At 48.4% G+C, this 107,255-nt stretch overlaps 1 protein-coding gene across 2 annotated transcripts; it reads right to left on the bottom strand.

The window, feature by feature from the left end:
* Positions 1-591: 591 nt before the first annotated feature.
* IGSF3 (immunoglobulin superfamily member 3) lies at positions 592-100,769 on the bottom strand. 2 transcript variants are annotated; one of them, XM_069869677.1, is made up of 10 exons: positions 100,541-100,769; positions 73,085-73,462; positions 38,268-38,678; positions 37,037-37,426; positions 34,957-35,358; positions 31,046-31,450; positions 10,734-11,144; positions 8,625-9,032; positions 4,166-4,597; positions 592-3,562 (listed from the first exon to the last, which is right to left on the bottom strand). In XM_069869677.1, exons 1-10 carry the CDS (start codon positions 100,578-100,580, stop codon positions 3,312-3,314), a joined length of 3,528 nt encoding a protein of 1,175 aa, XP_069725778.1. In that variant the 5' UTR covers positions 100,581-100,769; the 3' UTR covers positions 592-3,311. The 2 variants fall into 2 exon arrangements, with proteins under 2 accessions (XP_069725778.1, XP_069725786.1); XM_069869685.1 differs by lacking the exon at positions 8,625-9,032.
* Between the last annotated feature and the right edge of the window lie 6,486 nt (positions 100,770-107,255).

Genomic DNA, 107,255 nt, shown 5'->3' with positions numbered 1-107,255 from the left:
CAAGCTGGCAGAAAAGGGGCTGCACCTGTGAGGAGGTGTGAAGAGGGCAGGTGACCCTAAACCGACCAACACAATATCCCATCCCATATAAGTCATACTTGGTATGAACACGAGAGATCGTGAGGGTCTCACTCCCTTCTGCGATGACAAACGTCCAGTGAGGATCTCGCCTGGCTGGTTGTTCCCGATCCCTGACCTGTATGTTCCTGAATCCAGCCTCCACCTAGCCACGGACCCATTCCCTCACGTCTGCTCTGCACCATTTGTGGTGACGTATAGTCATCGAGGGGCAGGGTAGGTGTGTGATCTCATGTACTTGTATATATTCTATTACTTTCTAATTATTATTATTGTTACAATTTCATTAAAGCTCTAGTTCTAGTTTCCAACCTCTAAGTGTTTTTCCTCTCATTTCCCTTTCCCTGCAGGGTGGCAAGGCGGAAGGCATTCTAGAGGCTCAACTGTACGGTTTTAGCTCCCGAATTTGGCCAGGTGGGGGTAAACCATGACAGTACAGCACAACTTTATGCAGAGAGCGTGCATAAAGGCATAATGAAAGCCCAGATGTAACAAAACCCAGCAGCAATAGGATTCACAATTTCAACACAGTTTACTACAGCTCTCAGGTGTGTTGTATAAAACATGTTTTAGTGCAACATAGTACAAAGTTTTTGTTGTTTTTTTTGTTTTTTTTTTTAAAAAAAAAAGTCCCAAACATATTTCCACATCATGCATGGGTAGGGTATCTCTCTTTTCTTCTTGGGATTGTTACAGAAAGTTACAGCGGAGAGAGTGGTTTGAAAAGCTCCATGTTATAACTCACTACGGGAAGAGTCTGCTTTATAGAAACAGAGAGAAGTCTGAGACTGGGCAACGCACTGCCAGAGCAACAGAGAAACGTCACCAGCCCGGTACATTCAGGGACCACCCTGGGAGCCACTTCCCAGGAAAGCCTGGGCTTGGTGCAGGAACTGCCGTGCTGGGAAGGAACCCATTTCAGCCAGGGGGCCACGGGACAGCCCTCCAGGAGAGCCCGCGCAGGGGCAGATAGGCTGGTGAGGAGGAGCGTGGCTCGAACACAGTGCAGTGCTCTTCCAGGAAAGAACAGCTCCCGCCGACTTAATTTTCCTTCTTTGCTTTAAAAATGAAATGAACTGCAGTTCCTGCCTGGAGGCAGTATGTACAGGAGATACTACATTTATGAAACAATACCCACTGACTGCAGTTGCTGCTGTTTGCTCCTGGTTCTTCATTTCCATCCACTTCTCATCCCACTCGTCTCTTTGTAGACGCCTTATTCAGAAAGGGAAGACAAGTGTGTGGGTGTGTGATACACGTGTATATATATATGGAGTGTAATATTATGCGTATGCTGAGGCCAGTAGGTAGTTATGTCTTGAGGAGGCAGACTTCACCGAGGGATGAGTGAAATTTGGGCTTCCAAGCGGAAGAAGAAACCAATGCCATTTTGGTGGAGATGCAGAGGTGGCCGACTTCAAATGGCCTCGCATAGGATGGTCCGCAGCCATGTGGGTCCCTCCCAGCTGGAAAAGAGCATGTGCAGTGCAGCTCTACCGCTCAAGGATTCACCACCTCTGAAACGTCAAGGCATCGGGGTCTAACTGACTAGTGCTACAGAGCGTCTGCTGAGGTCCCCTTCTCTTCACAAAGAGCAGCCTGACCCTTCTGAAGAGGACGGCAGCTGTGGGCATGGCACCTCGTGCGCACGAGGCGGGGGGGGTCTTGTGGCTGCACCCATCCGCCCCAGTGGGGTTTCATCCAAATGGCCGGATTTGCCTGGAAGACGTCAAGGAAGACAACAAAAGGCCATTCTTGGCAAACATTTTCTTCCGCCAGACATAACACTTAGGGGCATATGGGGGAGGAGGCGGTTTCCTCCACAAGACAGGGCAGGGGTACTTGGCATAATGGAGCACGGCGGCTCAGATGCCCCATGCAGAGAGAGCCCTGATTTGGTTCACAAGAGCCATATCTTTCACAGAAAGAACAGCATTTCCTGCCACAGCGTCTGCGTACGACAAAAGCAGGTGACTTTGCCAGGAGAGGGAGCTCAAGGAGGAATGGCCTTCTCCTCCTAAAGCCCCAGAAATGAAAGACAGCAAATGCACGCACACAAACTGAGGAAGATATCTCTTGGCTCAAGGGGACGGGGAAGCCCCAAGGGTGCTGATGCAGGCTCCTTGCCTTGTCTAAGCTTGCACCGGGAAGTAGCGTACGCCATGGGAAAACTCGTGACCTGTCGTGGTTAATTGCACATCCCCACCGTGTGGTACGGCTGTGACCGGGCTCCTTGGCTGAACCATCCAGGGGCTGTGGACCCAGCTGTAGAGCTTCCCCTTTCCCGCTTTCTAGAGTCATTACTTTGGTCGTGTTGAAGTCTTCAGACATTGGATCCAGCTACTCGTCCCCAGGCAACCAGAGCACAGAAGGGACCCACCTCATCAGAGGTGACAGCGTGGACACCAGGGAGGAGCACATACCTGGTAAGCTGGACCATAAGAGGACGCTCCGCTACCAACAAAATCAGGGCGCCCATGTGTCCTGCTTCAGTTCCTGGAGACAAACTAAACTGCTTTTGTTCTAACCACAAGCACGTTGAAAATCCAGTCTCTCCAAGACCCGGGGATGCTCCCAGAAGGTGAAATGCTCCCTCCTGAAGGAACAGTAAGATGGAAGCAAGAAGATGCTGAGGCTACAGCCGGTCTTTGAGATGGACCTCCCAACAGCCCAGCTAACCCCTCCGGAGGTGGACCTGGCTTTGCTTTGGAAGAGGGAGGAGCTAGCTCAGCGCAGCTTGGGAAAAGATCTTCTTCACTGTGGCACAGAGTCTGAGGAGGAAAACCACAGTCTGTTTTAGAAAACATATACATTTACTTCCAAAGAGATTGTCCCAGGACAAAAAGTCCCCTGGGAACTCCTCACTGTCTGGAGGGCAGGGGACACCTAAAGTTCTTTGAGTGAATGAAAAAGAAACAACAATAAAATAAGTAACGGCCCAAAAGACAGCAACTGATGGAAGCAAAATTAATCCGAGAGGAATATCCGCTATGTACAGCAAGCACAGGGACCTTCCATCCATCAGGGTGATGGAGTGTGTTCCCACACACACTGGAGAAAGCCTCAAACCTTCCCGTCCCTGCTGGCTGGGCACACAGCAGAGCTCAGCTGCTGCACTGGAGCACAGAGAGTGAAACAAATGAAACAAGAACAAAAACCACACTATTCCTTAGTGTTTCTGGTGTGTCTCTGCTTTCTGTCTCTGTGCGTCCCCCTCGGGCACCTCTGTGTCTTTAGTCTATGGTTCCTGGATGGATGCTGAGGACTGGCGGCTCTAGGCAAGTAGGAGAGTAGTTGAGGTGAGGCTCTTTGATCCACAGCAAGGGGACCCCATTCTTGCCCTCTGAGTTCTTGTTAGAGTTTCGGCTCTTGAACCGCACGAGGAGGATTGTGATGATCAAGATGCCGAAGATAGGGAAGGGGTAGAAGAACACAAAGTAGAAGAGGGCGTCGTTGGAGCAGATGACAGACTGCAGAGTGGAGCCTGGAAAAAGACACAGGATGGTCACATTTCACAGCTTCTCTGCAACGCATGGCCTACAAACTTATTCAGAAACATAAAAACCAGATGCCCGTTAATCTGTGTCTGCAGGAAGCGAGGCTCTGAGAAAAATACCAATATTGGTAAACAGAACAGCAGAAAAAGCCATTGCAAGGCATGGTTTGACTTTATTCCCCCCAAGAATTTCATGTGTGCTAGAGAGTCCTCCCTGGTGTGGATTTTCTGATATCTTATGAAGCAGGGAGCCTTGCAAATCATCATTTCTCTCAGTGACAGCACACAGAGGGAGCACCCCACGGTATCTCCTTTAAGGGCTCTCAAAACTGTCATGACCTCAGCTGTCTCTAGGGCTTCCATCCAGCAGCTTCAGGAGTTACTAGGAGTTCAGGAGACCTTTATACTACAGCCTGTGCCCCTGTGTAGAGCTAAATCAACTCCTAGGGTGTTTCCCAAAGGGAAAGGCTAAACCCCAGTGTGGGGGTCAACGTCTGCCCCCACTGACCTGGGACACACCAGGCAGTAAGTGCCAGGTATGCCAGAGGATACCAGGGCGATGTCCCCAAAAGGGCTGTCACCTCTTCTCACCTGCATCCTGCACATGAACGGCGACCGTCCCCGACTCCTCCTCTGCCAGCCGGTACCACACACCGTTGGGGTCTGCCAGCCACTCCTCCACGTGGCACGAGTAGTTGCCCGTGTCAGCACCACCAGCTTGGAGCACAGTCAGTCTGAAGAGCACCGCCGAGAGCCTCTGGAAACGCAGGCGGCCCTCCCAGCGACTGGCCTCGGGGCTGAAAACGGCATCAGGGCCAACGCTCAGCACTGCCTCCCTCTCCTCCTCCTCCTCTTCGTTGTCCTCTGCATGGCCACCCACCTCTTTGGCCCGCAGGTTGTACCACGTCACCGCAAAGTGGGACTCTGGGCTGGAGCGGGACAGGATGCTGCAGTCCAGCGGGAAGGACTCCTTTTCCTGCACCGTGAGGTTGGCAGTGGCCGTGTCCACCTGCAGGGTGGGATCTGAGATGACAAAAGGGGAGAGGTGAGTGCTGAGCAAAATCCTATTGTCAAAGCTACCCTGCCCACAAAATGACTGTCATGGCTCCGGTGCATGCGTGCAAGAGGAGGAAGCTGCTACAGCTTATACAGATGTGCTCCAAGAACATGTTAGGAAATACCAAGATTTGGTGTATTTGCTGAAGAGCAAGGTACTACTGCACCCCAGCTACTAGTACAAAGAGCTTTGCACTCCATGCTTATTTTTTATTTCTTTCAGAGCGCTCACAGGACTTGAAAATCAGTATGACAGAAGAGGAGAGGATTTTTTCTAGCAATTTGGGAAGTTATTTAGGTAAGAGGTTCCTCCATGGAGATGTCCTCAGCACAGACACAGCAAAGACGCTTCAAAAAATCTCCCTTTCTTGTGTTTTTTTTCTCTAGTGTTTGCTGCAAGGATAAAGAGATGTTTTTACCTAACTGAGATACAGCAGCAAACCCAAGATGAGTTGATTAAAGGCTGACTTCAAGAGCAATTAACATTTGGTTTAGTCATCTTGCCAGGGAATGCATACTCCAGGGATCACAATCAGTCTGGATCTAAGCATTCATTTAAAGATTAAAAAGCCCTTTCCAATGTGGGAGCTGAGCAGGAAGGGCAAGTCGATAGCTCAATGAAGACAGAGATGCTTTCTCATCCAGCAAAGACAGCCGGGCAAGCCCTCCCCTGTGCAGATCCCAGGTATTCCTGCAGGAAGAGGCTGCTGTCCCCCAGTTCTCATTAGCCACAGGACTGCTATGACCAGTGAGGCTCCTCATTATAGCACCTGCCCAACAGGTTTAAAGTGGTCCCGTAAGTAAAAACCTCATTAAGGCCAGAACTCTTCAGGCTACACGCAACACAAATATTTTCAGTTCACATCTTCCCTAGGAAGACTCCTGAACAGGAACAGGAATGAGGCGAGTCCTGAGATTTTGGGGACTGCAGAGGTAAAAAGGAGAAAGGGAAGGAAATGGCTTGTCAAAACCAACACAAAGGCTCCCCCATCTCAGCAGGTTAAGCAGAAAGAGGAGAAATATGGTCTAAAGGTGCTGAGAGGATTTTTTCCCCCCCTTGCTTACAATTATAGTCCTGAAAGATGAGCACAGAGATCCTCAATAATGAGGCACGAGTCACAAGCAAGTTTAGTCATTTTGTTAAGTATTAGCAGCTACGAAAGAAAAACAAACAACAACAAAGCACTCTTCAGAAAAAAAATGTCTTGAATTAGTGCACTCCCAACTCCCTCTCTTCTTCCCACTCCACATCCTTCTGCAATTCAAAACGAGACTCAAGAATTTCCCCGGCTGTTCACTCTCCACTCCACAGCTGGCAATTCTTAGCCTGGACTGAAAGCTGCACTTAAAACCATGTGGGCACAAAGAGTACAGGGATTGCCTGGGGAGAAATCTCTGCTCAAGCAATATTGGCCAGCAAACTTTTCCAAACCAGCACCTGGCAGGTAAGAGCTGTTTTGAGTTATATGCCTCAAAAACTGAGATGAAACTTAAGAGTACCCTGGGAATGTGCTTTTTTGGGAGCTTACGAGTCCACAAACGCTGGCCAGTTTTTAAAAAACACCTTTCAGAAGCATGGGAGCAGGCAATTCCACTGTGTTGCATGTTGGGGGACCACAGGTGTGGGAACCGCGACTTCCCATTTGTGGACACTAAAACTGTAAAGCACCAGCTGCATCAGCTGAGTGTTGGCAAGTCCTTGGGGCCAGAGTGCTGAAGGAGCTAGTGGATGTTACGGCAGGACCCATCTTGATCATCATTGATCTTGGGAGTCTGGGGAGGTCCTTGCAGACTGGAAGCTAGCCAATGTTATTCAAATTTACAAAAAGGGTGTGAGGGAAGACCCAGGGAACTACAAAGCTGTAGATTAACCTCAGTTCCTGGAAAAATAATGGAGAAGATCACACTGTGTACTACTGAAAGGCATATATGGAATAATGCAATCATCAGGCACAGTCAACATGTGTTCAGTTCATAAAGGGAAAGTCCTGCTTAACTAATGTGATATCCTTATACAATAAGGTCACTTTCCCAGTGGATTAAGGGAAGACACTGGCCATAGTTTTTCTGTATTTTAGGTAAGGCTTTTGATATTGTCCCTTGCATCATCCTTCTGGACAAGGTGTCCAGCTGTGGGATCAGTGGATTCATGGTGCACTGGGTGAAGAACTTGCTGAAGGGTTAGGCTCAATGGATTGTAGTGAATGGGGTTACAACCGGCTGGCGACCAGTCACCAGTGGTGTTCCTCAGGGCTCAATTCTAGGGCCAGTTCTCTTCAATATACTTATCAATGATTTGGATGCAGGAGTTGAATTGCGCCATCAGCAAGTTTGCTGATGATACCGATCTGGGAGGTGCTGTTGACTCTTTTGAGAGACAAGAGGCCTTGAGAGAGAACTAGACAGACTGCAGCATTGGGCAATCATTAATGGGATGACATTTAACAAGTTCAAATGCTGCACTTAGGACAGAGTACCACTGGGCACAAGTATGAACTGGGAGAGGAGTGGCTGGAGAGCAGCCCTGCAGAAAGGGATCTGCGGGTGCTGGTGGAGAGCAGGCTCAATGAGAGTCAGCAGTGTGCCCCGGCTGCCAAGAGGGATACCATATCCTGAGGGGCACCCAACACAGCACAAGCAGGTGTTCAAAAGAGGTGATTATCCTGCTGTATTCAGCATTAGTGCAGCCTCGTCTCGAGTACTGTGTGCAGTGTGAGCCCCACAATTCATGAAGATGTTAAGTCCTTGAATGAATCCAGAGTAGGGTAAGAAAGCTGGTGAAGGGGCTGGAAGGCATGTCCTGTAAGGAGGGGCTAAGGACTTCAGGTTAGTCTAGTCTGAAGAAAAGGAGGCTGAGGAGGGACCTCCTTGCTCTCTACAGCTTCCCGAGGAGAGGAAGTGGAAAGACAGGTGCTGATCTCTTCTCCCTGGGATCCAGTGACAGGACACATGGGAACGGTTCAAAGCTGCACCAGGGGAAATTTAGACTGGACACAATGAAGCATTTCTTTACCCAGAGGGTGGTCAAAGAGTGCAACAGGCTTCCTAGAGAGGCAGCTGATGCCCTAAGCCTGTCAGTGTTTAAGAGGCACTTGAACAATGCCCTTAATGTGCTTCAGCTTTTGGTCAGCTCTGAAGGTGTCAAGCAGTCAGCTTACATGATCATTGTAGGTCCCTTCCAACTGAAATATTCTAGTCTACTCTCATCAATTCATAATCCTTTAAAAGTAAAATTTCCCTCCTGGTTTGAACTTCTGTAGCACTTCTTCCCCACTAGATCCTGGAAGGAACATGAAGCATCTGTGGCGATCCCCGATGCCTGCCTTCCTGTGTCTGGGCACAGCCAAAACAGTGGCAGGATCCACCTGAACCAATATCACCAGCAACAGGGTGGCCTGGAGGCCCACAGGAACACCTTTGTCCATAAAAAAGCAGGCTCTTCATAACCAGCTCCTGCCCTATCATGAAGCCTGAGCCCTCGTCCCAGCCAGCAGATGAACCCTTGGAGCTGCACACTCACATCTACTTCTTCACCTGCAGAACACGGAGCAGCAGCATAAGAAACTGCCTGCATACCAGCAAGGGTCTTGGTCGCCTCTGCTGCCCTCTTTTCACACAGGGATCTTGCCCCTAGGGCGCACACCTGGGAAGCACAGATAGCTTGTCCTAGCTCATTCTCAATCAAAACGGGAGTAAAATTGTAAGTCTATCCTATTGAATGTGCCAAAAGTGCTGAAAAAAACTCCAAATTACAGATGCAGTGGCAACAAAATGCCAAGCCCATCTAGCTGTGTTTGCAGGGCTTGCTCCACACTCCTTCCAGAAAAGCAAGGGTGTACACAAGTAGACATGCAAGAAGGCACTAGTACGGTCCGTAGCGCAACGGTCCTGCCCTCTGCGCAGACTTGCTGTTGAGGACAGAGAGATGGTGACTCGTGTTTGGTCCAAGAGGGCAGAGTGCTGTTCAAAGCTGTTGGTATGAGATCTTCCTCACCTGGCTGCCTGACAGTGAGGGTGACGAGTCCAGATCGGTCCTCTGCCCGCTTGTACCACCGGTCACTGGGGTCGAGGAGCCACTCTTCCACACGGCAGTCGTAGGCACCGCTGTCCCGCACAGTAGCGTTTTGGATGGAGAGGAGGTAGAGACCTGGGGATGGGCTCTCCAGGTGTAGCCGGTTCCGCAGGTCACCCTGCACCACCAGGTCCCCATAGCGCAGTGTACTCTGCCGGCTCAGCCGGGCCACTGGCTCCTTCTCCAGGTGGCCTGGCCGCCAAACGTACCACTCCACCAAGAGCTGGGATGAGGGACTGGTCCGGCTGCTGACCAGACACTCCAGGGTCACCCACTGGTTCTCCAGCACTGTGATGTTCTTGTGGGTCTGGTTCACCTGCAGACGGTTATCTAGGGAAAAAGGCCATTAGGACACAAGGTGACTGAGGGCTGCAAGGGTCCTTTGTCCACCCACAAGCCCATCTTGAACGGCCACAGTCTTGTGGAAGGGGAGTTAAAAAAGGATGGGAGGAAAAAAAAAAAAGAGGAGGAAAAGAAAATAGGACTTGTGCTTTTTAGGGTCTTCTGAAAATCTCGGGCTAGCCACCAACAATGCCCCATTCGGCACAGGGAAGCGGGAACCCACTATCTCCCAGTAGGATCTGAGGGGTCCTAAGTGCACAGACATCTTATGAAATGAGGTCACACCTCAATCTTTTCTTATCTTCATCCTGTGACAGGGCGTTAGCCCAATTAGTAAGCCCTCGTGCAGTGGGAAAAGGGAAAATACCAAAGTTGAGAACGTCCGGCCAATGATAAGGAACTATCACTGCAAAACGAGAAGTAGCATGAGGGCAAAGTCACACACGATGTTTTGCTGCCTTGGGAACGTCCCTGGTTTTGGCTCCACAATTTCATTGATACACAGGGGGGTGACTGTAATCAGCTCTTTTATGCGAAATGACGTGTTCGCACTCCTAACTCCTTCACAGTTTCTTTTCAGGGGCACAGTCTGGACTTCCCTGGTATGGCTACTGCAGCAAACAATGGGCACTGTACTTCGCAGAGAGTGGCAGGCAATGCAAAGGAGGGGGCAGACACAGCTTCCCCATCCTTGACCATTCCACAGCCATCTCAGGACTCTGCAGAAAGAAACCAGGAGCTGGGACTGGCAGTGAGCAGCACGCTTTGACCTGCCACACTCGCTGTGCAACCAGGCAAAGCTGTGCCAAGCATTGTACTAAGTATCCCTCTTACACCCTCATCCACAGAATCTGTGTCTAGCCAGCCAAATCCAGGCAAAGAAAATGCATTAAACATCCTAGTCCAGCCCTGCTATCCAGGTACATTCTTCCTGCTTGAGGGATTTTGTCCTCCAGAAACAGGCACCTGGAGCAAGTGGGGAAAAGGCAGGCTTCCTCATGAAGCACCGATGCTCTGCCTTAGCGGTCTTGGTGGCTATCAGAGACGGTGCTTGTCTCCCTGCCTCCCTACTATGCACAAAATGAAGGCTCTATCCCCAGCTGGTGGGGGCTATCTTTAGCTCCTCCATCAGCCCACCTTCACTTAGTAACGATCTCTGCCACGGAAACCACCAGCAGAGCATATTTCTCCTTTCCAGGGAGGCAGCTCCTCACCTCATTAAACTCGTTACTTGTATCTCATGTGTACAACACAGAGGGAAAAGAGACAAGGCTCCCCATGCCTGCCAGGATACAGGCACAGAGTAAAATTAAACTGTGTGCAAAATAAAAATGCTTTCCCAGGCAGGCACACACCAGTTCTCTCTCAGTAGGTCGCTAGTCGACACTCTTGCTACATGGTGCTCTTGAGGATAAACAAACCTGGCTGGATACAGTGGCTCTCTAGATCCTGGGGGACTTCATGTGGGGACAGTGAAGTGCACACCAACCCAGAATAAATGGAGAAGGGTCACATCAAAGGGGGAAAATGTCCCTCTGGGCAAGGGCATGAGGATGTAAGCAGGGGGTGACAAGGCTGCAGTGGAAAGAAGAGCAGAGGATCCCAGCTGCCCTAGAAAAGCTTGGTAAGTTCACAAGCTGTGCGCAAGAGCCAATACCAAGAGGACTCCACCGGCATGGCACGTGGTACCTGGCTGCTTGACAGTGACCTCTGTCCGCCCCGACACCTCCTCCGCCAGCTTGTACCAGGCATGGTTGGGACTGAGCAACCACTCCTCTACATGGCAGTAGTAGCTGCCGCTGTCTCGGACCTCCGCTCGCTGCACCGTCAGGCTGAAGAGCCCTCCTGACGCCAAGCGCTCAAACTGCAGCCGGCCCCGCAGCCCTTCCTCCTCTGCGTAGGTACCGTACTCGAAGGCTGAGTTGTGGGTGGTCTTCAGGATGAGCTTCCCATCGGCATCGGATGGCTTGTGGACATACCACAGCACAGCGAAGTGCGAGTCGGGGCTGGTCTGGGATTTCACCGAGCAGTTGAGGGGGATGGGACGGTTCTCCACCAGAGTGATGCTCCGCTTCGACTTGCTCACCTGCAGTTTGGTTACTGTGAAGGAGGAATGGAGAAGGATGAACAGTGGCAAATAATGAACATGTAAAAGAAACTCAACCGTTTGGAGGGGGACGAGAGAGTCCTTCCCCAACTACAGGCATGGCCGCTCATGCCTGATTCCCACCTGCGCCAGACCCTCAGGATAAAAGCATTCAGATTTTCTCCTACCAAATCTTCTCTCTCCTTTCATGTCTCCTCTAATCCCAGATCTTCCCACCACGTCCCTCAGCAAGAGGCTGCTTTTTCACAGTTTGTCCTTTAAAAGCTTCCTTTTCTTAATTCACTGTGGTTTAAGACACCAAGCTTAGCAAGAGGCTACACCCAGGCTCAGTGGGTTTTTTCACAGTGAAATCATACCACTTACACCTTATGGCAATGAGCCATTGACCAGTTCCAGGGAAAATCATTTCCAGGAAAAGCGAAGTAAATGAGACTCTCCCACTGTCACATGCCAGCCACCTCAGTGACATGCAGCCCACAGACACACAATAGCTAGGGGAGCAAATATGGGTGCAACTAGAAAAGAAGAAAGAGCACCAGACTGAAAAGGATCAGCAGGGAGCAAGCTCTGCTTCAGCAACCAGGAGATCTGGCTCCAGGTCCACCACAGACTAACACAGGCACATCACCTCCCTCGGCTTCCCAAGAATGACTGGAGCTTCCATGCAGACAGCTAAGTGGTCACACAGCATCAAAGATGACACGGCTGTGTCATCAGCTCTTGACCTGCATGGAAAGAGACGCAACGGTTTCTAAATCCTCTCTCCCTGCAGGTGCTGGAGAGAAAGTCTCCCTCCCTGTGTGCTCAGGCTGTGCCTGTTGCCTCAGCCTTGACCCAGGGCACTTCCCATCTGCACGGGAGGACACCAAGCGCCCTCCTGTGACGCTTGTGCTCAGTGTGCCCTCCAGCCCCACCAGCTACAGACCAGTGGAGAGGAGCATCTCCCAGCCAGACTCACCATTCCTCCCAGGAGCTCTGCCACCATCTCCCCTCCTTCACCTGTCCCACCCAACCAGCATCTCCTCTCCAACATGAGGATGCAGGATGCCCAGATCTGGCAGCCCTAAGGCTGAGCATGAAAAATATTACTCAGAACACTGAAGCATAGTCAGAAGAAGAGGGAGAGAGGTTCCAAGGAGGAGAGGCAGCAAGAAAGGGGGTCTGGCAGGCAGGACTTCCCTCAGCACCCCTTCACAGAGAACCCCTTCCTGGTGCACCCTGCAATGGCAAGCACTGCTGCTCAGGCACAGTTTACAAAGGGTGCCCTGGATCTTCAACACTCAAGAGCCGGAACGCAGGTACCCCAGTCCTGCTCCAGCTCAGCTAATCCCAACCCCTCCTGCTGTCTCATGTGGCAGCTCCCCTCTGAAAGGGAGCATGCTGTCTTGCTGCCATGTGAAGAAATTTTGCTGACAACTGGTACGTCTCTGAATGAAATATAGAGTGTGCCCTGGGCATGAGTGGCATGCATGAAATGTGGCACCACAGGCACGAACAACTGAAGGCTGCCAGGGGAGCTGTGCCCATCCTCACCCTGGAAACTCGTCCCACGCATCCTGTGTTTTTGAGGAAGCAATGTTGTCTCCTTTCTTTCACTGAGGCATGGGCTCCGTGCTTTGCATCACACTTTGCATCCAGCCTCCCTTGGGTCCCAGGGTCTCAGATGCCTGTTGGCACAGATGATGAGCAACGGGGCTGAGGGAGATGATGGGCATAGGAAAACAACATCAAATGGGAGGGAGGAACCCCCACCACAGCGACGCTTTCTGCTCTAACACAGCATCTGATAGGCATCCTGGTATCGCATTAGACATTCCCCTAGAGCCTGGATTGCCCGTGGCTTTAATCAGTATGCTAATAAAGACTCCACGACTGTGTTATGGGTAGGGCACACAGACAGTGGAGGGAGGAAAGGAGGGAAACAGTCCCTTGATCTTCCTCCCTGGGGACTTCAACCTAATGGAGAGATTTAGCCTCACCCTGTTATATTTCTGCTGCACAGAAATACACACTCCTTCCCCTTTGTTTCACTTCAGGACAGCAGCTTTAGCCACCTCACCCACACTCGTCCCACCTTTTTGACTCACTGTTGGTTAAGAAAGGTTATTTCAAGCATGAATCAATCTTCCGAGTCCCTGGGAGATGAACCAATAAAGGGGAAGGTGATTCTCAGCAGTTTTCTTTCTCCCCCAGCCCCCTTTCCAAACAGTTTATTTTTAATTGGTACTGGATTATTTTCTGCAACCGTTACTAAGGAAACCTCTGTTACTATAGCAACTATGTATGTTAAGTCAGTAGCCCTATATCTATTAAAATGCAGTATACACACATGCTGCGTGTGGCAGGGTTGCTCAATAACAACACACATACACAGAGTGAGTCAGGGTACACACAGACCAGAGCTGCTGAGATCCAAGTGTCCCTCCCAGTGCTCTTCCCGCATCGTCTCCAGGAGATGAAAATGAGGAGGATGGGCATGGAGTAATTTTAAGCCTGGTGTTCAAGGCAAGGGACCCACACCTTGTACATGACATACGTACTTTACTGAAGCAGTGAGGGCTTGCTCCCAGACCATAATCACGGCAATTCTCATATGTGGGAACAGCATGGACTCCTGAGGTCACCCAAGAGACCTTGGATGACCTCTGTGTGGCTTTCCCTATTTCCCTTTGACACTTGGGAAGACAACATCTTTTGTGGGTGTGATGGGGAAGAAATCTTATTAACTCTGGAAGAAATGAAATCTTGAGTTACAAGCGTGCACTGCAGCCCTCCAAGCAGTCCCTGGCAGGCACTGCACCCAGAATTCAGGAATGCACAGAATCCCCCAAATCCTAATGAGATGATTGCTTCTACTGCTGCTACCAGTTGGAGCAGCAGGTTCTGACAGGGAATTACAGGTCTTCTGTTTGCCAGACTGCACACACTTGCACAGGTTTGTAACACCACGTGCGAAGTTTCATATAGATTAGAGGTATCAATGACATATAATAACATACCTGCCAATGCACTTCTCATCTAACGTGACTTATTTTCCTAACTAAGGCACATCACGGAAGATGCAAGGTTTTCTTCCCTCCCACAGAATTAGAGAGAATATTCTCAGTCTTTTCCAATCTGTCAATACCAAATGCTTCCCTGTCCAGGCACTGGCTCCAGAGCAGTAAATGCACACCTACCTCTCCTTCATTATCTTTTGCTTATCCTTTAGAAATAATTCATGGTTTTTACAGACCACAGGCTGAAAACTGCTGAGCTGCAAACACTGTGGCACACAAGTTACCTTGGGGCAGCTTCACCTTCAGGTTGTAGGCTGGTTTGCTTGCTCATTTTTGGGAATTTAGGAAAAATTTCTTTACTGAAAGAGTGGTGAAGCATTGGAAGAGGCTGCTCAAGGAGGTGGTGGAGTCACCATCCCTCGAGGTGTTAAAAAAACTGTAGACGTGATACTTTGGGACATAGTCAAGTAGACACAGTGGTGTTGGGCTGATGGTTGGATTGGATGATCAAACAGAAAATCCTGAAGTTAGTGGTACAGAGTGATGGCACCAGTACAACACAATGCCAAGGAGTCTATTTCTTTACATCCTGGTTGTACATCTATTCCAGTGCAATGCTGGTTTCATTATGCCCTGCGCAGCTTCCCAGACCACTTTTAAAGATGCCTGTATGAGACAGAAATGATTATAGCTGCTGATGCATGAGCGAGATTGCAAGAAGACTGACAACCTAGGCACTGAGCCAGCCAAACCTCACCCTTCTGATGGGGGAAACTCCCTTTCCTGGCTTGTGGATTCACCTGGGCAGGGAGCCAGAAAAGGACTCAGCCTTCAAATGCTGAGTTGATGCAGTCTGCCCTGGGGGCTGGGTTTTAGTGTGCCAGGGCCGAGCTGCTCCAGGGCTCCACTGAGCAGCGGAGGTGGTGGCCACAGCAATCTGAACAGGCAGTTACATGGCATTTTCTCCTGTGCTGTCAAGAGGCTCATGTTCTCTTAACAGCCTCCTGAACATCTGCTTAGTGAGGGAAACAGGTGCATGTGTCTAGGTGAAGTTATCGTGCATATCATCTGCAAACTATAATCCTGTTGCCACAATGTCTCCTGGCTCCCTGGAGGGTGCCAGTAAAGAGGATATCATATCTTGATGCACTGTAATTTGCCCTACATATGCTATTAAGGCTTTCAATTTACACTGGCAGCAATCACGGTTACAACCTTCTTTTTTTTTTTAAGCCAGCCCAGTCTCCCAGCCCCTGTGAAGCCCTGCAACCCAAGTGAAGAATACGTGCAGGCACTGAACATGCAAGAGAACCGAGTGATCAGCCTCAGTCAACACGGGTTCACAAAAGGCAGGTCTTGCCAAACTAACCTGATCGCCTTCTATGACAAAGTGACTCGGCTGCTGGATGAGGGAAAGGCTGTGGATGTGGTCTTCCTGGACTTCAGTAAAGCCTTTGACACAGTTTCTCACAGCATTCTGCTTCGGAAACTGTCAGCCTCTGGCCTGGACAGGCGCACACTCTCCTGGGTGGAAAACTGGTTGGATGGCCGGGCCCAGAGAGTGGTGGGAAATGGTGTGAAATCCAGCTGGAGGCCAGTGACAAGTGGGGTTCCCCAGGGCTCAGTGCTGGGTCCAGCCCTGTTCAATGTCTTTATCAATGGCCTGGATGAAGGCATTGAGTGCACCCTTAGCAAGTTTGCAGATGACACTAAACTGGGTGGACGTGTTGATCTGCTGGAGGGTAGGGAGGCTCTGCAAAGGGATCTGAACAGGCTGGACCACTGGGCAGAGTCCAATGGCATGAGGTTTAACAAGGCCAAATGCTGGGTCCTGCACTTGGGGCACAACAACCCTGTGCAGTGCTACAGACTAGGAGAAGTCTGTCTAGAGAGCTGCCTGGAGGAGAGGGACCTGGGGGTGTTGGTTGACAGCTACTGAACATGAGCCAGCAGTGTGCCCAGGTGGCCAAGAAGGCCAATGGCATCTTGGCTTGTATCAGAAACGGCGTGACCAGCAGGTCCAGGGAGGTTATTCTCCCTCTGTACTCGGCACTGGTGAGACCGCTCCTCGAATCCTGTGTTCAGTTCTGGGCCCCTCACCACAAGAAGGATGTTGAGGCTCTGGAGCGAGTCCAGAGAAGAGCAACAAAGCTGGTGAGGGGGCTGGAGAGCAGGTCTTATGAGGAGCGGCTGAGAGAGCTGGGGTTGTTTAGCCTGGAGAAGAGGAGGCTGAGGGGAGACCTCATTGCTCTCTACAACTACCTGAAAGGAGGTTGTGGAGAGGAGGGTGCTGGCCTCTTCTCCCAAGTGACAGGGGACAGGACAAGAGGGAACGGCCTCAGGCTCCGCCAGGGGAGGTTTAGGCTGGACATTAGGAAAAAACTTTTCACAGAAAGGGTCATTGGGCACTGGAACAGGCTGCCCAGGGAGGTGGTTGAGTCACCTTCCCTGGAGGTGTTTAAGGCACGGGTGGACGAGGTGCTGAGGGGCATGGTTTAGTGTTTGATAGGAATGGTTGGACTCGGTGATCCAGTGGGTCTCTTCCAACCTGGTTATTCTATGATTCTATGAACTCTTCAGTGGTGCACGGGCAGGGGTCCTGCAGGCAGCACCAGGCTAGAAGACATCAGCCCTCTGATGGCATGGAAACACTCTCCTGCTCCACTGAGGGCATCCAGACACATCTGCTGAAGGAGTTCTGGGAGGTTAAATGGGTGATGGCTCATGCTGAAGCCTGACCAGGACAAGGGGACATTACTAGCCTCTTAGGGTGGAGAAGCTAGCAAAGATGCTATGCATCCACAGCAAGCCTATACACCTACTGGTCACCTCACCTTACAGGCTGTTCCTCCAGCATCACAGCCCAGACTGGATGAGGCTTTGAACAACCTGACCTAGTGGAAAGGGTCCTATCCATGGCAGGGGAGTGGGAAATAGGTGATCTTTAAGGTCTTTTCCAACTCAAACCATTTATGATTCTAAGACAATTCCCAGGCTAAGGAATATGTCTCCACTCATTTGGAGAGACATACATTGTCTTAGGATACCTGCAGTAGCCTGTAGCCCTCAAAGCTTGTACCTCTGGGTTGGGGAGCCAGGTGAGAGACACCGTACAACCACAGCGGGCCACAACACGGCTAGGCGCTCTCCAAGCTGATATATATAGTAGGGGGTTTCTACACATCATCAAACAGGCAATCACTCTCCTTAATCTGGGCATATGGTAAGCACAATTATACAAATATTTGAGGAAGGGAAAGCAGTCATCAGAGGAGGAGGACAGAGGCAGCGATGTGATACACAGCTTTTCTGCTGACTTGCTGCCATGGTGAAACCATTTCACTCCCTCCCCTCTGTTTTCTAATCATCAAGTAGGGGTTACAACACTTATTTTCACCAAAGCACTTTGCAATCTGTACCTAAATATGCTGTGATAAAAAGATACTCTCTCTCAGACTCCTTGCATCATTTTCCCTTGTAGACAGCAAGAAAATAGAACAGCAGAAATTCACTTCCTACCTGGGAGCCACTGTTACCAAGTCCCAGGAATATCAATGTTTAATTCCAGCTGAAGAAATCCTCCCCTCAAAAAGCCCCATACATAACCCTATCATGCAGTGAAAAAAGGAGTCACTGGCCAAAGAAGGAGCCAGCTCTGCATGAGCCAGCAGCCGTGGTGCAGGAGTGGGCAGGAGGGCAGCCACTACCAGCCCACAGAGTCCCTGGGGAGCCCTACCAGAAGCAGAGAGGTGGTGTCCCATTTTGGAGGCTGCTGCCCTCTGGAGATAGCTCCTCCAGAAGATACTCTTGCCTGGAGAGAACTGATTAAGTGTGGCAAAAAGTTTTCCTGGGAAATGTCCTACTTTTAAAAGCCTCCGTTGGGATTTCACTGTGCTGAGAGGTGGTGGGTGACAGGGAGTAGAAACGAGGCCAACCCAGCCTGAATCCAGACATGGTTTAGCACCACACATGGACAGACTCACCTCCAGAAGCATGGCCCTAAGGTGACTCTTCTTGTGAGGGACCCATCTCTCCCTGACACCCTCAGTGTACAGCCCTGAAAAGTGCTGCCTGGGCTTTTGGGAAAAACACAGCTGACCCCACAGCCTGCAGTCACAACCCAGAGGTGCCTCAGCATTTCCCTCATCAGGGCTCAAAAAGCACTCAGTGCCCAAATTCTTGCTGGGGATGCCAGCCTGGGATTCAAGGGAGCTGCATGCAGGTCACTGCCGCGCCACAGCCTTAGACATGCACTAATGCTCAACCCTCTGCCAACCGTTCTTCCTTCCACAAAGCAGGGCTGGAAAACCTCCTTCACCTCCACATGTGTTGCAAGGACATCAGTGTTCATGACCGTGGGGAACTGGGGCATCGGGAGTCAAGCAAATACACACCAACCTTCTGACTCAGCATGGTAAGGGTTGGGTGACTCAGGTTTACCAGGATAGCTGAAAGCAAACCAATGCTCCAAAGGGAAAGATGTACGAGCCCCTTCAGAGAAGAGCAAAGACATTCACAGAAGGTAAAAAGATGAGATGCTCCTAGGAGGACCTTGCTCATTAGGCTTAAGCGTGTCATAGAAATTGAAGCAAAACAAAGACAAAGACTTCCAGTGCCAGGGCAGCCTCCCCAGAGATGGCAGGAAAATGGCAGCACAGCTCCTGACTCCTGTTATTCTCTTTTAACAGAACACAATTCCTCCTGAAACTGGATTAGCAAGGTTGCAAATTGCATTAGCCAACATGGGAGGCTGCTGGTGCAACAGGAGCAGGAGAAAGGGAAATAGCATTAGACTTTGCCTGCCATTATTACTGCCATTATTAACTTGTCACTTTACTGTACTGTTCCTATAACAATGAATTATTGCCTGCAAACAGGCTGACATGATTGAATTACTGGGAGAGCAGCTCCATGGGAAGGAGAGACAATGTTAACTCTTTCCTGAGGAAGGCTCAGCTGCTGCCCCCTCCCAAGCTCAGGTTTCAACTTTGAACACCAACCTGCCATCTTGACCTTCAGCAATGCTGCTTTCAGAGCAATGCCTAAAGCCCCCAAAACCCTCAGGTGCTGGTTGCAGGTGGGCTGCTCTGGGCTGGACATGCAAACAAAAGCAGAATATATGTCTATCTCCAGCAGTGATAAAAAAGCCACAGCTGGAGCTCCAGCTTCTTTGTAGGTCTTCCTACAACTTCTATAGCCTACTAATTTCGTAAAGCTAAATCCTCACTTTCACATGCTGCTTCTTTCTCATATAGAAATCAGACCCTGGACAAGGCACCAAACCAACTAACTGCTAGTCTAGATGCATACAGTTCACCTTCCCCCCTCTTGCAGGGTCAGTACTGTCTGCTCGCAATCAAGCAGCCCGTTAATCCAAATCTGCTTTCCCCTACCTGACTACCTTGGAGAGATGGTGTGATGGCCCCCCCAGAGAGGTCTATGCCAGGGAAGAGACCCTGCACAGAATGAGAAGGAGCAGGCATTACTTCCCCCACCCAGGCCATGCCCCTTGGCACCACCCCAGCTGCCACCCAAATGCCCCAGGATTAAAGAGGCTTGTGCCTGCCTGCCTTCAGTCTCTTCCTCCCTACACATACTGCTCATGTTTTGCTAAAAATCAGCTACATGACGCTTCTCTCCCAAATTTACAGTTCCTTACACCAGTGCCACAAGTAACACCTCCTATAGTATGGACTGGTGGGTGCTCCTAGCCCTAGTACAACACTAGGAGCTGTCTGGGATCCACCTCCTCTTACAGACAGAAAAAGACTAGGAATAAACTACCAAGTGATCTGCATTTCACCATGTTCAGCAAGTTGCCACTAAGTCCATAGCCCACCAGGCACAGACAGTCCTTTGCCTCACAGGCCCCTGCTGCAGCAAGATGAGAAGGTACTTAAGTAGCTGTGCACATTCACACAAACCATCATCCATTTCAAAAGCCCCAGTCCCAAACTGAGCCCCAAGCACAGTCACATACCCCAAAGCGTGCTGTATTACTGTAACTTGTGGAATTGTAGCTTGACACACTCAAAATGCTGCTGGTGTGCACTGTGGCAATGCAGAATGGGCATCTCCCCTGACACCCTGTGATGGATCTGCCTCCATCAGATGCTCTGCTGAACCCACACCAGCTTCAACCCTGCAGAAGGCGAGCACTGCATCAGCCAAACCTACTGCTAAGCAGCCCGATGCTTGCCTTCTCCCCAAAAGCAGCACAGTCAGACTGCTGACCTACCAAACAAACAGGCTGCGGGTCAAGCCCATCGATGCATACCATACATTATGGTGTAAAGACTGTAGGCAGTGACAAGGACATCTGCTCAACTAGGGGACAACCTGAGTTTACCAGCCATGTCACAGCGCAGCCAGCGGAACAGCTAACAAACTAGCAGGTAACCAAGCAGGGCCTCGAGGAAGCATGCATATGCGACCCAGAAAATCTCCTTAAAACCCAGAAGCCATACATATGTGAGCATATACAGAGAAGGCTGTATGCATAGCTGCAGGGATGGAGAAATCTGGGAAGTCCACAGCCACCAGGTCTGGCCACGGCTAACCCAGAGACCACCAGCTGGGACATGCTTCTGGCCTGGGAAAAGTAAGAAACTTCCCTGAGAAGTAGAAACAAAGTCTCTCTGAAGGACAACAAGGACTGAAGGTCAAGTTAAGAAATAAACAAATATATCCCAAAGCAAAGGGCAGCACAAATGTAAACCTGGAGACCTTCCTGTCAAATCCTGAAAAGAATGTAAAATTTCTGCAGGAGAGAGAGGAGGGGAGGGAGGAATAAAAGATTCCCAGCATGAGTTGTGCCTGCTGTCAGAAAACAATATATGGCTCACTGATCACTTGTAAATTAAAATACAAAGATAGGATCACTGGAAGACAAATTCAGTACCAGGTTACAGCCACAGAAGATAAAGAAGGAAAAAAATACCATACTGAGATATTTAATCAACCCCTCATCAGAAAGATTTCAAACAAAGAAGCGCCTTGAAAATTAGGAAATATGTAATTAAATGTACCTGAAGAGCAAGTTACAACACATATGGCAGCACCACACACGAACTTCAACGCTGCTCTGGAGGCTGGCCATTAATAGCCAAATTTCCTAACTGGGTGTTGGAAAAATACTTGAGAAGTTTGCGTAGGTGCAGGCAAAGTGCATGACTGCATCCTGTTGTGCATGGCTGACTTTTGCACACACTGTATTTGACTTGAGCATTTTCAGTGCCTGCTGCTGAAAAGCTGGCTGCTACAGAGAGAGAGAGATGATATGTTGAAGGTGGTATGAAATGCCATTTTCTTGCCATCCAGAACACAAGCTCTACAGACAGATCTCAGGCAGGAGCATGAGACCTTTTAGACACTGTCCACATCAGCTCTGCCAGCCTGAGGTTGTCAGTGCTGCCCTACGTGTAAAGATAAAGTCCCCTGAGAACTCCACTGAATCCATCCAAGAGCTTGCTCACTCCACTGACTTTTAACTATTCCTTTCTGCCAGGTTCATTTTCCACATGTTTAATAAACTGAGCTGGCACACAGCAGGATCAATGCTGGCACAAGGAATGAGATGGGACCATGCAGCCAGCAGCACATCCATGATGAGGATCACCTCCTGCTGCGCAACCAAGTGCTAGATCAGCTCCACCTGCATCCTAAATGCTCATGACGCTGCTGCCTCCATAAATTAACTGACAAATCCATCTACTGTGTGGAAGAACAACCAAGTAAAATGAGCCATCTGTCATTTCTCAAGAAATTGTCTTCTTGAGTTTCTTAAGGATAGAGAAAGTATTACAGCAGGATGGGCTAACAGTTCCATCATTATCTGGACTCTGTGCTTGCCTGTTATATGGGACAGGGAAAACTGTAGGAATTTCCTCTAACAGTATCCCAAATTCCTATTTAAGGAAATAAGACAGCCCTGGAAGCCAACTTTTATGCATATATGTTACGATAAAAGATCCTGAGCCATAGGTTCAGCATGTCCACAGCCTGCCAGTTCGCTGCAAGGAAGCAGACTGCAAGTTCAGTGAACCCAGGAACAGGACACAGCCTGCCAGTACAAAGGACCGATGGAGAATATGTATTTTATATTCTGATGATAAGCATCCCACACAATACAGAAGCTAGAAAAATGGTACAGGTCCCATGCACAGCCAAAGCTCTGCTTGTGCGTGCTGGGAGGGACATCTGGGCTGGGTACTGCTCTGACTGGAAGGCAGAGAAGGCAGCAAGAGAAAAACAGTGCTGCTGCTGCAGCACTGAGTGTGCTGGCCCTGAGGCCACACATCTTGTGGAGGCCAGCAGGCAGCTGAGGTGCCGGGACTCCATGCATGGACCAGGGAAGGAAAACGGTGGTCAACACCTGGATGGAAACCCACTCATGACCAGTGCTCCCTCTTCCCCTGAGGTCTGCCCTGCTGACTCTGCTTTTGTGGACTTAAGAACGTGAAGGATGCACAAAGATTTAGAGCTAGGCAATGTCTGAGTATTGTTCACTGCACAGTATTTTTGTTAATGGAGAGCAAATAAGGAATCAATAAGTAGCTAAAGTGCGTGGAGAGAAGTTCAAGACAGCATCAAAGAAGCTGCATGTGCACAGACTGCAAACAGGCTGACACCATGGTCCTGTGTAAGCATGCTGCAAAGGGGAACGGAAAACAGCTCAGGAGATATCAAAGAAATAAGTAGAGAGCGCTTTGAAATCGAACTGAAAAAATTGGTCTTAAAAAAGTAACGGTGAAGAGAGTTAATCCGAACAGAGCAGCCTGTTCTGAAGACAGCCCAGGTCTCCTGGTGCTGCCAGTCTTGTTCAGAGGCTGGAAAGCAAGATCACCTACAGTAAGATCAATAGGCACATCCAGAGCAAGCTGAGCTGAGTTAGGGTCCTGCTAGGTGCATTCCCAGCCCCTTCACCCTCCTGAAATGCAGCCAAGAAGCTTCACACATTTAAAATCCAACTTCTCAGGTTACGTCCTTGGGTGCATTTCCCAGGATAAAGCACCAAGGGAAACCCTGAACACAACTGACTGCAGTCAGCTCAACATGCTTGGGTCGGAGAGAAACATTCGTGGGCAAACCTGCAGAGAAGCCAAGTATCACTGCTCCCAGATGGGAAACCAAAGGCAGGGGTAAGTTAATCACAGCTCCAAACCAGCAAGGTCAGTGTCAGTATCCTCAGCACGAGGCATCCAGCACAAGCTCCCTCCCCTGCCAATACGCTGGTTTCGATATAGCAGTCTTTTTGTGAGATCAAGATGGCATTTACTCTGGATGCTTTGGCTCTGCTGACACCAGAGTGTCCTCACGCCCACGTGTGACCTGCACCAGGCCAAACTTGGTCGGCTGAGTGATGTGGCAGAGCACCTCTCTGATTCCCACGAGCGCAAAACCACAGCCAGCTTGACAAAGCTGGCTAGGAAGCACCCAGCTGGGAGCAGGGCAGGGAAAGCATCCTCAGGTAGATCCATGCCCACAGGCAAAACCCCACTTCAAATCTGTCTTTGAAAACCAGGGACCAAACACTAGGGGGTATGTTATGCACCACAGTGGCGGCTCTCAGGTGTGTGTGACAGTGATGGTACATGGAAAAGATGGGGATGGAGATGCAGGGAAGGTGTGATGGCTAAGTGCAGAGAAAAAGTACCCTGCGGTGCTACCCTGTGATAAGTAACCATGCGAAGGAAGTGGCAACAAGTCTAAGTGGAGAAGCTGTCCCAAGGGACCTGGCAAGTTTGCGGACGACACTAAGCTGGGTGGAAATGTTGATCTGCTGGAGGGTAGGGAGGCTCTGCAAAGGGATCTGAACAGGCTGGACCGCTGGGCAGAGTCCAACGGCATGAGGTTTAACAAGGCCAAATGCCGGGTCCTGCACTTGGGGCACAACAACCCTGTGCAGTGCTACAGACTAGGAGAAGTCTGTCTAGAAAGCTGCCTGGAGGAGAGGGACCTGGGGGTGTTGGTTGACAGCGACTGAACATGAGCCAGCAGTGTGCCCAGGTGGCCAAGAAGGCCAATGGCATCTTGGCTTGTATCAGAAACGGTGTGACCAGCAGGTCCAGGGAGGTTATTCTCCCTCTGTACTCGGCACTGGTGAAACCGCTCCTCGAATACTGTGTTCAGTTCTGGGCCCCTCACCACACGAAGGATGTTGAGGCTCTGGAGCGAGTCCAGAGAAGAGCAACAAAGCTGGTGAGGGGGCTGGAGAGCAGGTCTTATGAGGAGCGGCTGAGAGAGCTGGGGTTGTTTAGCCTGGAGAAGAGGAGGCTGAGGGGAGACCTCATTGCTCTCTACAACTACCTGAAAGGAGGTTGTAGAGAGGAGGGTGCTGGCCTCTTCTCCCAAGTGACAGGGGACAGGACAAGAGGGAATGGCCTCAAGCTCCACCAGGGGAGGTTTAGGCTGGACATTAGGAAAAAATTCTTCACAGAAAGGGTCATTGGGCACTGTTAGAGGCTGCCCAGGGAGGTGGTTGAGTCACCTTCCCTGGAGGTGTTTAAAGCACGGGTGGACAAGGAGCTGAGGGACATGGTTTAGTGTTTGATAGGAATGGTTGGACTCGATGATCTGGTGGGTCTCTTCCAACCTGGTTATTCTATGATTCTATGATTCTAAGTGTGGGGACAGAGTTTCACAGGGCAAACGTGCAGGGGTAGGAGACTACCAATAGTATGAGATGGAGGAAACAAACCCACTTGTGCCACCTGGAAAAGAAAAAGGGCTCCAGCTGGGTCACTAATGCAGATATATGCAAGGGGACAGCCTTGTGTCAATGCAACACTGAGCGCCTTCATTTTGTCTGCTCAGCATGCTGAAAGATGATAGCAAAGAGCAGCAATTGCGCAGCAAAACAGCAGATCTTACCCCACTGGTGATGAAGAGAAAGGAGCAAGTCCAGGAGCACCCAGGGGAGAGAAGATTGCTCTGCGCTGCAGTTGTGGCTGCTGATGAATGACCTCCTGTCTCTCCTGGGCGCTCCTTGAACTCCTTCATCACTCAAGCAAGAGTGCAACTATTTGCCAGATGGAGCAGGCAGCTGTAAAGCAGGGAAGCAGTGCTATTCTACAGAGCAAAACCACTCTGGGATCAAGCAAGCAGCAAACTTAAGTTTCCAGACTTCACTTCTGTAAGAAAGTTTCCAGCTCATTAGCTTTCCTTGTTTAACTTTATTGCTGGATCCTGCCAGCAGCAAATAGTGTCAGGTTTTTAAGTAGGCACTTTGTGGCCCTAGAAAACAATTGTTTGAATCTCCGTTCAAGAGCCTGGGAGAGATCGGTATCCCATTGGACACCCATGGTAGAAAAGGCATCTTTTGCATCTATCCATGAGAGGATGCACACAGACATTACTAAGAAATGAAACAGAAGACACTAACAGTAACATCCTATTTTCATTTTTAGGGGAAGTCTATCCTTATCTTTTGCAAGTGTCTAGGCAACTGTTTGAAAATCAGCCTGCCATAAAGCAGCCTGTTTTTCCAGTTCTCTTCTGCCTCATCCCCTCCTCACGCTTCCACAGCCCCCAGACTGTGCGGTTACAACCATCACTGGTTACAACCTCCATAAGGAAGGATGAGCAGGGTAGCGAGGAGCCTACCTGCGAATGCCAGGGATGGGCTTGGACCAACAGGTAAGGGTGCTATGCTCTACTCCTTATGTTTCTCTGGCCACTGCTACCCCAATGCCACCCGGCTGCAGTCAGTGGTGGTTTCTTGAGGACAGCAAAAGAGTGGCAGAGTGCTCTACACCCACCCTGCTCCCAAAGTAAAGTTCAGGCATAAGTCTCCCCCTTCTCCAAGGCGAGCTGAGGAGCTTCCACCCTCCCCTCCATGATGGTTCCAACTCGACAGCTCCTAATAAACCAAACTTTATGAAGCAGTCCCTGGAGAGCTGCTGGAAGTTAATTAATGCTCTAATGAAGAGCCTGACTGCCTTGTTTGCTCGACAGCTCCCAGGTCAATCAATCTGCCATAGCCTGGTTTGCAAAAGAGCAGCAAGGAGCCCAGCACCCCTGGCATCTACTTGGTTATCTTCCCCCACCACCCCTCCCCACCCCTCCTCCCATGTTCATTACTGTCAAAAAGCCAGCAGCGAAAGGGCAGATTTATAGAGGCAATTGCAGCTTCTCCTCATACACCCGCTCCAGGATTAGTCATAGAGGAACAATCCAAGGGACAATGTGAGAACAGAGGGGTGGGAAGAGCACACAAGAACAGGGAGGTGGGTGCCTTGCACTTTAGGATGGGCAGGTCTGTGCCGACTAAGAAAGGAGTGAGTAAGTGCTTGGGGTGGGGTTTGCCAAAACCTCCTGCTTGTGTGAAAGCTCTGCTTTTTCATTCGTACTGTTGCCAGAAAGTCCTTCCAGCACGCAGACCCCAGACCCCCTCAAAGCTCTACTGAACCACCCCCTTGCTTGTGCTGCAGGGGAAAGATAAGTGCAGTAATGTATACAAGGACAATGGCAATTTAATACACCAGCACAAATCTGCTCAAGCCTCCTTGCCAAAAGAGTACTACCCAGACGTCCTAGCCTGCCCAGATCACAGCAGTCCTCATCATGCACAGTGCCGCCTGAGGCTGTCTGCTGCCCTTGTCTGTGTACTGAAGACCTCATGGACACATGCCACTCCCAGACAGCACCTCCTGTCTCAGCCACTCCATCCCTGAAAACCTGGCAGGGAGAAGCAAGATCCAAGAAGGAGCTGGAAACAGCTCACCTGGCAGTCCTGAGATCTCCTATTGACCCACAAACACCTATCTACCATCCTCCTCCCTTGGGCAGGACCTGGAGCCTGGGCACTGCTCCCCTCCACGCTGTGTGAGGAAGGGGGCAGAGAGCAGCGAGGGTGTACTGCTCAGCTGGAAACCTCATGCTGAGAGCTCAGCCCGAATTTAAATGCTTTCGGAGTCACCTGAGTTCAAAAGGAACTGCTTGTGCCTCTGCCTCCCCTAAAAAACAACATCAGCAAGTGCCAAGGAGTCACCGCATCTGCTCCCTGCAAGGACAAGACACATTTGTCCTGACTGATCTCTTGCATGGAGGATGATTTTCTCCATCTGGAAAAGGGCAAGTGCTCAAAGGTCAAGGTAATGTCTCTAGAAGGAAAAGGGGCAGTGAACCTTTTGGGGAAAGGGATGGTAAGCCCTCAGGGCAAACCCCAGCTTTTCACAGAATCATAGAATTGCTTGGTTGGAAAACACCTTTGAGTCCAACCTTACCTGTTCACTACTAAACCATACTCCTGAGCAGTCCACCTACTCATCTTTTAAACACCTCCAGGGATGGTGACTCCACCACCTTTCTGGACAGCTGCCCCAGTGCCTGATAACCCTTTTAGTGAAGAAATTTTTCCTGATGTCTAACCTGAACCTCCCTTGCTGCAACTTGAGGCCATTCACTCTCGTCCTATCGCTGGAAAGCATCAGGTTTCAAAGGCAGGCCAGGTACTGCAGTGGAAAGGGATCCCCAAAGACAAGGCTGCAGGTGGGGAAAAGCATCAACCCCTGTACTTGGGCCTTGCTCCAAGCTCCGCTTGTGCTCCTCTGCATGGTTTCCTGCCAGATTTGGCTCCGGGGAAGCAGCTGGCCTGAACAGAACCATATTTTTATTGTTTCTACTCCTCTGCTGCAACATGAGCTTACTGAGAAAGAAACAACAGGCAGCTCGAGAGATGGAAGAGAAAGGAGAGCACTGTGTTGTAAGGACACGAAATAGCCACAGGCTATCCACTTGCCAGTGTGGTCCACAATCCTGCCTGAGAGAACCCCATATCGGCTTGGATTTCTGCTCCAGCCTGAAGAAGTTAAAACGTGGCACTCACCCTTCAGCAATGCAAGTCTCTCGCCCTGCAAAGCACACACAAGCTACTTGGGGCTGCATGCCTGTACCTGTGCACAACTCTCCCTCTGCTTTGCAACCTTGTGTGCCAGCTTGGTGTGACAGCAAGGAACAGCCCATGAAACAGAGAAATACTGGAGCTTCAGATCCTACTGCTGCTATTGGTGTATTTTCACAAACCACCAGGGATGAACATCATGCCCTCATGATACCTAAATTCTCTGTAGGCTCTCACATGTACAGCCAGCATCCTTCACAGGGCTTTACAGGGCTGCCAGTCCTTATAATACATTAATGCCCATAGGGCCAGGAACATCACACTCGAAGGCCAAATCTGGCCCTGGATGCCATGTAGTGCACTTCGTCATCCTACCTATAGATCTTAAGTTCACAGTCGGGTTAATGCTGCCATTGCCTGCCTTGTTCACTCCCTCTACATGTTTCATTTATCAGATACTGGTTGCTTCTTCCCGGGGACTGGAGTGTTTCAAGCTGCTGGCATCTCCGCAGCATTACCTGTTGGCCACAAGATAGCCGTAGATAAAATTACTTTGCAGCTACATAAATACTTCACAACTCAAACCCAGCGCTGCCACCTCTGCAGTTACCTCTAAGAATAAATCACAACTACAAAGACTACTGACTGCAAAAGTGCCAAGGAGAGACAGCCTGAGTACTGAAACAGCAAACTAACACACCAGGAAAAGCTCCAACACTGTGTCCCTTGGGGATGCTGGATTTCACAAAGCCAAGAGATTAATGAAGCAATCAGGCAGCCACTATTTTACCTTTCTCACCTGAACACGCTTTAAAGGCTGACAAACATTGATTGCCACGTTTGCACCCAGAACCTGTCAATTAGAAAGGTCACTCTGAGAAACAGGGAGCAAGGCTTTAAGAGGAAATTAGAATCCCAGAGTTAGCTTACAATCTGGAAACACACACTGGCTAAATTTGCCAAAAGACCTTCAGATAAGCATTCTTTACAGTGTCCCTTAGTGAACTAGTAGGGGAGACAGTTCACCCCAAATGCACTGGCATGTGGGTCAAGGTAGGAGCTAGCGGCAAAGGAAAGTAGAACCCTAGGATAAAGCATTCAATAGCAGCCAGAAGCTATGTCAGATGAAGGTGACTACAGAGTTACAAACAAACTGACGGAGCTCTCAGGTTTTCAATTATTCAAAGGTCCTGAATGACCCCTGCTGAAGAAGCCCTGGATATTAATCTGAAAACCAGTATCTCCTTCATCAGTGCTATCTGACTGTAGAAGCACTAAGATGTTCATTCAGAGGTGACCGAGGAAGGCACCTCCCATACCATCCCGGATCCTCTCTGGAAATTAACCAGCCAAAGACCCAGCAATAAAAAGACCCTCTGCAGCTGGCAAAGCCAGAGAGAACCATAGCAGTCACTGGTACAACTGTCAGCACTGCATTTATGGAGAACATCAACCACCCACTCTCAGGGGCTGGCTGGGACATGGAAATAGAACACACAGAGAGTGTAATTGTGGTGTTGGGGATGCTCTGAAGAATCTCTTCCTCCATCCCCTTGTGAGCCATGAAACCAAACATTATGCAAGGCTTATTGGACTGACAGTTAAGATTTGTGTATCAGTGGTTTGTTGAGCAGCAGGGAGACAGGGAGAAGTAAAAAATGTGGAGGTCTAGATGACTTCTTCTGCTAAGTTACTGATCCAGTAAAGAAGAACCTGCTGTCAGAGCATGGTTTTATGTCCTTTAAATGTCCACCTGGCCACCCTGAGCTGTGACACAGAGACTCTCTTCTGGAAGCTGTTGTCAAGGATTTCTCTCTTTCCCTCTGTCTCACACACATATGCACACACAGAGATGTGCCGCAGAGAAGCGTTTTACTCCAGGGACCATATTCAGTTAGCGCTGTTTACTAGGGAAATAAGCTAAAATTATGAACATCACCAACCTGACCTTGCGAGCAGTAAAACATGTATTACAAGGCAGGATAATCAAGATACATGGAGAAGATTAACCTAGAGATGAAGGCAAAGAAAGAGGGAGGGAAGAAAGAGCAGAGCTCATGAGGTGGCTGTAGTTCTCAGCATCCCCAGACTTTTCCAAAGACGTGTTGAGGAGGGTGGAGGAGAGTATGAAACAGGCCATCGCGGGGAAAAGCACAAAGCCAGGGGACAGACCCTACGAAGGAGTCCCTCTGCACAGGAGCATGAAGAGAGGACTAACCCTGCTGCGGTTTCTGAAGGTGCTAAAAGCCTCACTCCACACATGAACTTCAACCCTAAGGCTGAGGCAACAACAAACCAACCTTTCGGCTCAGCAATGGCCCAGAGCTGCCCTGACCATGTATCTTCATAGCCTTTATGGACAATTGGAGGCACCACCAAAGTATCAGTGTCAAGGCCTACAGAAGGTGCCTAACTCTCTCCACTGGCTGTACATGGAACATGAACCCTTACAAGTTTTCTGACTCTCCCTGCCAAGACAGGTATCTCTTGCCTAGATGCTGCACGCTCTGCATGGGCACCCATGGGTTCAATTCCTGGTGGCTTTGATCGCTAGCTGCTTTTGAAGATGCCTCCAGCAGAGCGAGAGATGTAACCAGTTATGAGACAAGAGCTGCAGCAGCTCATTTATGATGCACGTGCACATGCAGGCTTTGGTGAGAGCATCTCTCTCTTCTTTGATCCTGTTTGCTCTGTCCCTTTCCTCTCTTCCCCAGGTTAGTCTGCTCTGATGAACCTGAAAGCCACCACCATCTCACAAGAACAACCCAGAGACTAGACTAGACCAAGCTGCAGTCACATTAACTCCCAGGAGAAAACCCCATGAATACCACAACAAGGAGCAAAGAGAGGACCCATTTCCCTAGAGAAGGATAAAGAGGCCACTATCCATGGCCAAAGAGCTGAGCTGTCCTGCGGTAGCCATGCACAACTCTGACACATCAATCACAGCCATGAGATCAATCCTCATTGCCTAGAGACCACTGCAGCACTGGTACATACCCCATCCCCACAATACACAAGGCAGCCCCTCTTATATCTTCTCAGCACTCACCTGGCCGTAGGACCCTGATTTCCAGGAGATTGGAGGTCCTGTCTGCCAGCCGCGTCCAGCTGCTGTTGTAGTTCTTCCTCCAGAGCTCAGCCACACACTGGTACTTGCCAGCCTCCGTGTCGCTTGCCCTGCTGATGCTCAGGCGCACGTTGTTGCTGGACTCGGCCTTCTCAATGGCAGTGCGGGTCCGGAAACCCATGTACCTGTCACCCCACTGGACCCCTCCATCGCGTGTGAAGGTGACTAGGTCATGAAATTCAGTACTGCCTGCGGGCTGGAAACGCCATGTCACCGACACTGGTACCCATGACGGGTAGTGGGGCTTGATGATGCACTGGAGGTCGAAGGACTCATTGTAGGTCACCCCAGGGGTGCGGGAAATAGCTGTGACAGCAAAACCAGCCTCTGTGGAAAGAAAGAGAAGGGTTTTGAGAGATACCTACCTAATGAGGTCCTGCTGTTAGCATGCAAAAGCTTGAGCATGGTCATCCAGTAGGCCTGGAATAAGCAGCTGCTCACATTGTGCCAGCTCCTCATTTGCAACTGTGAAGTGGCATGAAAAGCAGTGGCAAAAGCTCACAGAAGTGATGACTGCTTGCATGAGCATTGGCTAGTGGCAGCAGGACTGAGTTCAATTTCTACTCAGAGGAGCAAGATCCCCTGAGACCTGGAGGGCGAGCAGCCAACCTCTGCATAAAGTCCCGTACAGAAATGCAGCAGTGCAGCAGCCTGACTGCTTGCAGACCCCACAATTCACATCCACCCCTCCAGTAGGGTCTCCCCACTCTGTCTCCCACCCCAGGTCTGTGGCTGGTTGCAGCAAGTGAAGGAAAGATGAGGAAAGCAAGAAGTAGCAGCCTTTGTTCATGCATCGGAGAGGTAGCAGTGATTACAAAATCCAAGGACTGAGGCAAGACAAAAAGAGAGAAGTCCTGCATGATTTTTGTCCTTTTCCAGATCACAGCTTCAGGACATCTTTATGCAGTTATCCTTGCACATCCACCACTCTGCAAGCTGGTCAATACATTTTGACTTGTCCAACCCTAGCACTTTGTTAGTTTAGGTGAGTTAAAAAACAGCAGTCTATTAGTAATTTGAAGATCACATATTCCTAGTCGACTGGCTTACATTTTGGGTCAGGGCATTTCCACTGTTCAGTTGTTCTGAGCTGCAGAGAGAAAATATTTTCTTTTCTTCCAATCACTTCAGTGCAGCCAGCAGATTTAGCAGGGACCTTGTTTTCCACTGTTGACAACCCCAAGAAGCGTTCCCCTCTTGTGAGACTCCATGGAGTGTTCCATGCCACCTAGTAGCTCTTCTCCCTCACTCTCCAGCACTGACTGTCCTGGCACCCAGCACAGCCACTGCTGTAAGGGGAAAGCCCAATCAGTGCCCACAGAAACAGGAACATCTTCTGGATCAGTATAGAGCTTCAGCCTGCCACCAGCTTCAAAGTACAAGTTCAAGAGATGAGCCAGGATGTCGCCACAACCCACAGATCTGCTGCCACGGGCCAGACTGGCCCCAGCACAGACACTGCCTTATCTGCACACTTCTGACAAGTGCCTCTGCAGCCCCATGCCAAAGCTCCAGGACATGTAATTACTGAGAAAACAGGTCAATCTTCGGGATTAAAGACTCCTGCAATATGTTCAGTGATTACCCAGAAGAGGAGAGCGAGACTGTCTCCTCTGCAAGACTGCTGCATCTCATACCTATGTAAGCCCTTACCTTCAGACCCTGTAGCAGCCCTCCTTTCCCAGCAAGTGTGTTACTAGCCCCAGCTCAGAGCATCACTGACCCAGCGATGGCACTAAAAAGTCAACTAAGTTTCACCAAGAGCAGCTGACTTCCTAAGTTCAAATCTCCAGTTGGCCTGGGCAAAGAAGCTTTATGAAGGGACTTCTCTTGACTGCTGTGCAAAAGCCAGCTGTGTTTCTCAGGTCCTCAGCTCAACCAATGCACTCGTGGCTCTTAGGTTAACACACAAAGACACTTCTTTCTTTGGGACTTGGTACAAAAGAAGGTACATAAAAACGCGCAGACTTTCTGCAAGAACTCCTTACAAGAACACAGCAGTCGCTCCTCACCTTGCCTACCCTCTCCTTCCCCTAGACAGCCACGGACTGAAGTCCCTGCCAGACACTTGAAATCCTCAAAAGTTCAGGGACATCTGGTCTCATCTGACAGCCCATCTCTCTTCTGGCTATTGCTTCTGAACCACCCTATAGATAGATTTATGGATTTGAACATCATCTGTGCTAGTTCAGCTAAAGAGTTTCTTACCCTAGCAGACTGACAAGCAACTAGACCTTAACTTGAAATGTGTCACTAAATTTACTGCTTTTTTTTTTAAATAGCAATTTCTGTAGCTATAAACTTGCTCTTTCTTAGCACCTTCCACTTGAGTTTCTCAGACCCTTAAAAAACATTACACTGGAAGAAATATCAGATTCAACAGCAATGAAACGAGACTCAATATTTCTCCACTGAATTTTCCTAGTTATAGGAAGAGGACCTAGGAATTTCTTAGGACTTGACAACATTCGGTGATTTCGCTGGATCAAGAAGCAGAGAAGGAGGTACAATTGCCCTTCTACCACATCTTCGGAACTGCTGGGCAACTGTGAACATCTTAAACTTTAACAAGAGTAAAAGCAACACATTTAAAAATCTCAGTGCTTAAACTCACACTTCTACAAGTGGCAAGTAAAAAGAAGGGTGAATGCTTGCACTTAACAGCAATCTGAATGCTACTGATCTCATGAGGAAGATGCCATTGAAACCACGTGAGAATTAGTTCTTTTCAAAATAACATCCCACCTGCTTTTGGAAACTAAATAGCAGAGATTTCTACCTCCAGACAGAATAGCCTCTGAAAGAAGGTCAAAAGGGAAGGGGAGAAAAAGGAGGCAAAAAGAAAGATTTTAATCAGAATAAGATAAAACTTAGAAGTGTGGCCTCACACATCTTGCCAAAGCTTATGATTAATACTGCAGGGAATTAAAAAAAAACAAACCAAAATTTCTATCTCAACCTTTCAATAGAGCTCTCCAACTGTTTATAGCTCTGGTATTCTGCAAACCAGTAGCCTCACAGGAACTGCCATCCCATCTTCAGCCTCCTGCAGAGCACTTTGGGAGCTAGTCCAGGACTTAATATAGCCTAAGTGGGACCAAATTAATTCACAATCCATGAAAAATCCCTAATGCCCTACCTGCCCTTTCCTGAACTGATGTGGTTTCACTGTGTTTGAAATGGAGGAGTTCTTTGGCAGCACAGAGTACCATCTGAAATGATCGCAGCTCCTAGTTTGATGCGGTCATGGACAATGTCGTGGCTCCAGGCCAGCAGCTCAGTGTCTTCTTGCAGAAGCAGTGAGGACCATCCATTCTTGACACATATCTTCTGCAGGCTTCTTTCGCTGTCAGAGATGCTTACCATTTCTGGTGGCCAGGCCAATAGATACCCAGAGTTTTGCTTTGCTGGTCTGGTGAGTGGAGGTAAGGTTAATGCAGGGCAGACAAAGAAGCTTCAATGCCCATGGGCTGCCAATGAATCGCCCCCACTGTACTGCCCAGAGCCCAGCTCCAGTGCTGGGGGACATGCCATGGAACTAGCAGCCTCTCTCCTTGGAAGGATGCTGGAAGCACTGACCCTCTCCTTAGCTGCCCCCTGCTATGGTTCTGCCACAGCAACCCCTCCGACTTTGCCCCCACACACAACTGGGCACACAGGCATTTTGCACCAACCTACCAGAAGCTGTACACGGGTTGATGGGTAAATCCATTTTGCCAGTAAGCAAGGGCAGGAGTGCTGAGAGCAGCCCTGGTTATTCGCAGGTGACCTCCTGGGGAGGGCTGGGCATGCAGGGAGCATGGTCCCAAGGCCCCCGCACCTCGAGTACTCACCCAGAGCAGTGATGGACACAGGGGTGCCTGCATGACGCTCCCCAACCATCTGCCATTCCCCATCCAGTGTCCGTGTCCACTCGGCCACCCGGCACTCGTAGTGGCCCTCATCTGCCTTGACGCTGTTGAAGATCTCCAGGGTGAAGGAGCCAGGACGGACTTGTTCCACCTGGATGCCTCCGTAGCTGCTGCGCTCGGCATACGAGGGGCCTGGCTGCAGGGTACCCTCCCGATCCAGACGTACAATTTCGCTGCGACGGTTCAGCTTGTCCACCAGCTGCCAGGCAACGGAAAGGCGGCTTTGGGGCCCAATGCCCGCGCGCACGTTGCAGCCAAAGCGCAGGCTCTCCCCCTCCAAGACATTGCTGGCGTTGTTGATAATCTCCAAGGAGATGCTGGTCTCTAAGGAGAGAAATGCATACACACAGGGGAGATGATACACACTCGCCACTTCTTGGTCTGCAAGAAGGACGCTGCCAGCCAGAAAGGCTTTCTACCAGGTGCAGGAAACTGCCCACGCATTTGGGCCCAGGCACGTCTTAACCTCATGCGTGACCATATCCAAAACCAGCCTGGGGGCAGCGAGCTACTCCTGGTGACTGGCACACTCAAAGCACGTGTAGGTCAAAAAATCTCTCTGCCTACGGCTCACGAAAGATTGCTGCATCTTCTGGTCGCAGGTCCAGGACGGGATCTCAGCAAAACTTGAGGGAATCTGTGTTGCTACAACATGCACTGCATGCAATCGTCTCTGCCAAAAAAGAAAAAGGCTTCCAGCTCCCTGGGCTTTCAAATTCATACCATCCTGATCACCCTCTTGCCACATCCACTCCTACAACAGCTTTTGGGAGAAGCACTCCCAAACTCCCATTGCTAGTGGCACTAGAAGTAGCTATCGATGTTTGGTAGCGTAAAAAAAACCCCAAACCACCTGGTATCTTGAGCTTCCCAGAGATGTAAAGCTCTACAGCTGGTTTTTCAGAGATACTGAGTGCTGATTACTCCTTCTGTCTTCCATCAGAGTTACGGACACTTAGCACCCTTGAAAAATCATGACATTAATTCCTAGAGCTGATGATTTATCAAATGACAAGAAAGAAATCTGCCTGAAAGGTGGCTGTGCCTAGGGGTACTACATTTTAGACATTTCTCAAGTGCAAGACTTCTAGCTAGAGTAATTTTCAGAGCCAAGCAAATGAGACCAAATATTTGTAGTAGAGAAAAGAAATAGAATATTGTTTGGAGAAATGAGGAGGGGAAAAAAAGCTAGAGGAAAGGGCTGCATTTCCCTACAAACCTAAGAGACAAGGAACAAACATTGCACAAAATCCTCTTGCAGCTACCCTCTGCTTGATCAGAGCCCACTGCCAGGGTAGCCTGGGCAACATGTGCATGGTTCATCGTTCCACAGCTACCTGAGATTCAGACAGCAAAACAAGGAACGAGTCGGTGGGCTCCCTCCTCTCACTCCGTTGTTTCTTTATCATGTTTGTCTGACAAACATAAAAGGCATTCAGGCATGCCTCCAGCAGGGTTGTTATCACCAGGGCTGGCAGATACACAGTGACCAGAGCTCCATGCTGAAGAGCAGACTGGGGCTTGAGGAGCACATGAAGCCTGGTTTCTCCCAGTACAACTGTCTTGCAAGACTGCTGAAAAACAGCCAGTGAATGGCCTGCAGAAACCTAGCAGCTCTCAGGATAAACCAGGACCAAGCTGGTCTCCCCATGCCTGCTGAATATTTTAGAGCACTCAGCTTCCTGCAAAGGAAGGCAAAGAGAGAGGTGTGAGGAGCAAGTCAGAGGCTGTCACACACACTTTCAGCTCCAGGCCAAAATTGCCAGCTTGAGGCCATTACCAAGGTGGGGGCATGTTTCCCCACCTACGAACCTGACATACATCTCTCCTTCCCCACCATCCCCTTCCCATAAAAAAGAAATAATCTTGCCAGCTGGGATTTCTTATGCAAGTTCCTATCTTCCCTTCTCCCCACCGCCGAAGTCTGGGTAAATCACAGCCTCACCAGCTAGCTGTCCAGCAGAGAATGGCCCCAAAAAGAGATGGGCAGATCTCTACTTACTAAGCGGCAGGACAGTGATGGGAATGTTCTTCGGCCGCTTGCTCTCCTTATCAATGAAGTCCCCTGTCACGGTCTTCTCCCGCTCAGTCACCCGGCAGTTGTACTTGCCACTGTCCTCAAGGCGAAGGCGGTAGATCTTCAGCACAAAAATGTTGTCACTTTCTTTGGCTACCTTGAGCTGGCCTAGGGCCTCACGCTGGGCAAACTCATTGTTGAGCACCGGTACAGCATTGGGCCCCAGACTGGCAATGAGGGAGCTGTTGAAGGCCCAGGAAATGGAGAAGTAACGGTCAGGGACATTCTGTGCCTCCAGGATGCACCGGAACTCCACCGGCTCACCCACGATGTACGTCCGCTTGTCTGTCTCCAGCCGGACACTGAACTCCTTATCTGGGAAAGGACAGACAAAGTCATCTCAGTGTGGCAAAGCACACCAGAATAGCCAGCACATCTCATGCAAGTTATCTACAGCTTGTCCCTCTCTGCATAGTCAACACCCTTTGGACACATGCACCCACAGGTGGAGAGGCAAGGGGCTTGCTTTTGCTGTGAGAGCCCAAACTGGCCACGCTGCAGGAGAAGCAGCTTCCTGTCCAGGGTCCAAGAGCTGCAAGGTCTCTCCAGCCATAACCCTTTTCCCCAACCATTAATCCTGAGAGCACCGCTGCTGCTACACCAGCACCCAAGTGGCACTGCAGGGTGCACGCTGCAGCCTAGTCTTACTTGCACCCCGTTCACCCAGGGTTGAGAGGCAGGGCCTTTGGGATATCAGAGAGGAAGAAAGAGCTCAGCTGGGTCTTTAGAGCCTTAGCAGGAACCTGTGCTGTGGGCTGGGAGAATATTTTGACTTGCAAATGGACCTCGTGTAATACAAAAGTGCTTGCCGAAAGTTTTAGTTTTATTTTCTGCTGTGTCACTCTTATCTCCTCACTTACTAAAATCTTCACTGTCTGTGCCAGCGCCAAGTGCTTAAAATGTATGTTTTAGGTCCTGTCTCAGCCCCAGATAGCTGGCCACGTCAGGAGACAGGGGCTGCCATCCAAGCCCCTTTCCTGCCCCAGTGTCACCAGGTTGCTATTTGCTGGCATGCGCTTCACCCTGCCAGCAGCCTCCTGAGCAAGACACACAGCAGAAGAAGGAGCCAAGCTCCAGCCACCTAACAAAGTACAGCACTGTTTTCCACCTCCTCCCACCACCCAGCCCAACAAGAAAAGACAGAGGAGACACTGACCGGTGGCTTGCACGTTGACAATGGCACCTTGGGAACGCTTGCGGGTCATGGCATACCAAGTTTTGTCTGGATCCTGGATCCACTCCGCCGCTTCGCAGTAAAACTCGCCCTGATCTGATGGGTGAAGGTTGTAGATGGTGAGCTTTGAAGTGGTCTCTCCCACTTTGTCCAAGCGAACGTCCCCTGTGGCTTGCCGCTGGGCATAGACACTGCCAGCCCGCAGGACAAAGTCACGGCTGAGGGAGATGACCTCCACGGGCACCTCGCTTCCTCGCTGCCGATACCAGGCAATGGAGACATGGCTGTGCTGGACTGTGCTCTTGGACACCTCGCACTTCAGCTCCAGGGAGTCGTGCTCCACTTTGTTCAGCGTCTGTGGGACTGCCGTCACTCGCAGCGAGTCGGGGATGACTGCAACAAAGGTGGACAGGGAAACACAGCCCGAGAGTTAGCAATGCAAATACACTACATACAGTGAGTCTAAAGCCCAGACGTGTTAAAGAAGAAATAGGGAGAGGTTTCTTTTTACATTTGTAATTACATCACTAAGTATCAGCAAAGCCTTGTTGGAGAATTGTCCCCAAAGCCCTTAGCTTGGAAAGATCGTGACCTGTGGAACGTACTCCAGTGCTGTGCTTAAATTCCTGCTCAATGGCCCCGGTGACCTCACAGGGTTTTCAACCACTCTGCAGAGCAGCACAGCTTAATACCTCTGCATCCCATTTTGTCATGGGCGGCCTCCCCTTCATCAAGTGCCCCCCTAGCATGGTTCACGAAACCCTCCTGCCCACATCCCTCACCCTCTCCTTAGCCCTGGCATGGTCTTCACCCTTCAGTAACTGGTGGGGTGAAGCTGAATATATTTAGTTCCTTTAATCTTCGCTCATAAAAAAATCAGGAGATCCAATTCCTCCCTTCATTTTATATAGTTTCATGTTTTAATCACCCCCTCAGGCCAAACAAAGTGGGGGCTTGCATTTGGAGGGTGGTGGCTACTCTGAGGGCAGCAATGCAATTGCAGCCTGCCCGGCACCCGCTACAGGGACACCGTCATGTCAAGGCACCCGGTAATATAACTGCTGGCTACTTTTCTAGTCGATTAACCACAGGAAAGGAAGTACAGATGTTAAAATCAGCATAAAAATCAATTGCAGGCCCCCAACCCTGCTTGAATTTAGCAAGCATCTTAACTTTAGCATAGAGGTTATTCCACTAGAAGACAGACTTTCTTAAAAAGAAGCCTTTCTAGACTTTGTTGTCTCACGAAACCTCCTGTAGAAAGAAGAATGCAAACCTTCTCCCCAGCTCTGCAGACAAGGCAGCGTTAGTGGGCCTGTTAATGCCCACGGTTTCGCCACGTTCCAGTGGAATATAATTAACATATCTCAGTTCAGTTTCATTGACAGCACTGAAAGGTTTGACAAAATTAGCTGAGCCGCTGAAAGCTGCATCTGTTTTGTTCAGGCATGGTTACAGAAAGCAACGAGTTGCAGCGAAGACAACCACCGGGTTTATTTATGACAGAAAAAAATCAAAAGAAGAGGGGAAAGAAAAATGCTGAGATGGAGTAAACAAGAGGGAAATCTTCCCACCTCCAGTCCGGATGGGAGCATTTGCTTTACTATGTGTTCATTACCAGGGAATTTACTGCCCCTGACAAGGAAGGTATTTAGCAAGGCTACTTACATCACAGGCCAATTGTCTCAGTCCCCAAAGCCCCACTCTCCTCCCTCCCTTCCCCTCATCTTCCTCCCTGGAGCTCCTATCCCCTGCACACTGATGATGGCCTCTGGCAGACCATGGCTGGAGCCCACCTTGTTTCTCCTTTCCCCCTTCCCTCTAACTTCCAAACCAGTGGTGCAGGCAGCAACTAACCTTGCTGGTTCACGCTTTCTGCACAGTGAGATTTAAATTTCTCATTTCAAACCTTTCTGAATAATTTCCAGAGCCGTGCAAGTCCTTTCTCTTTGCCCTCCAGCTACGGGCTCTTGTAACTTTTCTTACATTATTTAAATAAATTAAACCCGATCATCATCTTGCTGGAGTAACTTTTCTGCAGATCTGCTTCAAAGGCAGAGCTTCCTGCTAGCCCAGCCTCTGCACAACAGCTTATGGGGCGAAAGCCTGCCTGTCCTCCTCCTTCCCTGGACTTGAGAGCCCTGGGTACCCCACATGGTGCTGCGTGCCCCCCAGCCTTGCTTAGTAGCACAGCTGCTAACCAGCCGAGCCCAAGGCCATGACCTGCTTACCCCAGGAGCTGGCGTGACTCTACGGGGTGAGCACAGAGCAGGCACTTGGCCTGCAAGTGTGGAGCTCTCCTCTCCCTGGGGAGTAACACTGAAAAGTACTCGGCACTGGTGAGACCGCTCCTCGAATCCTGTGTTCAGTTCTGGGCCCCTCAGCACAAGAAGGATGTTGAGGCTCTGGAGCGAGTCCAGAGAAGAGCAACAAAGCTGGTGAGGGGGCTGGAGAACAGGCCTTATGAGGAGCGGCTGAGAGAGCTGGGGTTGTTTAGCCTGGAGAAGAGGAGGCTGAGGGGAGACCTCATTGCTCTCTACAACTACCTGAAAGGAGGTTGTAGAGAGGAGGGTGCTGGCCTCTTCTCCCAGGTGACAGGGGACAGGACAAGAGGGAATGGCCTCAGGCTCTGCCATGGGAGGTTTAGGCTGAACATTAGGAAAAAATTTTTCACAGAAAGGGTCATTGGGCACTGAAACAGGGTGCCCAGGGATGTGGTTGAGTCACCTTCCCTGGAGGTGTTTAAGGGACGGGTGGACAAGGTGCTGAGGGGCATGGCTTAGTAATTGATAGGAATGGTTGGACTCGATGATCCTGTGGGTCTTTTCCAACCTGGTGATTCCATGATTCTATGAAGCCTGTCCAAAGGCTGGACCCCACACAAGTGCTTGCCATGCTGTTCCTTGAGCGGGTGAGTCTGGCACAGGCTTAGTTTCACCAGATGGACCTGCAACTTTGTATGGCTGGAGGGTTAGCATCTTTTACACTACATGGGCAAGCTACAGCAAAATGCACTCCTGAAGGAAAAACAGGAGGCAGCAGCATGCTGTTGAAGGCTGTCATTTAACTGTGGTAATGCTGACACGCTGTGCTGCATTCCTCCTGCTCCTGGTTAAAAAAGCCAACCAGATGCTCCCAGTTAGAACAATTGGTAAGGCCTCTTGGGTTGCACACAGCCTTGAGGCTGTTATTTTAAATCAGGCTGGTACGAACACATATTCAGTTTATGACACCTTCCTAAGCAGCAGGAATGGAGACTCGCTTGATAAATAAAAGCCCAGTTTCCAAAGAATTATACATGGGGAGGGACAGACAGCCTGATGAGCATTTTGTTCTGAGTGTTGCAGAGCACTAGGGACTCCACCAGCCGGGACTCATGCACCACCCCAAGACACAGACCCTGCTGGTCTGAGCAGACAAAAGGGCTACACACACAGCTTAGCCCATCAGGCTGGAGCACATCAGACCCTGAAGTCACGGAGAGAAAAGCAAAGCAGGCAATGCTGTAAAGGCACTTGCCAGGGCACAACACCACACGTGAAGAGGTGTGTTATCAGAAGAGAAGTTCCTCCCCAGTCAGTCACCCTGCTCAGGCTTCAAGGACATCACTTTGTGTATCAGGACATGAGTAATTCTTTGCATGGTGTCCACCCTTGAGCCCTGGCTCCACTGCTAGACATCCCACTACCAAACTGCCTGTGGTTATCCTGCAGCCACCCACCAGGAAGCGCCAGGGTTTCTGGAAGCACTCTGCAAGCTGAGCTCCACTTGAAAGCAAGAGCAAACTTAGATGAGAGCCATTACTGTGTGAACTGGAGCAGGGCCACACCTGAATCAGAACTGAGAGAGATGCTGCAGGACACATCCTCATCTGCTTTCTTACCCAGCTCCTGCCTGTTTCTCCCTTCTTTTCAACGTGCCATCCAGACAGCCTGCCTTGCACTTCACCCAGCATCCAGCCTTGCTTCCTTCTTGTCCCCCATCACAAGTCAACCCCTAAAGCTGTCATGGCCCCTTGGAGGCATCTGAAGAGCTTCCCCCTACCCAGCATCAAGGTTACGTTTGGCAGTGAGTGGCTGCAGAGGGAGACGAGTGGCTGGAAAGCATTTGGTGGGAGTAAACCTGTTGCACTACAGCCATTCCCAAGCCAGTCTGTCCTGGCTACACCTGAGAGCATTGGGCTTGTACATACAGCACTGAAAAAAAGAGGAAGAAATACAGCATTTCCTATTAGTCCACAAGCCGCAGGTTACTGTACAGGGCACTGGAACAAGTACTCAGCAGTGGATGGGCTGCTAAGCAGAGGATGCTCAAAAACACTCTCAAGTTCTGAGAGCTCCTGAAATATTAAATGTAAATATTGCCACTAGAGGGTGTCATGGACCCAGCTAGGGAGAGTCCCAGGGCCCTGTTGCCAGAAGGAGGAGAGGGGAGCCTAGGGATTCTCCCCCAGGATGGTGCCCATGAGCATCCTTCCTCAGGAAGCCTGCACACACAGCTCCAGACAAGCCCACCTCAAATGCACACATCTGAAGCGATGAGCGCTGGGTGAGCTACATAAAATACAGATGGGAAATTAAGACAATTTACTTAAAGAATGGCTTATAGTCTCCTATAAAACAAGCACAGAACAGAGACTGGCCTCGGCACACAGCTCAAATTCTCCAATGCACTCTCCTCTGAGCCTCAGGATCAGCTCTGTTTCCAGCAGCTCCTGGTGCCATGCTGAACTCTGCCTCAGTTGGACAAAGACAACCCAGGTGTCTTCCTTTACCTCAGGCAGGCTCTGGTTCATCCTTGGATATCCAAAACCCCAATGACCCCCAAATGGTAGGCTATCAAAGGTTTTATGAGCCAGGCACAAACTAGAGAGCTACCAACACTTCACCTACTCCCAAGCAAGGCAGCAAACCTGCCTGAGGTGCCGTTTCCTTGTTATGCAATGCAGGAGAAGCATCAGTCTGGGAGCCAGAGGCTTCTTCACTTGAGCTGGGAAAAAAAACACTGTGAAAATCACTTAACACCATGATAGCCTTACTTATGCTGTAGGCCCTTCAGAAGTAAAACAACTTACATAGTCTACCCAGAACAGGAGGACCATCTCAGGACTGCTGTAGGACGAGTAAAAGCCACCAGCCTCTTCTTTCCTTGGATTTCGTTACAGCTTTTACCCATTGATATGCTTTAGATGCACCCTACGGTGCTACCTGTGTCCCACAGTGCCCAATTCATACTACCTGGCCAGAGCTAAGCTTGCCAAGTGTCAAGCGTGAACCATTTAGGAAGAACAAATACATGTACTGCTTACTCCTAGGCAGCTGCTTCTGGCTGAGAAATGCTGCTCTGGATTTTGCAAGAATTAGTGCAAGAGTTATGTTTCCATCTGCCCCATGACATCTTGTTGCCCCGCAGGAATCGCAGCTGAGCACTACGAACCTCCCTCCCCAATGCCTCTGGTTCTGCACGCAAGACAGAAACAAGCTGCTCAAGAGGAACTACAATGCCAGTCCCATCACTCCAGAGATGAGCACTGGCAGGCACCAAATTGTACCATGAACAGCATCACGGGCAGGAGCATGAGGACACAGCATTTTGTTATTAGCCTCCGCAATTTGCCAACTCTCCTGTGGCCAACCATCCCATCCCAGGGAAGGAGGGTCTGCCACCAGCGCCACCCCAATGCCACAGAAACAGCTGGAACAGACCTGTCCTCTCCCAGTCACTGCAAGCTCTCAGGGAGCCACACTCCTTATACCTTTCCTCCACACCACAATTGATTTCCCTTCCTTACAAGATCCAAATACATGTGCATGCATGTGGCAAGAGGAAGGGGGTGGTGATAAGGCAGGAAAGATACCTAGATTAGCAATGTAATCCTCTCAAACCCTCATGCCTGCCAATTAGCTGTATATGACGATCCATACCTGCTGCAGCACACCAGCCACTGCTCTCCCTTGTCAATCAAAAGTTTGTCTAATGCCTTCAGCACGGAGAAAAACACTTGCTGTGTCATGCTGCAAAACTGATGAAGACTCTCAAGTATCACCTTTGCAAGTGGACAAAGCTGACCAAATCATGCTGATGGTAGCATCCTCCACTTCCCTTATTTTTAAGTTCCAAATGAAAACACGCAGGTGGCCTGGGGCAGGCAGAGCCGTGTTCCTGTTGTTGCTCCTTCTAAGTTTCTCCTGTGGCCTAAGGTCCTACCTGGGACCAGAATCTGAGGAGGCAAACCTACTCCACCAAGATGTACTTTTGCAGTGACTGAATGCGTGGGGTTTCTGTGCAAAACTTTCCCTTTTCTCTCCCTCACCCACCAATATACAGCAACAGGCTCCTGGTACCATGGGTAAAACAAAAGCAAGTGTTAATAATCCGGCTGGTTTGGGGGTGGCTTTCCTTCAGTAAAACTTCACCTGTACTGAGAAATAAGGATGTTTAAAGACAGGTTTAAATAAAAGGCAGCTAAAAACCTAGTAATTGTTTAAGTACATTAAAAAAGAAGTCACACACTTTTCTGAGTTAGTGTGAATTCACTACAACCTCCTGAAAGGGTGAGCAGTACTGACACTGTGGTCTAAAGAAAAGCAGTCAGAATATGTTTTTAATTCTCATGCAAAAATTTAAGCCTTATTCTAAATGAGAAGTTGTACTATGAAGTTTCTTTTAGTTGTTGCACCATAAAAAAATACAGGGTAAAGCACTGGTCACCTGCAATTGTATTGCCACAATATTCTGTGGTAAGAGCAGGAAAATAAAGTAAAATAAAATAAAATAACACATCCCCAGTTTGCATGCTTGCAGCTTTTTAAAAGGGAAGTTTGTTACTGATGCAGCAGCTGGCAGAAGGCAAGCTGGGGGCTGAAAAGTTAAGTAAGAGGGCATGGCAATTGTTTCACACAGTAGTAATAAATTCTCTGAATACAATAGTATCCTTGTTTGTTACATTAAGGACTGGCTGGAAGGATTATGCCAATAGAAATGCATCTCCCAAAGCAACTGGGCGAGTTCATGCAGCCAGTGGGAAAGGGCACAGGGAAAAAAAGTAAATAATGTAGATGAAAGGGGAACAGAGAAGAGATGTGAAAACTGGAAATTAGGTCAGCTTTTCGACTCAGGGCCCGAACTTCATGCTTGCTGCCGGCTCGTTAGTCACACACCCAGTCTGTCCCACGTGTCTGTTTAAGGCTGTCACTGTGCTCCTCCCTGGGCAGTAATAGAAGACCCCATTGCGCAACCTGCTCCTGCTCCATAGCATGTCTTCCAAGATGGGCTTCCTAGCCAAAGCTGCGCACCCAAGCTGCTCACCCCAGATAACACGGGGCAGCGATGCTCCCCTGCAGCTTCCGAAGCCCTGCATGAACCCACAGGGACTGGCACCAGGTGCCTTGTGGCCCTGCCTGGAACCCCTTGCCTGTGAGCCCACGGCAGGTGTCAAAGGGTAACAGACATGCTCAGCCACAGCGCTGTCTTGTCCTTGATGGACCCAGGACCACAGCTTTCCCAGCAGCCCATAAATGCTTTAGCTCCAGGAGATGCCTGCCTTCTGCTTTCCCATGGGCTTTGCTTTGGGGCTCCAGACCCACCAGCACAGTGCTGTTCAGAGCAGTTTTCCAAGCCTTCTCCTGCTAGCACGTGGCAGATGCTCCTCCAAAACTGCCCTTTGCTCAACTGCTTCGGATGCAGAGTGTCTGGATGCCAAGAGCACATTCATATTCACTGCCCCTCTGCCCTCAACTAAAGATGCTTCAGGGAACACATGCTCCCACTAACAAGCTCCTTCTCTCTCCACCCACCCCATCCCAAAGCACCTCAAGGAGCATCTGGTTATTAGGACAGCTAATTTAGGTGGAGAAGTTCAAGTGACCTCATTAAAAGAAAAAGAAAATGAGGAAAGGAGTGGTAAAAGGACAAGGCAGCACCCAGCAGGGAAAGTCATCATTTGTTCATTAAGGAAAAATTAGCCAAAGCATCGGTGGAGAGCACTGATGACAGGCGGCCCAAGGGGCAGAGACGCTGGGGACACAGAGGCACAAAAAGAGCACAGTGAGCCTCATGCCTGCCTCCATCTCCCAGCAGTGGCAGAGGAAAACCTTTACTCCCTTGCACTTGCACACATTTATTGCAACACTGCTCTCAGAGGCAGATGCTCTCTGTAAGGAAGAGCGTGCAAACCAGCCTTCAAGTTCAAAAAAACAAGGACATGAGGTGGTAGCAGATATGACATCCAAAGGGAAAAGGGTTTCCCCTTTCCTGCAATGGAAAAACTCAATGCTTTGTGACACCCTGGATGTCCCTGCTCTGCCATCCAATGCCTGGCAAGACACAGTTCCTTGGTGGGGTCTGTATTAGGGCTCTGTGGTCACAGCACACCCCATTCAGCAGACCAGCAGCTCCAGGTAGACCTGGATGAGATTCAGGCATGCTGCAGCAGTTCTGCTGAGAGTGATACCTGCACGCTGGCTTCTGTGTGGCATTTTCCCCATCGTGGGACCTCCCCGTGCCCCACAGGTACATTGCTCAGTGACACCTGACCAGGTTGCCAGCCTAACATAGCACTACCAAGTACCCCACTGAACCCCTCCAAAACAGATCCTGGGAGAGACATTCAGGGAGGGCAGCAGTGGGCTGCAAACCACCACACTGGCCACTCTCCTGCGAAGGCAATAATCTCTGGCAGCAAGCCAAGGTAAGGCAGCTCACAAATCCCTCCTTCTCCATCTCCCTTCTTCTCCTACAATCTCATCTTTGTGAAGGTTTAGCTCTCCCACTGATTCTAAGCACCACCAGCAAGCTACCGCAGCTTAACGCAAGCCTAAGCCACTGCAAACTCGAGGGCAGAGCACATCAGCACGCACCTCTTCCACCGAGGGTTAAGCTGATGCTTTTTACTTAACAGCACTTGTGAGCTAGGAACAGAGACAGGGGAATTTGCTGTGGCTTAAGCCAGCACAGGGCAACCTGCTAAGCCACAGAGTCCCAGAGTCCGCAGGACAGCCAGGGAAAGCAAGAAAACCCCAAAACACAGCACACATGGAGCTGAGGATCTGATGCAGCCTGAGCTCCTCTGAAGCTGTGCATGCAATACTGTCTTGATGTTTTACATCTCTGAAGCCAAAGTTAAGGAGTTGGAGAAATGAGCAGCTTAAAAAAATCCTCTTTTCAGCAATTTTTTAAAAGCCTTGCTTCACTGAACCTAGCACACCTAGCCAATACAAACAATTGAACAGGGAGAAAGTCCCGTAGTAGTGTTTCAAAACAATCAAAATACATCTCAGACCATAGCCCTCCGTTTGTGGTGCTTTTTATAGAGTTTCTCTTCTCAAAAATCAAGTTTTCAAGGAGGATTCACCTGTACTTCAACTATACAAGAACAGGAGCAACACTGGAGATACCAGAGTTGCTTTTGAAGATTAGTGGCTTGCTTCAAGAGCTTGGCTGAGATCACACAGGAGGTCAAGGCATGTACATGAGAGCTGTTTTTCCATCATTTATGCAATAATGAAGGTTTTAAGACCTTGCAGGTGCCTTTCTCCCATCTTCCTTCTGGGACCTGACCTGTCCTGAGAGCCGCAAAGTCCAGGACCAGAGCTCCTAATGACCCCTCCCAGCCAGTCACTCCTTAAGCTCAGCAGCAGGGATTTGCTTTATGCCTCTAGGGCAAGATGACACAGACCAAGACATGTTTGGGGACCAAGTTTTGTGAGCAGCATGTTTTAAACTAAAAAAATCTAGAGGCTCCCAAATGGAGAGCCTGGGCCCACCCCCATCAAAACCCACCTTGCTGCTGAACACACAAGAACAGAACATTTCAGCCCTCACAAGCAAAGTACTGAAAGAAACAGAATTAGGCTTTGTTCTCTATTACATCCCAAATTTCCCTTCACTCTAGGTCTGGGTCTTAAGTTGCCTGGGGAAGATAAAATGAAAATACTGGCGTCCTGACACATGAACAGGGAAGGAGAAAACAGAAACACATCAGCTTCACACGCAGATTACTGAGAGACATAGGGTGGCTAATAAGTAGATGAGAAAAAGCTTTGAAAACCAAGAACAGAAACATCCCACATACTAACTAAGGCAGCGGGAATCTTTCCTTTCCCTAAAAGTCCAGTTTAAAGCATGGAAACTGTTTATAACGTATTATACAAAGACCCACCTTCACCAGACAATAACCATGTACTGAGCCACAAAGTCAGCATGAGCTGGAGGGATTTCTGAGAACTGGAATAAAGGATGCTGGCTCTTTTGGATATTTCCATGCTACTTTCCTCCAACAAGGTTTTGGCAGCTTGGAGTCATTATTCTAAAGCTGGCACTCCTGTGATGAATGAAAGGCACAGTCTGGCTCTTGCAGGATGGAGTCCAAGTTCTCCAACCACGAGGACCACCTGCTCTCCTCCTGCAGCAGAGACTACGAAAGTAGAAATCAAGAGAAGCAATGCAAATTCAGCCAGTTGACAGACTTCTGCCACCTGATCAAGGTATCACCCACTTCTGAAAATCTGTTTTCTTGATAGAAGTTATAGAAGTTGGTTTTGGTTTTTTTTTTCTACTCTACTGCAACTCTGTCACTTACGCACATGGCTACAGTCATCTCATCATATCTCCCCGTTAAGGTCTTTATGCTCCAAGCTTCTTCTAGTTCTGGTGGTGGTCATTTTGAAAGACAAAGGATAAGAAGAAGGGAGGTGAAATGCTGTACTTGGAACGGCTTTCAAGCCCATGCGAAAAAAAGGTGTTCTCTTGCTCCACTGTAGTGATCAGCTAGCCTGAAAAAGCTAGTCTGGCACACACAACCAGTTGACTTTCTGTATGAGAGTGCTTGACATCTTTATATTGAAATCTTTTAATAAATGAATTTATTTTTATATTCATTGATCTGGGTACTTCAAAGTACATAGTGCCCTTCCTTTCTCCCCCTTCTCTCACTCCACTCCTTCTCACGTTTCTGTGAACCTCTCTGATTATCACCCCAATGGCAGATGGCCACCATAAAGTTGCTCTCCTGGCAAAAGGGCACACTACAAGGCTTGAGCACAGATGTCCTTACAGAAGGGGACACCACTTTTCCCCACAAACCATGCTACATTTGAAGGAAATGAGGAAGATTATAGAACATGCTGAAGCAGTGAGAAGAGCTGTGAACAAGGATCACATTGATGGAAATACTGACGGCTCTCCAACATGAAGTTCTGCCCTGCCTTGGCAAGGCGCACAAAGAAATCCTTTTGCTCACCACCAATAAAGGCAGCAGCTCCTAAAGCAGACAGATAGGTGGAAAGTAGTCACTCAATAGTTAGTTCCTGACATATAAATTGTATTCCAAGGGTTTTTTCAATGGCCCTTGGATTCCTCTTATGTCGAAGAGGTGCAATGACTATCCATGAGCACCTTTGCTTGTTCCCTGCAGTGAGTGGTCCACACAACATCAATGAACAGACAGCAAAGTTAGCCACAGAGAAGCTACTGGGTGGCCTTTCACGACACACAGTAAATGCTGAATGGCCGCATCATTTCAGAAAGAGATGGACACTTTCTCCAGATTAGAGCCACTGTCTGCTTGTCCTGCTCACCAAGTGACCCCCATAGGAAGATGGCTCACTCAGAAGCAGTGGCACAGAAGCACACCACTGATGGTTACAGTCAAAAGGAAAAGGTCCCAGTCTTGCAAAACACAGCTAGGTTTTCTAGGACACAACGCTCCAATTTTTCTAGGATACCCCAAACCCTTTGCAGAAGCCAGTGGGCATTGAAAAGTAAATATTCAGGAAATAGATCTCACATTAAAATAAGGAGAAGATCCTTTAGGCGCACCTACCATTAGCCCGAAGGCACACACTGTATCAAAGCAGTGCACTAAAAAAATCCACTCAAAATGGTAAAGAAAATAAGTCATGAAATAAACTAGTAAACAGGAAGATTTCATGGCGTCTTCAGTGCAGAATCAATATCACTGACTCCAGCAGAATCCAGAATTTTATTTATAGCAATTCCAGCCTTCTACTGGTGAAGGCCCTGAGTGAAAGCCAAGCACAGCCAACACACTGCTGCCCCCAGGTTTCCAGGCAGCTCCAGTATTCCCAGTTTCACCATTGCATCCAAGTGCAAAAGGGTCTGCAAGCTGCCAGCTTTCCAGCTGGTATTCACTCCCCCATAGGTAAATGGCAAAATGGCCAGTTTAACTGACTGACACACCAAGAGAGGCATGCCCAGGAACAGCAGCAGATACTCTGCTGGTTGCTGTCTACTCAGCAGGCTGAGGGAAGTACAGCATAATGGAAGTACCACCAACTTGCAACAGCCTGAAGAGACTCTTGAGCTGAAAGAGACGCAGGGAAGCTCTTCTCAGCAGTTAAGAAGAAGAGGGGGTCACTGTATGTCCTGGACTCCTATGAAAGAAAAATAAAGGAGCAAGACCCAAAGGTAACACTTGTAGACTGATGAAAGGCAGGAGACTGCACAATGGGCTTCTCACCACAGCAGTAATTTTGGACAGTAATTTCTTGCATCTCTACCTTTTGAATCAGTCTCTGGCTGGTAGGCATCCTCTGGTTAACCTACAGATACTTATGGCTTCAAGAGGAGAGAGCAACAGCAAAGATTTTCCAGTAAAGCTTCAGCCACCTATGTTTCAAATCCAGAAGTGCCACCAGCTCTGCCTGATCTGCGCCTCAGGCTGAATCCGCTCAGGGCCTGTTTCACCTTCTCCTGCACAATGGTAACAACTTGCCTCACAAGCACCTGTAAAGTTTGAAAGCCCAAGATCTCTCACGCAGATGAGCTTTGGCATGCAAATAAAGAACATACTGGGATTCTGACAAGATACTTATTCTTGCATCACACTCACTCTGTGCTATCTATGGGGGGAACTCACAACTATCTAATCCAGGCGGCTTTTCTTACAAGCAAGTAGAACTGAAAATCAAGATGGGCCAGCTTGCAGAATTATGACCAATGAGCTGATGCAAGTGACCACTACATTACCAAAAGCGGAGCACACCAATGGCAAACGGTCAGAGAACATTAAGTCATGGCAGATGCAAAGACCCACAACCCATTTAAACAGCTTTCCTATCACCACACAAGAGGAGCCGGTGTGGGAGGCTGGCTGATCCCCTCTTAGTAACGCTGTGGGGACTGGGAGTCTGCTTTAACACAGTCCCTGTGCACAGCTAAGTACTCAGGCATGAGGCTCACTTCATGCTGCACACTCTGCAGCAGCACCCTTCTGCCTCAGCCAAAAGAAGAGAGGGATATGGTGTACGTCTGCACCAACAAAATGAGACTATGCAACTACAGATTGAGTGTCTGTGCCCATCTCCCACTTTAGCAAGTGGCTATTGCTTCGAGAGTGGCCGAAATTCTCATACAAATATTGAGATGGATAGCAGTCTCAAGTATATACCAAGTCTCATAGGTTTCAAGAATTGCTGGAGAAATAGAAGAGATATCCATGACACATTAATATTTCTCTGCAGAGAAATAATGTCATGTTTGGTCAACCCTTATACACCAAAGAAGTCACCTGGAAGCCAACCACAGGGATATCCCAGTCAAGGACAAGTAATGACTGCATTTTATTACATACCTAGGAATTCAACCATGAAGCAAAACACACAGGAAAACAAGCTTCAGTAGTTCCTCTGTTCAAATTTATTGTTATTTCTTTTATAAAAGAAATCTCCCAACTCAGCACTGGTACCATCATGCTATCATGTCTAAAATGGGGGACACTCAGTCATCTACTTGAAAGAAAAACCCACCAAAGGTAGACTCAGGAGCCTTGTTTTGTGGCACAGGTAGCACAAGCCCTCCCTCCTTGCCTATCCATGTTTTGTTCCCTGTAAACTAGACATACAAAGCAGAACAGTTTTAAAGGCTCCCATATTTCAGATCACAGCTAGACTCCTGTAAACACAACCTTCAAAAACGAAGAAGAAAAGAGCTTTAGCCTGCTTCTTTTTCTGTATATTAAAATGGCAAGAAAGATTCCCCCCCCCCCGCCTTAATTAGCCCGGGTTTTTTTTCCAAAACCCTTGCTTGAGCACATTAGGTATTCAGGTCTCCTGTGCCGTAGCAGACTCAAGGAAGACTGAAGAACTAGTGGAATCACAACAGCACAGAAGGGAGAGTGGGGGAAAATCGATAAGGGAATGGAGCTTCAGCTGGACTCTTGCAGCTCCCACATTCCAGCTTGTTTCTATTAACAGGCATACTTGTGAAAAAAAAACTTCCTTGGGAAAGACTTGCTACCTGCAGCCTGTTGGCAGATATGGGAGAAGACTCCCAGCTCATCACCTGAGGCTCCAAGCAGTCCTTCCAGGCACATTCTTGCAAATGTCACCACTCTATAGCAAAATGAATTATACAGCAACACTGCACACTACTCTCCAAAATAAACAAGCAAGGAAGTGATTTAAAAAAAAAGAAAAAAACCCCAAACAGTCTTGTTTAAGAAAAATGTTCATTCTTCTAGCCATCGCTGAAAAAAAAAAAACCTAACATAAAAGGGACAGAAAGCTATTTCCCCTTAAAATTCATTGCAAGTTTATTTGAGTACTCTATCGTCCTCAGACATTCTGGATCTATGGAGGACTGGTTTATGCCAGAAAAATCCACTAAAGTGATTTCATTTAAACTAATGCAGCCTCTTCTACTAGTCTGTTAATAATGTTTTGCAGGAGACTTTAAACCATGCAGTTTATTTTGATAATTTAAGGAATTAAAGAGTGTCTGCACAGTGGGGGGGCAATAAAACCATGGAAAAGACACACAGGCCAAATGCAAAACTCACCACCTCATATGTTGCAAGTGAAAAGCTAATTCCTTTCATGCCTCCAGTGCAAATTCAACCCCCAAGAGTGCCCCAAACCAATATGAGAAAAATGTGAGGATTAAATTCCTAGGATGCTGACAAATGCTGAGGTACACATCACCACCCAGAGAACATTGAGAGCATGGCCTTCCATTGGTTTCAGTTAGGTTTGATGCAGGAGCCCTTTCCTATGGTCCACAGGAAGTTTGTACCCTCGAAACACATGCTGAGAGATGGCCATATCCCCAACCAATGTACCATGTTCGCCCTGAACACAGCAGTGGAGCTGCGGGGATAGATGTGGAGCCTAACAAGGACAACAGTGATGACTGGCTTCCCAAGTTTCACCTCCACCAGTCTTCTCCTACTTTTTTTTAAATTTTAAGCTATGGTCAATTAGGTTCCTGTGATTCAACATTTTTCCTTTAAGGTAAAGAGTCATACGTCTGCTTTCTACCTCTAGAGCTCATGGTGACCACTGTGGTCTTACCCTGAGCAATGACCAATACGCTGTTCACACAGGTTTTGAGACAGGACTTCCCACTAAGCTATGCAGCACCAGCTCCCTCCTGAAGATGTTATCTCTGTAGGGGGACTGACACACACAGCCTCATCCAGGCAGGCACAGCGCGTGTGGCAGTAAGATTGTCCTTGGTGGGAGTGAGGCACATCATAAAGTAACTATTCCACCAAAAAAGGAAAGGCAAAGTCAGTGAACTCAGTCTCCCCCCTATTTTGCTATGTGCAGCTACTCATGGAGTCAGTCAGTGCTGAAGATGTCAGGCAGGCTTCAAGCAACCATATTCTTCCATCTGCCTGACAAAGGGCAAGACCCAGTGACGCACTAGTGCAAGCAGTATCACACCTCCCCGGAGCAGCCTGACGTCTTCATCTATCAGAGCCATGTCCCACCAAGCCAAGAAACTCCCAACAGTGCCAAGGACCTAAGACAAAAGAGGCGATCATCTTACAAATCCTTCCCAAACCCCCAACCACCTCCACTGGGACACAGCAAAACAGACCAAACCATGACAAACAGTCCCTCACAGTCCAACATTTTTGGGTGGAGAACGGCAGCATTTTCCCAAGGTAAGATCAAAGTCCCTTTCCTTCACTGTCTGGTGGGGAGTGCCTTTGCTGGCTGTACAACCCCAGGCAAGCACTGAACCATCGCCTCTCTGGGCTCCCCGCATATGAAGCAAAAGCTGCATTTACAGCAGCTTCTCCTGGCATACAGTCCCATGGGAAGGAAAGGCTGGGTCATAACCCACAGCTGGGGAGGTCCACAAAAAGAGGACACTGTCAGCTTTACATGCTCAGGGAACTTCACCTCACTGAAAAAATAATTGCAAGGTTTGGGCTTTATTTGTTTTTACAAAGTCCCCAGTAGCCGTCACATTATTAGAGAAGATTATAGAACACCTCTGCTGACAAGCTTAACAGCATACACCTATGAAAACCTCTCATTTTCCTGTTAAATATTTCCCTCCTTCCTGACTTCCACTTTTTTTATTATTATTATTTTCATTGTTTCTTTGCTGGCTCCTCATCTATCTTCAGACTCATTCATTTAAATTTTAATAAGAGGCTTTCACTGTCTGTCCCCTTTTTCTTCAAAGGCCCAGCTTTATTTTTCTGCTTCTTCTTGGTTCCCCCAGCCTAATTGTTGTTATTATTTTTAACCTTCAGTACTTTCCTTTGCTTTCTTCTCTGTTCTGATCTCTCCCTGCTCCCATTTCCCCCCCTCTGTACTAAGTCCCTTTCATCCCTCACCTCCCTCTTGCCCACGGCCAAGCATCCAAATACATGTGGAGCAAGCATAACCAAGCATAAATATGAAAGGGATCATCCAATTTCAGCAAAACGCTTGCCCCTACCTTTTCAAATATTTGACTTGTAATGATTAAGTCCAATAAGATCATAATTTTTTTTTAACAGAGCTCTGCAGGTCTTTAATAAACCTCAGCCTCCATCTCGATGGCAGCCAGAACTGCAGTTGCTGAGCTGTTTCCTATGCATTACAGCAGATTTCCTCCAAGGTAAGCAAGAGGGATGCCTGAGCTAGGAGCTTGAATTATAAGCGAGGAGATTTCATTCCCTAGATGCCGGTTTATTGAAATTCAATGCCTCCCTCTCACCTGCCACTCTGTTATGCTAACCTCTTTTGGCTGGTCTAAAATCTCCAGTCCATGGTTCAAGCAAGCAAGCAACCACACTCATCAAACCCAGGCACTCCCATCAAACCCAGGGAACTGTGACCTGCAGCAAGACCTGCTGAAGGAGGCACCAGTGCAGCCCCTCGCAGGGTGTGTTTCCATCTCATTACTGAAGGGAGGTGCCACACTTCCTAAAAGGGGATAGATACAGGGGTGTCACTAAAGGCTGCCCTTACTGCCAGTACACCAGGCAATGGTTGCAAAGCACACCAGCTGACAGAAGGGGTGTAGAGGACTCCTCTTGCCTTAGGTGGGGACCCACTGGGTTTTGAATCCCTTGCACAGAGCACTCACCATAGTCTTGCACTTTTACTGCATGCATCCTCACTATCCTCCAAACAGTATGAACAACCGTTTCACCCCTGAGGTCAGAAAGGAGGATAGGAAGCATTCTCCTGCTGGCAAGGCACAGCTCCTACCAGATTTCCAACTTCTGAAGGGCACATGGGCTTGCAAGCTGTACCTGACAGCCCACAGAGCGGTTGAGCTGGAGGAGCTCAGGGCAGAGCAGCCAGCTGGCGCCCTAGATGCCAGCTCCCCCTGGTCCAACACCCCAGAACCCCACGTCACATGCTGATGTCCTAGAAGAAAGACTAAACCTGCACACAGCTTACAGTGCTCTGGGACAAGCAGGTGCAGGAGCTGATAGTCCCTTTTGCTTCTCCTCCTGGCCAAAAGTGCAGAGCTACAAAGAAGCCACACCTGATATATAACAGAGCCCTCACTGGCAAGCCATACCGTATTTTGCAAACACGTCATTAAAACTAAGTCATCCTAAAGGGAAGAAAAAGGAATCTTCATTCTCCAAAACAAGGGAAAACATACCAAAAAAATTATGAATCGCACATGCCTTTGGGTAAGGTAAGGCAGAGCCCATTCCATAAATGCCCACCAAAAGTTTTGACACAGCACTCCCACAGCATTGATCAAAGTACCGTGTCTGCAAAGAGTGGAACGGGACTAGAATACAAAGTCATTTCCTAACTCTGTGTGCCATCTCCCCATTTCTAGAGAAGACAGAAGGCTGCTCCAAATGGTAGTGACGACTTCACTTCTTGCCAATGTGGGTGCACAAACCTGGCTGAAAAAGAAAACAGAACATATCTATTTTTGTTTTATCAAGATTTTGATTTAATTCCCATTCGGTTAGGTTTTAAACTGCAGGTTAATGCTCACTCTCCGCTATAGAGATGCCCTCCATAAACTAGAAAGCCTCAGGTGAGGATTTGCTAGAGCAAGCCTACCCCACCCTTCCAGATACTGCTGCCCCACACCAGTACTGGAAGGGGCCCCTGCCTGCCCGGTGCACATCCATAAAGCTGCTCACGTTTAGTGTCCTGCAGGAAAAGCAGGTCTCGCCAGTAGAACCAGCCCCGCAGCAGACGGCTGTAAGGTTTTCAGAGGGAAAGCTTTTGAAAACACCCCAAATTCCCCAGCACCCCATGGCTGCCTTCCCACAGTGTGAATCTCAAACTGGTCTCTCACCAGGAAGAAATAAATAAATAAAACAAAATACACCCGTGTGTGGGCTCATGCAATTTTAATCAAACTAATGTCTGCAAAAAGCGGGGTAGAGGGGCGGGGGCAGGGAGGGATTACGGTGCCACTTGTTCAAAGCGCTCCCGTTTATTCCACATCTGCGATCCCTTTTCAGCTCCCAACAGCAGTGAGGAGTACGAGATGTACAAAGCAAGCGTGTGGCGTGCGCTGAGCTGTCTCTTTGTTTTAGTCACCGTCTGCTGCTAATGTCAGTGAGAGAGCACTCCGGGGATCAACGCCTCAGTGCTGTGCCAGCTAATTACACACCGACAAAAGCACCCAGAGGGGGGAAAATGAAAAAGAGAGGAAACCAAGCATCCTAAAAAACAATGGATAACTTACCGGGGGGCTAGGACCTAGGGAGCCCCAACCTGCTTCCCACGGGGCTGTGGGGAGAACGGGTAACATGTGGATGGGGACAGAGAACATCCTAAGCCCCACCAGGAATGGTCTTGCCCCATAGCTGCAAGGGCACTGGAAGAGGGGAAGGGAACAGCGTGACAGCCCTGCGCAGGCAGCAATGCAGAGATGGCACTGGGTGGCAGAGGAATGCTGAAAAGGCAGTTGTGGGCATCTCCAGGAGTCCTAACAGAATGAGACAGCAGCAACATGAAGAACTGGCCTGAAAAGTTTTGGTGACTGTTTCCTGTAGAAGCTCTGGACAAAGAGCTGAGGATGCAGGAAGGGAAGAAGGCTCATGGGGATATTAGCAATGTTTGTGCCAGCTGTGTCAATGCCTGACATATTTCAGAGGTAGAAGAGAGGACCCTATGGCAAGTGCAGAAGGGGAGCTCCATCCCTCAACTGATCACTCAGCTCTGTGAGCCCCCATCCCTGTCTCTCAGCTGGCCTGCTGCTAAGCTGGTAATACCAATGCTCACTGTACTCGCAGGGAACATGAAACGCTTAATGACTGTTGGGGGGAAGTGGTCCATTCACTATGTTACCTCCCTCAGAGATACGTGAGAGCTACCCACTGCTACCCAGTGCGGGGAGAAGCAAAGGCGACAGAGCTGCTCAGAGGCGGGTTCCCGGGGGGGCTCAGGTATTAACTAATCCAGTCCCAGCCTCCGGAACCTGGCCACAGTTCCCAGATGGGGATTAAAGCCAGTAAAATGAAAATTTCAAACACGCATCCAGAAAACCCATGTGCATTCCCCACAGCAGCAAATAATCAGGTGCCAAGGAGGAGATTAACCCTGTGGGACTGAAGGAAACAAAGGCATAAGAGCTGGTCTGTTTAAGAAGCTGCTGTGCCTGCTTCTCCTAGACGAACACAAATCTGACCAGCAGGAACAAGGGCAGCACCTGCAAAAGAAATACTGATTACGAGGAAATACAAGCCTCTGGTTTTATGCAGATCCACAACGAGCAGCAGGAAGATCCCTGCAATAGCTATTACAGCAGAGATAGTGAGAGCCAGGTAGGCTCCTACCCAGCTTGTACCATGGGATGCATTGCATTAGGGTTTATTTTAGCTGATACTGAGCAGGCCACCGGGCCCCGTGTACCATCCCCTGCTCCACCAGCTGCCAGACCCACAGCAGTCAGCATACTGTGCCCTTGGGCACTGATTGCCAGGTTCTGACAAAGGAACAGCAGGACTAAGGGAATGTCCTTTGCAGGTTGCAAAGCCCAATAATTTGAGTGGACACACATAACAGACCAGCCAAGGTGGAAAGGTCATTGCACCTGCAGAGGTGGAGGAGTTGAGTCTGGCCACTGTTGGCTTGTTCAGGTGATCACCTGTTCAAAGCTGAGACAAGGCATCACACAGTGCAAAATGAGAGGCTGCTCGTCATTTGCAGGCAGAGGCAGCCAGTGCCTCTTTTGGAAGGGGACCCTCCCTGCACACTATTGGCAGGCAAACAACTACAAGAGACTTTCATGTGCTCCTAACTTAACAGCTAGAGATGTGTGTCATGACAGGCTTTAAGTGACACATCCCTAATGCTGGTGCTGCTACAGCAGGAACGTGGTTCCCAGTCAAGCAGCCTCCAGCAATACCACCTTGGGCTGTGATCTTGTCAGGTTTCATAAGCTTAATCAGGCTCTGCTCCAGATGGCATACAGGGGTTTTACTGGTAGACTGGCTGGCGTGCTCCTCCAGACAGCAGCCCCAAATGCTCAGCAGCAGCACTGTGTCCTGGCAGTCAACATGAGGATCTACATTTCAGTCTTGACATCTTCAACCAGCAGATAATAAGAGATAGGACATCTGGTCCTTTGGGAATCAGCTCAGCTGACAAGTAATAGGACTAGGACTGTGGTGGCTGGCTTGAAACCATTACGCTTTAGCAGTGATGGAAAGCACCTTCTAGCCTTTTGGGAAGGGGTGTAAAGAGCAAAAGGTTCTGGGGTGGCTCCTGAGGCACACATGTCATCTAAAGCATCTTATTAGTGCAAACTGTACACAGTTATCCAGCTAGACTTAGCCTGACTGGAGTATCCTGTAGCCTGAACATACCACAGGAGATGACAAAGTTCATCTTCCTGTACTGATGGTCTGTGACAGGGCTGCTTGCAGAAACTCATTGCATCGCTCCCATGGGGCAATTCAGCACCCATGCAGCAACCTGAGCTGGCACTGTGCTTACCTACGGCAGCAGGTTCTGGCTAAGCCTGACCCCATGGATGCTACTGGAAACCACTGTGCTGCTGCTCAGCTCAGCATGCCTCTGCTGTCCCAGTTCCTCCTCTTCCCTTCCCTCCATCGACATCAGACCCTTGGCAAGGAGTTCTTGAAACAGATGAGATCTGAAAAGCCCGATGTCTCCAGGGATGGGCACGCGGTATGTGCTGCTTTGTCCACAGACACAAGGGAACAGAAATGATCCAAGAGCGCCAAGCACCAGCATCTCACTCCCCGCTGCTCACCAGCCCCTGTGACTCACAAGATCACTTCAAAAGGAGTACCTCAAAGTGTGCTGATGCTGCCTCTGACTTCCCAATTGCAAGGGAGAGGAAGAAAGAGCAGGAAAGAGCAGTACAAAAGCAATTACTGCATCACAGCACTGAAACCCCCATAGCCTGTTCTGGGGTCAAGAGCCTGAAAGTGCACTTAAGTACACCTGCACAGGGTGGTAAAAGATTCGCCCCCAAGGCACATGCAGAAGGAGGCCAAGGCTCATGTCTCAGAACCTTTGGGGCCTCCTCCCATTGCAGCAGAGAGCAAGGACACTCCTTCCACCCCAGCTGCAGTCATTCAGCAGTCGTCCTCATGGGCAGCCTTCCCTGCTCCAGCACTTCTGCGAAACCACCCTCCCACATGCCCTGCTACTCTTCACAACACAACCTTCCTGTCCAAGGCCTTCCAACCTGCTGCTTCCACATTCCTTCGCCTTCTTTTGGCTTCCCAGTGCTGTTCTTGTTTTCCTCCCTCCTTACTTTACAGCTTGCTTTCATTTCCCTCCCGCACACCTTTTGCTTGTTTTTAAAGCCCTCACCTGCAGTCTCCCTAAGCCTGCTCACTCTCTGCCCTGCACACCCCCATTCACCCCTCTTCGCGATCCCCAATCCAGCACTGGGATGACTGCAACCTTCCCCAGCAAGGGCAGGAGCCCCTCAATTCCTCCCAACCACATTGCACCCAAAGGGCTCCACCTTCGGCTCAGTTTACCTTGCACTCCAGACCTCAACAGAAGCCCCTCATGCAAAGAGATGCTTACCCCCGAGGGCCACTTGCACCAACCGCTGTGTTCCTCCATATACACTCATATACTTCCATGTCTTCAGTTGCTAAAGAGCTCGAGTGGAGCTTTTTGGATGATGAGTAGTGCTCCTAACTTTACTCAATAGATAAGCTCTGTGCAATGGTACTGCAGGAGTGGCCTAAGCAGCATCCCCCGCTGATGACACGCTGGCCTAGGATATCACTGCAAAGTGGCCAGGTGGGCCACCTGTCATGCACGACCATCACCTGCAGTTTTGTAAGGAGTCCTGTCTGTGGACAGGTGGCATCAGTACAGGTGAGAGCACTCAAAACGTGACAACAGACTGAGAGAGCACCTGTGGTCACCTGTGACATGCTGATGCAATTCTTTAGTGGACAGCGAGGCTCAAGAGCCTGACATTAACCCTCTGATAAGTAACTTACTACTTTGGGATCTGCCCTTTGTTTCCATGCAGCAGCAGAAAGCTGTAGAAAATCGGCCTCTTTAAATCTTCTCACTCTCAGCAAGTTTGGCATTATAAGTTACAGTTATGAAATGCATTTAGTAAGGAATGGTTTTATAACAGTACTGCTCTCTTGTACAGGCAGCTAAAAATGAAGAACAACAATGTCTGAGAAAGTTAAGCACTTGGAGCACATCATGCCTACGACAGAGGCACCTCTGTCTGGAAAACCCTGCCCACCATGACACAGTTCCCCAAGGCAGGCATCTCTACATGTAACATTTCTTTGCAGAGGCCTAAATTATCATTTTAACTAGTACACAGTATAGAATAAAGCCCTAAAGGGTGCAATATGTTGAAATACAGCATCAGGGAACTGGAGCAGGACTGAGCAGGAGCACTGAAGGGCATCCATCCCATTAGTACCAACACAGCAAACGATGACCCCTTAAGGCAGAGGCTCATGAAGATTTTAAATGGGGAGAATAGCAGCCCCACCTTTTGCCTCTGTAGGGCTAGAGGGTAAAATCACGCTTTTCTCCGCATTCAAAAGCGCCTTTGTTCAGGTTCGCTGGTTAGCTCTGGCTTTGCTCCTCTTTGTAGGCTCTCTAGAAACATCTCTTGTTGATGGCAAGGGCAAGTGGGGCGGCTAATCCCATCCCATTAGCATCCTCTGAAATACTCCAAGGACTGTGGATGCTGTCCGGGCACAGGCGGCCAGAAGGCGGCTCTCAGCTCTCACTAAGCCAGCATGACTTCTGGATGTCTGTGCACAGCCCCAGAGCCGTCTGCCATCAATAAAGCCTGCTGGGGGGAGGGAGAGGATAAAGAAGCAGCCTGCATGTGTCTTGAAAGGAGACTTTCCTCCTCCAGGTACAGCTTTCCCAATGCCAAAGGCTGCCACTGCTCTTCTTTTTGTGAAGGCAGCATGAAAACCTTAAATTATGGGGAACATGTTAGCATAAACCTAACTGAGCACCATCCCACAATGAGGTGCATCCTGGGGGCTGCACTAGCACATCCTCTGGTACACCCAAGGGGCAGATATGTGGTTGACAGAAGCCAACTCCTCCTCAAATGATGAGCCAGCACTGTCGGCAGCACTCACATTCCTTGCAGCTCTCCTTCCCATTACATCGCTTATTTATAAACAGCTGTTTGGCAGTATTACTAATCAGTGCCGTGTGGAATAATATTACACTTCCCTCAACATTACTATTTTATTATATCTTCTTTCCTCTCCACCTCCAGCTGCTGCTTTCCTTCCAGTACTCCCAGCCTGGAAAGCAATAATACATTTCTTCATTTCATCCAGGCTTTACTTCTCTGATAATGTAAACAATTTGCTTATAACCCATGCAAAAAGAAGAAAAAAAAATTAAATACTGTTAAACCCACTTAAAATAAATACTTGCTGAAAGAATATCAGCTGGAGACTGCTCTCTGACTTATAATAATCCCACTGCGCCCAGGGAAATCCTCTTAAACCTATATCAGATAAAGATTGTAAAACTGTTATAGGGCTAAACTGATAGGACAGCCATAGAATCAAGATGGAAAATATCTCCACCCAACTTCCCCCCACCGAGGGGCAGCTCCAACCCAGTGCAGGTCGAGCTTCTTTCTCAGCACATGAAGCTAAACACTTGTGCTGCAGAGCTGAGTAGCATGGGACCCTGCATCACCCAGCAGGAGACAGAGGAGTGGGAAAGGACAGTCCTGCCAGGCCTTCAGGCTGGAGGAAGAGGCAGGCAGCCTTGGTATGCAGAGGCTTCCTCTGGAACATCGAAGTGTTGCCCTCCCCTTCTCACCCCCTCATCAGGTTGCAGAAGCAGGGCAGGGACCCAATGATTCCTTAAACCAGAAGAAATGTGCCCCCCAGGGTGCTCAACAGTAACAACTCTAAATTAGCAGGTAAGGAACCCAAACCAGAGAGGGACCCATTTATGTTTCTGAGGTGTCTGGATGGAAGCAGGAGCCCTTCAACTTCTGTGCCATTCTATCTGATAGGACGTAAAGGATCTGACGTATGATTGGTAACGCTGCTAGGGGCTTTGGGTTTGTTGCTGCTGTGTTTTGCCTGAGCACTGGTACCCAGTTTGACTTTATTTTGTTTACTTTGCACTTCTTCAACAAAAAGACATACATCCACACCACAACCAGCATGCAGCTTTGTGTCACAGAAGTAGACTGGCTCAGCACTGGGCACAGTGCTTCCCCTCTGCTACACAGGACTTGATCATTTGCCACCAGACCTACTCATTCTCCAAGACAACTCAGAGAAAAGCATTGGCATCAACAGCAGAAACAGCTGCCTCTGCTTCTCAGGGCAGCAGACCGACAGAAATGCAGAGCAACCAAGTCTAAGAGGCTGGAACTAGAGAACAAATAAAGCGAGCCTCCAGGGGAAACAAATTAAAAAGAAAAAAAGAGGAGTGGGAGGAAGGAGTAAGCATAGTAAAAAACCTCCCCAGGGAGGCAGCGGGAAAAATAGGCAACATGGAATGTGAAATTTTTGCTGGTAATCGAATAACTGGCTGCTCCATCACAGGATTTCTCAGCACTGCAGCTGGCTTGAGCCACGGGGACCGTATTCCACTTTCAGAGTTCACTGAGCAATTGCTAAAGCAGGGGACGGGTGCCATATGTTACCAGCTGCGCTCACAGTTACAGCTTTCCCCATTTAATGCTGAGAGACTGTTTGGAGGCACAGAAGCAGAGAAACCTGCACACTTTGTGCTTCTCCTGCACCACCCGGTGTTCTGGCAAAGCTGCCTGAGATGCCAACAGGCTCTGCCGACAAGTCTAGGAGCACGTTCCCATGCCAGGGAATCACCAGGCTGTGCTGACTGCTCAGCGGTGCCGGTACCCATCACAAGCAGGGAGGCACAGGCAAAAAAGATGGTTGTCCCTCAGCCACCTACCACTGAAGTGGTCAATATGGCTGGAGGCAGCACTTGGAAAGCTCTGCACAGGAGGTAGGAGGCAGGTACCAACTTCTGCCCTCCCCCTTTACAGCCTGCTGGCTCCACCACCTGTTCACCTGACCCAGACTGACTCCTTCTAGCTCTCCCTTTTGTGCTCTTATTTTTTTTTTTCCATCCTCTGGAGCTTCTCTCGGTTGTGCACATAGTGAAAAAGGAATCATTAGGGGTGAAAAAAAACAGATGTTGAGGGCTGCCCAGAGTACACAGGGAGGAAATGTTAAATTCAGGATGGGAAGTGGCACCAGACTATTTCTTACACCAGATAACCTTCTACTTCCCATGATTAGCAAGCAGAGCCCAACCTGAAAGAGCTCCCTCGCATGCCAAGTTCTTTCTTGGAAAAGCAAGGATGCTTTCTTGCTTTCTTGGAAAGCAAGGATGGCCTAAGATTTGAATCCAGGGTCCCAAGTAATCCACCTGTGGTAGAGCTGCCTTTCAAATACACCAGGTTCTCTGGCTAAAGATTTTCCTATCCTACTCGAAAACCTTTTCCTCCTATCAGAACTTAACACCCAGACATTACGGCAATCTACACAAACAGCCTACACCACCACAGCTTTTGCCAGAGGGACAGACAGAGAGGCATCCTATGAATAAACAAGACATTTAGGACTACCAGATACCTCATTTCACCAGGAACTGGCAAATCATATGCGAGATGAGCCAGCAGGACCAGCAAACGTGTGTGTGGGCTGAGCAGGGTGTCACTTTTGCAGTAACTCCTTTCAGGGCAGCAGAGGACCCTAAGCCTCACAGCATCTGGCCTCACTGAGAGCAAAGAGGCAATGGGCTCAGGGGAACAGCAAGCACTGCAGGCTCATCAACCTGAATGCCACACATGGCTGGAGCCAGTGAGAGAGAAGACAAGCGCAAGACTCTGAGCCTTCAGAAAAGAGTGTTTGCAGGAAAGACTGCTTTAGCGTTCAAAGATCATTTTAACTGACTGGTCTGATTTTACTATTCAGGCTCAGCATTGCAAAGAAACCTACCCAAGCAAAACACTGTGGCTCTTTACAGTCTGAAGGCAAGTCAGCATTTGGGCTTCTGCACCTCCCTTCCTGACAAGTAAGAGACACAGAAAGTCTGGAAGTGAGAGGGTTCATTTTAAGACCAGCCTTAATTTGCAAGCAGAGGGCTGTGCAATTGCCTGAGGCTGTATTCATTTCCATTCTTAGAAATGCATTTTAGAATACATTTTTTTTTCTTACAAGGCACAGGTACAAGTGCAGAGAGACGCATAAAAAAAAGGATGCATATTGTTACTGTAAGACTTCTCCACACGCTAGTTAAAATAAAAAATGTACCTCTACCTCAAAAGGGACGACGTAGGAAAAAACATATGGAATACAGTGATGTGCCTCAAATGTGTCTAATGCCAGCTTTTTGAGAAATGGGTAAGTAGATACGGGAAAAAAAATGAAGAGGTAGTTCCACAACCAAGGTCCCCTCTGTAAAGCATGTCATGACACCAAGTTGCCTGCAGTTTTGAGGGACAGGACAGGAAGATGAGGGAAGAAAAACACGAAAAGCTAAGACGGGACAGAACAGATACAACGTATTATCCATTTTCTCTGGTATGGTCTGCCTGAATTGGTTCCATTTCTCCTGTACAGATAGAGATGGAGAAGGGATGTCATGTAATACAACAATAAAAAAGTAAAAACCAGGCAAACAATTCCAATGGGAAAGAATAGGGGATGGCATCCTGCAACAAAACAGGAGTAATTGGAACTGTCTAGCAGGAAAATATAACAACAGGAGACAATATAAAGATACACAAAATAATGAGTGAACCTTGCCTAGCAATGAGAGGATACGTACAAGATTTCTGTTCCAAGCTTCCAGATATAACCTGAATGGTATCTACAAAAGTAGTGTTTTAAAAAGCACAAGGAAGAATCAGCCCATGCAATTTATTGCCAGACTGTGTATGACCAAAGCCAACATTTTTAAAAGTAGGGAAAAAAAAAAGAGACTGGAAATTTAGAATCATAGAAATCACAAAATCACAAAGGTTGGAGAAGACCTCTAAGATCATCAAGTCCAACTGTCAGCCCAACACCACCACATTTACTAAACCATGTCCCAAAGTGCAACGTCTACTTGTTTTTTGAACAGTTACAGGGAAGGAGACTGTACCATTTCCCTGGGCAGCCTCTACCAATGCTTCACGACTCTCTCAGTAAAGAATTTTTTTCTAATATATGATCTAAACCTCCCCTTCCACAACTTGAGTCTGTTTCCTCTTGTCCTATTGCAAGTTACTTGGGAGAAGAGACCAACACCCAACTTTCTACAACCTCCTTTCAGGTAGTTTTAGAGGATGATAAGGTCTCCCCTTGGCCTCCTCTTCTCCAGACGAAACAACTCCAGGTGTCTCAGCTGCTCCCCATAAGGGGTCTTAGTGCCTTCCTCTTACAAGCAGGAGTTCTAAATCTAGAAGGAGCACAGAGCTTACAGACTGGTTTCACAACATAGACCCCCAAGCCACAGCAGGCTGTAAGGAAGCTGCCCCTCCTGCCCTTCCCAAAGCCACTGGCCGTAGGGCTGCCTGCACCGGGCTCCCACGCACCTGCCCCTCACTCTAGCGGTGCCTGTTGGTCTTACAGCTTCTGCAACAGCAAAATTGGGTGAGCTTAAGCAGCTATACTTTCAAGACATCAGAAATGACTAAGCAGGATGGGAGATGAATCCTATTCAGCATCATTACCAGGCAGAGCTGAAATATAAGCTTTTGTTTCTAACTCCCGCTATCTAAGGAGCTCAAAGCACTTCACAATTATTTAGCTTAGACTTTGTGAAAGGCTTGTATGCTATTATCCCTAATTTTACCAGCTGGAAAATGGTGAGGGAGACAGAAAGCGCTGTACCCAGGGACAAGCAGCGAGTCAGCAGCATGACAGGCCCCAGTGCCTGCAGCCCCGCACTGCTCCACAGCACCAGAAACCAGGTACTCTGGTCTGCTGGTGCAATTCTCTCTCCATAGGAACTGCCAGAGGTAAATACGTTTACCCCTCCTCAACCCTCCTCCATTAACAGACAAACACTCCCTTTCCATCCATAGCAGGAACAGAAAAAAAGCAGAGCAGTATGGGTCAAATATTTTTTCAAGGCTACTACAGAGACATTTAGGTGTGTAAAGGATGACAGCAAGAACAAAATATACTGTGTCTTATTGCAAAGGACCACCTAGGAGAAGGTATTTGATTTTTTTTTTTTTCAGATGTCATCTAAAGGGGAATTTGAAAGTGAAGGACATTTTACTCCTCTGGGGAGTTAATTACTGCAACAAGCACAGCCCAAACAGGCAAAGATTAATATAATTCACAAAGTCGGAATTTTAACAACACCAGTCCTAGAACTCACTTTGGTTAACTGACAGCCTTGCCAAACAAAAATGCACATGCCTCATGGAGGTAGCAAAGCCACCAAGATGACCTCAGAGAACTTAGGACACCTGAGCTCAGGATTTCCAAATTCTACTTTTGTACATCAGAAGAGAGCAATAGAAACAAACTCCTGCAACATCTCTAAAGGAATAAGAAACACATGAAATACAAAAAAAAAATGCTAGAAAAAAGAATTTGGGAATGTACAATAAGTCCTTGCTGTTCTCACCTGGTTGAGATCACCAATGTTATGGCATTATTTAGCACTGACAACGCCATTATAAACCATTTTACACCTTTCCTTATACACTCTCCTTCCAAACTGCTGCCTAATAGTGGTTTCTACTGCACAGCAGCCAAGTGGTTCATCACAGGATCACAGGACAATTCAAGGGGGAAGGGACCTCAGGGAGGTCTGTAGTGTGAATACAGGGTCAAGCAGGGGCAGCTATAAGGTCAGACCATGCTGTTCAAGGGCTTGATACTTTTGGGCCTTGAAACCCTCCAGAGACTGTGTCCGTGCAACCTCTCAAGGCAGTCTTAACTGCTCTTGTTTGATTTTTGCCTGTTGTTGCTCATCTGCAAAAAAGCCTGGCTTCCTCAGGATACAAGATGCTTGCTCTTGTACAGCGACAAGCAGTTTCCCCTGTTTCAGGAGAAAAAGAAAGTCACCTTCCCTGGAGGTGTTTAAGGGTGGATGAGGCGCTGAGGGGCATGGTTTAGTGATTGATAGGAATGGTTGGACTCGATGATCCAGTGGGTCTTTTCCAACCTGGTGATTCTATGATAGCATAGAAAGAAAAGCCCCAAAGACTTGTATGAAAACCAGGAGATCCTTGTTAGCAAGACTACCACCTCTCTCTTTGACATCTTCCTCAAGCAAAGCCACCTTCAACCCAGCTGATGACTGGAATAAACTGGGAGCCACCAAGGTCCACATACCCCACATAAGCAGGGCTCTAGCCCTGAGTCCCCTCGGGTTCCCAGAAGCAGACTGTGCTCGCCCAAACACAGCAAACCTGTGACATGATTTTCTCCCTCTGCTTCATGCACAGACACATCACGTATAGCAGCACTTGAGGAAAAAGAGGGGAAACTGTTGGCAACAAGCAGCAGCAGCTGGCATGAGGTAATAAAAGTCCATTTTTATTTTCTTTTTTGCCTGCTATATGCCCTTTAGCTCTCCACAGAGGGATTGTGCAGATTTTTGGTTGCAAGTTCAACAAAAGAGACTTGCTTTCTTCTCTTGAATACTTGTCTGAGACACATGCAGCTCTTTCACTTCCAGTGCTGAGCATCCGGCCTACATCAGTCTTCCTTCTCTCATGCCACCAAAGCCTCCCAGATACCCTGCAGCTAGCCTTCCCATCCCAGTCATGGGCTTGCAGCTGGCCACATAGTTAAATGCCACAGCTCAGAGGCACAGACGACTCCTACAAGACATGCTCTTAAAGGTATGGTCAAAGCATCCACGGACTGAGTTCTGGTCTGCAACGAGCTGCAAGTGACTCCGGTAGCTCAGAATTTGGAGACGAGACCTCAACAAGCACAGTCACAGCCAGCACTGACCTCAGGTAGAGAGGCAGCTGACTCTTCATCCCACTAGTGCCCTTGCCCATCACCATTCCCAAGCCTGGCACGATGCTGAAACTTACCACGACGGGCTTGCCAGCCAAAAAACCCACACCCAGCCCCTGGGAGCTGTCACACCCAGGGAGGACCCAAGGGAACAGGGCAGAGACCAAGGCACCAGCCTACCTGGGCAGGGTGAGACCACTGGAAAATAGCAAAGAGAAGTGTGGCCAGGCTGAGAGGACAGACACGGCAGCCACTGAATAGCACCTAGTTCCTGTTAATCCTTTCTGACCCTCTTTCAGCTAAGCCTGGTAGGAAGGAGATACCAATGACTGTCCCTGCAGGCACTACCAGCTCCAAAGCAGCTCCTGCCTGCCATCAAGACAGCTGTGTCTGAGTGCTGCTTGCTTCTGAAGTCTGCACTGAAACTGCTCCTTCCCACTCTGTGGTACCGTGGAGGTTGTGGTCTTTCCCACCATCCAAATCCCTTTCATTTTTTTACTTTATCTTGTTTAGGATTGATGCTGTACAGCTGCTTCCCCCAAAATAAAGAGTACAAAAGCTGCCACCTCCTCAAGTGCTTTGAAACCCTTTCTCCTGCTCTGTCACTATCTGTTTAAGAAAAGCCTCAAAGCTTGATTTCTTCCCTCAAATCACTTAGTCTGAAAAAAGCTCAACGTTTTTGGGAGCAAAGATAAAAACCCACTGAGATAAAAGTGTGAAGCTTCTGAAGAGGTTAGACCTGGGCCTCTTTGCTGTTATCCAAGTAAGGGTACACGCACACAAACAACTTTTTGCAGAAGTATAGCAGAGTACAAATTTGCAGTGACTTACACACTGAAGTAACTGTCATATGCTCACTTCTACCCCACATCAAAACACAAATTTATTTACCCATCATTGAGTAGCACAAACCAGCATCTTGGACTGCATGGCTCCCTTGCAGCTTCACCATCTGAATTACTGCAGAGAAACCTCATCTTCTGCCCATATTTCAAAAGTTATTAAAACAAGGGATAATTTCAATGACAATCTGGAAAACACTGCTGTCCTGCCAGTGGTGACACTACGTTAACGGGATGCTACTTTCCTTCACTTGCAAATTCCTTGCTATTCTTAAGTTGTGCAAAATGCAAAGGAGCATCCCACAACATCTGGTCGTTCTCCAGATTTCTCTCTCTGACCACAGATATTGCCTCAACACCTACCTTAGGCAGTGGGAGGCTGCTTGTGATCTAAAAATTGTTTCCCTCCATCCTAAGTAAAGAAGCATGAACTAGCCTCAGCAATTTCATGTTCGTCTTGGGGAACTGAACTCTGAAGGCAAACAATGGAGTTGCAGACTTTGTACGTGAGCTACTCTCTTCTCATAAGTCAACCACAAGGCCGTAGTTCCACAACATCCTGAAGAGCTACGCTCATTCTTTACTTTTGCTGCCTCCCTCAGCACCTGCAAGTCAGTCTGAGATGTCCCAAATTCCTCCTCTTAACACATCTTGCAGCCCAGGTGCAACTCCTTCTTCCCAACAATGCAGCTCAGGAGGAGACGAGAAGGACAACAAGATACAGAAAGATAAACTTATTTTTGAAGCAAATGAAGTGAAGACTGGTGAAAAGCATTAAGCTTTGATACACACTTTCCCATTGCAGCAGGCCCCTGAACCACAGCAGCCCCATGTGCAAAACTCCCAGCTCTCCCATCACAGGGCTGTTTGTCCAGGGTGAAAAGGGAAAAATGCTTCCTTTAGCTCTTCCCTCAAATCACAGGACACAACTACTCAAAGCTCCCAAAGCAGCAAGTCTAAAGTAAACACTGCTCCAAACCCATCCATTTCACACATAAACAGAGAGAATAAAGATGCTAACAAACTTGTCTCCCTCCAGGCTTTGCTGCTGCCAAAGAAGAGCCACTCAATCTAATGAGTCAATTAAAAATTCATAACTGGATTAGAGAAAAAAAAAAAAGATTGGTTCTGTTTTTGAGAAAATGAGAACAATAACTCTCGTTTAGCTCTCGTGTACCTCTTGCATATTGTCTGCAGCAACAAAGCCAGCCTGAAGACTCACAAACTGTAGAGAGGAGCCCATCTACCCAACAAGACTTCAGGGTCTGATGGGGCTGAAGTCAGCACCAGATCACATGAATGGGAGACAGGGGAGGCCTTCCATAAAGACTTGTTGTCTACAGATCGTCACAGAAGGAACTCTGGGAAATTCAGTTTCTGTCAGAGTTTGGATAAATAACACAAAACACCTATGTAGATACACACATTCAAAATGCAAATGGCCCTAATTAATTTCTGAAGTGAATTTTTGGAAATGAATTCAGCTAAATCAAACTAGGGCCCGAATTCTAAGCACAACCATCCACAAAGGGGCATAATGTGATTAAACTAATCCATTAAAAATTACTTTAGATCAACTTTCTTGAGCATCCCCGCTGCCAATGTCCTCGAAGCACTATTCATGAGCATCTACAGAGTCCCAAATCCTACGTGCATTGTGCCAGTTGTAAGGGTAGGACAGAGCAAAAGCATCTCTACCCAGCAAGAACTGGGTTGGCCATCAAAGAAGGTACAGAGCTACAGTTAAAACCTGGAGGGCACTGGCCCCCTAGCCCCTGGGGGGAGCAGCAGAGGAGCTCCCATTGTCCAGAATTCGGAGGAGTCCACTACACTCACTCACTCCACACCAGGGACTAACACAGATACTCTCACTTGCTTTAATGGCTCTTCTGTAAGGACCCAAGCTCACCGGCTGGTTTCCAAGGGGTGCAGCTCCCTGGCAGAGGAAGCCGGCTGCAAACCCCAACTGCCACAACCCTACCCTGCCCCCAGGCACTTCTTTTTCACTGGGTGTTGGTTTTCAATAGGTTTCACTCCCTGAAGTGACTTTACCCCGGCAGTGCTGACTCAGACTTGTTTAAACTAAAGAGAGAACAGCAAATCTGAACACCTGAAGGAAATCACAGAACTCCAACAAAAAAACCCCAAAACAAACAACACAGAACAATCCAGAAAACAGGCATCTACCTCCCAACTACCATCTACCTCCCAACTGCTCATGGACATCGCAGGCAACTAAATAAGTGCCTAAATGCAGGCCATGGGACTTCACCTGGGAGACTGACTGGGCTGGCACCTCCAAGGAGAAGGAGCCAAGGTGCACACAAGTGGGAGGCAAGGAACACAGCCCAAAGAAGGGCTATTGTGATTTAAATTCACACTTCCCGCTCACAGTTTCCTGCATCAACACAGCCTGACTGGCAACACCCTGACCAGCTAGCATGCCTCAATAATGCATAAGTGGTTTCCAAACCGGAGACCTGCAGGCTTACCAAGAAAGTAAACCTGCTGTCTGTGGGCTTAAATGTGCTAGAGCACTGCAACTGCTGCAGAAGAGCTCTCCTAGGAGTCCTTCATCCAAAGGGTTTGATGGAAGCTATTTGATCACTCTTAGCCATGCTAGAGACTTCAAATCTAATCCCATCTTGAGATACAGAAAGGTGAGTTGAAGCTTGAAAAAAACAAATTAGCTAGTCAGAGAGGTGCTGTGGAAATACTCCAGGTTATAAAGAACCTGTTTTCAATTTTTCTAACACAGACAGAAAAAAACAACCAACAAACCAACTCCCCCACATTCACCTACAGACAGCTCAATTTGAAAGTGTGCTGGTTTCAAGTCCTCTGTAAGAGTCTGAAGACTACTGTCTCTCCTGTTCCCTCTACACGCTGCTTGTTATTGCTCCTCTCTTCTGCACTCCGCTGTTTTGCCACCTTTGGCACATAGCTCTCTCCTCTGCAGCTTGTGCCATCTGGAGCAGCCTCCTTACCCTCTCTCTGTGTAAATCAGTGCCATGTCTCTCTTGCTATCAGCCACTGCTTCACATGTTCCTCTCTTCAGGTATGCTGCCTGGTTTCTCTTCTTTATAAAGGTCTTATTACTGGAGAATGCCTGATTTCTCCTACACTGCTATACTGTGATTTCCTGCAATTTACATCACTGCACTACTTGCTCTCTGCTCCTGTTCTCCTCACTGGTGTATTTTTCTGATGGCTTATGTGGACTACATCATATGTGGCAGGTTCATGGGTTTCTGCTGCACACCAGCTGGGAGATTCCCCATTGCCCCAGCCATGCCGTTAGCAGGACAGCTTACCCACAAGGTTCATCTTGGCACTGTAGCTCCCAAAGTACCTCTCGTCGGTGTTGGGCGTGTGGCACTCATACTCCCCAGCATCTCGGTCCTGCAGGTCGGTGATGTGCAGCAGGACAGCGTCTCCCTGCACTCGCTCCACGTAGATCCCCCGGCTGCGCACGCGCTGGGTGTAGATGGCGTAAGGAAAGGAGGGGTCGACGGTGCTCACGATCTGCACCTCCCGCTCAGGAGCCGAAGGCAGGTAGATGGACCACTGGAAGTTCTGCTCTGCCGGGCCCTGGTAGCCGCTCACCTTGCACCACAGTGTGATGTGGGAGCCTTCTGTTCGGTAGAGGGGCCCTTCCTGCACCGCCACTTGCCGCTGGGCCAAGGCCATGCCTGTGGGAAGAGAGGAGCCTAGGTTACTTCTCGGCAGGCAGCCCACACATCTCCCCTCGCCCCCCAGATATACCAGTCCTACTCCTTCCACGGCCACTCGTGGCAAAGCAACCCATCACAATCCATTTTACAACTGGCACGCTGGGCTATGGCACAGCACACCTCCAGCCACATTGCAGCTTTCTTGCTGACACAAGTGAAGCATGCTTTAAAAAGCCCGGTGAAAAAAAAGTGGTGTTAAGAAAACATAAACCCTTTCTTTGGCAGCAATAAAAATCCAATCACAAAAAGGTAGTGCGTCAGATGGAAAAAAAATCAAAAGCTCAAGCTGACAGGACTTTGTTTTTTAGTACTACTTTTGTTTTCCAGTCCCATCATCCTGTCATCCCAGGTAAGCGTTTCTTCCAGAGGGCAGTAGAAAGTGGCATGTGGTTGCTCTGCAGCACCACAGTGCCATGTGCCACCGGTGGGGCTCCACAGTTCAGCAGTGACTCCCTCTTTCTGGCACAGCCCAACCAGGAGCATCTCCCACCAGGAGAGAGGCCCATGCGCAAGCCAGGCGGCTATGCTCCCTGTCCTTGGGTTTCCATGCCACCCAACAGCAATGACATGAGCACTCATCCTCCACCAGCAAATCCACTGGAGGCTTCGGCTGGTATAAAACCACATTCTTTCTCCCCCAAACCTAACGTGCCATCTCCAATCTCTCCGTTATGCTTATAAAACCATACGGGAAAATACCATGTTTCCAGAACCGCCTTCCCAAGTCTATTTGAAAGGAGTATATTTAGTATATAATAAAAACAATCAAAGTTAATGGAGGGAGTGGGCATATTATACTAAGACTTACCGCCCCTGGCTGCTGGAAATCGAGACCTAGTACTGTGCATTGTACACATGCAAACTCTTGCAGCACGGAACAAAGACAATCCCACAGCACGGCGACTGCGATCTGCTGTATTTTTACACAGATTATGGATGACTGGCCCTTGGGCTCATGGCACATTACCAGCACAGCCCTCCAGGGGCCAGATAAATTACAGCAATCTGTCTTGTTTGTTGCTACATCAAAGGCTTGAGACCACGGTGGGTGTTCATCGGTTATTGAGTTACCAGCAGCATGCGCACATGGCGAGGCCAATCACCCTGGCTTCTGTGACTGCTCGCTTGCCATCATGGAACAGCAATAAGCCGATTTAAAGCTGGTCCTGCATAATCACGTTTGCAAAAATTTCATCCTCTGCGTGCATCTGCAGGTTGGGGTTTTCCACCCACCTCTCTAATTTTCAACAACAACGTTCAAGTCCAGAGAAGAATTTAATGTTTCAAAAACTAGCAACCTGCAGGTGGAAGACGCAGCCTGGCATCTGGGGATTACTGACTCAATCCTCGCCTCTGGACATGGATGTCCAGATACAAAGTTTGCCTCCACAGCCAGCCTGGACTGGAGCCAGGAGAGACGGTTCTTACCAGCTTAAGACAAATTGTGAAAAATGGGTTCAGCACATCCATCAGGCCATGCAGCTGAACAGATGGAGAGCAATTCAAACTATTAACTTGGGCTCAGCTTGCTGCTGCTCCAAATTACGCTTCTTTTTACTCTTTATGAAACAATGTGATTTAAGGGGTGGACAGGAAAAGCTAGCATGTTCAAAAAGAATAGGGAGAGGAACAACAGAGGCAAACACTCCCCCACTGTTTGCTGTACCAATCTCTTCATCCTGGGGAACGACACCGCTAGAGACAACTAACGCATCTAAGGTGCAGACAGCTCTTCTCTCACCCCATAAAGGCCAAAGGACAAAGCAAATACTACAGCCTTTCAAGTGAACTGTTTTTAAAAGCAGCAGGAAGGGCAAGATCTTTATTGCACACCTAAAGATAGGCCACAATACAACTTTTGTATGCACATGTAGCCTTGCTACAGCACACAGATACCCTGAATGCAATGACTTAACTAAAACTGCACCACTGGACAAACACGCAGCAGTAGGAATTAAAAGTTGCACACACAATGCTCATTCAGGTATTTCTCACCTGAACACACAACCCTCTTTCGCAGGCTTTTAATGCAGTGTTGGTTTTATGTAGGAACTCTCTGAAGAGTTTTCACAGCTAACCAGGTGAAAAACATCACGTTATCAGAGACCTGGCCATTCCAAAGCTCATTGGCAAGATCACGACCCTGGGGATCCACACTGCAGATCTGATGTGCGCAGCCTTTTGGTAGAGGTCAAATCTCACTGCCCTCATAGCCAACACTAATGTGGGCTTCCTTCTTCCCCTGCCAGTGGTTTCTGGGACCTTGCTTATAACCCTCCAACCTGGAGGCCTACTCCAAATTCAGAAGAGAGCCACTTTCTATGCTTCTCCTCTCATATTCCGTCTTGCACTGGATTGCTGTGCCTTCATGATCCAGCCAAAAGTGAAAAGGGTAAGAGTCAAAGAGGTCCTTGATTCCCATTCCAGCTCTAGGAGCCCATGCAGCTGAGGGACAGAAGAAGCCAGAGCAGAAAAGCCCTGCCCAGCTCCAGCACAGAAGGAACACAAAACAGTCAAGGTTTTGCAACAAGTTGCTGTTCAGACTCTGAGAAGTGAGACACAAAGGCTCATCAAGTTGGTTGAATGGGGTGGATCTCCAGAGGGTGAGGGAGTGGCACATCCACAGTGCTCATCCCCCGACCCTGCCACAAACTCCTGCTCCAGCACAGATGGGCACAAAGACTTTTTAACACTTAAAAAAAACCTCACACAGCAGAAGCAGAGATATTTCTCCAATAAATCTTTTTAACTGAAAACGGGAAGGAGGAAAAAACAATCTGCCCGAGACAGACATTCACTACTACAAGTTGTCTCCTCAACAGTTAACTTTTGCACGGTGAACGGTGTTGAGCAGTTTTCAAGCTCTGGAAATGGCTATATTCACAAACGCACAGCATCAAGAAAAGAACTGCATTTCTTAGAGAGCAAATGTTCTGATTAACAAAAATAATGTGCTTGAGATCCCATTTTAAACTCTTATCTTCCCATCTTGAAGCGAGAGAAGAGTTCACTGGAGGAGGAGCTGCGTGCTCCACACCTCCCCTAGGACACCCAGGAGACAGTTATGGTGGCATTTGGCTGGTCCTTCACTGGCACAGCTGGCTTTTAATTGCAAATCCAATATAATTTACTGACAATGCAAGGGTTGACGCGGAGGAGGTAGTGAGCCAAGAGCTACTTTAAAATTAATAAGAAATGATAGGTTTGTGCATCTGTTTTTTTCCAAAAGGCAGCAAATCCTCCATGATAAGGAGGAAGCATTCCCTGATCTTTATCCTCTACAGATGAGGGCTACTGTCTGCAGCAGGCCAAACAACAGCCAGGATGTGCACAACAGCCAGGCTGCGCTCAATGCTTCGGCTGGCTCCCAGGCCCTATCTGGGAGACAAGAGGTGCTTGGGGGAAAGAGGAGATAGTCACCTCAAGGCCCTGCAGCAAGGGGACTGAGTAGGACCCAGGCACCAGCAGATGCCCAGTCCCTGCACCTCCTCTATGCCAGCCCACCTAGCAGGCTCCAAGGCCACAGCCAAGGTCATGAGAAGCAGCTCTGACAGGCAGGTGAAAAAAGGAGAAACGTGATATTAGAGTGATCAGGCCATTCATGCCTCCCTTGTCATATCACAGGTGGGACTTCAATGCCTCTCCATCCAATCTACAGGCAAGAAAGTAACATCGAGCATCTCTGCCAGCCAGGCATCTCACCCAGAAGTGCTGTAGCTCGGCTTCTGAGTGCACTTTGCCTTTGCAAAATCTGCACCCTCCCTGCAACATCAGTTGACTAATACTTTGAAGATCCCCCATTTCATAAAGTGCCAAACATTTACTCTTTGGGAAGAAGGTGGACCTTCACGTCCCTTTCAGAAGAACAGGTGTGCAAAATCACATATGAGAACGTTGATTCAAGGCATATAGCAAGGAATAATGAGTGTAATGAAAGAAAGGATAGCTGTGCACACAGAAACTCTGCCACAGCATTGACACACCAAAAGAATAAATAAAAATTAGGGAAAGAATGATGAGGAACCTCTTATACAAACACTCCCCCATCTCTGAAAGCGTGGGTTATACCTGCACCACACCCAAAAGCACCACAGCAAGTTGCATCAAGGTAGCTTAGATGTCAATAATCATTCCCAGCCGACCTTTAATCTAAAGGAGAAACTTGAGTTCTTAGAAGGAGTATTATCCTGGGTCTCTAATCATTAGCAAGCAATTAAAAGTCTTCATATTTTCCCACATCTTCCAGAAGTGTAGGGCCGACAGTGCTGAACACCAAATGGACTACGCAGCTCGAGGGGATGTTTCTACTTCTGCAGCTTTACAGCAGTTTTCCTTCACTTCGAAGCTCTAAAGCTGTATTTGTCAATAGCTGATAATACTAATGCAAAGTTTTCTTTACCAATTACTTCGTGCTTTTGAGTACAGTTTTTAGAAAAAATTTCCAGAGAGATCCCTCTCCCTTCTCTCCCTGACCCTTGCACAAACACACAGGATGCATCTGGATTTTTTTTGTTGTGACTACTGGTTTTTTGATTTATAGGTACCCCTGAGAGAGTGTCAGAGAAAAGCAACAATGCTGACAAACGCTAAGAAATGGCTTCTACTTAGCCACGCAAGGACACTCGGCTGGGAAAAAAATTACTTTGGAAGGATAGTAAAGGTCTATACAAACTTGCATGCAAACTTGCATAGAGAGGATGGTCAAGAACTGACCCTTTATCACGTCTTCTAGTTTACAAACCAACGGTGGTCACTGAAACTGGTCAAATCCAGTTTTATAACAAGTGCGGCAGTCTTGCAGCTGCCCCTTGCACACCTGGGAACCTCTCTGACAAGGGATACTGTGGATATGGTAAGTTTACAAGGGTGAAAATGCGGGTGAGAAAAGTACTTGAAAGAGGACCACTAAACAGGTAGCTCACATCAGGTTTGGGAGGCTCCCAAAACAAGCTGAAGTTGCATAGCTCTCTGCCTACAGCTTTTTGAGACATGATACTAAGCTCAGTAGAGGATACTTAGTCTGAACTGGTACAGCTGTCCTCATACTCCCTCACAACCTGTGTCATTGTAGGCTCCACTCTTCAGCCATATGGGTCACACCTGGTCTGCAGACTATGCAGTGGCTGTACTACAACAGAAGCTAAAACCAGTACCATTTCAGGCTTTTCTCTAGAAGCATGGCTTTCAGCTCTGAACATGGTTAACTGAACTGGTTCCCTCAAAACACCCTCAGAACGGAAGCAGGAGCCTGTGCCCTTGTGAAGGGAAGAGAACTGTGCATAACATATTTGGCTATGACAAATTAGCATCTGCAGCGGACCACAAGACCTGACAGAAAGTTTCCAGTAATGAAGACAATTCAGAGATAAATGCTAAAGAGCAGTTATGCTAAAGTGTCTACTTCCTAGCTTGAGAGATGCTCCAGGCACGTATAACCCAAGAGCAGGTGCAAGCACTGAGTGCATCACAGGCTGTGGCGACTGCTGCCCTCCTGCAAGTCTTCAGCATGAGCAAGAGCGGCACAGGAGCCCAGGCTCACCACCCAGCTGGCCCTTGCTCTTCAATGCACACCACAGTGTAGTTTGAGGTGAGGCAAGTGCCAGCAGATTCTTCCTCCTGCTGTGCTCAGTGCCTTCAACCCTGGCCAAATGCCACAGGAGACAGCAGGCATACCTGCACCCTGCCCTGACCACAGGGAGAAGAAAGGATGTCATGCCCACAACAAAGAAACTGTTTTCATCCAGTCCAAGGGCACTGTTGCTCTATTAGCCTGTTGTTAATTCATTGCTTCCCCCTCGACTCCCAAACACTTGCAGGCTAGAACAAGCAAGGACTGCAGCACTGCAGGGCATGCCACATGGAACAGCAGGGCAGGTAGAATCAGCCTTTAAGCTGCAGCAGGTCCCCTGTTAGCCACTTTCAAAAATTAACAAGGTTCACACAGTTAATTGTAGTCCAGCAAGCAGAGCTTCCCTGTAATACGCTTCTCCTTAGTTTCCATTCCCTTACTCCTTAACAGGAGCGTCACACACCGCACAGGCCTCTGCTTCAGTGAGTTGCTCAGAGACAGGTAACATCCTCCAATCTCATGCTCCACCTTAATTCAGATTAACTTTTCAGTCTCCCTTAGGCTAGACATTAAGCTTCCTAAGGGATGGCCCTTCCTCTCTCCCTTCTGTCTCCTGGAGAACACCCAGACAGCTCTTGCCAAGACCAGCCCCTTAGCCCTGCTGTGGAATTGGAGGAAAAAGCAACGACTGATACCCAACAAAGGCGACTGATACCCAACAAAGGCGTTATGTTTCATGAGGACTCCTCCAAGCTCACCATTGTCTAGCCACTGAAAACAATTCCCCAAGCATCAGTCTTATTCTTCATCTACTGAAGACTAATGTAACCTCTTTGGGAGACCCTGCCCCAACAGGCAAAACCAAGAGAGTGACAGTCTGGCAATACGCACCTGCTATCTGTGAAGTCTCCTGTTAATGTGCACAAACCAAAATGAGGTTAGAGCTTAATTTTTGCATATACAAGTCACAGCAGGGACCATCTATGTACACTGCAACCTGCTGCCAGATGGAAAAAAACAATGCTATCATAAGAAAACATGTGGCAGCACCCCCCCTCCGCCTTGTTACTGTGAAGCCTCATTCTGGGAAAATACAGTATTTTGCTTGATGTATTTTTTGTCATGCCAAGAGAGTTCACTGTACTGAAAGGCTGGCTGGAGCCACCTGCAGAACAACTCTGTCCCTATCCTCCACCCTTTTGCTTTGATGTTTAAGTCGTGCTACCAAGGGTGCCTGATCCCCTATCCTCTTCCTCCACTCCTGCCACCATCCCACCTCTACCAGTAGATGGATTGTCTTTCCAGAACCAACTCAAAAAGCTATTCATTCCTCATTCAAATTCCTCCCACTGCTGAACCAACTAAGGACGGCTAAGTAGAGAGGTCAGCTAGGAACAGTTTATACAATAATTGGTATGGAAATATCACAATCAGTGGGGAAATATCAAAGCGTGGGCAAACGAGACAGGAGCGGCCAATGAAGCTCTTTGTTCTTCCAACACAACTGCTCTCACTCATCTCTGCTAGCTGCTGTCTCACAGCCGCTCACTTCCATGGCAGATGTTTACTGTCTTTCAAGAAAAATGTTTTCAATAAATATGAAAGAGGTGACATTTCTTTTAATCACCATAGATTGCTCTGGCCTGTGACTAGTTTCCCAAGTTCTAACCACAAAAGAGGTCTTGTACCTCTGCTATAATTATGCACCCAGTCAGACATCCAACCCCCTCACCAAGATCAGAGCCATTTTTCATCCTTTGGTTCTTCTCAGATCTGGTCCTTATATTGACAGACGACTTCCTTACTTTCCCCAGTACAGCATTGGTATTCTACAGCTGCACAGTGTTCAATGTGATCTGCCCTTGTGATTTTTTTTCTTTTTTTTTTTAAGCAAACCTCATACTATATGGATGTCACATTCCTCTAACTGCTCCTCCTTTGTGTCTACAATGAGGCATATTAAAATACTCTAGTTTTAACACTACCTTAGAACAGCACATTCTTGAGCCACAGATCATCTCTATTACTACAACCTTTAAACTTCCAGAAATGCTGGAAGGATAAAGGAATAACTTATTATTCATGTTGAACACCAAAAAGACAAGAAACAATAGGCTTGGACTTGAACAGCAGAGATTCAGGTTGGATGTGGGGGCTAGATATATTTTTAACTTCCCAGCAGCAAGGAAAGTGAAGCATCAGAGAGATTGCTTTGTAAGACTTGAAGTTTCTTACACTACAGCTCCCTCTGACAGATATTTACCTTCTTCAGGAATGTACCACAGGTGGAGATGAACCTGTCTTGGGGATATACATGAGACTTCCCCGCTCTTACAGTACTATCATACTTGATCACCCCATCAGAAAGTAGGTTTAAGGTTACTTGGCTGCACTAAATTCTGAAAGTACTCTTTAATCTAGTATAGCTTTACTTTGAAAAGTCACGGAGCCAAGTGTCCGGAAGCTAGCCAGACATGCTTGTGGTCAGAGAAAAAAGCATATTAACTCTTACAACAAAAGGGAGGAGGATGGCAGGGTAGCTGTTCTACACATGGGTCCCCGAGCCCAGCAGCTCATGACGCTCAGCCTCCTTACTTCACACCAGCTTTAAAGCTGGTGGAACAAGGTGTAGCTGATGTAAAAGGTGAATAACAATACCTGCTGATGTATGCAGGGAAGACTGAGATGACTGTCCTGCTAGTTCAGATTCATCATGGTAAACAACTGTTGGAGTTCTAATACCTTTGTGCAACATACCTACTGCTAATAGTTTGACTATTTTCCTGCAAATACGCCTAGAAACAGAGTTCCTTATAACCTATAATCCTTGTATTCCCCAAAGGAGATTCCAGTTTTGACTAACCCTGCAGAACAGCAGACAGCTCCAGTAGCACTAGAGGCTCTTTTTTTGTAATTAACATAGAGACCATCCTGTGAATCTGTTTAATCAACTATTTGTCTTCCTCCAAGGTCAGAATTGAACCTTCCCAGCCCTTTTCCAACTCTCAGATCAGCATGTTCTTCAAATACCATACCACCGCTAGCCTTATCATTATGCAAAAAATACACAAGCAGAAGCTCCCTGGCAGATTATACATGTATCAGGAATATGTAGGCAGAAAGTGTTTGCTTGCACGTGCATGACTTCTAACTTGCTCTGCTCCTTGTGTCTTATCCTCAGAAGTTTTTTCTTTCCTACAGTCCTCTGAATACATGCCCTAATAACTTACATTACTACTGCTAGTTTCAGGTCTGGTTAAGCACTACAATACACAGCAACATTTACAGTGGCCTGCTAGAATGCCCAAGGCAATGCCTACTTTTACATTTTCCATTGAAAAGTAGTGATGGCTTCATTACTGCCTTCCCAGCCCAAGCTTTGAAGCTGCAACCACAGGTACTCCACTGTAAGATTTAGTGTAGACCGGCACAAAAAGCACAAAAAGTGAAGTCTCCCAAGATTCCTATGTGTGCTTTTTCTTCTGTTATTTTAGATCTTAAAAATACATGTAAGGACAAACCATTTACCCTGGTGTCTCTAGTACTGCTCCCAGACTTCTAAAAGATTCAGCATTCTCGTGCTAGTACCAAAGCTATGAAACACCAACAGACATTTCAGGCTGCTGAACTCTTAGCTGGTATGTGTTCTCAACCTATCAAAAGGAGGAGGGGAAATGAAATTGTTCGACCAACAACGCTAGGCAGGAAATTTCTGACATAGTTCATTATGCCCTGCAGCCTCTGTATTTCTTTTTATTATCGTTCTTTAGTCTTCAGGTCCTACATGCTCAACAGCCAGGGTCACTCTTAGAATTGTCAAATGCTATTCCCTGCGCGATCACTCACTCTTAGACAATAAGAAACTTCATTTTGTTTCACAGTCAATAATGTTTTAATGTCGCTCCTTTTTCATTTTCCTGCATACTCTGCAATCCCTCCTAATACTGAACAACCGAATGCCCCTATTATTGCTGTAATTCATCTCATAATATCAGAGACGCTTAAAATACTCTCCCAGGAGAGAAGAGCGTGGAGTCCCAAATCTCACCTTCACATTTTCCTTGCCAAAAGAAAATAGCATTTACTACCCAGTCTTTCACCAAAGGAAGTCCCTCTCTTTCATGAAGAGATGTCTCAAAATACTTCTTATCTACGGAGAGTCTGGTTCCTTACCTTCCCTCAAATTTGCATTTCCTGAAGAAAAGCAAAACTTCTTACTCTCTCCGTCTGAAACAAATGGAGAAAGAGAGCAAACGCAAGTACCTCCCTTTAACTCCAAAGAGAAACTCCATTGTTTTGGCCCATCTTTCCATACTCCCAGAAGTTGCTTATTTGGCTCTCTTCCCCTTGCTCTGGGTAACTCAAGGTTTTCTCTTGCTTTGGCAAGGATGATACTTAGGTGTTCAGGACCCTGACATTTCCTAGGATCTTTACTTGCGTGCTTGTTCAGTTTGAAAAGCTGATGGCAAACTGCACTGCTGCACACCCCTCCCTCCCAAAGCACACCTCTTCCAGCATTCCAGCTGTATCCTCAGGCATGGGCTCTGCTCCCCACCTCCTTTTGAGCACACAGTCTGTAGAAGGGGTACAGCAAAAAGTTATGAAGTGCAGTATCTAGAAATGAATGCAGCCACCATCAAACTCTCCCACTTCCTCCTGGCATGCTAAAGAAACATTTGTGCTCCCCAGTCACAGCCATTAGCATGTGAGAGCATCCAACCTGCAAGGCAAAGCTGCCATCTTGTACATCTTCAGCAGAAAGAGCTTTCAGGTAATCAACAAATGAAGTTATCCCAAAAATCAAGTGTATTGGCTAAAAGCATGCATTTCTCAAACAGTTTTCCCACCCCACCATTAAGGATCACAAGAATACAAAGCATGGCTATAGAATAGTAGACAGTTTCCATTTCCTCCCTAAATTCTTCTGTTTTCTTCTCTGTTCACTAAGAACTAGCAAGATGCTGCCTCTCAAAACCTCTGCGATTCAGTTAGACACCATCCCTGAAAAAGAGACACAGATCCAGGGAGTTTCTTCAACTACCTGCTGCCTCTTACTGCTAATTAAGATGTCAGAATTCATACACTGTAATTTATTAGTTTGACATGCTACAGACACTATCAGCAGTTGTCACCAAATTACCAAGGCTCCCATTTCAAATGGGAGGACAGGTGCTTTCTTCTATTTGGAAAGGAGAAAAAGAAAAAAAAAGAGAGATGCAGAAACACTTACATTACCATTGCTTCTAGTCTGGGAGGGAGACTAGTACAACCATTCCCTCCATGCCCATTCATAAAACGATACTATTACCAATGACTAATAAGGACAATTGGACGCAATTCTCCTCCCCGGGGAGGAACAACCCCACACACCGAGGGGAGCTGACCAGCTGGAAAGCACAAGAAAACAGAGTTTTTCCCCCCCTTTTTTAAAATAAACTGAAGAGAGACTGCACACTGGCACAGGCTGCCCAGAGAGACTGAGGAGCCTCCATCCCTGGATATACTCAAAAGACATCTGGACATGATGTTGAACAGCCCTGCTTGAGCAGGGTGCTCGGACTACATAACCTCCAGAGGTTCCTTCCAACCTCAGCCATTCTCGTGAAGGACACTCCAACAGGATTACATTTGCTGCTGCTATAGGGCCTTATTTACCTCAGCTCAGCACTGAGCACGTACTCAGAGCAGTCTCACCATGCCAGCTCCTCTACAGAGGAAACAGTGGCAAAAAAATCCTCATCCCCAGTAATTCAGTTTAGAAATGCGGTTTCACAATGCAGTAAAGCTGATCTAGGTACTAGCTACATGGAAAAAAAAAAGCAGTCTTGCTTTCTCACTTGCTTTATTCTTAGCAACACACACAACCCTCTCCTCATGCTTGACCCTCGTATTGAGCTGAAAGAAGACTGACACAAGGAAAGAGTTCTTTCTTTCTACTAGGACAACAAGAACAATTTTCTTTGGGGTTCAGGGATGGGGGCAAACAACCGTTTTTATTATCAGCTGGGACATTCTACCAGCTCGGCCATACTGTGGAACAGCACCTTCAGACAGGGGTGGCAGATGAGTTGAGGGAGGCCATGGAGCATCAGAGGATGACGTAGTGTGAGAGAAGTGCTGGGGTGTCTCTCTGCTGAGAGACACTGATGGTGAGTCTCTAACAAGCCTTGTGGCAAAGCATCAGGTGAAGCAGCGCTGCAGGTGCTTGCTGCACGCTACTCCCAAGCACAAGGAAGAAAATAAAAGGGCTCCAAGCAATCATTTTTAGCACACAGCCCTGAGAGCAAGAGACTTAATGAAGCCTAGCTTCCTACACCATCAGGAGGGAAGCTGTCTCAGAGACTAATGATTTGACTGCAAGATTCAGCTGGAGCTTTTCCTACAGCTGGCACAGTCATTTGGATGTACTGTTAGAGCCTTTGAAGAAAACAGTCTCCTTCAGTCCCACTACTATCCACCCTCCCCCACCCTCCAGCTTGGCTACCTACTCCTCACAGGACTTGCAGGAACTCATTTGTCTCCAAGCTCTCTACTCCCATAAAATTTGTGTGAAATTGGGCAAAGGGGTTGCCAGGTTATCCAGGAAGGGGCAGCAGATGTGGCAGCATGATGAGATAAACCATCTTTCTCTGAGAACCCAGCCTGAGGAAAACCAAGGAGAGGCAGAGGCTGGGAATCAAAAACCACAGAGAGGGAAGAAGTGCTAGAAAAGACAAGGTAGAACAAGGCTAAGAAGGGCTTTTAAAGGGAAGACAAGCATCTTGCATTTGGCAGGGGAGAGGAGGAAGAACTAATTTGACAGTTCAAGGGAATGAACAAACAACAAAAAAAGCTGAACAAATTTCAGAAGCAAAGTGCTGCAGCTTACACTTCTTACGCAGAAAAACTTGGGTGCATGCACATACGTATAGGTATGCACCAGTGACGGAGGTCAAGATTTTAATTTGAACAGAAGACTGATATTCTAACATCAGCAGAGACAGTTCAGTCCAATTTTTATTAGTGTATAAAATTAGCAAGAGGAAGGAACTGTAGGAAAAGGTAGACAGCACCACAAAATTTTGTGGCCCCTAAAAGCCACAAAAAACCCAAACCCTGAAGCTAGGTAGGGTATGCTTATGAGGATGTAAGAAAAGCTCTGTCAGAGAGGCAGGAAAAAAAACAAAGAACAACAGGACTCTGAGGAAACCATTCCAGAAAAAGACCAAAACTGGTTATTGCAAGTGCAATTGCTATGGCAAGGAAGGTAATGCAGGATCACGACTGAGATGTAAAGCAACGGGGGCTATTAAGAAAACCCTTGCAAAGTAAATCACAGAGACAGACTAAACAGGCAGAGAGCTGGGAGGCAAGAGCTCCAGACAGAGCATCCCATGGGACTTGTGGAGGACAGAGCAGCTGCTGAAGGAGGAGGGGATAAAGCAGCTTTGCATTGAGGGAGAGAGGCTACGAGTAGCAAAGCAAACGACAGAGATAAAAGAAAATGAGCTGGGACCCTTAAGGCAAGCAAAAGGGTTAGAAAATCTACCTTTGTGAAAAGCACGGATAAGACAACCAGCACGGGGCAAATCACCAGCTATGGGCAAGACGTTATTTGTATGCTAGATCTCTTCATAAAATCACTAAAGTTTGAGGAGCAAATCAGAAGGTGGAGAAGGGGCTATTCAGGCTCAGGTGTCAAGTATCACTAGTGGCATTCAGTAAAGGAGAAATTAAAGCATTTATGAGGAACAAGGAAGAGAGAATGAGATGAGTGCTCTCTGAGATGGTGAGGTCGGTGCAGTCAGGGGATTCATGCCAGTGGTGTGCCACTGCATGACAGCAGGAGCAGAGGCAGCAGATGGTGGGGCCAGGAGACAGGAGAGAGGGCGGAAAAAGTCTCCCAGGGGCTGGGGGCAGATGCCACTGGATTGGTGGTGTAAACAGCTATGGGACACAGAGACCCCAAAGCGGGAGAGTGGTGCTGGCTGAAAACCAAGACAAGCAAAAGCCTGGCTGGCAAGCCAGATAACTCAATGCAGTGACCGGTGACCTAGGCACAGGGGGAAGGATTGGATTCTGGACTACCAACAGCACTCGCTGAATGAGAGGGGCCTCATCCTTCAGCATCACAAGAACTACATGAGAGATGCAATGGGGAAAGGGACCTGACCCTAATGACCTTAAATCTCACTTGATGTATAGAGTCTGGAAAAAGCTGCAAGTTGGATTTTTTTCAGGATTACAGCATCAGCTCAACACCACCACACCTCCGGCACAAGTCCAAACTCCCTCCTACCTCCCAGAGCAACACGTCTCGGCACCCATGCATGGCTTGAGAGATGCTCCAAAAGTGATACATCCTGACCTCAGCAAGAGCAGACTTGCCCCTTCATAGGGCTGCAGGTTTATCTGAAGATCTGGGAAAATGCACAGTCATGGTTTCTAGACACAGAATAAATGTCCGAGGGTGACTAAACAGCATTTGTCATTAAACAAAATATCTTTCCCCATCAACTGAGAAAAGGGGGTGTGGAGAGGCAAACCCTTCCTTTATTGATACACTACACTGTGTGTCCTCCTGCCTACACTCCCTAAAGAGCATACGTATGTAGTTTTGATCTTCAGCTACTTACTTAGCAGAGCCTAGTCCCCTCTGATCAGGGAGTTAAGGAAAAGCTTACATAGCTACCAGGGAGGGAGGCTTTTTATTTATCTGATTTCAACATGCCGAAGTTATCAGACTCTAGAGGAATTCAATTAATGAGAATAAAACTCTTGTTTGATGCAAGTCTGGAAGGGTGGGGTTTTTTTCTGTAAATAGCTGTGCCCCAGAGATTTTACACTGATTATAAGCCTTAACAGGGACTGACTGATTCAAGTTGAACAGATACAGCAACCACACCAAAATGCCATGCAGGCTCCAGACCTGCTGGGGACTGACAGAATTGGAAATCAGCACAGACAGGGAGCCGGGAGGGAGGGAGGGTGGGCGAGGGACGCAGGGCTTGGAAGCTGGGAAGACCAAGACCAAAGGAGCTGCTCATACCACCCCACCCCCTAGTTTACTGCAGCAGACTGCAAGAGGTGCAGGTTGACACTGCTTGCACTTCAGCACCCACTAGCACAGTTGCACCACGGCAGCTACGAAATACCACTTCCAGACATGGCGACAAAATTAGGTGTCCTGCATAAGCTTACAAGGCAAGGCTGGGGCACCACTGGTATGTGGCTGTTCCTGGTAAACGTCCCAAAACACGCAAAAGCCACCCTAGCACCCAAAGCTGCAGCCACCCTAGACTGGGGAGGTGTTCCCAGGCTCACCACAGCCACCTGCTTCTCTTTCCTTTCCACAGCATCCCTGTGAGGAGGGAGGACAACCCAAGGTGGCAGCATGAGTGAAGATCCCTGCTGAGCTGCTGCTGGGGCCGAATCCTCTCGCTCACTGTCACCCACTGAAGTGCTGTGAATCACACACAATCCCTCTCCAGAGATGGGATCAAGGGGCTCCAGCAAGCCCAGGGGACAACTCCAGCGTGTTAGTACAGCAACAGGTCACGCCTGGGCCCGGGTTACCCACTGGCACCATGGAAGCGGGTGAAACACGGAACAATATAGGCTTTGGAAAAATTTTACTCTGATAATCCTCTCCTAAGGTTGGCTGGCTGACTTTAAAGAGAACACAAGGAGGAACATTACAAATCACTGAACCGACAGGAACCAAACAGAGGGTGCAAAACTCTTCTGCAAACGTTTTTTTTAAATCCTGCCACGAAGATAAGCATGGCATGGCTGCCAGCTTCCAGGCAGCTCTCGTCCTAAGAGATTTATCCAATGTTTATTCAATGCACATTTCACTAAAACCTGCATTCTTATATCCCGCCAGGAGACCAAACAAACATCCATAATTTCCTCTGACACCACCTAACTACACTGCTCTGACAAAAGCAACCAGAGGCATCCAGTACCATTACATGGCAAAGAGAAAAGAAACTCCAGCACGCTTAATAAATTCCTCCAACACAGCAAATGAGTGAGAGGAAGGAATCATAGGCTGAACCAGCCAGAACTCATCGGCTGGTCAGGACAGCACCAAGAATAACTTCCTTGGCTCCATACTTGTGAAAGACACGTAGGTATTCCTATAGTCTATACAGGCAGAAACCTCAGCAACTCTTCCTTCTCTTCCCTAAGGGAGATTCAAGACTTTTGAGGTTTAACAGCTGCAACAAACAGTCTCCTCGTAGGAGAGAAAATATTCAGGAACAAGATAACAAGAAACATAGTTACTGAAACGGGATGAAAACACAGAAAAAGCCTCTGGGGTCTAAGCACTGTCCTAATGACTGCAACTGCTACTGAGAAAATCTGAATTCAAGTATACAGCTCTCATCACCACTTGCAGATCAAATAAAATGGCAAGATGCAAATCTTGCTGCCTGCAAGAGAGGTAATCTAAGTTACCGTTTGTGAGCAACCTGCTAGCAATGCCACAGTTCCTGCAAACACACAGAAATAAAAATCTGCAAATGCCCTTTATCTCCCATTCATTCCCCAATAGATTACTGTGCTTAACCCAGACATTACTACATTTCTGTTTCGGGGAGTTGAAGGCATGGTCTTCATTATGCTTTAAATAGCAAGGGAATATATTCTTTATTCAAATTTGATTGCAGATATGGGAGATGGGTTTAAAAAAAGGTTAGGAGGGAAATACTGCATATACGCTTCTTTAAAATAGTTTTAAGAACAGTATTTTACTTATTTCACAGCCAAGAGATACAGCAAATTCTATAAAGCCAACTTAACATTAGCAAATACATTTTGCCTGTACACGTGAAAAGAACACAGATGCTAAACCCGTTATATAGGCAGTGAAGTGTCATCAGAGCAAAGACAGTAAAAATAGCAAAGTTATCTGTGAGATGACTAAGCAAATGGATTTTCAAAAATACGCTTTCAAACACGACATCTTTTTCTTAGAGCTGCATGCATCTGTTTAGTTTTGTTAATTTCTCAAATCTTTCTTTTGATAATTTATTTTTGGCCTCCTGTTAGCATACTTCCCCAGAAGCCTTGCTTCACCCTACCCACACTCAAGACTCATATCCACATACAGAGAACAATTTAGAAACTGATGCTGATCACCACAATAACTACACCACACCACTTCTAGGATCACATATTGGAAAACTGGATTCCTGCTGTTTCCCACCCTGGTTTCTACCCCTTCCTCATCAGCTCCACCCATCTCAAGGTTCTTCATTGCTCCACTGGCAACCTACAGGACACACAAACTCACCCTGCTCACATCACCCTTGCTTTGCAGGCAAGAAATAGCCCACCTCCTTTCCAGGTCACTGTCATTGCCTGGAGGAAGAGGTTAGATGTTGCCACCTCAGCAACAGCAGTGGTTAGAAGCTGGAGCAGCAAAGCCATATACTACTCCAAAAGCTGGGGTGGGAGTTGCATCCCCCTCCATCCCACATGTGCTGCTGTGGCCAGGCTTAGAGGCACATAGCCTCAGCTACAGCTGAGCTGCTCTGCACATCTCCCTCTCTTCCACCAAGACCCAGATGTCTGTATAAAGAAAACTACCCTTTCCTCAGATTAAATCTCTTTAGAGGTTTAGTTGGCCTCCACACAGCTGCAATCACTGGTAATCTGCATTTCTGAAGTAACAACGGTAGTTGGTGCTTGGCCAAACCTCCCAAGTCAGTCCCCCGTCACACGAAAGCCCTGCATATGGCTCCCCTCTGGCTCTTTCTCATGGAGGGATGGGTACCTGCTGGCACCGTAAAAAGCCAGCTCCTGATGCTTGCCCCGACCTTTGCTGGGAGCCCGGACCTCCTCCTCCAGGGGTGGTGCACAAAGTTCTGGGCAAGCAGGTTTCCAAGGCTCAAACCCATTATGTTGAGATCATTAGGATGCTTTTAGTAAGGCATCCCAGTGGATCCACCAGAGCAGCTATTAGGTATTTGATGCACAGTAAATCCTTGCTCACACTAAACCCTCTCATCTCTTCATTCTCCCCCAAAACAAGCCAGCCAAAAGACAGCAACAAGCTGAACTACAGCTTTGTGATCCAGATAAGAGCCAAGAGAAGCAGGGTGGTGTGAGCCCAGCCCTTGCAGGCCTTCAAGAAGGGGCAGCAAACCTCTCCAAGGCACAGCTCTGTGAGCTCTTGCCTGTCCTATGCCACCCTACACAGTTCACAGTGGCCTCAGATGGCATGGCCACACAATAACTCCCCATACCAGGAGGAAACCAGTCTCCTTCCCACCACACACTCACTGCCATCTTCTCCCCTGCAAAGGTTGAAAAGCCACCCTGAGCACCAGGGCCAGGCACAAAGTGCTGCCCTTCCTTCATGTGGTGGTTGCAGCACAGCAAGGGTCCCCTGACACGCTCCCTGAGAGCACCCAGACCAAACCTAAACAACAGCCCAACCATGTACATAAAATCATAGAATCACGAGGTTGGAAAAGACCCACAGGATCATTGAGTCCAACCATTCCAATCAATCACTAAACCATGCCCCTCAGTACCTCATCCACCCGTCCCTTAAACGCCTCCAGGGAAGGTGACTCAACCACCTCCCTGGGCAGCCTGTTCCAGTGCCCAATGACCCTTTCTGTGAAATTTTTTTTCCTAATGTCCAGCCTGAACCTCCCCTGGCAGAATTTGATGCCATTCCCTCTTGTCCTGTCCCCTGTCACTTGGGAGAAGAGTCCAGCTCCCTCCTCTCTACAACCTCCTTTCAGGTACTTGTAGAGAGCAATGAGGTCTCCCCTCAGCCTCCTCTTCTCCAGGCTAAACAACCCCAGCTCTCTTAGCCGCTCCTCATAAGACTTGTTCTCCAGCCCCCTCACCAGCTTTGTTACTCTTCTCTGGACACACTCCAGAGCCTCTGGCAGTCTTCATCTTTACTTATGCAAAGTTATTCTATTCAAAAGATACATGCGATGACCTCCCATGACTTGCCCCACAAAGGAAGCTTCAGTGGAAGCAAGTTTTTAGCCTCAGCTTTCCCACCTTCAGCAGTGGAAGGAGGCATTCGTCCAAGGATGCCATGCGAGAGCTCCCACTATGGAGGAGAAACCGGTAACCTGCGGTTGCAGAAGGTTCCACTGCAGGCACAAGTGGAAAATTCAAGAGCAGTGGATGGGACATAAGAGCAGCAGAAACAAGGAATGAACAAAACAAAGACATGCAAGAATGCAGACAGGATCCCTCTACATTCTAATAACAATAGCAGTACATAAGAACACTTCTTACATTTAAGTAAGGTGAAGGGAGTGGGAGAAAGCAATTTGTGATGAAAAAAGGAAGGTGTTTTGATATCTACGTATGAAGGTGAGAAGATAGAATTACACCCAACTTGCAGCCTTTCAGACTCTGCATAATTACTGTCCTTCTGCAGCACAGGCATCCAAGGCTGAACTCTGATCCCTGCTCACAGGCAGGGCACCTGAAGCTGATCTTGCTCAAGTCTGCCTTATTTACAGAAGAAAGGAGCAAGTGCTTGGTGACTTAAAGCATTTGGCAGCTACACACTCTGGATTAGATTTAACTGCCGACTACCTCATGGCATGGGACTGATTAGATGTAACAGCTCCTTACATGCCAGCGACCCATAGATTAACTGTGCTGCTGACGGCTGGAATGAATCACAGCAGCTCCAAGTAATAGTCACATGGGCTATGCCCCACAAGTGTAGCAGAGTGGCAAGGAGATGCTGGTCCCATTCATACAGGATAAGCAAGAGAGCTCGTGCAGGTAAGTAACACCACAGAGCTCGAAGTAAAAATCAATTTTCTTCTTTTCCCAACACCAAGAGTAAAATCAATCAGGGCATAACAATCTCTTCCACGCTACGCTCCCAGCATGTGTAAGAAGAAAACAGCCTTGCTTGCTTAATGACAGCAAGCAAAACTTCAGCCCTAACCCCATACTTCTATCCCACGTCACTTTTTAAGGCACTCTCTCTACTTTAAGGAACCGAGAGCAGAGACAAAGTGACTTGCCTACAGTTACATCACAAGTCAGAAGAAAGCCCCGGAATTTACATGCTGCGACTCCCGCTGTAGGCGCCGGATAACACTGCAGGCATAAAGGTCAAACCCTTCATCAGGAGCTCTTAAGATATTGTCTGCAGGCCACAGGCAGTCAGCAAAAAGCTGGGAGATGGCACAATGCCAGTGCAGTTCTCTTGGTATCCATGCCCTTCACTGCAAATTGCCTTAGCACCTGGCAGGGCAGTTAAACAATGATCCCCTGCAAGATGGTGCAAATATCCCTCCTCTGTAACGAGATTAGAGTAGGAAGACAGGGTACAGGAACCTACAGCAAAGGAAAGCAAAACTTGACAGTATATTCAGGAGAAGGAAGAAGCTGAGGACCAGCGACTGAATGAGAAGGGAGGGAGCAGAAAGCGCTGAGCCAGGGAGATGAAATGATATGGTGAGGTGGGCTGAGCACTTTGAAAGCACACCGGAGATAAATGCATTCAGATAATTGCTTAGAAGGGAATAAATATTAGTAAGTACTATAATTACCTCTAACACTTTACAAAGCTGTAAGAAGAAACATGACTAGAAGAAAGGCTGGCACACACTCGTTGGGAGCTCCTATTTCAAACTAGCAAGAAAGAATCAACAAGGCCTGACACCCAGGTTGGTAATTTCAGCCTGGCAGCCAGCCACAGCCCTTTGGCTAGATCCTAGGTACTGGATAACTTGAGTTAATAAGTGCCAGATTCCAGCAGCTGGGTCTTCCAGAGTAAAGAGCTTCTAGGACTACTTCTGACAACAGGCACCTGCCTTCTCCTGTGGCTCTTACTCCAGGTCCAGCTCCACCTTCAGAGAGATTTCAAGGAAACTGAGAAGATTCCTGTGTCCCTGGTGATGATGCTGAACGGAGGTAAAAAGATTCATCCAAGTAGTCAAAATTGCAATTCATCTAAGCAGCCAAATCTGGATACCCACACTGTAATGAAAGATTGGAGCCCTTCTTTCCCTCAGATGCCAACAAAACCTTTTTTGCATTTTGGGGGGCTCATTTTCATGTCTCTATTTCTCTAAAGGCTTTGGAAACCATCCATTTCACAATGTAGCCTGGGTCAGTGCTGAACTCCTCTTAGAAGCAGTTTAGCACTACAGAACGTGCAGAAAAATGCATCTGCCTCACCTTGTGCACCCAGCTCCCTTTAACAAGATTATGAACTTCCATACAAAGCCAAAAAGCCATAAAACTGACAGTGTGCCTCAGGCAGAGAAACCAGGGATACAGCAGGGCAAGAAAAAAAACTACCAAGAAAGCAATCACCCCCCACCTTCAAAAAAAACCCTAGTGCATCTTCCATTCCTTGCTATTCCCCTGTAATCACAATGATTCCAGACGGGAACACATTTGCTGGAAACAGAGCTATCCACTTTTGTTTGCCGAGGAAAGAACACCAGGTAAACCACACCAATTCCAGATTCACGCCACTGGTTAAAACAAAACAAAACTTAGTAGTAATGCCGCAACCGCTGTAGATCGACATCACCACCAACGATGACATCAGACCCCGTGTGCTGTTTTGCAAAGGCCAGAAAAACAAAACCCAGAACACCAAACAAACAAACAAAAAAATAGGCATTAGTCTAACGCCTGACAGTGCTAACGGCTGGGCAGCTGCCCCGTGTGCTGCTCTGCACAGCTCTGCATCCCAGTGGTTTCTGCTACCCCAATAGGGTCAGCTTTGTTGCCAGAAACTGTATAGGAACATCCTTATCCTTGCACTTCGGCAGCAGCCTCAGCCCTTCCTGACTGGCAAAGTCCTATGGCTGCCAAGATCAGAAGAGATGGGAGAAGTGCTAGATGATGTTCTGAGTCCCAGATAAAATCAAAAGCTTGGTAAAAAAGGAGAAGTCAGTCAACAGGGGTGGTAAGTACACTGCTCAGAAACATGAGAATGAATAGAGGTGGATGCTCACTACTTCAGTTTCTTTTGTACTCGGGAGTCTTTGACACTTTAAAAGCTACGTGTGTGGTGGAAGGCCCAGCATTTGGTAAGATCCACCCTCCAGAGCCTGTTATAATCTATTTTTCTTATCAGTTGGGTTATTCACCTTCCTTCTCCTCCTAGTGCTTTCACTTGGCTCACCTTTTTCCTATTCCTCCACATAACAGTGGGCCATCTTCTCCTCCCCTGTAGGATATTGCCCAACAAGAGCAGGAAATGGACTTGGAAACACCAAGAAACCACCTCGGTTCAGAGTAAAATCAGAAAGAAAAAGCCATAGGAGGGTACAGGCAGTGGCTTCAGCCAGAAACTGCAGATTAAACACTACACAGGGAAGAGCAGGCAGCCACTGTCAGGAGGAGGTAACAGCTAAGAGTGGCTGCAGTCTAACACTGGACTTGCCTAACGGATTCAGCAGAGCCAAGCAATTGATTGCATGTCCCAGACCCATGCTACCCAGGTCCTGGTGCATGAACAGCAAAGCAGCGTAATCCAGCCAAATGAATTCACTGTGCCCACCAGCCACCTACCTCCCCAGCACCCCCGTTTCTCTTGGCCCACATGAACATCTGAAGGACCACGTGAAAAATGGATCTACTTTCAAGTCAGATAGCCCCTCATTCCCTCTATGCATTTACTGGTCTTGCAGAGTTAGTTTTCAGATCAAGCAAGTCCCTCCAGCCAGTTCCTCACATAAGCATCTTGTCCTGCACCCTCCCCTTCTCACGACAGGCAGGAGCCAGCCTGGAGTAACTGTTTTCAGGAGCAGCCTTGCTTTTAGCATTTGTGCAGGTACCGTTCAGAAACAGTGCAAGTCCCGAGTGCCAAAGCCTCTCCCTTGTTGAGAAAAGCTTCCCATCACTTAGCTAAGATGGTCTGGTTTTATATTCCTGTTAAACTGCTTACCGAAACGTAACTTTAGCAGCAGCTAGAAAGGTAAGATTTCCTCTTGCCTCATTGCCATTTTTAAATTAAACCTCATAATGACAAAAAGCTTACTAACTTACATTATTGGAAACGTGTTTACTATGCTGGTGGAGACAGGGTGAGCAACAGGTTAGAGCTGGAAATAATATATATGCATGTAGACATCCTGGAACCACTGAAGGCAGCTGCAGACCCAATTTCTTTGTCTTGCAATTTCATCAAACCCCACTTTGTCAGAAAAGACTCATTTTAGCCTCTCCGTAACTGATAAGAAACGGATGCTAAAGACCTCCTAACATTCGACCAGAGAACTGTTATTTAAAACAGTTTAGTCTGACTAGGGAAGAGATGCCAATATAAAAATGGAGTCAAAACCAATTTAGCAGGCTATCATTAAGGAGTATTTAGCAACTTAAAAAGCCAGAGGCAAATCAAAATGCTGCAGTTTTCCAGTCACTGGCTGGAGGGCCTAAACATCCTTGATACCAGTAGGCAAGTCAAATCATGAGCAGAGGAACCCTAGCAACAAGAAGAAAACCCAATTGTGCTTAAAAAGCTTCCTTTCAGGCAATTTTTATGGTGCTCTAAGCTTCTGGGCAGGGTCTGCAGTTTGCTAACTGTCAAATAGTGAGGAGTACTCTCTCAGGTTATAGAACTCTGATTCAAGCCAACAAAAATACCTCTGGCTTCATACTAGACTGTATAACCTTTAGGTCAATGTCTGAATCCATGACTGATTTTGTATGGCTGAGACAGAAATCAAGAAAGACAAAAAGGAAGAACTTTCTGTTAAAAGTTTAAAAAATAAACGCAGTTTCCTGGTCCAAAAAATTCAATTAGCCTCCCAACACAGAAGTGATGCTCTTCCTGTGACCCTCTCTCCCCCTGCCCCTCCTCCCTGTGGTCTGCAGTGCTGTTTATTCTGCCTTTCAGTTTATATAATGGGTCTGGTAAAAGTGTTCCAAGTACACATTCGATTTACAATAAAACCTGCTTTAATAAAGACATCTAACTTGACGGAAGGTCAACTAAAAGAGGACAATTCGCATAAACCAAAACCTCCAGTGTAAATAAACAGGATTTGCAGGAGCCTCAGGATGTTAGGCTGTCTGGCCAAGACTGCAGGGAGGGAGTCTCCTTGTGAAGAACTACATTTAGGGATGTATAAGAGCGGAGGCTGCCATCCCGGCACCAACAGTCGCAGCAGCTTCCCACCACACTCGGGAAACCCAGAGAGCTGGTTGAATCACATGCAGACATGAGGCAACAGCCAGGGCCATCTGCAGAATCCCTGTGGAATACGTTCCCCAAAAGCAGCAGAGCCACAGCCCACTCGGGCACACTCGGGATCTGTCCAGGTCCAGCACCACACACCATGGTGACCTAGAAGCAGCAAGTACAGAGGTAAGGGCAACACAATTTGCTTGCAAAAAAAAACTTGTGGCAAAGGACTTCAGGAGGACGCAGATGGAGAAGGCACAATCTTGGCCACTGCTGCTAACAATGAATTGAGAGCAGATGAGGCGCAAGCAATATTCCTAGGCCGCCAGCTTCAGTAAACAAAAACAACCCCAAATCCCATGTGTGCAAATACCCACTCTGCCCCTTTCTCTGTCTGTTCTCTTCCAGTCAAGCAGCTTTCAGCTCTATCACATCTAGGCTTGTGTGGCAGCCACTGAGCCTCTTGACCTCTGCATCCCGGCAGGCAGCAGAAGAGCAGGAGGGTTGACAGCAGAACATTTGAGCAGGATTCAACTGCACACCACTGCTCCCCAGCCAGCACCCCTTCTTCGCCAGGAGAAAGGCCTCTAAGAGCATCCCTTCTTTCTCCAAGAGCGGACTCCGCATCATTATCTCCCTTCAACATGCCATTTACAAGTGAGCTGCAGTTTCAAGACCTTACCAAGGCTCTACTCCCCTCTAGGAATCGCAAATAAATCACCAATTACTATGCATGAATAGAGAGAGGAAGAGGGTAATGAGCCTATGTACATATATACATATGCAATGTTTGAACACAAAGAGCTGTAAATTGCATTCACAGGTGGTATTCTGGAGACTTGCAGGAGACTCAAAAGAAGAACTATTCATAAACCAGTCACCGACATGAATGAATTCAGCATTCCCCAGAAGCCTATTGTGTTTCCTATATATTACACTATAAATATGAGGAGTATCAGACTTTGCATCCCTGCAAAAAAGAAGGTAAATCTTGCAACTACACATAGGATTAGAACTAGCTGGCACAAGTATTAATGGTCTCATCGGTGCATGAGGATTATTTACAGCACTTGCTCTATTTTCCCATTTTGTACTTGCTGTGATGGAGTGCCATTTGTTTAAAGAATCCTGTAACAAACACTGAAGCAAGAGGGGAAAAAACAGCTGAGTTTTACAAATGTAACACCCACGGGCCAGATGTGGGTTGTCAAACCCTGGTTTTGCAGTTACTTGGATTCTCATAGCTAGTTAATGCTTGATAATGCATTAAATCATGCAATGGCTCTTTCCATAATCACGATCCTCCTTCAGCAATTCTAATGAGTTTGCAAATGGACAAGGAAAAATTGAGTAGCATTTCTTTTTCTGCTTACTCAACCCACAGTACCCTAACCACATATTCTAGCAATACCATTACTTGTTTGGAAAGCACCAGTCCTTTCCTAGCCAGGCAGAGACTTGCTTTATCAAATAAGGCTTTTTACACCAGCCTCTTCCCCACTAAGTCAAATGATGCCAGAGTTTGACAAGCAGCAACCTAAAGCCTTTCTGAGCAACTCTGAGGCATGGTCACACATCCCTGGCTTCGTTAAAACCAGCAGCTGGGCCAATGCAGAAGGTGAAAGAACACTAAGAGAAAACTGACTCCAAGCATACACACACTAGGCTTCCTACCACCGTAAACAGCCTCACGTTTAATGCAAGGAGGCCGGTGCGGTGTTTGCACAGACTAGGTACATCCATAGGATTTTGGGACCTCTGAAGAGCAACAGATTCTCCAGGTGACAGAAGACACCTCGCAGGTCAGCCTCTGGTCAGGGCCAAGGCAGGTTACATCCAGTTTTAGGTCAAATCAAGCAAGCCGGTTCCCGCAAGCTGGGAAAAAAAAGCTGGGGCGGCTTTGGCGGCTGGCCAGGCACCGGGTTAACCCCGATGTGGTGTGTGCAGCGTAGGCTTGGCGGGTCCCACTTCTGTACTGACACAGGGAGCCTTTGGCAAGACTATGCCCTCTGCTGCTACACCGCAGCATCAAGCCTCGCACGCTTCGGAGCGCAGCACAGGCAACCAAGGGCTTGCTCGCTCCATATTAGGAACACTTAATCCAGAATGGTGTTATTGTTCTTCAACTGGAGAGACTGAGCGTGTGAAGCCAAGGCAGCAAGCGATTGCTGCCTGTCTACACCCATCTTGTGAGCTACAACAGGCTGCCTGTATTCAGGGAGTAAAGTCACCTTGGATAAACTTAGCTTCAAGATGGCATTTTTCAGGGAATCCAGGGAAGAAAGATAGTGATTCAGGGAAGTTTGAACTTTCTCCAAAACCATTTCAAGGTGTCACGTCTCTCCCTCTTTCCCAAAGACAGATAGGGAGCATGGAAAACCACACACACACACACACACACATTACAGACATGGAAGCATGACTGCAGTTCAAGTAAAGATGTTTCCAAATTGGCAGAGCAGGTATGTGACAATTCTCAAGACACTAAAACTGTCAGCCTTGCTGCTTCTTCCCTCAATAGCATTAATGCCAGCAGAAGAATCTTACCAACGAAAAGGCAAATCAAAACAACTCCGAGGTTGGTCTGTGCACACACGGGCAGAACGCAGCACGAGGGTGCCGGGCTGTATTTTCCACAAACGTTCCTATCGACTCATCCGTACTAAACTAGGCACATGGGCAGCCGCAAAAAAAAAAAAAAAAAGCATAAGAGGCATTTAATGGTCTCGCACCCTGCTCTGCCTGATTGTCTCGCATTATTAGAGCATCTCTCACCCAGCAGCGGGGTCCCAAAGGACTTCAGAGAACCGCGTCCCGTCCTCCTCGGGGCAGGCGCCTGCGGGACGCGACAGAAACACGCGTTTAACGGTGCGGGGGACACCGAACGAGACGAGAAGGGACCACAGAGGGAGTTTGCAGAGATAGCACAAAGCAACTAAACGGCGTTTCGCGACAGCAGGGTCCGCCTTCCCTCTACATTTCCAGGCGCTCTCGGAGAGCCGCGGAGAGGACTTTGTTTCCGCAGGCAGCCTCCACCCGGGCCGTTCTCTCCGCCTCCGCCGGGCGAGGCTCCCGCCGGCCGCTCACCTTCCCGGAGCCCCGCGGAGCCGCCGCTCCCGCGCCCCGCAGGATGCTCGCGCGGGGCTGAGCGGGCGGAGACGACACCCACGCAGGATAAAGATTCATTCCGTAGGGACAGAGAAATGTCACACACACACACACGCGCAGGAACAACTCCTGCGGGAAGGCACCGCGCATCCCCGGCCTCCCGGCGAGGCAGGACCCCCCCCCGCCACCGCCCGCGGGAGCCGCCGTCCCGGCCGGCACTCACCCAGCAGGAGGAGCAGGGAGCCCGGCGGCGGGGTCCGCATGGCTGCCGGGGCGCGGGGCGGCGGCGGCCGCCCTCACCTCCCGCCTCGGGGCGCCGCGGGGCACCGGCTCCCGGGGCAGGCGTCGCGCCGGGCCCGGCGGCACAAAGGGAAAGCGGCGGGGCCGGCGCGGGGAGGCGCCAAGGCGGGCGGGGGCATCGCCCCCGCAGCGGGGCGGCCGCGCCTACCCTCCCCTCCTCTCCCCTCCCCTCCCCGCCCGCCGCTCCGGGGAGACCGGGGAGCCAGCGGCCGAGGCGGGGAGAAAAAGACGAGGGGTGTTTGTCTGTCTGTGTGCGGAGCAGCGAGAGTGAGGGCGCAGGGAGCACAAGCGAGAGTGGGTGCGTGTAGAGCAGCAAGGCGGGGGGGGGGGGGGAGGTGTGCACGAAGCAGCAAGTGTGTGCGTCTGCGTGTGTGCAGAGCAGCAAGAGGGGGGGTGCAAGAAGCAGCGAGTGTGTGCGTGTGTAGAGCAGCAAGAGTGAGTGTGTGCACGAAGCAGCAAGTGTGTCTGCAGAGCAGCAAGGGGGGGTGCACGAAGCAGCGAGTGTGTGTGTGTGCAGAGAAGCAAGAGAGTGCAGGGCAGCAAGAGTGTCTCTATGCACGAAGAAGCGAGTGTGTGTGTGTGCAGAGAAGAGAGTGCAGGGCAGCAAGAGTGTCTCTGTGTATGCACGAAGCAGCGAGTGTGTGTGTGTGTGTGCAGAACAGCAAGGGGGGTGCAGGAAGCAGCGAGTGAGTGTGTCTGTGGGTGTGCAGAGCTGCAAGAGTGTGGGGGGGGTGCACGAAGCAGAGTCTGTGTGCGTGTGTAGAGCAGCGAGAGTGAGGGTCTGCGTGCACAGAGCAGTGAGAGAGTGAGGGGTACACGAAGCACCGAGAGTGTGTGAGTGTGTGTGTGTGTGTGTACGAAGCAGGACGAGTGAGTGGGTGAGTGTGTGTGTGTGCACGAAGCAGGAAGCGAAAGAACGTGCGCTTCGGCCGCCGTGAGAGGCGCGTGTGCGTGCGCGAAGCCGCCGGAGGGGATCCCGCCCCTGCCCCGGCGGCGAGGGGGGGTAGGGAGTGAAAGAGCGCGGGGGTAGACCGAGTTCTTTTGTTTTAAGAGGGAAAAAAAAAAAAAAAAAAAATCCTCAAGCGTTCCGAGGAAACCGGCTTTCTCGGGAAACGGCATCAATGCCCCCTTCCCGTGCAAACCACGAATAACAGCCGGGCTTTCGAAGTTGTGAGCAACTCGAGCTGTGACCCGCTCGTTGCTGCCCCGCTGCGATGCGGCCTCGCCCAGGCCCGGGCCCGGGGCCGCGGTGGTGCCGGGTTGCCAGGTGTGAGCCCTCCCCGCTGCTGCGCTTGGGGTGCTGCCCACGCCATCGGCGCTACCCAGCGTCTGGCAGAAGGGCATCCGGGAAACGCTGAAACGCATGAATATGGCAATGCCGAGGCCTGGGGGTTACGTTGTTTGTAAATAAAAAATGAGTAAGAAAACCTTCTCAAGGGCACAGACGTTCACGTCCTTGCGAATGAAACCCCGAGCTGCTTGTTTGCTCACAAGGAAAAAGGCCAAGAGTGACAGCGGTAGCGGAGTGAGGTGCCCTCGTAGTGCTCTGGTCCCACGAGGACCCTTCGCAGGAGACCTTCTGCCCACACACAAAGTGCCCAATGAAGCCTCAGCGAAGCAAGCACCGCAGAAAGGCAGAAACCAGCACAACTACCTGAAAGGAGGTTGTAAAGAGGAGGGAGCTGGCCTCTTCTCCCAAGCGACAGGGGACAGGACAAGAGGGAATGGCCTCAAGCTCCGCCAGGGGAGGTTTAGGCTGGACATTAGGAAAAAAATTTTCACAGAAAGGGTCATTGGGCACTGGCAGAGGCTGCCCAGGGAGGTGGTTGATTCACCTTCCCTGGAGGTGTTTAAGGGACAGGTGGATGAGGTGCTAAGGGGCATGGTTTAGTGTTTGATAGGAATGGTTGGACTCGATGATCCGGTGGGTCTCTTCCAACCTGGTTATTCTATGATTCTATGAACCCCGAGCCATCTAGTAAAAGCCCTTGGAAGCTGTACGCAGCAGAAGTCAGACGCTCTCTGTGTATTACTATATGGACTCACTTCCCAACGTGGCGTTGCGGCAGATGCGTTGGTAGCCAGCTCCTAGTGACCCAGCAAATTCCGTTTCTGCAGGCTAATAATGTTGAGCTGTGCCATTTTCAGAGTGGAGGTTTAATTTGCAGCTTGGTAATGGTTTCTGAATGGAGGAGCCAAAGAACAGAATAACCAGAGACGTGTGGGAGAGAAAGGGTTAGTGTTGTATTTGCACTGAAAATGAAACTTGCGCTTTGGCCCTTAAGCTTTAATTACATCAAGACTGCCTTCAAGTGAGACTTGGAAAAGGAACAGAGGTGTTGATAACAGTTGATAGGAAATACCAGACTATTTGCCTTTTCTCTTAGGTGATTTGAGGGCTGAAACGTCATTGAGTGTAATATCACTCAGCTTGCTTAATATTTTTCATGTGCACTCTCCTATTATGAGTCCTCACAGACAAGCCCCTGAGTGTTTAGAGCAAGCACTGTGGAGCTACTTTGAAATAAACTTCCAGCCTCTTTAAATGGATGCAGGATAAAGATCATTTACTCTAATCCTTCAAAACATGTATAAGTAGAGAAATAAATAATAGCGAAAGAAAATTAAAAGGCAAGTGAAAAATACAGGGGCAGGAAAAAGCATTTTTTTCAGGGCAAACTAAATAAAAGAGAAACATTGAAGCTTGGTGATACAAGAAAGCTTTTCTAGGTGGCAAGAGATATAGACCGTGGACACAACTGCATTCCTACACTGACAAATTATTTCCATCTCCAGCTGAAGAGACAAGGAGGAACACACTGGCATGATTCAGGTGAGCTTCTGAAACAGGTCAAGGATGAGCTGCAAGAAGACCCTTGGTTTCTTGGTTCTGAATACTTTGCTTTCACCAGTGGAGCCAACTACAAGATAATTCAAGACAAATTTGTGTGCATTCCTGCTGTTCTCAGGCACTGTGTGACTTTAAAGTGTACAAGCCTAACAGGTGCATAAAAATGCCCTGCAAAAATGTTATCAGAGATTCACTAAACATTCACATCCTCTTCTCAGAGCTTTTGCAGGGTATTGCGTTAATGCATAGTAACAATAAAAATATAAAAAGACCATGGAAATGACATTATAGCATTATAAGATTAATCCAATTCCAGTCAAATTAGATTATAATAAGAACTCTGTGTGCTAAAGACTATTAATGGGAACCTGTGTTTCAAAAGCCTCATCACCTTTGCGCGTGTTCTCCTCCCTGACCCCAATAATAAAAATAGCTTGGCATTTGCGAGAGTGCCCTTCTTCAGAGGACTTAACAAACACCCTCTGGTTTTTTGAGGAAAACGTGGGCCTCACTCCTGCATCAGTGAAGAAACTGAGGCGCAGGCGGAGCAGCTTTCAATACCTAGGGAGGCAGCCAGCCCTCCCTCAGGCTTGGCTCTGGCATTTCAAACTCCTGTGGTGGGGCTCTGACTCCCTGTGGATGTCTGTCCATCCACGTGGTTCATTCATGCCAGCTGAATGGGAATGAATGTCACAGTCGCCTCAAAGACAAAACCGTTTCAAGCCCAAGGTTGCTGCGAAGCAGCTTTCCAAGAAGACAGATCTGGGCTGCCTTGTACTCCCAACACAACTGAGTCATTCAGAAGCGCCGTTCTCAGCAGCAGCTGGATCATTTTGGTCCGGCTGTGCGGTTGCTCTTTGGCAGAGGGATCGCTGTAATAGCTGGAGGCAGGCAGGCGTGACTCAAGCGATGCTGATGATATACTCATTAGGTCGCAACCCACACCGCCGTCTTTCTTGTTGTTCAGTCACTGCCAGCAGTCTGCTTGAGCTTGCTTCCCCTTTGCTCGCCCTGGCAGGCAGGGGTAGAGGCCGACTGCCGGAGCTCACTCTCGGGGCAAAGGGGAAACAGTCCTGTGTGTTGCCATTTGCTGAGCTGCTCCAGACTCATACCAGGCCAGGGGTACTTTATTAGCCCTGCCTCTTCCAGCAGAAGTACAACCAATGTGTGCCTGCAGCTCATGCGAGAGGCGAGGCTGGGCGGCTGCTGTGTGGACCATCAGGGTAGATATCTCCCAAACCTCTGGGCTGCCAGAAGCTGCTGTAATACAACAGCTGTGACCCAGAGCTGTATCCTTTGCCCTAGGGAAGCAAAGTGATGTCAACATCCAGGCTTCCAACACACTGCTGACCCAGTGTGCACAGTCTTCCTGTGATCCACACATGGGGAGTGAAGTTAGACTCTTGTCTGGCCCTCAGAGGCCTCATTTGGCAGAAATGCAACATATGTACATCATGAAATAAGAATGCTAGTCGTTCTTTGGGACAAAACACTGCAGACCCTCAAGTACTGGGTCCAGTGAGTATTCATCCCACTCCTCTGATTAGCAGGCGGGGGAGGGAACAAGGCACAAGACAGGTTTGCAACCTTTATGTTTTGGAGCAGGCAGTAACCTGTGTGGGCAGTGGTAGCAGAGTACAGCAAAAAGGGGACTGGGCTTCAGCCAAGTAAGGTAGGAGTCTCCTGACTCCTCCGCAAGTCAGGAGGAGTGATTTCCTTCCCATGCGGGAGGAAAAGAAGTATGTGGGGGCAAAAAGAGGAGGGGGAGATGTAACTGCAGTGGCATGAGTGACACCATCCCTGAGGGCAGTGACTGGCCAGAGCTGGGAAACACTGTAAAATCATGTGTTACTCAGAAGCGTCGCAGGTGGGTGGGTAGGAGGTATGGGAGAAAATGCTTAAAAAAAAAAAGTCCTATGTGATATGCCCAAGATGATGCCACACAATCAACAGAACTCAGGGTCTTCTGGCTCCCCCAAGCCTGAAGATGTGTTGGGTCAAAGCTCCATTGCCACATTAGAAAAGGGAGAGGAGACAAGACACACCAAGTGAGGAGGAATGGCCAGAGCCATTTAGTTTAACAGAAGCATTGCCTAAAACATTTTCTCCAGACCTTATTTACACCGCAAAGTTTTGAACATCAGTTTTACCCGGAGGAAAAAGAAGATATTTATATTTAATGGCCAACATTTAAGCTCTTTTAAAATGAGCAGAGAGGTTGCAGTTGGAACAGAGAGAAAATCCTAACTGCCCTGGCACAAAGCAGCAGTGCTGCCATTGCAGGGAAGCTGTCATCTGTGAGGAACTATAGTGGGGGTTGGGGTTGAGCTCAGCCTAAATTGCACCCCAGGACAAGTATACCGGTCAACAGATGGCACCAAGGCAGTGCTCAAACAGCCTCTTGGATGTAAAGGAATCCCCATTTTCCTGCCCTGGGAAGAAGTATGAGGAGAGGGAGAAGGAGAGAGAACAAGAAAAAAACACGGTGTAAAGATAGATTGACAAAATTCCAGATTTTCAGGACATCTGTCAGCAAGCTCCAGAGTGTATGGCAGCTAATCCCTTTGCAGATTTTCTTTTAACTGTTGCTTGACAGAAGAGTATGCCAATTTTTTCATAAATGTCCCCATGTCTGAAGTTGCACTCCTCCTGAGGTTATGATCTATCTGCAAGGAAAAGCATTACACTGCCAGCTTGGGATATTACATTAGGGAAACATCTCGCTGAGAAACATGCAGCAGCTTCAAGCTTTGGAGTATGTGCATATCAAAAGATGTTTCCTGAAGATGAAGGTGGCCAGAGGCGAGACAACTATCTGACTAGATAACTTCAGTGCTCCCACCTTCAGCGCAGGGCAAAGGCAGCTCAGGGGAGAGGGCTGGTGCTGCAGGGCTGGGCTGGTGGTCAGCTCTGGCTTCAAACTTCTGCCAGAAAGCTGCAGAAATCCTCCTGCACATCCCCTCCAGACACAGCTGCAGCAGCACTGCAGCTTGCTGCACACTTGTGGATCTGCGAGAGTGAAGAACTAGAATCATGCAAAGCTTCATTTGTTCCTGATCTAATTCTCAGATGCTGTATTTTGTGGAGTTGAGCTGTTGCATCATTAATCTGTTAAGGGCAGGCAGAAAGCAGTCCGTAAGACTATTTTTCTATACTGCAGTGGTGAAATGTCTTGTTCCTGACATGGGGATGCACAAATTACAGGGGCAGAGCCTTTTGGTGACAAGAGGACAGGGCTCATTAAGCAGAGATGACACAAGCAAGGCCCCAGGTACTCCTCAGCAAGCTGCTGTAGGCTCTGCTCTGTGGCTAGCCAGGCCTGCAGCTGCTGCTGGGACCTTCTAAGCTTCTGTAGGCTCTGTCTGAAGTACACACAGGATGAACACATTGCTTTTCTGCTTTTTAATCCTACTCACCAAAATCAACCTCAAGTCCCAGTTCTGTGATGTTTGACGGTTAATTCAGGTCTCTCCACACTTTGAGCATCTGCCAGAATAAGGCAAGTGAGTAAAAGGTTGACTCCAAGCCTCATGATTACTGATAGAGCGGCAGTTTGTATTTGTTTTCTCCTTACTCCCTCCCTGTGAAGAAAAGTGACACAGAAAAATGGGCAAACAGACATTTCCATTATCAACTTTTTTTTTTTTTCCTGGTGGCAACCATCAAACAAATGAGTGTTTCAGCAGCAAAACAAAAAAAAAAATCACCTTTGCCAAATACACTTTTAGCCTCACATTCCACAAGACTTTAAGCTCCTGGTTGCATTTCACATTTTTCCACAGAGCCG

This window comes from Phaenicophaeus curvirostris, chromosome 1 (genome assembly GCF_032191515.1).
Source record: "Phaenicophaeus curvirostris isolate KB17595 chromosome 1, BPBGC_Pcur_1.0, whole genome shotgun sequence".
Taxonomy (NCBI): Eukaryota; Metazoa; Chordata; class Aves; order Cuculiformes; family Cuculidae; genus Phaenicophaeus; species Phaenicophaeus curvirostris.
Note: the sequence above shows the minus strand (reverse complement) of the source record. Positions and strands in the feature narration are given on the sequence as shown.

Coding starts and splice junctions, on each gene's coding strand:
- IGSF3 (XM_069869677.1), bottom strand. CDS start 100,580: ATGCGGACCCCGCCGCCGGGCTCCCTGCTCCTCCTGCTGG. Junction 37,427..38,267: donor TGTCAACGTGCAAGCCACCG/GTCAGTGTCTCC, acceptor GTCCTTTCCCAG/ATAAGGAGTTCAGTGTCCGG. Junction 11,145..31,045: donor AATCAGGGTCCTACGGCCAG/GTGAGTGCTGAG, acceptor CCTCCTTCACAG/TAACCAAACTGCAGGTGAGC.